At 36.4% G+C, this 144,179-nt stretch overlaps 1 protein-coding gene, 1 non-coding gene and 3 pseudogenes across 2 annotated transcripts; 3 read left to right on the top strand and 2 right to left on the bottom strand.

Moving 5' to 3' along the window:
* Positions 1-21,549: 21,549 nt before the first annotated feature.
* Positions 21,550-23,079, top strand: GPR101 (G protein-coupled receptor 101). Its single transcript, XM_016118632.2, has one exon. The coding sequence runs from the start codon at positions 21,550-21,552 to the stop codon at positions 23,077-23,079; it is 1,530 nt and encodes a 509-aa protein (XP_015974118.2).
* A 38,436-nt stretch (positions 23,080-61,515) lies between these two features.
* Positions 61,516-116,414, bottom strand: LOC107497111 (annotated as a pseudogene).
* Positions 116,415-117,470: 1,056 nt separating this feature from the next.
* Positions 117,471-117,589, top strand: LOC118608582 (annotated as a pseudogene).
* A 370-nt stretch (positions 117,590-117,959) lies between these two features.
* Positions 117,960-122,536, top strand: LOC107497120 (annotated as a pseudogene).
* An 8,511-nt stretch (positions 122,537-131,047) lies between these two features.
* Positions 131,048-131,166, bottom strand: LOC118608226. The gene has a single exon (XR_004952976.1). It is a non-coding gene; the product is annotated as a 5S ribosomal RNA (ribosomal RNA).
* Positions 131,167-144,179: the final 13,013 nt, after the last annotated feature.

The following is a 144,179-nucleotide window of genomic DNA, read 5'->3' as shown; positions in this document are numbered from 1 at the left end:
GAGCAGAGGCAAATTAAAAAATCAGGACAGAATAAGGGAACTGAAGAGGAACCAGGCAAGGTATCTGAAAACCAAAGCCAAGATCCTCTTCAGGTATAGTCTAGGAAGAATGTCAGTCAGATGATCAGTGGAGACAACTGACAGTCATGCTTGGGAGGCAAAAACATGAACAGATACTGAACAGGATATCACCGAGATGTCTATTCCTTGGCTCTCATTGGAAGAGTCTAAGCCACTAGAAGAGATAGTGGCAAATGCTGTGGGTATCCAAGCCCTACAGAATAGTCTAAATATATGTGCTTCACTAGGATTCAGGGACAACGTGTCCCCATTAAATTAGGTGAGAAAGTTCGGCCCCCATGACAAAGGCTGACATATTGCCACGTGGAGTTCCATTCAAAAGGTAGAATCCTAAAGAGATCTTGAGGCACAGGCTGGGAAACAAATAACTTTTATAACAAAGGATGAGCTCAATGATAATTTGGACAACAGTTTACACAAAGGGAAGTTATGCCCAATCAATCAATTAGAAAATTTTAAGTGATAAAAACACACATGAATAAAAAGGGAATGGGAAAACAGAATCTTTTGACATAGTGCCAAATCACTTTGGGATTGGGGTATGGTTATATCATGGATAAGCAATGGCCACAGAGACAGGAAACAAGGATAAATATGACTTTCACAGACAAACATGCACATTGAAAAGGTAGTGATGCAAACTGAATCACTGAGGAAAGAATTGTAGACATTATGGCTTCTCCCCAAAGACTGATGGAGACATCTTAATATGTGAAAGAAAGTTGGCCTAGTAAAGATTTCAGGTTTCCAGGCAACACCTGACCCTTCCGGGTGGTAACCTGTTAAGCTCTTTAGGTTAAACTGGCAAAAGATGTTTAGAGGCTGTATGAGTGGGTTGAAAAGTAGCAGGTGAGCATCAGTGTAGGCAAGTGCAATGTAATGCACTGAGGGAAAAAATCCCATTAACTACTCAAAATAACACACGGAACTGTCAAGCTGCCTTTGTACAAATCCTCAGGACATTTGCATTCAAAATGAAAGGGCCAATTCTACTATTAAACCAATGGACTGACACAGAGATCGTCTAGCTCAAACTCCTCCTTTGAGAGATGAGGATATGGAGGCCCAGGGGCAGAGCCAGAACTAGAACCTAGGCCAGAGTACTCCACCAGGAGCACAGGCAATGTATCTTTGTTAATAGTAAAGTAATTAACTCTTAAGCATCAGATGACAGGTCAAGGGTCTTGGAAACAATGTGGTATAATGGAGGGAGCACAGGTTTTCAAGCTGGACACATTCAAATCCCAGCTCCCTTTCTAGCTATGTACAAATTAAGCAAATCGCTTAATCTTTCTGAGTCTCAGTTACCTCAGCAGTAAGATAGGAATCATGATACATATTTTCCAAGATTGTTATGAAGATTAGAGATATTTTGAAAAGTGATCTACAAAAGCACATTTCTCCAAGGAAGATATACAAATGCAATATTACATGAAAAGATGCTTGACATCATTAGTCACGAGGGACATACAAATAAAATCCACAATAAGATACTGCTCCACATCCACTAGGAGGGCTATAATCAAAGAAATGGAAAATAAAAATGTCAATGAGGATTTGCAAAACTGGAACCCAACGCACTGCAGGTGAGCATGTAAAATGGTGCAGCCATTGTGGAAAACAGTTTGGCAGATCCTCAATAAGTAAAATAGAAAAACCATCTGACCTAGCAATTCCACTCCTAGGCATATACTCCCCCAAAATGGAAACAGGTATTTAAACAAAAACTCGTGCATGAATTTTCATAGCAGCACTATTCATATAGTCAGAAGGTAGAAACAATTCAAATGTCCATCAACTGATGAATAAATAAGCAAAAGGTGGTATATCCATACAACGAAATATTATTCGGTCATAAAAAGGAATAAAGTACTACTACATATCACAACATGGATGAGCCTTGAAAGAAGTCAATTACAAAAAAAGCCACGTATCATTTTATTTATATGAAATGTCTAGAAGAGGCAAACCTATTGAGACAAAATGTAGATTAGTGGTTGCTTAAGCCTGAGTTGGTGGGGGGGGGGAGTGGTGAATAAAGGATAATTAGCTAAAGGGCATGGGGTTTCTTTTTGAGGTTATGAAAATATTCTAAAATTGACTGTGGTGATAGTCGAACATATTTGTGTATATATTAAAATCACTTTAATTGTGCATGTTATATGGGTATATGGCATATAAGTTATGTCTCAATAAAGCTATATAAAAAGTGTTCTACAGACAGTGATGTGTTAGTCAATATTTAACATCTGGTACTCAGAGGAAAAAAGTCCTGGTTTGTACTGTTTGATAATAACCATGATGAAAATACTCCCTTGGTCAATTTCAAGTGACCAATGTGATTTCAATTAATGTGGAACTGGGTAGAGTTGTATAGCAGCACACCATTATAAAATATTTGCACCATACAGCTACAATGGGCATAAATAACCCTAAGATCATAAAATAGTAAAAGGTGATAAAAAAAATTAAGAAGTGGTGTTTTGAGTATTTATTATCTTTTTTTTACCTGTACTTTGAATGTAACTTATTTAACGTAGGTTTACATAATTTAATTTTTAATGACCACTTACAAAATTCCTGAAAACTTAACAACAAACTCTCACAAACTAGTACAGATTGTCTCCAGGTACTACATGATAACTACAAAACACTCTTTTTTCCAGTTTCATTGAAAAATAATTGACATATGTCACTGTATAAGCTTGAGGTATAAAGCCTGATGGTTTGATTTATATATATTGCAAAATGATTATCATGATAGAATCAGCTAACATCCATCTTCTCATATAGATATAATTTTAAAAAGATAAAAAAGAAGAAAAGAAAAAATACTCCTTGTGATGAGCACTCAGGATTTACTCTCTTAGCTCCCTATACATCATATAGCAGTATTAGCTATAACTGGAAGTTTACATCTTTCGACCACCTTTCTTCATTTCCTGCTCCCTCCACCCTCTACCTCTGGTACCCATAAGTATGATCTCTTTTTCTATAAGTTTAGCTTGTGTGTGTGTGTGTTTTATATTTCATGTACAAGTGAAATCATGCATTATTTGTCTTTCTCTGTCTTACTTATTTCACTTTGCATAATGTCTTCAAGGTATACCCATGTTGCCACAAATGTAGGGTTTCCTCATTTGAATGGCTGAATAATCCTCCATTGTGTGTGTGTGTGTGTCTGTGTGTGTGTAATTCCTTTATCCATTCATCCATCAATGGACACTTAGGTTGTTTCCATGTCTTGACTATTGTAAATAATGCTGCTATGAACATGGGAGTGCAGACATCTTTTTGAGTTAATGTCATTGTTTCCTTTTGATATACTTCCAGAAGTGGAATTGCTGGATCATGTGGTAGTTCTATTTTTAAGTTTTTTTGAAGATCTTCCACACTGTTTTCCATAGAAGCTGTACCAGTTTATAATCCTATCAACAGTGCACAAGGATTCCATTTTCTCCACATCCACATCAACATTTATCAATTCTCTTTTTGATAATAACCACTCTAATAATTATGATGTGATACCTCATTGTGATTTTGACTCACATTTCTCTAATAATAAGTGATGTTGAATATCTTTTCAAATGCCTGTTGGCCATCTGTATAGCTTCCTTTGAAAAATATCTATTCAGATCCTCTGCTCATTTTTTTAATCAAACTATTTTATTTTCTTGTTGAGCTATATAAATCCTTTATGTTTTAGATATTAACCCTTTACTAGATATATGGTTTGAAATATATTTCCATAGGTAGTTTCTTCTCTTTGTTGGTGGTTTCTTTTGCTGTGCTTTTTTTTTACTTGTACTTCAGGTGTCATACCCCAAAACATCATTACCAAGATCCATGTCAAAGAGTTTTATTCCCTTCCTTCCTCATGGTAGATTCATGGTTTCAGGTCTTACATTTAAATCTTCAATATATTTTAGATTAATTCTTGTAACTGGTTTAAAATATGGTGCCAGTTTTTATTTTACTTGTAAATATCCAATTATCCTGACACCATTTATTAAAGAGACTGATTTTTCCCCATTGTAGAAAATTATTTTTGAAGAATTAAAAAAAAAACGGTAGAAGGAGAGATGTCCCCAGATCTGTCCTCTTGAAACAACAATAAACTTAATATCTAAAACCCAACAAAAACGCCCAACCTGAACACAAGAACATCTCAGTGTGGAATCTGCGCATAAGAGCTACCACAGGTCAGAACACCTGGAGTAGGGTCATGGACTGGGAGAAACAAAAGACCTGCCTTATGCAGTTGGAGCTCCCTGCAGGAGGAGAGGGAGAAGATAACCTGTGGCAGGTTCCCTACACAGCCCTGCCTGAGAGAGCTGTGAGCTCTATGCAGCCAGCAACAGTGCCCAGGGATCGCAGCAGAAAGCAGAGAAGTAGGGATGGAAGAGAAGCGGGACAGCAGAGAAGCAAAAGTTGATATTACCAAAACAGTTGCAAAATGAGAGGATGAGCCACAGCCCGCATCCCTCTACCTTGGCCCCTCCCTCCATATCCTCCAAGACCAACAGGAAGCCTCAGTGGAATCTGAGCAAATGCTATTTAAACTGTTGCTAACATTGACAGGAACTGAGACTGAGGGTAGCAAGTGTGATTGAACATCTATAAGAGATTTTTTAAAAAAGCATTAGTAAGACTTTCTATAAGTAGGGATCTAAGAGGCTTAGATGCCACCTATTGGAAAGCAAAAGAAAAACGCCATCTTAGCAACAGGTTAAAAAGAGTATATAATAAATCTTTCTGGAAAAAAAGCAGGACTCACTTCCGTTAATGTCCAGGCAGAGAAATAGTCCACTAAACATCATGAACAACCAGGTGACAAGGCATCTCAGAAAGAAAGAGAAAAATCTCCAGAAAGTAAGCTTACAAACATAGAAATATACAAAATAGATGATAGAGAACTTGGGATGGTACTTCTAAAAAAATGCAATGAGAATCAAAATAATTCACAGCAACAATTCCAGGAATTGAAAAATAACAACTAGATAGGCAAAATGAGTATGTCAGCAAGGAAATTGAAACACTCAAAAAGAAAAGAATAGAATTCTAGAGATGAAGAACGCACTAAAAGAGATGAAAAATCAAATAGCAAGTTTGTAAAATAGGGTCAACCAAATGGAGGAAAGGATCAGTGATAGCAAAGACAGAAATCTAGAAATAAATCAGAAGGAAGAAGAGAGAAGCCAAAGAATGAAAACTAATGAAAGAGAAATACAAGAATTAACTGATACCATTAAGAGAGGAAAGGTAAGAATAATGAACATTCTTGAAGGGGAGAGAAAGAAGCAGGGACTAGAAAGCATTTCAGACAAATAGTTGATGAGAATTTCTTAAACCTAAGGAATGAGCTGGAGATTGGAGTTCAAGGAGTCAACATAATACCCAATTATCTTAACCCCAGAAGGCCTTCACCAAGACACATTGAATTAAAATTATCGAAAATCAATGACAAAGACAGAATTCTCAGGGCAGCCAAGGAAAAGAAGACAGTAACCTATAAAGGAAAACCCATTAGATTATCGTTGGATTTCTCAGCACAAGCCTTACAAGCTAGACAGGAGTGAAATATTCAAACTATTAAAAGAAAGAAACTACCAGCCTAAAATAATGTATCCAGTAAGGCTCACCTTTAGATATGAAGGAGAAATAAAAACCTTTCCAGACATACAAGAAATGAGGGACTTCCCCACTACGAGGCCTGCATTACAGGAAATGCTGAAAGGAGATAGCTCACCTAAAACAAAATAACAAAAATAAAATAAAATAACGTAACCAAGAGTAAGGCAACTAGGCAGATAGAAGCAGAGGAGTGCAACGCTTATTAAGAAGAGGGCATTATTAGCTTAAACAATAAGAACGGATTTACTATTGCAAAATAGTAATAAATATTCAGAATACATAGGGACAAATTGAAATAACAATGAATAAAAAGGAGAGCATTCAAAGAGAATTAACAAAGGAGAATGGAGATAAGATACATGTTGAAGAAAATGGATATATAACTATCCTTTACATATTCTTATGGTAACCACATGCCAAAGATTCAGAATTGAAGTATCTAACATAAAACAAGAAAAACCCAAGGGAAAAAATACAAAACACAACCAAAATAAATTTTACAAAATAACCAGACACATAAGGACAAGGAAGCAATGGAAACACTGAGCTACCAGAAGGCGAAAATTAAATGGCTATAAGAAGGCCTCATATTTCAATAATCACCCAAAATGTAAATGGACCTAACTCACCAATAAAAAGGCACAGAGTTGCAGATTAGGTCAAAAAACAAATCTCAAACATGTGCTGCCACCAGGGTACACATCTCAGTTCCAAAGACAAATATAGACTCAAAGTGAAATGGTGCAAATTATATTTCAAGGAAATGACATTCGAAGAAAAGTGGGAGTAGCAGTACTTATATCGGATGAAAGACACATCAAAATAAAAAGGGTAAAGAAAGATATTGAGGGACATTTCACAATACAGTAAATCATGTACCAAGAAGTCATAACACGTCTTAATATATATTCTCCCAATCATGGAACCCGAAATATATAAAGCAATTACTAACAGAAAAAAATAGAGAAGCAGAACAAAATACTATCATAGTAGGGTACCTAAATATCCCACTATCAAATATAGATAGACCATCTAAACAGAAAATCAATAAGGAAATAACATCCTGAAATGACACATTAGACAACAGGACATAATTGACATTTACAGAGCCTTTCATCCCAAAACAGTTGCTCATATGGAACATTCTCAAGGATTGATCACATACTGGGATAAAGAAATATCCTCAACATATATAAGAGAGTTGAAATCATACCAACCATATTTCTGAACATAATGCTTTTAAGTTGGAGATCAACTGTAAAAAGAAAGTGGGAATAACCACAAATACATGGAGATTAGACACCAAGTTACTGAATGACTGGGTCAAAGAAGAAATAAAAAGAGAGAGCAAGAGATACATAGAAACAAATGAAATGATATTACAACATAACAAAACTTTTGAGACATGGAAAAGTTGTAAAAAGAGGAAAGTTCATATCATTACAGGTCTATGTCAGAAAACAAGAACAAGCCCAAATAAACAACCTAATGCTTCATCTTAAAAAAAAAAAAAACAGAAAAGGAAGAACAAATGAAGCCTAAAGTTGGCAAAAGGAAATAATCAAAATTACAGCAATATTAAATGAAATTGAAAGAAAAAACAATAGAAAAATTAAATAAACAACAAGATTTTTTGACAAGATTAATAAAATTGGCAAAGCTCTGGCTAGACTCACTAGAGAAAAAAGAATAAGGACACAACTAAACAAAATCAAGGATGAAGAGGGAGAAATTATGACAGACACCGCAGAAATACAAAGAATCATACAAGAAAACTATGGAAAAAAGTATATAACACCAAATTTAACAACCGAGAAGAAATAGACAACTATGTAGAAGGATACAATCTTCCTAGACTGAATCGAGAAGAACTGGAAAATTGAAATAGACTGATCAGCAGTATGGAAATTGAAACAATTGTTAAAAACCTATAGAAAGGTGTAAGTTCAGGAACACACAGTTTCACAGTAAAATATACAAGACACTCAAAGAAGATTTAATACCTATTCTCCTCAAACTCTTCGAACAAATCGAAGAGGAAGCAATACTTCACAACTCATTTTATGAGACCACTATTACCCTGAAACCCAAACCTAGCAAAGATAACAACAAAAAAAGAAAACTGCAAACCAATATCTCTAATGAACACAGACGCAAAAATCCTAAATAAGATACAAGTGAACTGAATACAGCAACATATTTAAAAGATTATACATCTTGTTCAAGTGGGCTTCATCCCAGGGACACAGGGATGGTTCAACATATGCAAACTGATTAATCCGATACAGCAGATAAACAAATTAAAACATAAGAATCATATGGTCATATTAATAGATGCAGAAAATGCCTTTGACAAGATACAGCATCTATTTATGAACAAAACACCTAACAAAATCTGTATAAAATGAAAGAACATTAACATAATAAAGGACATTTGTGGCAAACCTTCAGACAATATTACACTTACTAGTGAAAAACAAAAAACATTCCCTCTAAGATAAGGAACAAGGCAAGGCTGTCCACTATCGAAACGGTTATTCAATATTCCATTGGATGTCCTGTTGAATGTAATCAGGCAAGAGAAAGATATTAAAGGTATCCAAATAGGAAATGAAGAGGTCAAACTGTCACTATTTTCAGGTGACATAGACAACCCTAAAGGACAAGGAAGCAACGGAAACACTGTGACACCCGAAAGCAAAAGATAATATGGCTGTAAAAAGACATCATATTTCAATAATCACCCTACATGTAAATGGACTAAACTCACCAATAAAAAGGCACAGAGTTGTAGAATGAATCAAAAAAACAAAAACAAAATCCAACCGTATGCTGCCTCCAGGAGACACATCTCACCTCCAAAGACAAATATAGGCTCAAAGTAAAAGAGTAGAAAATGATATTCCAAGCAAATGGCATTCAGAGAAAAGTGGGAGTAGTAATACTAATATCGGATTAAATAGAATACGAAATAAAAAAAAGGTAAAGAAAGATACTGAGGGACACTTCGTAATGATGAAAGGAATCATGCAACAAGAAGACATAACACTTATTAATATCTATGCTCCCAATCAGGGAACCCCAAAATATATAAAGCAATTACTAACAGAACTAAAGGGAGAAACAGTCCAAAACACTATTGTAGTAGGGGACCTAAATACCCCACTGTCGGATATGGACAGATCATCCAAACAGAAAATCAATAAGGAAATAACATCCTGACATGACACATTACACCAACTGGATGTAATTGACATTTACAGAGCCTTATATCCCAAAGCAGCTCCTTATATATTCTTCTCTAGTGCACATGGAACATTCTCAAGAATCGACCACCTACTGGGACACAGAGATAGCCTCAACAAATATAAGAGGGTTGAAATCATACCAACCACATTCTCTGATCACAATGCTTTGAAACTAGAGATTAACTTCAAAAAGAAATCAGGAAGAACCACAAATACATGGAGATTAAACAACATGCTACTGAAGAATATCTGGGTCAGGGAAGAAATAAAAAGAGAGATCCAGAGATACGTAGAAACGAATAATAATGTCATTACAACATATCAAAACTTTGGGACACAGCAAGAGCAGTCATAAGAGGAAAGTTCATATTATTAGAGGCCTACCTCCATAACAAGAATGAGGCCAAATAAACAACCTAATATTGCATCTTAGAAAACCAGAAAAGGAAAACCAAATGAAGTCTAAAGTCAGCAGAAGGAAAGAAATAATCAAAATTAGAGCACAAATAAATGAAATTGAGAACAACAACAATAATAAAAATCAATAGAAAAAATAAATGCAACAAAGAGCTAGCTCTTTGACAAGGTTAATAAAATTGACAAACCCCTGGCTAGACTCACTAAAGAAAAAAGAGAAAGGATACAAATAAATAAAATCAAGGATGGAAGAGGGGAAATTACGACTGATGTCACAGAAATACAAAGGATCATACAAGAATACTATGAAAAAGTATATAACACCAAATATAATAACCAAGAAGAAATGGACCAGTACCTAGAAAAATACAATCTTTGTAGACTGAATCATGAAGATCTGGAAAATCTACATAGAAGGATCAGAAGTATGAAAATTGAAAAAATCGACAAAAACTTATCAAAAAGTAAAAGTCCAGGACCAGGTGGCTTTGCCAGTGAATTTTACCAAATATTCAAAGAAGATTTAATATCTCCTCTCTTCAAATGCTTCCTAAAAATCGAAGAGGAGGCAATAATTCCCAACTCATTTTATGAAGCCAATATCACTCTGATACCAAAACCTGGTAAGGATAACACACACACACACACACACACACACACACACACACACACACACACCAGAGCAATATCTCTCATGAACACAAATGCAAAAATCCTAAATGAGATACTGGCAAACTGAATATAGCAGCATATTAAAATGATTATACACCACGGTCAACTGGGCTTCATCCCAGGGGAACAAGGATGTTTCAGCGTATGCAAATTGATTAATGTGATACACCACATAAACAAATTAAAAATTAAGAATCATATGATTATATCAACAGGTGCAGAAAAAGTCTTCGACGAGATACACAACCATTTATGATCAAAACACTTAAGACAATCAGTATAGAAGGAAAGAACCTTAATATAAAAAGGCCATATAGACAAATTCTCAGCTAGCATTACGCTTAGTAGTGAAAAACTAAATACCTTCCCTCTATGATCAGGAACAAGGCAGTGCTGTCCACTATCACCGCTGTTATTTAATATAACATTGGAGGTCCTAGCAAGAGCAATTAGACAAGAGAAAGATATTAAAGGCATCCGAATAGGAAACGAAGAAGTCAAACTGTGAATATTTGTGGATGACATGATTCTCTATGGAGAAAACCCTAAAAACTCCACAAGAACACTACTAGAAACAATAGCAAATACAGTAAAGTTTCTGTATAAAAAAATCAACATTCAAAACTCCATAGCGTTCTTATACTCCAATAATGAAGTGTCAGAAAAAAGTGGAAAAAATCCTTTTACAATTGCAATGAAAAGAATAAAATATCTAGGAATAAATTTAACAAAACATGTGAAGGACCTATACAATGAAAACTACAATATCCTATTAATAGAAATTGAAGAAGATACAAAGACATGAAAAGATAGTCCATGTTCTTGGACTGAAAGAATCAACATAGTTAAAATGATCATATACCTAAAACATTATACAGATTTAATGCAATTCCATTCAAACCTCATTGGCATTTTTTTAAAAAATAGAACAAAAAAATCATCAAATTTGTATCGATGCACAAAAGTCCCCAAATTGCCAAAGCATCATGAGAAAAAAGAACGAGTCTGGAGTCATCACTCTGCCCAACTTCGAATTATACTACAAAGTGACAGTAATCAAAACAACATGGTATTGGCAGCAAAACAGACACACGGACCAGTGGAACAGAATTGAGAGTCCAGAAGTAAACCCATGTTTATATGGGCAAATAATTTTTTACAAAGAAGCCGAAAACATACAGTTGAGAAAGGAAAGCCTTTTCAATAAATGGTGCTGAAAAACTGGAAATCCACCTGCAGAAGAATGAAACTAGACTGTTGTCTATCATCACACACCAAAATTAACTCAGAATGAATTAAGGACCTGAATATAAGACCCGAAACAATAAAATTCACAGAAGAAAACAGGAAATAAACTCAAGGGCCTTGGACTTAAATAGGATTTTATGAATTTGACCCCAAAGGCAAGGGAATAAAAGCAAAATAAATGAAGGGGACTACATCAAACTAAAAAGCTTCTGCTTAGCAAAAGAAACCCTCAACAAGGTAAAAAGACAACCACCCAAATGGGAAAATATATTTGCAAGCAATGCCTCTGATAAGGGCCTAATATCTAAAGTATACAAAGAACTCATTCGACTCAATAACAACAACAACAACAACAACGAAATGATCCTATCAAAAAAAATGGGCAGAGGATCTGAACAGACACTTCTCCCTAGAGGACATACAAATGGACAACAAATATATGAAAAGATGCTCAACATTGCTAGCTATTAGGGAAATGCAAATCAAAACCATAATAAGATACCATCTCACACATCTTAGAATAACTATAATCAACAGGGTAAGTAATAACAAATGTTAGAGAGGTTGTGGAGAAATAGGAACCCTCATACACTGCTGGTGGGACTGCAAATTGGTACAGCCACTATGGAAAACAGTATGGAGGTTCCCCAAAACACTAAGAATTGATCTACCATATGATTCAGCAATCCCTCTACTGGGTATTTACCCCCAAAGACTTGAAAACTCATATCCGAAAAGACATTTGCACACCAATTTCATGGCAGGATTATTCACAGTGGCCGGGACATGGAAGCAACCGAAGTGACCTATAATAGATTATTGGCTAATGAATCAGTGGTACATATATACAATAGAATATTATTCAGCTGTAAGAAGAGATGAAATACTGCCATTTGGGACATCATGAATGGACCTTGAGATAATCATGCTAAGAGAAATAAGTAAGACAGAAAAAGTCGAAAATCAGATGATATAACTTATATGTGGGATACAAACCTAAAAGTAACAAACAAACAGGGCAAACAAACAGGATAACAGACTATTGGTTACCAGAGTGTGGGGGGAGGGGGGAATTAAGTGGGCTAAAGGGGGTTAAATATGTGGTGACAAGAAGAAATCTAACTATGGACAGTGAACACACAATGTAAATATATATATATATGCCTTCCTGTTAAATTGTACACCTGAAGCTTACTGGATTTTGTTAACCAATGTCACCATAATAAAATTAATTTAAAAAATAATTTTACACAAGCTTCTTCTAGAAAAGTACCGCCCTTTCTTTGCATTCTTCTGCACAAAAACTCAAAAACTTATATAGTGCTTATAGTTTAGCTTGAATAGTTTGACTTTCCACTCTCTAATGCTGATATGTGAGCATGGCATAAATATTTTCCTAAATGTGGAAATATAATAGTATTTGCTGTAGAATACATTTTCAGGCATTTAGGCAACATCTCTAGCTAAGAAGCAACACTAATAGTTCAATAAATGCACCTTAGCACACTTGATGAATTTGCTTTCTCTGATTAACCCATTGACATCAGGGCTCTCTGCTGATTCTTAACTGTCATCAAGCTCAGTGTTTGTACTGTTTTATAAAGTCAAACTTCCAGACATCATAATTCAATGACAAACAAAATATAAGTCAGCCTTTGAAAACTCTTCAGACCTTGATATTTAATGTAGATTCATGGAAGGTTTAGAGTGTTTGGTACTTTGAACATTGATAACAAGTTAGCAATATGTTGGTTCTGACCACCTGAGCCCTCCACTCAAGAAGGTGTGCTCTTCCAGTGTTCCTGGTGCCTGATATTGCACCAGAGTCACACTGAAACTGTGAGCCTCTGGAAAAATTGACTCAAGAAGTGTAAGTGTGGTCCAAAGATGAGAGGATTTAAGTCTTTCCTGCCCTCGGACTGACAGCGAGTAAAGCAGCTACAGAGAGTAGGTGCCAAAGTTATCAAAGCACTTTGAGCAAATTATTTAGCTTCTCTGAGCCTCAGTTTTCTCATCTATAAAATAAGGAATATTAACAATACCAACCTCACAGAATTGTTGGAGAATTAGATGAGATAAAGTTAGTAAAGTTCCTTACACAGCAATAATACATTTTAAAAATTTCTTTGGACAGGGTAGCAAAATAGTGAAACAGCTAAACATCCAAGCTGTAAACTCAGAGTCAGTCCTAAATTCAAATTCTAGCCCTGTCTGTTCCTAAGTGTCTCTGAGTAAGTCATGACTCCTTTCTAAGCCCTTGGTTCCCAATCTATGAAAAAGAGACTAATGATAGCACCTATCTCACTGCTCATTAAATGCTGGAAGAGGTCAAGCGCACTGTAATCCTCAGTAAATAAGAGCTGTTAACCTGCCATGAGGGGATGGACACAATTCTGCAAGCATTTATAAAGAGCTCGCATTGTGTTCCCATTACAGAGGGAAGGTAGAGCAAGGATGTTGATTACCAGAACACAAGAGTTGACAGATGACAGCTAGGATAGGAGTTCTGGGTGACCTGATGGTTCCCAGGGAAAGGCCAGTGTTCTAATGTTAGAAATAGAATCCTGGACACACAAACCATTGGTTTTGGGTTTTTCCTCCAGGGGCTCATTGTTATTTATAGTTTTATTTATGCGTAATATGCATAGATTAAACTACACCTATCTGAAAAGTATAATTTGGTGATTTAACATCACCAGGAAAATAATGAACATTTATATAACCTCCAGAAGATTTTTTATACCCCTTTTGTAATTGATTCCCCTTCCCTCTCTTCCTTCCTCTCAAGACAACCACTAATCTGTTTTATGTCACTTTAGATTAATTAGAATTTCTGAAATTTTATGTAAAAAGAATCATACAGTGTATACTTTTTTATGTGATTTCTTTCACTCAGCATAATTATTTTGAGATTATCCATGTTGTCATATATTATCAACAATTTTTTTCTCTTTTTGGCTGAGTAGTATTCCAATGTGTGAATAAACCATTTACCTGTTGATAGACATTAGAGTTATTTCCAGTTTGTATCTATTACTAATAAAGGTGCTACAAACATTCACATACATCTTTGCATAAATAAAGGCTTTCATTTCTTTTGGGAGTGAAAAATAGTGATATGGTAGGTATATGTTTAACCATTTTTTAACCAACCAAACTATTTTCCGACGTGGCTGTTCTATTTTACATTCCAAAAGCAGTATATAAAAGTTATAGTTTCTCCAAATATCCTTGCCAACAAAAGATGAGGATTCATGGAGTAACAATAAGCATGATGATGTACCTCGGTATGATTTTCTTCACATTTCTTGTGCTTGAGTTTTGTTAAGTTTCATGGATCTGTGGGTTTATAATTTTTAGTATATTTGGTGAAGTTTCAGTGGTTATTTCTTCAAATAATATTTCTGGCTCCCTAACTTCTTCTTGGACTGCAGTTACATATATATTAGTACACCTGAAGTCGTGCCACAGTTCACTATTGCTCTGCTCATTTTTTTCTATCTTTTTTCTCTGTGTTTCATTTTGGACAGTTTTTATTGCTATGTCTTCAAGTTCACTGAACTTTCTTCTGTAGTGCCTAATATGATAAGAATGTCATCCAGTGTGTTTTTATCTCAGACATCATATTTTTTATATCTAGAAGTAAGATTTGAGTCTGTCTTCTATCTTCCATGCCTCTCTTTAACATGTCATGCTTTCCTCTACCTTCTTGAACAATGAACTATATATTTTAAAAAGTATTTTTAATGTCTGTCTACCAATTCTATCATCTGTGTCCATTTCTATTTTTCTTCTCATATTTTCCTGTTTTGTATACCTTGTAATGTTTTATTGGATTTCAGACTTGGCAATTTTTACTTTGTTGGGTGCTAGAATTTTTGTACTCCTTAAAATACTTTTGGGCCTTGCTTTGAATTGCAGTAAAGATATGTGGAAACAGTTCAATTCTTCTTCTGATATGGGTCCAAAACAAACTTTAGACTAAGGTTAATTTGGCTCCACTATGAAAGCAGTAATCTTCTTCTGATTATTTAGTCTGATTCCCTGTGTATTATGAGGTTTTTTCTGTCTGGCTGTTGGGAAATTGAGCTATTCCTATCCCTATGTGAGCTCTAGAAATTGCTCCACTTACTCCTTTTGAGTTATTCTTTCCCCACCCTTGATTATTTTCCTCACATGCATGCGCTGATTAGCATTCAATCAAAGATCTGAGGAGTATGTTTTATAGATCTCTGCAGCACTCTTTCTAGAAAGCTTCTCTCTGGTACATTACCTTGTAAATTCTAGCCACCCTTATCTCCCTGAATTCTGAACCCTGTCTCCTCAATTTAGGCACACTTCCAGGCTCAGCTTGGGTTCTCAGGCTGGAAATTTTATTGAGGTAGTAAACTGGGGCAATTGTAAGGCTCACACCATTTACTTCCATTTTCTTGAAGATCACTGTCCTGTGCTTCCTGTTTCCCAATGTATGACAACCAATATTTTATATATCTTGTCCAATTTTTTTTTTAGTTTTTTAAGGTAGAAGCATAAATCCAGTCTCTGTTAGTCATTCATGGCCAGAAGCAGAAGTCCAGTTTTCAGTTTTTGAACACTTAGGTTGGAATAGTTTGGGGACTTTTAATAACACCCAAATAGAAAGTAAATGGAATCAAAAGTCACCAATTGACAGGATTCTTAGAGATTACCTAACACTCCCCTGCCTCATTTGCTCTATTAACAGAACTGAGATCAGAGAGGGAAGGGGATCTTCCCAATGTCACACAGCAAGTTAATCACAGAATTAGGACTAGAAATTAGGTCCCTTGCTCTGTTTTTAATCCATCCAGTTCTTTTCTGCTGATTTTCTCTTCCAAACCTTTTTATTTGGATATACATAGCTTTGAAATCTAGACCTTCTGTCTTGTCTAAGCCCACAGTGTGAGCATTATTAGCTCACACCCAGATGGTGTTTAATTTCATTTGAATTTCACAAATACAACCTCTAGGGGTTGGCCTAAAGTGAATACCAGACAAGCTCATAACACTAAAAAACATAAAACACCACCATGGGAAGGCACTCCAGAATAAAACATATATTTTCCCCCAATGACATGAATTTTCACTAGACAGGCAGGCATGAGACTTAGAACTTAGATTGACTAATTTAGTCATTTCACAACCTATGGGAATCTTGTATCTTACAAAAAGAAGCCTCTATCACTGCAACTGCATCATTGCAATACATCTGGATTCAAAATTTTTTTCTGGGCTCAGTCTCTGGGAGCCTTTCTGTCTTGCTTCATGATCCTTCCAAGAAGCAGCCTAGGAAATGCTCCCACATTTAAGTCAACTAAAACAGCTTTTATCTCTCAGCTCTAACACTAACTGTGTGACCTTTGGTAAGTTACTTAACCTCTATGTAAGGACAGGGATGATACTGTCATACATTGATACTAAAGTATATGTTTTTTATTTACTCATTTTAGTAATTTGAAATCAAGATAATAGTGTTACCAGTAGCATGATGGTTAAATTTGCAGCTTTTTTTTCTTAATGGTATATGATGTCTTGGATTCTAAAAATACTGTACTAATCTCTAACTTGCAGAGTTTCTTCAAGATTAAATAGGATAAAGCAAGCATAAAGCTTGGCACGTGGTAAGCACTTACCATGTATACACATTGTTACTAAAACCAACACTTGGCCAAGTCATAAGCCTCTGACTTCCCTCACCTGGCCATTGGTATATCCATCAGGACAGTCTGACCAGTTGAACAAGTCTGAGAAGACCAGGCTGGCACACGCTGACTGCTATTGTAGCTTGTGATTGTCATCATGCCCTAGAGCTTTTTCTAGTAGCTTCTTGACCTCCTGCTCTACCCCATTAATAGCATTAGCCCAATCTTACCTCTGCTGCTACAGAATTACAAAGGTAGGGGAAATGGACTAGGTGAATTCTTATACCATCATCCCAAACTCTCCTTGTCTCATCCTTCCAAAAAACCTCCCCACAATCTAGAAGCTTGTCAGTTGAAGGGCTCTTCCAAGGCCATCAGAATCAGAGCCTGCAGGGCCTGGAGCCAAATCCACATTCCCCAAGGCCCCCCACATACCTCCAGTTGGGATGCTGATACTTGCATGCTTTTGAAATTCAAGGACACCAACTCTGCTAAAGCTTGGAGGGAAAAGAATAAACAGACACCTGAGGATTAACAACCCTTAAACATCTCCCTGTACAGGAAAATGGCTTGCATTACTTTGCCAGTGATTCCTTGGCTTTCTCACTGTCTCTTGCAGGCAGACTGGCCTTAGTTACAGTTTATTCCACTTCCCACTATTCCCCTTAGTGTCAGAGTACAGCTCCAGACTTCATGAGGCTGCTTCCCCGAGGCAAGGTACCTACCCCTAACATGTACGTGAAGGTTCTCTCCCTATCCCCTACTGGATCCCAGCAGTCCAGGGAACTCTCAGAACCACAAGGAAAAGGAATAAATGGCAGGGTGGACTGGACTGGACTGGCCTTTGTCTCTGTCCACTTCTCACAGCTTTACTGCTTCCCAAGGGATTCCAAAATATTGAGTCTGAGTGAAATGTCACTTGATAGTAGCACATGCCACTCAGGATACCGCACCATGGCCACAATGAGGCTAGGGATTTATAACTGTGAGTGATTATCATGAAAATTGTCTCCAGGAAAAATGGCTACATTTATACCATTCAACTTTGAGAAGATAAAATCAGGCTTAGAAAAAAAAGACTAATGATCTATAACAAATGTAGGACCTGACATCCAAAAAGCATCCTGGGGCCTGATTATGTACCTGCCTTGTCTCCCTGTCCAGGAGGCATAGGGTGCAGTGGAGTGGAGGGATCTCCATCCAACCTGTCAACCAACTCAGAATTTTGTGCTTATCTTAGACCTTCCTGAACAGCTCCTTGTCCTTATTCCTTTCCACTATAAATTTTGCCTCTCTGTGGGTCTCTTTTCAGCTCCCTCTGTGTGACCTGCCAATGCCGTCTTTGTCTCCTGCCACAGTTTTATTTCTGCTTTTTCTCCATTCAACACCTCACCCACTCCCATTCCAGCCCTGCTTCTTGGAGACCCTGGAAAAACAGATATCTCATCACATTGCCCTGCACAAATACCATCAATGAACAATAATAACAAAATATTTATTATTGTTAAGCTGGGGGGAACATGGTGGTTTATTTTATTATTATCATTACACTTGTGTATGCATGATCTTGGAATAAAGTCCAAAGACCCCAGACTGGCATTCAATGCTGGTTAGGATCTGGCCCTACCCCCTTTTTCCAGCTCGCCTCATATTCTCTGTATAAACAGCTTAACACAATACCTGACAGAGATAGAGATAGAGATGAAAGGGAGAGAGAGAGAGAGACAGAGAGAGGGAGAGAGTCGTAGATATACTTCATGCAAATAATACAGTGGATAATTAAAAGGCTTGTCTTAGATTAAATGCGTCCAAAATCTAGGAACTGCTGTTTAGCTCTTTTTGGAGCTAGGGAAAATCAGTGATATCAAAGTCAGGATTCTTCTCTCAGCCCCAGGTGGTTCAGACTTTTAGGGGTCTGGGAGTCTTCAAAGGTCGAGGCCCAAGGCCCAAGGCCCAGGCCCAGATTTCTGCTTCTCTTTGGAAGAGCTGTGCAGATCTGTCGTCGGGACCTGTTCAGAAATCCAAGGGCTAGGAAAGCATAGGGTTTGCACAAAAATTGGCTCTGGGGACAATCCTCAGTCTGTGAGGTCTCAGTGAGCTTGGACCCCCTGGCGTGGGGACTCGGCGTGAGAAAATCCGAGAAGGGTCCGATACAGTGCCCCGACCCGCCAGCCCCACTCCTCCCAGCACCCGCCACCTCCTGCGTCACCGGCGCAGGCGGGGGCCGAAGGGGAGGGGGCACCCCAAGGTGAGGGATCAGTGCTGCCTTAAGAAGCCGCGCACTCCCGCCACTGCTCAGAGCTTGCAGCGCAGCACGCAGACAGGACGTGCGGACACCGGCGCCCTGCTTCCGCCGCTCCTGCCACTGGTGCCTGATGCCTGGTGCCGGGTGCAAGCTCACAGCCGCTAGCACCTCAGGACGCAGCTAGGTTGAGCGCGGCTAGTCCTTGGGAACTGGGACGCATCTCCTGTGACGCGTCGCCTCCAGCAACAACAGGTAAGAGGCCGGCTCGACTTCAGGCGCCGTGGCCCCAGTGCTCGGGAGCCTGGGACTCCCCCTTCACCCCGTCCACCGTGGCCCGACGGCAGCTACTCACTGTCCCTCTGCCATCCTTTCGCCCTCGAGTTTTCCCTCGTACTTTCTCTCCTGCTTTCTCCCCCCACACCACCACCACCACCACTATAAATTTTCTTGTGGGTTCCTCATCCTTTCTATCATCTCTGCTTCTCATTCTCATGCTTTTTCAATTTTGCTGTTCCACGTTGCCCTGTCTCACTCTCTCTCCCTGACTCGCATCTTCTGTCTCATTCTCTCTCACTCTCACTCTGTCTCTTGTTTGCTCATTCATTGTGTGTATATTTCTTTCTTCCTCTCTGTCATTTCTCCCTGTCTCTAAGTGTGGCTCTCATTCTGTCTCTGTCTCTCATTTTCATTCTGTCTCCCTCTGTCTCTCATTTTTTCTCTCACTCCCTTTCTCTGCCTCTCAATCTTTCTCACTCTGTCTCTCTCAGACGCTCCCCACCAGCCCAGCACCCCTGCTTCCTCTCCCAGTCTCCCCAGTTCACCCATCCTGACACCTGCGACCGCCAATACCACGTAGGCTGGAGAATGCAGCAACAATGCCGAATTTGAGGGAGGGGGAAGGAGTCGCAACTGACATCCTCCCTGGATCCAGCCATGGCTGTGCTGCTGAGAAACTAGGAGATTTATCCGCCACAGTGCGCGGTGGCCAAGGTGGCAGCAGGTTTCCATGGTAAAATAAAGCTGACTGGGTGATAGAGATTGGAAAGAGATCCAGTCAAAGAAACACCTAGTTTAGGGATCATTGGAGAAAGATAGAGACAGAGCGGCACTCGCACTCAAACATAAACAGAAAGTGTTTAGTGAGTGTCCCAGGGAGTGAGAGAAAGAGAAATTGACTAAGTGCACGCGCTAGAGAGAGAGCCTGAGCAACGGAGAGACAGACAATCAGGAGGGACAAGCAGTAGGTCTTCAGAGAGCAACGGAAAGAGAGGCAGACAGCGGTAGAGAGAATTTAACGCACAGAGAGACAGAAACCGCAGGGGGAGACAAGAAAAGACACAGAGATGAGAGGATTCAAGACAAAGCAAGCGCAGCGAGAGACAGGACACAAATAGAGACAGAACCCGAGGGAGACATGGAAACAAGAGAGTTGGAGAGAGACAGAAACTGACAGAGATACAGCGAGTGATACTGAACACATGCGCTAGGGACTCACAGAAATTGTTAGGGAAATAGTCTGAGAGAAATGGAGAGAACAAGACAACATCAGGAAAAGCCAGGAAAGCATAAACTCTTGTCAGCGACAGTTAGTGACAGGCAAAGACACGGAGATAAGAGCGCATCAGAAAGAGACAGAGGGAGAGACTGAGAGGCAGAGAAACTGACCGAGGTGGGAGGGAGAGACAGGAGTTAACCAAGAGACAGAAAGGGAAGAGAGGAGAACCGCAGCTTTCAGAGACCCGATAGAAAGTGTGCTCATGCTAAGGAGAGACTCAGAAATAGAGACAGATGGCAAAGTGAGAAATGGGTAAGACAGAGAAAAACGGCGAGACACATACACACACCTCAGGAGATACAGAAAACATGCGCTAGTGAGAGACACTGGAGGGAAAAAGAGAAATCAGCAAACATAAACAGGCGGGGACACAAAGCGCGTGCGTGTGCTAGTGGGAGAGCCAGCTGGGGAAATCACTCCAGAAACCCAAACTTGGAGACCCAAAGATAGTAGGGCACTTATGCAGGGAGAGCATATGCACTCTCCAGCGGGAGAGACATGGGAGGACTCAGAGAACCCGAGAGAGAGGCAGAGAGACCCAGAGAGTAAAAGAAGGATTCAGAGAAACAGCCCGTATGTAGACCAGAACCACGCAGGGACCATGGGGAGGGGCTTCTGCAGGGCTGCTGACAGGTGCTGAAGCGGCGCTCTGTCTGCAGAGTGACTAACCCTGCCCACGTGTTTTTTTCGTCCCCAGCCTAGATAGTGAGACCAGTCCTTGGGCCTCTTCGCCGCCTACTGGTGCAGACTCCAAACCTGCACCCTATCTCACGCACATCCACCGTCGCCATGACATCCATCTGCACCAACAGCACACGTGAAAACAACAGCAGCCACACGTGCATGCCCCTCTCCAAAATGCCCATCAGCCTGGTTCACGGCGTCATCCGCTCCAGCGTGCTGCTCATCTTCCTCACCGCCTCACTGGTAGGCAACATAGTGTTGGCCCTTGTGTTGCAGCGCAAGCCGCAGATGCTACAGGTGACCAACCGCTTCATCTTTAACCTCCTGGTCACTGATCTACTGCAAGTTTCACTCGTGGCCCCCTGGGTAATGGTCGCCTCCATGCCTCTCTTCTGGCCCCTAAACAGCCACTTCTGTACGGCTCTGATTAGCCTCACTCACCTGTTCGCCTTTGCCAGTGTCAACACCATCGTCGTGGTGTCTGTGGATCGCTACCTGTCCATCATCCACCCTCTCTCCTACTCTTCTAAGATGACTCCGCGCCGGGGTTACATGCTTCTCTATGGCACCTGGATCGTGGCCATCCTGCAGAGCACGCCTCCACTCTATGGCTGGGGCCAGGCAGCCTTTGATGAGCGCAATGCCCTCTGCTCCATGATCTGGGGGGCCAGTCCCAGCTACACCATTCTCAGCGTGGTGTCCTTTATCATCATTCCACTGGTTGTCATGATTGCCTGCTACTCTGTGGTGTTCAGTGCAGCCCAACGGCAGCATGCTCTTCTGTACAATGTGAAGAACCACAGCTTGGAGGTTCGAGCCAAAGACCATGTAGAACATGAGGATGAAGAGGGAGGGAAGAAGGAAGAGTTCTATGATGAGAGCAGGTCCCATGGCCAGAATGAAGGTGAGCTCAAGGCCAAGGAGGGCAGCATGAAAGCCAAGGATGGCAGCACGAAGGCCAAGAAAGGGAGCATCGGGAACAATGAGGGTAGCTTGGAAGCCAAAGGCAGCAAGGAGGTCAGAGAAAGTAGCTTGGTAGCCAGCAACGGCAGCATGGAGGGTAAGGAAGGCAGCACCAAAATTGAGAGCGGCATGAAAGCAGACAAGGGCCTCATAGAGGTCAGCCAGTGCAACATTGACTTGGGTGAAGATGACATGGAGTTTGATGAGGATGACATCAATTTCAGTGAGGATGACATCGAGGCAGTGAACATCCCAGAGAGTCTCCCACCAAGTCGTCGAAACAGCAATGACAATCCTCTGCCCCAGTGCTATGAGTGCAAAGCTGCTAAAGTGATCTTCCTCATCATTTTCTCCTACGTGCTATCTCTGGGGCCCTACTGCTTTCTAGCAGTCCTGGCTGTGTGGGTAGACATCCAAACCAAGGTACCCCAGTGGGTGATCACCATAATAATTTGGCTTTTCTTCCTGCAGTGCTGCATCCATCCCTACATCTATGGGTATATGCACAAGACCATCAAAAAGGAAATCCAGGATATGCTGAAGAAGTTTTTCTGCAAGGAAAAGCCCCCAAAAGTAGACAGCCACCCAGAGCTGCCTGGTACTGAAGCCGGCACAGAGGATGGGACTGAAGGCAAGACCATTCCTTCTCATGATTCTGCCACTTCCCCTTGAAGTGATTTCTAAGGAAAATCTTGAACTGTTTGCAATGCAGAAAACAGGAACAGCTTTCATTTAAATGACCGCATATAATCTCATTAATGCCAACCTATACCATTCCAGGCAAAGATGTTGCACACATCCTTCTCACTACAAGGTAGATAAATATATAGAAGAGGTAGGAATGGGAGTCTTTTCTTAAAAGTGTGTCCCTCAAAGCATGGACTTAAGGATTCTGACTAAAATTCCTCCTCCCCAAAATTATTAGGCTCTAAATTTCTTAAAGCAATAAGGGCTATCCATTTTGGACCTGTACTTGGTGTTCTGTTTGTCTCCCCAGAACTACAACATATCAGCTTTCACTCTGAGAAAAAAGGAAAATGATGACAATGGACTTAAGGATTTTTCGGCTCTCAGGTCAAGAGCTCATGAGAAGGGTACAGCTTATATCCAACTGAAAGAAAATCAATGTACCAAATCATTCATGGAGCCCAAGAAGCAGAACCTGACTGACTGATAGATCAACATATGTGATCCATAATCTGATACAAAGACTATTGTGGAAACTAAGACAAAGGCATTGTGTAGTTAAAATACGAAGGTTTCTAGGTCTTCTACAGGGATCCAGAAAAGCAGAAGAAGATAATAGGGCATGTTTGAAATAAGACGTGAGTCCAAGGGAGGAGATAGAGAAATAACACACATTTATGAGGCTAAACAGTTTACTTTTTTCTATAAAACCCTGGGACCAAGGTCATTCCATAGAATGGAAAATTGTCAATTGACACTAAACTATTTTCTGTCATCTATTTGAATAATAGTGGGGCAGGAATTATGCCACTATTTTACAGTTTCCCTTTGTGATTTAATTGGGATGCTCACTAGAATCTTCCAGATCTCCTCTCCAGTCACGTGTGTGTGTGTGTGTGTGTGTGTGTGTGTGTGTGTGTGTGTGTGGCGGGGGGTGTTAAATAGGCCTTTTGGCCAAACAGTATTTCCAAAAAAAAGTCAATTAGAAGTGGTCAATGTCCTACAATACTCACAATGACAGTCAAGAGTGATGTGCCATTAGCAACCTCTTTAGTGTCCATGAGGTTATAGATAATATGATCTCCACATGGAGGCAAGTAAGGCGGAAGAAACATTTTCCTTTCACCAGGTACACCGATGTGTCTTTTCTACCTGTGGCTCTCTCTAAAGCCTTTAAGCTCTCTGCAGATATGGGAGAGAAATATAAGAGAGCTAGAAATGACAGGATGGCTTCACAATACCTGGAAAGCATCTGACCTATTCTACATGATACTAAAAGCATTCAGTTCAGACATAGCCAAATTATTGCTATTTAAATATATCACTTTGTGAAAACCTTTACAATATCCAAACTATCCCTAAGGTCAGTACAGTGGAAGAGTTTTCAAATCTCAAACCCTGAAATTACTTTGCGTAAGGATACACCTATGTATTTCTGAGATCACACACCATATTGACTTGACCAAATAACATGGAACCAAAAAATGGTCACAACAGTTTTTTGATCTTCTTGAAGATAAATTAAATAATTCTATGACCAAGCAATTTTTCATGCAGAAATCCAATATAAATATTGGTTTAAAAATAGTTAATCAGGTGGTTGTACATAAAGATGGTCATAATCAGAGTTTAGCCTCATTTTTGTGTAATCACTAGGTCTACCTTAGAACCCAAATTTCATTCATACAAATGCCCAGTTTGTTTATTTTTTATTTATCTCTCCCTCCTCACAGATTTCAACCTGAGCTTCTCAAAAAGGAAAGGTAAACAGCAGTGTATTTGAGCTGTGAATAAGTCTGCATGGGAATTTGGGATTACCATGTTCAGAATTTAGGAAAGAAGAGGGGATAGACTCAAATAATATTGAGCTGATCTATGTCCATGAAAATCTTATTAATTCTAATCCCATTAATTTGGAACTTGTGGTAATTCAGACAAGATATGGGGGCTGAAGTTTACCCTTGCATAATCATTTATTTTTTTACTGAAATATATATAAAGTAAATTAATAGTTATAAATTTATTATACCAATTTATTGCCAAACTCTTGTATTGGCCTATCCTCAAAAGATGTCTGGGTAAAGACCTATGTGACCAATCCTTTAATGGGAGGAGGGGTATTGCCTTAAAGATCTGAATGGTTGAAGGAATTCAAGTTAACTGTAGCCTGCCTTTTGAATAGATATGCTTACCTGGGTAGGAAACAGAATTTCAAACATAAGTCTCTCCAAATATTTCGTTGAAACTGAACTTCTTGTTTTATTTTTAAAGCTCAACCCCTTCAAAGTGTATCAGAGAAAATTGTTTGCCAAAATCCCAAATCAAACTGGAACCAGACCTGTACGAATGTGGTAAGTTAATTTAACAGTACACACAGTATTCTCCAGGGCACCAAGACTCACTGATATCCTTTTTTAAAGTTCCTCTTTTCCCTATTTTAGTCATTGTCCATTTTTATGCCAAATTGGATTTTTTCAAAGGTGAAAACCTGTTCAAACTAGGAGACTGGAAAAGAGAACCTTTGAATTAAGAGCATTCAGCTTTGCCAATATTTTCTTCTTAATGAACGAACAATAGGGCCTATAGTTATCTTGGAGATAGCAACGGCTTCAAATTTTGAACTATTTTGAATAAAACACTATCAACTTAATGAGGTTTTACTGCACATATTGTTTTGTCATTTGAAACTTTGAAAGCCCACACACACAAAAAAGTCATCATTAGCTTCACAGATCTTCATGTGCAATAAATAGCTTTCCCTAAATGTTTTTAAAGGATGTATTTTTTTTCACCAAGGTCATTTCATGTGTGCAGTAAAAATCCCACTAAAGTACAGGGGCCAGACAAACTAGACTTTGAAATAATGTGATTTCCAATTTAATGATTTCCTTATTTTAGAATAATAGAGGATCTAGTTTGCCAAGGAGTCGCAGGTGCTTTAACACACCAATTTCAACAAGCTTGGAAAGGCTGTAATGAGGAACAAGCCCTGGAATTCTGTGACTTTTGTGATATAAGGGTCCATCTTCTATATGGCACCATGAATACCAGCTGCTGTGTAGTCCTCTATACTTCTAGCTTCCTGCCTACCTCCTGCCCACTGCCTTCACCTGCCTCACTTCCCAACCCCCTGCTGTGCTGGCCCTTCAAGAATACCCATTATTTGAAGCTCTATATGCTCACTCACTCCAATTCATCCCCTCCAAACCCAGAGCTGACAGATTCACAGGGATCCAGGGCCTATGGAAACAGGGAAGGAGAGAAGTGAACCGTAGGAGTGATCAGCAGTAAAAGGTATTTTTCTGTCTCTTCCCCAACTCCAATTCAATTTAGAGATGACGGGATACCTACTTCAAATTCAACAGGTAAGAAAAAGTGCCATTTTATAATTTAGGAGAAGTAGGCACCTCATTTCCTATTTCAAAAAGCACCCAATACAACACATCTTTGGGAGGCACATTCAATCCTGTAGGTACTGTCCAATTATATCAGCAAAACACACACACACACACACACACACACACACACTAAAAATATCCTTTGCCTATAAAAAGTGCCTAACATTATAAGGTGCCTAACATTACTTTATTTTACATATAATTAGCCAATTAAGCTAGGTAAAGTTACTTCAAAAGATTTTTTCATAGTATCTGAAAAATAATTTATAAGATTAAACTAAGTTTTCTTAGAGTTTGCCAAAATGCCCTTTAAAATGTCAGAAATATGCCATTTGGAAGAGAAAAATTATGCATCTGGTAATTTGAACTCTCTAAGATAAAACCCTCAGAGGTTGTTGGGATAAAACAAAGAGCGGAACGATTTAAATTACTGGATTGTATTTTTTCTCATAACCGCCCTCCCCCATATTTTGAGGAAAAAAAATCAAAAGAATTGTTTTCCTCTCATGTCTTTTTTGTTTTATTCCTCTTTAAGACCAACCCCATGCTGTCAGGAGAGGCTTCTCTAAACAAAATGTCTTTTCTTTCTAGACCAGACAAAAGATTAAAGGAAGAGTTGGCTGTGAGCCAGTTACCAAGATAAGGAGAGAAAATCTGGTCAGTCATGTCTTTTAACCCTCTCCTGCTTTATCTCTATCTCTCTCATTTTCTATGGGCCAGATGGGTGTTTTTGACTTCCTTGAAGCCCCTTCAAGTTTAGGCATGAGGAGACAGAAGCAATGAGCTGCAAACAGCAGACCATAATCTAAAACTCAAAAAGAAAAGAAACCCTTGTCATATATCTGTCCAGTTACTTACAGCAGTCTCCTGCTAAAAGCAATAAGACTGGCTGAAGGAAGAAATAGGAAAGGTAGAATCCTTAGAACTTAGCCACTGATTTCCAGGTCACTGGCAAGTCCATTGCTCTTTGCTAAGTAGAATAAGGTAAATGAAAGTTGCCAATAGAAGTCAAATGTTTCAATCATTGCCTCCCAAAGCTCTCATATCTCAAAGTACACACACATCAGGGGGAAACCACAGTAATTTGTGCACTTACAAGAGGTTTGCAATGTCTCAGGATTTATTACTGGGTCTCTCTCATTCTAAAATATAGATATAAACAAGATTGGGTTCAGTTTGGTGCTTCAAAGTTGAGTGGATTTCCTCTTTCTTCATCTGTGCTACAACTTTAATGTTAAAAATTTGGTATTTTTGTCTGTTTCTGTGGTGTACTCCTTTCTGTAGTAATTCTCCTAAATGTAAGCTCAAACTATATATAAAATATGTGTGCTTGGAGATAAGGTGCTAGATATTAGACTGTATGTGTTCGTAGATAGTGCCATCCTCAAAAATAGGTAGTATTTACATGTAAAGTTAGTTAATAAAATGCATGCAGAATTCTATGTGTGACCCACACTTTGGTAAATTTCTGAAGTAAAACATAGTCATTTATTTAAAATTTTGTATGTTTAAAGTATACTACAGGATGCATAAAATGGCTCCAAAGTGGAGTGGCAGGAAGTGGTGCCTTTCATTCCTTAAATCCCTGGTACAATATATGACAGGTGGAAACTTATTCAATTGGTCATTAATGTGAACTAATTATCTTGGCTGAAGTCCTTGCTGGCAGTTCTTCACAAGACACTTGGCGCTGGTATGCCTGTTTTCCATTGATTGAATGTATAGAATACAAAATCATAAAAGACAATCCTTTCCTCCTTAAAGAGTAAATACTCCACGATAAGCCATTGGAGTCCTGTTGGCAGGATAAAAAGAATACTGTACCCTCAAGACCCAACTAGTACCTAAGTATGAACTGACAGGATTTGCATTTAGTAGGTCCATATTATAACCATCTCTGCCTTCCTAGAGCAGTACCAAAAACCAGAAAAAGGCTGCTCTTGTTCTTTTTTGTTCTTCTTTCCTTGATTGCCTGAGAGATAAGATAGAGCATGGATAGATAAATAAAGAGGTAGTGGGACTCCTCCAGGGGTCACAGCCAAAGTATTTAAGAATTAAAATCATTATCAATAGCATTTGCATCAGACATGAAAAGAGAACTATAAGATGAATTTATTATATTTAAGGAATAAAAATATTAGAACTAGAAAACTATAAATATACATATACCCTCATTAAACAACTTCTAAAACTGCCTTTAGACCCAAATTTTGTGCTGCTTTGAGACTGAAAAAAAATACAAAAATGCATTCAGTCAATAAATAGTTCTAATATTTTAAATTTTGGATTTAAATTTTTTCTTTTCCCTTTATAAAAGCATTTGTAATTCAAAAGTGCCTTTTTAAAGGATTGCCAAACTATAATCCTTGGCCCAAGTTCCCATTGGCACAACTTACCTTCAGGTGCACAAAAAAGATGGGCTTTATTAACTTCCTCCACCAAGAAAGATGAGAAACCCCTTCACACCCCAATCAAATTCATAAATCAATACTGTTACATGGGTCAGTAGTCTCGGAGACTCTGCCCAAGAACAAGGTTTCATATATTGGTTGGCTTTAATCGGAGCCTTTCTAAAATAGTTATAACATAGTTTTTTGCTGGACAGGAATAACGGCCTCCTACATGGAAAAGCAGAGAGCAGAGAGATTGATGTTTGTGGTTTAACTAAATATTATTAAGTAATGTTTGTGTTTCTTAAATAGGTGCTGTTAATCTGTCCTTGGTAAATCTTCTTAAATATGCTAAATAAAGTCTACTTTTAATGTGTGTATCTGGTTATTATGCAGAGTTCTGTATGAAAATAGTGCTGGAGACACATAACTAGATCTCTATCCCTTCTCTTTTGCTTAAACAGAAGAAACAGACGATAAACTAACTGTATTACACAGTAGAATAAAATATATGGGCTCCAATATTTCACATTGTGCTATTCAATATAAGGAATATACAGTGGTATGGGGCGGTCATCCTGATGGGCTTCTTGGAAGAGGGGCATTTGCCTAGATCTCTATGAATTAAAGAATTTCGAAGTGAGGGTTGGGTGGGCTGAGTGAAAATGGGGCCAGCTGGTTGTGGGGCTCCCGAGTGCCAGTCTTTATTCTCAGAGAGGTTTGAGCAGGGGGAGGGGAGTGAATAGTCATTGCTTTTAGGAAATGGTACTATCCATCCCCCGGGTTGCCCCCCACTGGGCTCCTGCCCCTCTCAGGTCAAGGGCATCTCCCTCAGCACAATTCAGCCACACCCACACCCACCTCAGTTCATCCCTCACTCACCAGAGTTTATAAACTAGGAAGACAGAAGCATACTCCCTCAAGCCCCAGTTTCCGAAAAATGGTTATATCTCTAACACCAGCCATGGCATAGGAAAACACGGGACACAAATGAGATAGACAAGTATGTCTAAAACCTAAAAGCCTGCTATTTACTATTAAGTCGATGTGCTTGACCTACTAGTAGCTCTTCTGGTAATCTATCAGCAGTGGTACAAGGAACTGCATGCCTCACGCTTCCAAAGGGCATCCATGGGTCCACACTTGGAGGCTCAGGGGGCTATCCATCTCTGTTTTAATAAAAGTAAAGTGTTCTTCTCCATTTATTACTCCAAAATCAAACTAAATACTGACTTATAAAGTGTATTTTGAGATGTTCAAAGATGGCTGCCAGGATAATTACATGCTGCTACCTTCACCTTAATCTATGAATACCAACCAGGCAATGGATGACCTTTTCTTGCTGCATAAATAAATTTGTCTTTCTAGCAAACTATCACCAATGTAAATAAGAGGTCTTTTGAGCTCATATAAAACTATCAGGCAGCAGACATGATAGGAAAAGAGTCCCTGGAACCTCACTATAACACTACTTATGTTCAGTGTATTTAGAGGAGAATGAAATTGGTTCAATTGACTCTCATAATAGCAGTTACTCCTCTTGGGCAGGGCTTAGATTATTAGACTGAATTGGAGACCATTGAAAGGACCTGAAAATGCACTGTTGAGAGCTACCTTTGACCTTCTGTACCCACTCCCTATTCCACCATCCAAGTCCAGGCCCCAGACCTACATGCCACCAGTCCTTAGCCCTGATCTTTCCAATACAGACAAAGGCATACTACTGGCTAGTGCATTATTTTATTCTTCCAGAAGTAACTAGTCAGCTACTACTTTCTCTCCCACTCCTTTTCAGAATGCACCTCTCTGAACCTGTGCCTCCTCATTCCAAGCCCCCTTTCAAGGGCAACACCACCTCTTTGATCCCTGCACACACAAACAAGTACTACTCAGCTTAAGGATGGTTTTGAGAATATTCATGAATTGTAGGGTATACATAGTTTTCAAATGTTTTTCTCAATAAAACCAATATTTATCAATAAAATTTATCACAGAAAATATATGATTTTCATGACTGCTCCCCCTAAACTGAAAGCTTGAAAAATACTTGCAATACAAATCTCTAATATTTGTGAAGTTGTGACACCTGATTATTGTTTAGTTGAAACAAATAAATCCAAAAAAACTTGACTTCAAAGATTTGTTATCCACACATAACTTAGGCCAAACTTGAACATTCTCACCTTCCAAAGGATAGCAAACAGCAAAAGACAACCAAGAAACAGAAATGTGAAATTTAATTTAGGAGTAAGTCAGCAAGCAGTATCTGGTATTTCATAAACTCTTAAACCAATGTACATTTAAAAAAAATGATCATCCAGATCCAAATGTGTAATATAGTTTGTACAATAAACTCAAATTAGGAAAATTCACATTTTACCTAAGATTTATTTCACAGTAGTTCTCATGCTTTAAATAAATGAGGAAGAAAAAAGGTGAATTTTTTTCATCAGAAAAATCAGTGTATTCGACTTTAACTTTTTAAAGAAATATGCCTACCTTGCTCTAATTTGCTTTAAATTAAACCCTTTTGCAGTAACTTTTTAGAAAAATATGACTTAGAATAAACCTGTTTCCCAACCTGTTTTTTTCCATACAATCAGTATTTTGTATCATACAAATCGAGGCTAGTCAATGAAATTTTAAATTGATATATATTTAAAATATATAAGTGGAAGCATAAGTATAAGTCTGTATGGATGTTCACATAGATATAGACATTCAAAATCCAGAGTGATGTGCTTGAAAGCCTTTGGGAACATTCTTTAATCCACTTTCACTGTACTGTAGATTTTAGTAATAAACCAGAAGCAGGAAAAAAAAAACCTGACTGTCCCTGAAACAAAATGAAAAATATCTTTGTTAACCAGACTCTATAGCAAATCAAAGTAGCAATCGCAAAAACACAAAACATGTCAGCTTTGAGGTGGGCTACTGATTCTCTAAATATCAAGACTTGTAAATTATCAAATAAAAATCACCATGCTTTTTTGCTGAGCAAAAAAGATGAGCAGCAGGGTTGGAGGTGGTCACCTGTAAAAGAGTGTGAGAATTCATTTGATTGAATGCTGCAGGTCTTTAACCAAAGTAAAAAATTAAAATTGGTAGTTTAAGTTCTCTATTTCAAAAAGATACAAAGAGGTCCAATGCTAATTTCTAATATAGTGTACTTTGTATAACTTGCTTCTATTTAAAAAATGTAAATAACCATTATCATTTTTCATAAAAAAGCAGGACTACATACTTGCATACTCAGAGCATATGTTGGTTTTCTAAATCAAAGTTTTGTATTATAAAAATTGGAAAATATCCCATTTCTGTGGATTTACCCTAAAGAAATGACTCCATAGAAGACAAAATTATATGCAAAAAGTGTTCATAATACTATGATTTATAATATTGAAAAATTACAAACAAACTGAATGCCCTCAAATAGATGACTAGCTAAAGAATAGACTAAATTACTCAATGAAATAAGATAGTCATCAAAAATGACAAATACATGCTAGACTCTCTGTGGTGATGACTTTGTAAGATACAAAAATGTTGAATTACTACGTTCTACACCTGAAACTAATATAATACTGAATGTCAATGATAATTTTAAGTAAATTAATTTTTTAAATTAAAAATAAAATTTACAAGACAAATAGTATAAAGACTATATTGCAACCTGGGGCAATCTTTAAAATATGGAGTTGGTTAGGTGAAAAAAGCCAGTCCTTAAGCAACTGCCAGGGATCAAACCAATGTAAATATTGCATAAACTTAAACTCATGGAATAGAGAGAGCAGAGCATGGACAAAATAAGATAACTTTATATTTTAAGGTGATATTATGGACAAATTTTTCTTTAACATAGGACTTCACCGATGTTCATATTATTAAGAAAAAATTTCAGATGGTAATAAGGTTCAGTGACTTAATCAATGAAAACTCTAATAAGATTTCCAGATCCCACAGTCTAATGTGGCCCCCAAGACATTCCATCATCTGGGAAAACATCTTACTCAATAACAATATCACAGAAAGCATTAGGCAGGGTCTGGTACCTTTTTCTTTGCCAGTTTCCAACTTAGAATAACTTTCTATCCAATATATCATTATTCCACTTCCTTCCCACCCTTCAACTCTCCTTGTCAGGAGTCAGTGTGGTACATTAACTAAGACCATGTGCTCTGGAGGGACACAAATCTACCCTGTTTGCTACTAGCTGTCTCATCATGGACAGGTGACAATCTTGTCAAGCCTATTTTCTCAGCTGAAAAATGGGGATAATAATACCTATTATTAGTTTAGCCTTGCTTTTCTCAACTCAACACCTTCAAAGGTTCAGAAAATTACAGGTGTACAGCTGTCATCTAAATCGAAATCCTAGGATATTGTGAGAAACAAAGCAGAGTGAGAGAAGTCCCCAGATCTCTGCTCTTGAAACAACAATGAGCTGTACATCTAAAACTCAACAAAAACACCCAAACTGCACACCAGCACCACTGAGCGTGGGATCTGCGCATAAAAGTTACCACAGGTCAGAACCCCAGGAATCCAGTGGTAGACTGGGAGAAACAAAGAAGTAGTCTCCTACATCTGGAGCTCCCTGCAAAATGAGGGGAAGGGGTAAATGTGTGGCCTGTTCCATGAACATTCCTGCCTGACAGAGCTGTGAACTCCATGTGGACAGAAGCAGTGCCCAGGGTTCAAGGCAGAAAGCAGAGAAGTGGGGATAGCAAAGAAGTGGGGATGGCAGAGAAACAATAGTTGATTATTACCAGCCTTGGTTATAAAACACAAAGCTGAGCCACAGTACTTAACCCCCAACCCAGAAGGCCCCTCCCCCATATCCTCTGAGACGGAACACGAGCCCCAGGGGAATCTGAGCAAACGCTACCGAAACTGTCACTAACACTGACAGGGATTGAGACTGAGGGTAGCAAGTGTGATTGAATATCTGTAAGGGGAAAAAAGGCGTTATTAAGACTTTATATGAAGCAGGGATCCAAGAGGCTTAGATACCACCTATTGGAAACCAAAAGAAAAAACACCTTTTTGCAACAGGCTAAAGAGAGACCATTATATAATAAATCATTTTTCTGGAAAAAAAGCAGAACTCACTTCCATTAATGCCCAGGAAGAGAAATAGTTCATTAAACACCATGAACAACCAAGGTGGCAAGGCATCTCAGAAAGAAAGAGAAAAATCTCCAGAAAATAAGCTTACAGACATAGAAATATGTGACTTAAATGACAGGGAATTCAGGATGGTACTTCTGAAAAAACTAAGTGAGATCAGAAACGAGTCATATCAACAACTTCAGGAACTGAAAAACAACTAGATGAGCAGAACGAGTTCTTTAGCAAAGAGATTGAAACCCTCAAAAAGAACTGAATAGATCTCCTGAAGATAAAGAACACACTGCAAGAGCTGAAAAATTAAATAGCAAGCTTGGGAAATAGAGTCGACCAAATGAAGGAAAGGATCAGTGATATTGAAGACAGAATTTTAGAAATAAATCAGAAGAAAGAAGAGAGAAACCGAAGAATGAAAAATAATGAAAAAGAAATATAAGAACTAGCTGATACCATCAGGAGAGAAAACTTAAGAATAATTGGCATTATCAAAGGGGAGGAAAAGGAGCAGGGATTAGAAAGCATTTTCAGACAAATAGTTGACAAGAATTTCCCAAATCTAAAGCATGAGCTGGAGCTTGGGATCAAGAAGTCAACAGAACACTCAATTAGCTCAACCCCAAAAGGCCTTCGCCAAGATGTATTGTATTAAAATCACCAAAACAAAGATAGAATTCTGAGGGCAGCCAGGGAAAAAAAGACAGTGATCTATAAAGGAAAACTCATTAGATTGTCATCAGACTTCTCAGCACAAACCTTACAAGCCAGAAAGGAGTGGAGTCAAATGTTCAACCTATTAGATGAAAGGAACTACCAGCCAAGAATAATGTATCTAGCTAAGCTTTCCTTTAGATATGAAAGAGAAATAAAGACCTTTCCAGACAAACAAAAATTGAGGAAATTCTCCACTATGAGGCCTGCACTATAGGAAATACTGAAAGGGAACAGCTCACCTAAAACAAAATGAGAAAAATATATATAATTAGGAGTGAGGTGACTATCAGGCAAATGGAAGCAGAGGTGTGCAACCCTTATTAAGAACAAGGCATTATAAGTTTAAACAATAAGAGAATTGCTGTAGCAAGATAGTAATGAATGTTCAGCATACATAGGGACAAATTGAGACAAAAATGACTGAGAAGGGGAGGATTCAAAGATCCAAATTCGCTAAGGAGAATGGAGATAAGGCACGCACAGAAAAAAATGGATGATTCTGTGTGTGTGTGTGTGTGTGTGTATAACTATCCTTTACATATTTGTAATGGTAACCATATGCCAAAGATTCAGAACTGAAGTATACAACATAAAACGAGAAGGACCAGAGGGAAAACCCACAAAACCCAAAAAATAAAAATAAAAAAATAAAAAATGGACACACAAGGACAAGGAAAAAATGGAAATACTGAGCTACCAGAAAGCGAAAGAAAAAAAGATCTCTCATATTTCAATAATCACCCTAAATGTAAATGGACTGAACTCACCAATAAAAAGGCACAGAGTTGCAGATTGGATTACAAAACAAAAGCCAACCATGTGCTGCTTCCAGAAGACACATCTCAGTTCCAAAGACAAATATAGACTAAAAGTGAAAGGGTGGAAAATGATATTTAAAGCAGATGGTATTCAGAGAAAAGTGGGAGTAACAGTACTAGTATCTGATGAAATAGACTTCAAAATAAAAAAAAAGGTAAAGAAAGATACTGAGGGACACTTCATAATGATAAGGGAATCATGCACCAAGAAGATATATCTATGTTCTTTATATCTATGCTCCCAATTAGGGAGCTCCAAAAAATATAAAGCAATTACTAACAGAACTAAAGGGAGAAACAGATACTATCATAGTAGGGGACCTAAGTTTCCACAGTTGGATATAAACAGATCATTCAAACAGAAAATTAGTAAAGAAATAACGTCTTTAAATGACACATTGGACCAACTGGACATAATTGACATTTAGAGAGCCTTCCATCCCAAAACAGCTCCTTATACATTCCTTTCTAGTGTGCATAGAACATTCTCAAGGACTGACCACATACTAGGACACAGAGATAACCCCAACAAATATAAGAGAGTTGAAATCATACCAGCCATATTCTCTAATCATAATGCTCTGAAACTAGAGATTAACTGTAAAAAGAAATCAGAAAGAACCACAAATACATGGAGATTACACAACATGCTACTGAAGAATAACTGGGTCAGAGAAGAAATAAAAAGAGAGATCAAGAGATACATAGAAATGAATGATGATGATAGTACAACATATCAAATCTTTTGGGACACAACAAAAGTGGGCATAAAAAGTAAGTTCATATCATTACAGGCCTATCAAAAACATTCTACTCAATGTAAACAAGCCTTTATAAAGTCTTTACACAGCTACCGTGGGAGCTAAATTCCAATACACATTAATTTCATAATTTGCAGCAGTAAATAAGGCATGCAGAAAAAAAAAATTTCTAAAGTTGGAATTAAAGCCATTGCACAAAAGAATGAAGAGAAAGCTTTTTTGAAGAAAAAGGTCTTGGGTGCCTTGACTCTCTTCAGTCACATTTGATTCAGTACTCATTAAGCACTTTCTCTGAACCTTGCAATTGCTAATTAATGTAAAGGATAGAAAAGGGGTCTTTCTTGTAGGGAACAATCTCAGTTGGTGGCTATACTACATATCACTATTTATATAGAGATCACAGTTAGAGACCTGTAAATGATCCTAACTCCTTCTTCTTTTGTATCTACATTTTATTAGTCACCAAGACCAGCAAATTTCAACTACTTAATAGTTTTTTAATTCGTCTTCTCCATCTGCTTATGTCCACAGTCATTAGTTCTTAATTCACACTCTCTTCATCTCTCATCTAGAAAAGTGTCTCCTGGCTTGTCTCTCTACCTCCAGTCTCCCTCGTAAATCCATTCTCCACTCTGTCAGAGTGATTGTGATGTTTACAAAACATAAATTTTATTGTCGTGCCCTTATTAACAAACCTTTAATAACTCCTCATTGCAAAAGTACTCTAACTTTGGAGTGTATCAGAAAACTTTTAGGCTATTAAAAATACAGGTCAGCAAAGATTCTAATTCATTGGCTCTGGGATGGGCTCTAGGCATCAAATTTATTAGTTTTAATGGTTTTAAGTAAGTTCCACAAGTGAATGTGATGCACATCGATGTTTGAAAACAACTGTATATGATAAAAATTTCAGCTCCTCGTGTTGACACAGAAGGCCCTCCAGGATCAGGCCTGGGCCTACTTTTTTGACCTTTCTCCTGTCATTCTGTGCCCTGAATTTTAAAATTCAGCAACACAAAATTACCTATGGATCTCCAAACACCACACACCTTGCTCGGCTTGTCATTTCTACCTTCTTACTTTAAGACTCAGTCTTCTCTCAATGGTCTGGTCAAGATGGTGGAGTAGGTAAATGCTGTGCCTGCCTTCCCATCACAACCACATCAAAATTACAACTAAACTACAGAGTAGCCACCATTAGGAGTCACATGAAGTCTAGCTAAACAGAAGTCCTACAACTACATACATACAGAAGAGGCCACCTCAAGACTGGTAGGAAGGGCAGAGATGCAGAATGGCCAGTCCCACGCCTGTATGTAGTGACTAAAAATTGGGAGGGCTATCTCAGCTGCAAAGGTTCCTCTGGAGGAGTGAGGGATCCTAGACCCACACCAGGCTCCCCAGCCCAGTGTTCCAGTTTCGGGCAGAGAAGTCCCCACAACATCTGACTGTGAAAACCAGTAGAGATTGCAGCTGAATGAGGTGGAGGGTGGCTGGAGTCCCAGGCATTCCTCTTAAAGGGCCCATGCATGGACTTACTCATTGATGGACTTGCTTGTTCTGAGCTCCAGTGCTGGAGAAGCAGCTTAAAGGCACCAAGGTCATATGGGGACGAACTGAGTGGTCTAGGCTTCAGAGTGAGGGCTGGAGGGGCAGCTTTCTCCCAGACAAAAGTACTGGCAGAAGCCCTCCTTGCCACCCAGCATGCAGAAAGCTGACCACCATATCTGAGTCTCCATCAACATGGCTAACACTGGTCACTTTGTCCCTTAGACTCCACCCCACCCAACTTGCGGGCTACCCTGGCCCTTCCAGTGGATTTTCCATATAAATGGTCTGTCTTGACTAATGCTTTGAAATTTCCTAAAATCTCTCAAGGGTTCACAACACTTAAATAAGCAACAACTGGCCTCGGCATGCCCTATACCTCTTGCTGAGCAACCTCAAGCCCAGCACCAGTGGCAGCTGACCTCAGTGTGCAGGTTAGCCTCTCAAGGTACCTGAAAGCCCAGCTTGGGTGGTGGCCATCTGTGGATTGCTTGATGGCTCATGCCAGTTATCTCTGGGCAGTGCGCAGGCTATGCCCCTCCCAGGAGGCACAAGGGCTGGCTTTGGACCAGCCAGAGCACCAAGGACTACAACCTGGAGGGAAGACTGAGCAGGCACCAGAGACATACTAAAGTGAATCCTGCTCTGTAGGGTTGCCCCTGCACAATCAGCTCCTCCACTGTAGTCAATGGCCAGTACTCACAACCAGTCAGCCACACTAACATGCAAACGGCAACCAAGGCTCACTACAACAGGAAAGCACACAAAACCCATACAAGGGATGCACCTGGAGCACCAAGCTCAGGTAATCAAGGAGACTGCCACTGTACCCCAGAAGACACCTACTACATAAGTTTACTCTATTAAAACCAGGAGATATTGGAGCCCAACCTGATACATAGAAACAAACACAGGAAGGCAGCAAAAATGATGAGACAAACAAAAATATGTCCTGAAAGAAAGAACAAGACAAAGTTCCAGAAAGGGAATAAACAAAACAGAGACAAGCAATCTACCGTATGCAGAGTTCAAAGCACTGGTTATAAGGATGCTCAGTGAACTTAGGGGAGATGAACTCAGTGAGAACGTTAACAAATAGATAGAAAACATAAAAAGGAACAAGTCATAAAGGAAAAATACGATCACTGAAATAAATACCATAGGAGGAATTAACAGTAGATTAGATGAAACAGAAGATGGAATCAGTGATTTAGAAGAGAAAGTACACTCTGGGCTTCCTGGTGTTGTATGTCTATTTCCTTCTTCAGATTAAGAAAGTTTTCCATCATTATTTCATCAAATAGTTTTCAACTTCTTACGTTTGATGTTATCCCATAGGCTTCTTATATTATCTTCATTATTTTGGATTCTTTTTTCTTGTTGCCATTTTGATTGGGTGTCCCCGGCTACCCCATCCTCTGTATTGGTGATTCAATCCTCCGCTTCATCCACTCTATTGGTTCCCTCTAATACGTGCTTCATCTCAGATATTGTATTCTTCATTCCTAACTGGTTCACTTTTATAATTTATATCTCTATTTTTATGTTTTTTTAAATCTCTTTGTTAAACTCCTCACTGAGTTTGTCTACTCTTCCCTTAAGTTCATTGAGCATCCTTATAACCAGCATTTTGAACTCTGCATCTGATAGATGGCTTGACTCCATTTTTCCTAGAGCTCTATTCTGTTCTCTCATATGGTCTCTGCTTCTTTGCCTTCCCATTTTGGCTGCCTTTTTGTGTCTATTTCTATGTACTAAGCAAAGGTCCTAAGTCTCCTGGTATTATTAGTGTGGCTTTATGTAGTACGTGTCCAGAGGCACAGTTCTGAAAAAGATGAACCCAAACATGCCCACGCCAAAACACATTATAATTAAAATGCTAAAGGTTAAATACAAAGAAAGCATCTTAAAAGTAGCAAGAGAAAAACAATTAGTCACCTACAAGGGAGCACCCATAAGACTGGCAGGTGATTTCTCAAAGGAAACTACAGGACAGAAGGACCTGGCACAAAATATTCAAAATGATGAAAACTCAGAATCTATAGCCAAGATTACTTTATCCAGCGAAGCTATCATTTAGATTTGAAGGACAAATAAAGAGCTTCTCAGACAAATAAAAGTTAAAGGAGTTCATCACCACAGAGCTAACATTACAGGAAATGTTTAAGGGACTCCTTTAAGAAGGAAAAAAAATGTATCAGAAGTATGAATAAAGAATAGCAATAACTACATATCTATTAACAAGTACTTCAACTGAAAAAAATTAAGGCTCCAATCAATAGAGAGGGTGGCTGAATGGATAAGAAAACAAGATCTTTACATATGCTGCCTACAAGAGACTCACTTCAGATTAAAACATACACATAGACTAAAAGTAAGGGGATGGAAAAAGATATTGCAGGATAGACCTAGAGGGTGTTGTACAGAATGGAGTGAGTCGGATAGAGAAAGAAAAAATGGCATATGATTTCACATACATGTGGAATCTAAAGAACAAAATAAACAACAAAAATGGAAACAAACTCAGATACAGATAATATTTTAAGGGTTAATAGATGGAAGGGAGGGTTGGGAGGTCAGAAAAAAGGGTAAAGGAATTAAGAAGTACAAATGGATAGTTTCAAAATAGTCATGGAGATATAAAGTATAGCATAGGAATATAGTCAATAATATTGTAATAAATATGTAAGGACTAGAGGGTACAAGATTTAATGGGAGGATCACTTTGTGAACTATATAGATTTCTAATCACTACGCTATACACCTGTATAACTGAAATAATATATTATTGGATATTAGTTATAATTGAAAAAAAACTCATTGAATTTATACTGTTAATATAAGCAACTCATTGTCTATTATATTTCGATTAAAATTTTTAAATTAAAAAAAGAGCGTCCTGTAAAAAATAGAAGATAAAGTAGCAGAAAATACCCAACCAAATCAGCAACAAGAAAAAGAAATCCATAAAAATGAGGATAGTTTAAGGGGCCTCTTGGACAACATCAAGCATATCGGAAGGAGAAAAGACAGAAGACAGAAATGAAGACTTATTGGAAGACATAATAACAAAAAAACTTCCCTAACCTGGTGAAGAAAATAGACATACAAGCCCAGAAAGTACAGAGTCCCAAACAAGATGAACCCAAAAAGGCCCACACCAAGATATATCATTATTAAAATGACAAAAGTTAAAGATAAACAGAGAATCCTAAAAGCAACAAGGGAGCTCCCATAAGATTATCAGCTGATTTCTCAACAGAAACTTTGCAGGCCAGAAGGGATTGGCACGAAATTTTCAAAGGGACGAAAAGCAAGGACCTTACAACTGAGATTACTTCACCCAGCAAAGCTATTATTTAGAATTGAAGGGCAGATAAAACCCTTCCCAGACTATAAAAAGCTAAAGGAGTTTGTCAGCACCAAACCAGTATTACAAGAAATGTTAGAGAGATTTAAGAACAAAAAAAATTTTTCAAAAATATTAATAATAAAATGGCAATAACTACACATCTATCAACAATTACTTCAATGTAAATGGATTAAATGTTCCAATCAAAAGGTAGTGTAGTTGAATGGATAAGAAAACAAGACACTTACATATGCTGCCCACAAGAGACCCACTTCAGATTGAAAGACAGAGACTGAAAGTAAAGGAATGGAAAAAGTAAGTTCATGAAAATGGGGGGAAAGCTGGGGTAGCAATACTTATACAAGACAAAATAGACTTTAAAACAAAGGCTATAATAAGGAACAAGAAGGACCCAGTTATCCCACTTCTGGACATTTATCTGAAAAACCCAAAACTACTTCAAAAGGACATGTGAATCCTTATGTTCATTGCAGCATTATTTACAGTAGCTAAGATATGGAAGAAACCTGTGTGTCCATTAATGGATAAATGGATAAAGAAGAGGCGGTACATATATAGACTGGAATATTACTCAGCTATAAAAATATAATAAAATCTTGTCATCCGCAACAACATGAATGGACCTAGACGGTATTTTGCTGAGTGGAGCACGCCTAATAGAGAAAGACAGATGCCATATGATTTCACTTATATGTGGAACATAGAGCACAAGACAAACAAATAACAGAAACAAGCTCATAGAAACAGAGACCATTTTGATAGTTATCAGATGGGAGGGGGGTTGGCGGGATGTGAAAAAGGGGAAGGAATTAAGAAGTACAAATTGTAGTTACAAAATAGTCATGGGGATGTAAAGTATAGCATAAGGAATATAGTCAATAAAATTGTAATAACTATGTATGGTGTCAGATGGGTACTAGATTTAATGAAGTGATAACTTCATAAGTTATGTAAATGTCTGATCACTGTGTCATGTACCTGATATATAAACTAATATAATATTATATGCCAACTCTAATTGAAAAATTAAAAAAATATATTACTAAAAAAACTTTCATCTTTCCTCAAGACTCAGTTCTATCACTTCCTCCAGAAAAGTTTTCTCTAAACTCTTTTTTCCCCCATGACTGAACTATGTGCCCCTCTTTTGTACTTGCACAAAACCCTGGGTTTAATTCCATTGGGCTTCTTACCACAATCCATGCAAAGTATCTGTTCAGAAGTCTTCTTCCTCCAGACTATACCCTTGAGGCTAGGGGGTTAAGTTATACTCAATTTTGTGCCCTCAGTGCTTAGCATAGTATTGGGCATATTGTAGATAGACAACAAATGTTTGTTAAACTGAACTGTTTAAATTAACTGATTAGCAATGCAAGTTCTGTGAGGAGGGATTTTGAGCCCTTTATATGAAGTTTTGTTCACTGCTAAAGCCCCAGCACCTAGGATAGGTCCTGATACACAGTAGGTATTCAACATATACTTCTTGAATTAATTAATTAATTAATTAATGGCAGAAATTTGGAAAGGACCTTATATAGCTGGATTCAGAGGCATTTCAGGATGGGAGGCAGCTATTTCTGAGAGAGGGGAAAGTACCCATAAAGGCCTGAAACAATTAAAACTCTGGAAGTTTTAAGAAACAATGAGAACCATGGCAGATGGGTTGGAGCATTAATAGTATGTAATCAAAGAATTAAGGGAACATTAAAGAGAGCATATAAAGGAAAAGACTGCAAAAGTATGTGGGAGACGGATAATAAATGCTAACTTAAGAAGTTTGGATTTGATTATTTAGGCAACTGGAAGCCAGTGAAGTTGCATAAGCCAGAGAATGAGATGACTAAATTCGTATTTAATAGCAATGATGATGATGATGATGATGATGATGATGATGATGATAATAATAATAATGATAGCTGTTGTTTATTAAGTATTTCTTATATGCCTAGCACTGGGTTAAGTATTTCACATGTGCAATCACATCGAGTTGAATTCTCTGAGGTAAGTACAAGCTTTTCCTCATCCTATAAGGAAACAGAAGTTCAGAGTCGCAAAACGAGTTGCCTTACATACAATACACAGTCAATAAGCTGAGACTCGAAGCTGATTCTGCCCAATTGTTCTAGAATGGAGATATCAATATGGGCTGAGGTGACCAGGAACTGCTTTGTACAGTAAGACCCTGAAGAACAAGCAGCAGTTGGATAGGAAAAGTTTGGGGGTGGAGGGGAGAAATCAACCCAGGTATGAGATTCCAGGGAATATAAAATGCACAATACAATAATGCCAGAGAATGCTGCTTCTGTTTACCTCTGGGGGAAAGAAATGTTTCCCTTCCTTTGAAGTTTTAATATAACACTCAAAATTAGAAGAATACTGGCTACCAAAGGGACCAGAGTTAGAATAGGTCTGTAACTACTTGCACTGGGAAAAACCACAGGACCCAGAGATTATCAGTATCCTTGAGGATAGAGAGGGCTGTGTCTTATTTATTCCTACAGCATGCAGCACTTTGAGCTGGAATTGAAAAGGTAATGGAGTTATTCGACATGTTACACTAGCCTTGACTCTCTCTATCCTAGAATAATGTGGAAAAACTGAAGAGATGCTGCTATTATTTTTAAGGAAGGGTTGAAAGGACACAGAAAAAACATGAGACATTCCATTTTCATCATATATTCTTGAGGGCAATATTTTATTGCTTTACACACATCAACTTTACTTCTCTCAATTCAGAGCAGTCCATCTGATCAAATAAAGGACCACAGAGCATATTCCACAAGTATCCTTTGGTTGTTGGTTTGGCCCCAGCTCAAAGAAAGTATCTCTTCCTTGAGGAGGATGTAGAGAGCTGTATTTAAGAAAATGATCTTTGAAGTCAAACCAATCTGTTTGAATGAATCATAGCTCCAACACTTTCTAAATGACCTTGAACAAGTCATTTAATCTCTACGGACCTCAGTTTCTTCACCTATGTAATAGGAGGAATATGACCTACATCTCATGATAAACAATTAGGTAAAATTCAATGAGATAAATGTATGCAAATAGTTGGCACATAATCAATTCAATAAAAAACAAATAGTGTTATATCTCATGTTTCTGTATTCCTTATTAGCACTTTGCCAAGCCCATAAAAGAAGCTTAATAAATATTTGTTACTTGGTTAAGAATTAGCATTAATACATTTTATCTCTTTTTGACCTTTTGGCTTTTAGAATTGAAATTTTTAATTAGGCAGAGACAACTTAATATGATAAAACACAAAAATCCCACAATAGCTAACATTTGTTTAGATAATTGGACTTTTCCTTCAGTATACTAAATTTTGTCTTGCACTGTGTGAGAATGTGCATTCTTCACTTTAATTTAGTGATAAAATACAAAATAAAATTACACAATAAACACTCTCAAAATACATTGAAATTTCTTAGCTTCTTTTAATGAATGAAAATATATTCAGAACAGAAAGCCAATAGAAAAGCACTCTGAACTTGGCTGATACTTCCTCTGGGTCTTAAAAGCTCTTTCTATCAAGTTGGCTTCAATCACTGCAGAGTGATTGGCATTTGTCTCAGATTCTAAATATGATCTCTTGAGATGATCAAAACTGTACAGCAGTTTCCCACTCACTCCCTTATCCGTAGTTCCGCTTTCCATGGTTTCAGTTAGCTGAAGTCAACTGCGGTCTGAAAATATTAAACGGAAAATTCCAGAAATAAACAATTCATAAGTTTTAAATTGTGCGTGATTCTGAGTAGTGTGATGAAATCTTGTGTTGTTCCACTCCATACCTCCCAGGATGTGAATCATCCCTTTGTTCAGCACATCTGGGCTGTATACACCCCCCAACCCTTTAGTCATTTAATAGGCAACTTAGTATCAGACAAACTATTGCAGTATCTCTGTGCTTGTGTTAAAGTAACCTTATTTTACTTAATAATGATGCCAAAGCACAGAGTAGTGATGATGGCGATTTGGATATGCCAAAGAGAAGCCTTAAAGTGCTTCCTTTAATTGAAAAAGTGAAAATCCTTGACTTAATAAGGAAAGAAAAAAATCATATGTGGGGGTTGCTATGATCTATGGTAATAATGAATCTTATATCCATGAGATTACGAAGAAGGAAAAAGAAATGTGTGCTAGTTGTGCTGTCGCACCTCAAAGTGCAAAAGTTATGACCACAGTGCATGGTAAGTGCTTATTTAAGATGGAAAAGGCATTAAATTTGTAGATGGAAGACATTAGTCACTTATTAGCCATCTTGGTTATCAGATCAACTGTCTCAGCATCACCGTGATTGTGTTCAAGTGACCCTTATAATAGCCTAATGCTATATCACAATGTCTTTCTACATTATTTACCTCACTTCATCTCATCATATATAGGCATTTTTTCATTTCACATCATCACAAAAATAAAAAAGGTAAATGCATACAATAAGATATTTTGAAAAAGAGATCACATCCATATAACTTTTATTATAGTATCTTGTCATAATTGTTCCATTTTATTATTAGCTATTGTTGTTAATCTCTTACTGTGCCTAATTTATAAATTAACTCTTATAAGGATGTATAGATAGGAAAAAAATAGTAAATATAGGGTCCAGTACTATCCACAGTTTTAGGCATCCACTTGGGGATCTTGAAACATATCCCCTGCAGATAAGGGGAGCTACTGTATTTTAAAAATAATATTAATTCCCAAGCAAATGTGAGGTTGTAAAACAGTTCACTCTAGACCAGGTTTTCTTAAACAGAGGCACCTTTGACATTTTGGGCCAGATAATTCTTTGTCGTAGAGGGCTGCTCTGTGCATTGTGGGATGTTTAGCAGAATCCTTGGCCTCAATCCACTAAATGTCATTAGCACCTTCCCAGTCATGACAATCAAAAATGTCTCCAGATATTGCTAAATGCTCCCTAGGGTGTGTGGTGGGGGCAAATATGCTCCTTGTTGAGAAACACTGCTCTAAAATAATAGACCGTAGCTAGATGGAAACATGTTTTTATCATTTTATACACACACACATACACACACACATACATACATATAATATATATATATATATATATACACACACATATATATTTAATTTACTACCCAATGACAATGTCAACCAAGGTTTATATTATGTTATGAACTCCATTCTTATAACACAATACGATATTTTGGATTTTTGAGAGAAGGAAACCTAAATGTTAGATATTAATTTGTTATCGTGAGTTTATGTCTATTTTGTATCAAAATAGAAATACATTATTTCAATTAATTTTCTTGAGACTTTAACTAATTTATTGATATCTAAAACAAAACTTGATACAAATAAAAAAATTACTATCCTCCAATCAAGATCAAGTATACATAAGTGTACCATCCATGATCGTAGCCTACTTGGTCATGCACGGACTTTGTTTCTTTATTAACTAGTTTAATCAGATGCTAAATTAGTTATATTAAAACTACTTAGGATTTACGGCAAGTCATTCAACCTTAACTAAAACTTATTTATTTTTGTCTATACAATACAAGGTTTCCTTGCTAGTACCCTTTGATGACATTGCTGGTATACTGTGGCTTATTATCCTTCTCCCTGTCCCTTGAGTCCTATTTCAACACGTCATTTATATATCCATAAGGGTGCTGCCACTGAAAATTGAGTAGAGGAACACAAGCCACAATGCACATCACCTCCTTTAGCTCAAAAAAGAAAAAATGAGAGAAAGAAAACAATCAGGTGTCATTTTAAACATAATTTATTAGCTGTACTTGTCCCTTCCAATAACCACATTAAAATTGCAACTAAAATATAGAACAATCTACCTGGAGAACCATTTGAAAACTAGATGAGCAGAAGTCCTGTAACTAAGAATACAGAGAAGTAGCCACATTGAGACTGTTAGGAGGGGCAGAGACACAAAATGGGCTTCCTCCCCCCTCCCCCCCAACTACCCACATGTGGCAGTCAAAAATCAGGAGGGATGCCTTGGCTGCAGAGGTCTCCCCTGAACAGTAAGGTGTTCCAGCCCCACAAAAGGATCCCCAGCTTGGAGCTACAGTGCTGAGAAGAGGAGCCCCCATAAAATCTAGCTGTGAACATCAGCTGGGATTCCATCTGTCAGGGTGAGAAAGAAGGCAGTTGGAAATGAAGGTATCCTCTTAAAGAGCTCACACACTGACTCTCTTACTCCCAGATACTCACCTTGGGCTTCAGCGGAGTTTACAGCTGCTCTGGAGGTGTCAAAAACATACAGAGACACTGAGTTGTGTGGCTTCAGGGCAAGGGCTGGAAGGAAAGCCACCATTGTCCCCGTATTGAGCCGTCCTCCCATAGAGCTGGAGGACAGACCTCATCTTCCCTGTGCTGAGCCCTCCCCCAACCCGGCCAAATCTGAATCTTCTTTGGCTTGATGAGCCTTGCTCATTCCATCCTGATGACTCCTCCCAAGGAGTCATCACACAACTTGTGCACCACCAAAGGCTTTTTCTTGGCTGGCAGGCAGCTGTTATTGGCCTGAACTGCAGTTTTTCTTGGACAACTCTTGGGGGTCTGGGAGCCCCCAAGTAGCAGGTAGCTGGCCCTGGTGTGTTCTGAGACTTTTGCAGAGTGGCCCCAAACTCAGCACTGGGGTCAAATCTGAATCTTTATTAGCTCATTGAACACCACTTGCTCCATGCTGGTGACTTCAAGTGACCCTACCCAAGTCAACTCCTATATCAGCAGTACCACCTATAGCTCATTCAGTGACTGAGCCTTAGGGATAGCTGGCAGGTGGTGGCAGGCCTAGGGGTTCCCTGAGCTTTTTGTTGAGTTGCCCTATGCCTGGTACCAGTGGCAGCCAGCTTTAATTTGCAGTCTAGCCTCTCCCAGCACCTCTAAGCCCAGTATAAGAAGTGAGCAATTGCAGATTGCTTTGTAGTTCCTACCAGATAGACACATACCACCCACAGGTAGCAGCTGACCTTGGCCTGCACAGTAGCCAATTCCAAGAGATCCCAGAACAAGCACACCTGGTGGCCAGCTTCAAACCAAAATAGAACAGCGCCCAATTAGCCCCAAAAGTGGCACGGCCGAAGAGTGGTTTCTACAGGCACCAGAACCCACTGAACGAATCCTGCTTTGTAAGATCAGCCCCAGCACAGCAGCTTGTACTCTATGATGGTGGCTAATCCTCAGAGCCAGTAAGCCTGAGGGTCAATCTCAACCACTGATGTGCCGAAAGCAATCAAGGCTCAACTACAACAAGAGGGCACACACAACCCACGCAAGGGACACTCCCGAAGCATCCATATCAGGTGACCAGAGAAACTGCAACACTGGGTCCCAGAGTACACTTAGAACATAAGGCCACCATTCCAAGACTGGGAAATGTAGGAGAGCTACCTAATATATAGAAACAAATACAGAGAGGCAGCCAAAATAAGAGGGGGAAAAAACATATCCCAAATGCAAAAACATAAGAAGACTCCAAAAAGAAACTTAAAAAATAGTGACGTCAGAAAATGGCAGAGTGAGAGATGTCCCCAGATCTCTCCCCATGAAATGAAAATAAGCTGAATATCTGAAACTCAACAAAAAACACCCAAACTGCACACGAGCAGGTACCAGCATGGGAATTGTGCATAAGAGCTACCACAGGTCAGAATGTCAGGAGTTGGGCAGTGGCCTGGGTGAAATAAAAAAGCTGCCCCTTGAAGCCAGAGCTCTCTGAAGGAGGAAGGAGGAGGGAGAAGGTAGGTCTGGCAAGTTCCCTGAACCGAACAGCATAGGAGTGCCGTGAGCTCCAAGCTGCTGGTGGCAGTGCCCAGTCATCAGCGCAGAAAGCAGAGCAGTGGGGACAGCAGAGAAACAACAGATGCTTTTTACCAGCACCGGTAGCAAAATCGAGATTGAGCTGCAGTCCCTATCCCTCAGTCCAGAGGGCCCCTCCCCCCATATCTCCAAGACCAAACACTGCAAAGCCCCAGAGGAATCTGAGCAAATGTTAACAAAACTATTGCTAACACTCACAGGGACTGAAACTGAGGGTAGTGAGCATGATTAAACATCTATAAGAAAAAAAGGCATTATTGAGGCTTTATATAAAGCAGGGATTAAGAGGCTTAGATGCCACGTGTTGAAAAACAAAAGAAAAATGCCTTCATTGTAATAGGCTAAAGAGACCTTTATATAATAAATCTTTCTGGGGGGGGGAAGCAGAATACACTTCTATTAATGCCCAAGCAGAGAAATAGTCCATTAAGCACCATAAACAACCAAGGTGACAAGGCATCTCAGAAAGAAAGAGAAAAATCTCCAGAAAATAAGCTTAAAAACATAGAAATATGTGACACGAGTGACAGGATTCAGGATTGTACTTCTGAAAAAACTCAGTGAGATCTGAAATGGATCATATCAACAATTTCAGGAATTGAAGAAACAAGTAGATGAGTAGAAAGAGTTCTTTAGCAAGGAAATAGAAACCTTCAAAAAATGAATAGAACTTCTAGAGATAAAGAACAAACTGCAAAAGTTGAAAAATGAAATAGCAAGCTTAGGAAATAGAGTCGACCAAATGGAGGAAAGGATCAGTGATAGTGAAGACAGAAATCTAGAAATAATTAGAAGGAGGAAGAGAGAAATCAAAGAATGAAAAATCATGAAAGAGAAATACAAGTACTAGCTGATAACATCAGGAGAGAAAACATAAGAATAATGGGAATTCTCGAAGGGGAGGAAAAGGATCAGGGACCAGAAAGCATTTTGAAAAAAACACTTGATGAGAATTTCCCAAATGTAAGGAATGAGCTGGAGCTTGGAATTCAAGAAGTCAACAGAACACCCAATTATCTCAACCCAAAAAGGCCTTCTCCAAGACACATTGCATTAAAATTATCAAAAATAAAAGACAATGAAAGAACTCTCAGGGTAGCCAGGGAAAAGAAGATGATAACCTATAGAGGAAACCCCATTAAATTATCATTGGACTTCTAAGAATAAAACTTACAAGCTAGAAAGAAGTAGAATCAAATATTCAAACTATTAAAGCAAAGAAACTACCAGCCAAGAATAATGTATCCAACAAACCCCTCCTTTGGATATGAAGGAGAAATAAAGACCAGTCCAGATATACAAAAATTGAGAGAATTCTCCACCATGAGGCCTGCATTACAGGAAATACTGAAAGGGGACAGCTCACCTAAAAATAAATAAATAAATAAATAAATAAATAAATAATAAATAAATAGAAATAAAAACATAACTATGAGTGAGGCAGCTTGCAAGCAGATAGAAGCAGGGGAGTGCAATCCTTACTAAGAAAAGGAGATTATAAACTTAAGCACTAAGAAGATATTTGCCATAGCAAGACAGTAGTGAAAGTTCAGCATACATAGAGATAAATTGAGACAACAATGACTGAAAAGGGGAGGATTTAAAGATCCAAATTCACAAAGGAGAATGGAGATAAGGCACATGCAAAAGAAAATGGATTACTGTATGTATATAAATATCCTTTTCATATTCTTAATGGCAACCACACAACAAATCTTCAGAGTGGAAGTATACAACATTAATGAAGGACAAGAGGGAAAGCCCACAAAACCCAACCAAAATCAAAAACAGACATATAAGAAAAAGGAAGCAATAGAAACACCGAGCTACCAGAAAGCAAAAGATAAAGTGGCATAAGAAGACCTCACATTTCGATAATCACTTAATGTAAATGAACTGAACTCACCAATAAAAAGGCACAGTGTTCAGATTGGATAAAAAAACAAAATCCAACCATATGCTGCTTCCAGGAGACACATCTCAGTTCCAAAGAAAAATACAGACTCAAAGTGAACGAGTGGAAAATGATGTTTCAAACAAATGGCGTTCGGAGAAAAGCGAGAGTACCGGAACTAATACTTGATGAAACAGACTTCGAAATATTCGAAATAAAAAAGGTAAGCAAAGATACTGAGAGACACTTCATAATGATAAAGGGAATCATGCACCAAGAAGACATATCACTTGTTAATATCAATGCTCCCAATCAGGGAGCTCCAAAATATATAAAGCAATTACTAACAGAACTAAAAAGAGAAACAGACCAAAACACTATCATCTGTCAGATATTGACAGATCATCTAAACAGAAAATCAATAAAGAAACAACATCCTTAAGTGGCACATGAGACCAAGTAACCATAATTGACATTTAAAGAGCCGTTCACCCTAAAATACCTGCTTATACAATCTTCTCTGGTGTGCAAGGAACAATCTCAAGGATTGATCACATACTGGAACACAGAGATAGCCTCAACAAATATAAGAGGGTTAAAATCCTACCAAACTTCCCTGATCATAATGCTTTGAAGCAGGGATCAACTGTAAAAACAAAGTGGAAGAAGCACAAATACATGGAGATTAAACAACATGCTACTGAAGAATGACTGGGTTAGAGAAGAAATAAAAAAAGAGAGATCAAGAGATACACAGAAAAAATGATGATAGTCCTACATATCAAAACTTTTGGGGTGCAGAAAAAGCATTAATAAAAGAAAGTTCATATCATAGCAGGCCTAACTCAGAAAACAAGAACAAGTCCAAATAAACAACATAATGCTTTATCTTAAAAAAAAAACTAGAAAAGGATGAACAAATGAAGCCTAAAGTCAACAGAAGGAAAGAAATAATCAAAATTAAAGTAGAAATAAATGAAATTAAAAAGAAAAAAATAGAAAAGAATAAATGCAACAAAGAGGTTGTTCTTTAAGAAGGTTAATAAAATTGACAAACCCCTGGTTAGACTCACTAAAGAAAAAAGAGAAAGGACACAAATAAACAAAATCAGCGATAAAAAAGGAGAAATTATGACAGACAGCGCAGAAATACAAAGGACCATACAACAATACTATGAAAATATATATTATACTAAATTTAACAACCTAGAAGAAATGGACCAGTACTTAGAAAATAAAACCTTCCTACGCTGAAGAAAGAACTGGAAAATCTAAACTGAATGATCAGCAGTATGGAAATTAAAACAATCATCAAAAACCTACCAAAAAGTAAAAGTCTAGGACCAGATGGCTTCACCGGTGAACTCTACCAAACATTCAAAGAAGATTTAATACCTATAAGATTTAATACCTATTCTCTTCAAACTCTTCCAACAAATTGAAGAGGAGGCAATAATTCTCATTCATTTTGAGTCCAGTATTACCCTGAAACCAAACCCTGGTAAAGATAACACACACAAAAAAACTATATCTCTCATGAACATAGATGCAAAAATCCTAAATAAGATACTAGCAAACCGAATACGGTAACATATTTAAAAGATTATACTCCAAGATCAAGTGGGCTTCATCCCAGAGGCACAGGGATGGTTCAACATATGCAAACCAATTAATATTATACACCACATAAACAATTGAAAAAATAACAATCATATGATCATATCAGTAGATGTAAAAAAGCCTTCAACAAAATACAGTATCCATTTAAGATAAAAACACTTAACAAAATTGGTATAGAAGGAAAGAACCTTAACATAATAAAGGCAATATAGACAAGCCCTCAGCCAACATTATACTTAATGGTGAAAAACTAAAAATCTTCCTCTAAGAACAAGAACAAGGAAAGGTTGTCCACTATCACCACTGTTATTCAATATAACATTGGAGGTCCTAGTGAGTGCCATCAGGCAAGAGAAAAATATAAAAGGCATCCAAATAGGAAACGAAGAAGTCAAACTGTCACTATTTGTGGATGACATGATTCTCTATATAGAAAACCCTAAAGACTCCACAAGAACATTACTAGAAACAATAATCAATGTTCAAAAATCCATAGTATTCCTATACTCTAATAATAAAGTGTCAAAAAGGAAGTTGAAAAATAATCCTTTTTGTAATTGCAACAAAAGAATAAAATACCTAGGGAAAAATACTAACAAAAAATGTGAATAACCTATATAATGAAAACTATAAGACCCTATTAAAAGAAATAAAAGATGATACAAAGAAATGGAAAGATATTCCGTGTTCTTGGATTGGAAGAATCAACATAGTTAAAACGACCTTATTACCTAAAGCATTATACAGATTTAATTCAATCCCCATCAAATCCGATTGGCATTTTTTAAATAAATAGAACAAAAAAAAACCATAAGATTTGTATGGAAATACAAAAGACCACGAATTGCCAAAGCCATCCTGAGAAAAAAGAATGAGGCTAGAAGCATCATTCTGCCTGACTTCAAACTATAATACAAAGTGACAGTAATCAAAATGGCATGGTATTGGTTGAAAATCAGACACACAGACCATGGAACAAAATCAAGAGTCCAAAAGCAAACCCTTGTTTATTTGGGCAAATAATTTGCAACCAAAAAGCCAAAAACAGTGGAGAAAGGAAAGCCTCTTCAATAAATGGTGCTAGCAAAACTGGAAAGTCACTGGCAAAAGAGTGAAATTAGACTGTTGTCTATCATCACACACCAAAATTAACTCAAAATGGATTAAGGACCTAAATATAAGACCTGAAACAATAAAATGCATAGAAGGAAACATAGGAACAAAATTCAAGGACCTTGGACTTAAAGAGGGTTTTATGAATTTGACCTCAAAGGTAAGGGAAGTAAAAGCAAAAATAAATGATTGGGAATACATCAAACTAAAAAGCTTCTGTTCAGCAAAAGAAATCATCAACAAGGTAAAGAGACAACCATCCAAATAGGAAAATATATTTGCAGGCAATGCCTCTGATAAGTGCCTAATTTCCAAAATATACAAAAAACACATATGACTCAATAACAATAACAACAACAACAAATGATACAGTCAAAAAATGTTTAGAGTACCTGAACAGACACTTCTCCCAAACATACAAATAGCCAACAAACATATGAAAAGATGCTCAACATTGCTAGCTATTAGGGAAATGTAAATCAAAACCACAATGAGATACTATCTCACACCTTTAGAATAGCTGTAATCGACAGGAAAATAATAACAAATATTGGAGAGGATGTGGAGAAAATGGGACCCTCATACACTGCTGGTGGTACAGCCACTATAGAAAACAGTATGGCGGTCTCTCAAAAAACTAAGAATTGATCTACCATATGATCCAGCAATCCCTCTACTGGGTATTTACCCCAAAGACTTGAAAACTAATATTTGAAAAGACATTTTCACACCGATGTTCATAGCAGTCTTATTCACAGTAGCCGGGACATGTAAGCAACCGAAGTGTCCTATGATAGATGATTGGCTAAAGAAGCTGTGGTACATATGTACAATAGAATATTACTCAACCTCATAAGAAGAGATGAAATATGGCCATTTTGCAATGACATGGATGGATGCTGAGATAATCATGCTAAGCGAAATAAGCCAGACAGAAAAAGTTGAAAATCACATTTTATCACTTATATGTAGGATATAAATCTAAAAGCAACAAACGAACAGGACAGAGACTCATATACATGGACAGTAGACTAGTAGTCACCAGAGGGGAGGGGTGGGGGGAGGAGGCAGGTATACAGGGTAAAGGGAGTCAAATATGTGGTGACAGAAAGAAATCTAACTATGGGAGATAAACACACAATGTAAATAAATATGTGTGTGTGTGTAATATATATTACACACACACACACACACACACACACACACACACACACATATATATATACACCTTACTGTTAGAATGTTAAGCTGAAACTTTCCGGATTTCATTAACCAATGTTGCCATGAAAAAAAAATTAATTAAATATTAAAATGGGCAGAGTGAGAGTAGGCAAATGGCATCGATAACAGAAGCTTTGTTCATCATGCCTTGTGACCACATGAAAGTTGTGACAGAAATGTGGCACAAACAGCAAGCAGAGTCACCTGGGTTATAGATAAACAGAAGCCCTAAAACTAAGGAGAGAAATAATAAATCACCTTGCAAAGGTTGGAGGTTGGAGGGGGAGAAGACACAAGGATGCCCAGTCCCTAGCAGCTAAGTGGGACAGAGGCTATGGAGTGGCAGCCAACTTCGGCAGATGTTCCTCTTAAAGGAGCCGTGTCCACAACCAAACATTTGCCATGATGGATCTGCTTGCTCTGAGAACCAGCACCAGGCAGATTGTTTGTGGGGCATGAAGGACTTACAGGGGACACCGAGTTGTAGGAGTGAAGACCAGAGGTGAGGCTCTCTCCCAGACAGAAGTGCTGGTGGTATCCATTGTTCCTCTGTTGAGCCCTTCCCCTCTCCCAGTGTGCAGACACAGCACCATAGCTGAAACTTCATCAAACTGAAAAGCAGAGGTCACTCCGCCCAGAGGATTCCCTGGAACTTCGCCTACCACAACTCATGGCCCTACCCAAGCTACATTCAGTTGTATCCTCAGAGAGTCCTGTTCCACTCGCTCAGTAGCACCAAGTCTCACACTGATGGCAGCTGACCTTAGTTTCTGGCATGGCCTCTTGAGGCAACTAAAAGCACAGCATCTGTGAATTTCTTGCTGATGGCCCCAAAGGGGCCCAGCTAGGGTTAAACTTGGCCTGCAGCTGAATCCCTCTCAGGACTGTATCACTGGACACCAACTACACAAAGCCATGCTAATAAGACCGGGACACTTTGTAGCTTTGCTTAGTATATACAAACAGACACAGAGAGGCAGCCAAAATGGGAAAACAAAGAAGCAGAAACCATATGAGAGAACAGAACAGAGATCTAAAAATAATGGAGTCAAGCAACCTAACAGATGCAGAGTTTAAACACTAGTTATAAAGATGCTCAATGAACTTAAGGGAAGTGCATATGAATTCAGTGATAACTTTTATAAAGAGATAAAAAAAATAACAATGGAAATGGAAATTATAAAAGGGAACCAGTCAGAAAAGAATACGTTATCTGAGATGAGTATATTAGAGAGAACCAACAGAGTGGAGGAAGAAGAAGATCAAACCACTGATACACAGGAGAAGGAAGGCAAAAATACCCAATCAGAATGGCAAGAAAAAAGTAACCAAGAATATAATAATAACTTAAGGGAAAAAATTAAGGGTAACAACATCCATGTCATAGGGGTACCTGAAGAGGGAGAACAAGAAGTGGAATATATATTTGAAGAAATAATGATGGAAAACTTCCCCAGCCTAGTGAAGGAAATAGGTATACAACCCCAGGAAGGTCAGTGAGTCCCCCGAAAAAATGAACCCAAAGAAGTCCACATCAAGACATATTATAATTAAAATGCCAAAGGTTAAATACAAGAATCTTAATAGCAGCAAGAAGAAAGTAGTTACCTATAAGGGAGCACCCATAAGAATGGCAGAAAATTTCTCAAAAGAAACTGCAGGACAGAAGGGATTGACACAAAATATTCAATGTGATGAAAACCCAGGATCTATAAGCAAGAATACTTTATCCAGAAAAGCTATCCTTTAGAGTTGAAGGACAGATAAAGAGCTTTCCAGACAAAAATAAGCTAAATAAATTTATCAACATCAAGCCAGTATTACAGGAAATGTTAGAAGGACCTCTTTAAGAAAAAAAAAAACATGTATCAAAGACAGGAATAAAGAATGGTAATATCGACATTCTTATCAACAAGTACCTCAAATGGAAAAAAATGAAGTGCTCCTACCAAAAGATAGAGTGGCTGAATGGATAAGAAAACAAGACCCCTACATATGTTGCCTACAAGAGACTCACTTCAGATTAAAAGACACACACAGACCAAAAATAAGGGGGCGGAAAAAGATATTGCTTTGATGGACCTAAACGGCATTGTGATGAATGAAATGAGTTGGATATAGAAAGATAAATATCACATGATTTCACTTACATGTGGAATCTAAAGAACAAAGTAAACAACAATATAAATGAAACAAACTCATAGATACAGAGAATATTTTGAGCGCTACTAGATGGGAGGGGAGGATGGAAGATGAAAAAGGGCAAAAGGATTAAGAAGCACAAATGGATAGATACAAAATAGTCATGGAGATATAAAGTGTAGCATAAGGAAAATAGTCAACAATGTTGTGAAAAATATGTAAGGGGGAAGAGGGATACTAGATTTAGTGGAATGACTGTTCAGCTATACAACTGAAACTAATATATTATTGTATGCCAGCTATAATTGAAAAAACTCATTGAATTGTACAATGCAAATATAAGCAACTAATCATCTACTATACATCAATAAAGCTGGGGGGGGGAAATAAAATAAATAAAAAATGGGCAGAGGACCTGAATAGACATTTCTCCAAAGAAGACATACAGATGGTCCATAGGCATATTATAAGATGCTTAACATCACTCATCATCAGGGAAATGTTAATTAAAAACACAATGAGATATCACTCACACCTGTCAGAAAGGCTATCATCAGTAAATCAACAAACAATAAGTGTTGTCAAGGATGTGGAGAAAAGGGAACCCTCATGCAAAATTGATGGAATCAAAAATTGATACAGCTACTATCGAAAATATTTTGGAAGTTTCTCAAAAAATTAAAAATAGAACTAACTTATGAGCCAGCAATTCCACTTTTGGCTATTTATCCAAAGAAAACTCAAACACTAATTTGAACACATATATGCCCCTATATGTTTACTGTTGCACTATTTACATTTTATTGACAGCCAAGATATGGAAGCAACCTAAGTGCTCATTAATAGATGATTGGAAAAAGTTGTGGTACATATATAGAATGGAACATTTCTTGGCCATGAAACAAAGAAAAATAAAATAAAATCTTACCATTTGTGACAACATAGATAGACCTAGAGGGTATTATTCTAAGTGAAATAAGGCAGACAGAGATAGATATATACCATATGATGTCACTTACATGTGGAATCTAAACGAAAACAAAATCAAACTAACAAACAAACAAAAACCAGAAACAGACTCTCAGATACAGAGAACAAACTGGTGATTGCCAGAGAGAAGAGAGTTTGGGGGGGGGCTGGGTGAAAAAGGTGAAGGGATGAAGAAGTACAAATTAATAGTTACACAACAGTCACAAGGATTTAGAGTACAGTATAGAATCAATATTAACATAATGGTTGTGTGTAGCACCAGATGGGTGCTAGAGTACTTGGAGGAATCACTTCATATACTGTATAAATGTCTAACTTTATAAAATTTTAAATTAAAAATAATTTTAAGAGTGTCTAAGACAGGGCTTCTTAAAGAACAGTTTTAGAAAATAGATGTCAGAAACACACTTCATGATTTTACTTATTTTTTTCCTGATATGACAATAACCAGCACCTACTGGTTTCTGATACCCACAATTTAATTGTATAATAGATATGGGAACATTGTACAGTAATGGTATCTCCTCTCTTTCATATTCTGCAATTCAAGAAGAGCCATGTGCTTAGCACTATGAGGGATAAAAATTAGGCGTAAGAAGTAGTCCCTGTTCTGAAAGAGATTTTAATCTATTTGGGAAGACGTGCTCAGAAGTTGGGAGCAGATATCCCTGGACTTAGTGAGTGAGTTCAGCTTTGAGAGATTTAGAAAATACATTGAGTAAGTGTAACATGAGCCCAAACACTGAGGTACTATTAAAGTTTTTTAATAAGAAGAATCATATCACATTTTTCACTTTTTTAAGCCCCCTTAACTTCCCATTGCTCCTACAATAAAATCTAAATTCTTTATTATAGTTTATAAGACCCTTGTGAGATTTGATCATTCCTTACCTCTCTACTATCACTGTTGCCACCTAGTGCCACCCTCTGTCTCTTGCTGTCCTGAACTTCTCTGTGTTCTTTGAAGATGTCAAACTCCTTCCCACTTCAGGACTCTTAAACACGTTGTCCTCTCTACTTGGAACACTTGACCATCCACTTCTTCTTCAATATCATTTCTTTCACAAAGCTAATGAAACTCATAATTTCTTCTTTGTCTCCCTTCCATTAGAATATAAAGTCCACAAAAATGGGACCTTATCTGTCTTCTTCACCACTGTGTTCCTAGCATAGTGTGTGGTGCAATGTAAGCAATCTATAAATATGTGTTGACATGTTAAAAATAATATTGGACTGAATTGCATTATTATAATGGGGAAAATGAAAGAAGTTCACCTGTCAGTAGACAGTGTGTAGAGTGGGTTAAAAAAGGAGAAACTATAGAGTACAGCAAACTGAATAGGAAGCAGTTGGAGCAATCCAGGCATAAAGGAATAAAAGTCTGGACTAAGACTGAAAGAAAGAAATAGAATGAACAGAAATAAGAAGATTCTGGAGAAGAATAAGAAGAAAGTTGTGATAGGTTAGCTATAAAATATGGAAGAGCTATGTTAAAAATTCCTGCAAAATAAGCCAAGGATATTAGAGGTTAGAGATGATGGTCAAGGAGAGAATGAAATTAGGTGAGTTAGTTTTGGAGAAAGGAAGTACTAAATTCACTTTTGGGAGCATGTTGAGTTGGCTGTACTAATGGGACGTGCAAGTGTTCAGAATATAAGTGGATAGAGGTTATGGATAGAGACACAGATTTGGGAGATATTAGCATTGAGGAGATATGTGAATCCATGGGATTGAATGAATTCCAAAAGGGAGAGTGTAGAAAAAGGACTGAAACGCGAAGACTGAATCTTGGATAAAGGCTAGGATTAGGTGACAGGAAGAGAAAAAAAGAAAGCACAGAGTGGTACAAGGAGAATAATGCAAATCATATTGAGAAAATTTCGGAGACTAGGTGTTGAGTAGTGTTAAATAAAGAAGCCAAGGAGGGTGAAGACTAGGGAGAGGTCATTAGATTTGGCAAGAGATCACAGTGAACTTTTGAGAGTCAGTATTCAGTGTAGTGTGCTGACAGAAGCAATGCAAGTGGTGAAGACAAAAGGATTTTTCTCAGCAGTGTGACCAGTGAGGATTACATCTAACTTTTGGAAGAAGCTGTTGTAATATAAGACTGTTAGAAAAGGGCATCCTGGGTCAAAGTGTTAGGTAATGAAGAAAACATAAGCCTAAAATCACTGTGCTCAATACATCCAACTGCACATTACACAAATATAAAAGCCAGTAACTCAGTGGGGGAGAAATCCAAAACAAAGGAAAGAAGGGGTATAGACTACATCTACACACAGTGAGATGAGTAAATCTCGCAAACAAAACTTGGGGAAAGAAACCAGATACAAAAGAAAATAGGCATCACAGAGTACACCCTGTATGATTCTGTTTACATACAATTCAAAAACAGGCCAAATTAATCTATGTTGTTAAAATTTAAAATAATGGTTGCCTTTGGGGAAGGTGAGTAGAAAGAGGCCCTACAGTGGCTTCAGGGGTGCATATCATGTACTGTTTACTGATGTGGGTGCCAGTTATAAAGTGTGTTCACTTTGTGATAACATTGAGCTGTATGATCATGATGTGTGCACTTTTCTGTAAGTTTATTTCAATGAAAAATCAAACAAACAAACAAACAGGAAGAGCCTGGTTAGAATAAAATGGTGAGATTCTCTTAGGCCTTCAGTTTTAAATAGAACTTCTGGTAGCTAGGAGATGAAAGGAGGCCTGCATGGTCTTCTTACACTCAGGAGTTGAGACCAGCAGTACACAAGAAATGCTATATCAAAAAGAAGCCACCACCAAGATGCCCAGTTTCTCATAAAATGTTTAAATTTGTCCTAAAGCTTTGATTTCTGACAAGCTTGCATTGTTAATTTTTACATATTTGTTGAAGTTGAGAGTTAGAAACAGAGAAAACACTTAAAATTTTCCAAACTGACCTATATCAGTGATGTAACTTAAGATAAAATCAGAACTTAAAAGTGAGGCAGGTAGAGATAGAATGCTGCTTCACTTTGTTGAAAAGGGCTTAAAGCTTTCAAACTTCATTATTTCTCCAACTTGATTATTTTATAATCCATTCCATTTTTCACCTCCTTCAAGCATCAATCTAAAAGTTTCCAACACAGCTGAACTCAAGTAGCAACTCCAAATGAGTAATCCTGAGAATTGTACATCTAGTTCCTCACATATAATTGATTATATGACCACACATTTACTTTATCTAATTTTACTAATTTAAAAGTTATTCAAGTCAGTTAATTTTTATGCTTGGAGGCTATTCAAAAGTGATTACACATAACCCTTTCTGTGCTTTGGAACACAATGCTACTGTTTAAAAACATTCACAAGGGACAGTCTTGCAGCTAAGTACATAAGGTCCCTTCACCGGTTCCCCAGGCTTTGCAATGTTTTATCCCCAAAGCATAAAAATGAACACGATGAAGTTGTTCCCTATTCCTTCCATTAATTGTTAATTGATGCTTATTGCATTATGGCTATCTTCAAGTCTCTTTAGAGTATCTGAAATACATTAAGTAATATTGTGATTACCTGTAAAAATGAAGAAAATCAAGACCATGATCATCACGTACCCAAAGTACAAAATGGTACTTGAAATGCCCACGATTTGAAGTTTGGTAAAGAAGTAATGAACTACATACATAAAAAAAACAGCTGTAAAACTGCTAGTGAAAAAAGGCTCTCCACCACCAATGATAATCCTGCAAAAAAGTAGAAAAAAACAACTTTTTAGATGAAATTCTAACTACAAATGGGTTAGCAATTATTATAGCAATATTAAATAGGCTCTGTAAGATTATAGATTAAAATAAATAAAGGGGGGAGTTTTATAAGAAATTTAATATAACATATACTGTCTGACTAATCTATGTTCCTATTGGGGTCCTCTAACAATTATAAAGCTTTTTTTCCTAGGGGTCCCACGTGTGCTCTTGGGAACTATACTTCTAATGAAAGCATCCTCTCTATCATGATGCTGCTTCGGCCTTGGAAGCTTCCAGGTGAGTTTCAATTTACCGGCCAGAGTTGTGCCAAGCTTGAATTGATGCCTTAGGCCATGTAATAAGGTTAATATAGAAACTTAAGACAGACCTTTATGCTTAGTGGGATTTATTTTAACCAGGTAAATTTAGAAACCATGGAGGCATGACTGAGGTCAATATGCAGGTTAGTATCATCCTGCCCCATGGGCTTCTACAGATAATAGTTTTACTGTAAAGCGACTATGGTTAAAAACCAAAGAGAAAATGCAGAAAAGAGTTAACATAGCAAGTTTGAGGCTGCTTTCTTTAGAAGGGCCAACTTGCAAGGCTGACCCTTGGCTTACATCTAGGAATTTGAAATTTAATTATGCCTTGACTGATAAGACTGGGTTGCTATACCTAGACTGTATAAACAATGTGATTTATGGTGAACACTAGCTTTCCTTTTGGGAGTCTGGAATTTTGTAGTTGCTAGTCAGTGGGCACTTATGTGACTAGTCCCCAATAAAAACCATGGATGCTGAGTCTCTAATAGGCTTTCCAGGACATAAATATTGCACATACATTACTGCATATTTTACTATTGAATAAAGGAGAACAGTTGGTATGTTCACTCATGGGAGAGAGAAAGCATAGGACAACTGTACAAGGATTTCTTCCAGGCTCCATCTTTTTCCCTTGCCAATCCTGTTGTGTTTCCTTTTGCTATAATAAACTAGCCATAAATACATCTATATGTGAGTCTCATGAATCCTCCTAGTGAATCACCAAACATGTGGGTAGTCTTAGAGACCACCAAAACATTTTCTGAGAAACAAAAATACATATTATATGTTTATTATCATATGTCTTATTAAAGATTATTGCAAATTTTCTCTGAGGAAATGTATCATAGAATCAATGAGTAGCTAAATATATACATAATTAAAATTTTTTTACCTTTATATCTATAACTCAAGAAGAAAATTCTCTAAGGCATCATGTATATAATAATTATACCTTAAAACCTCTATGGTCACCTTTAGAGAGTCACTTTTAACTATCAGGACAAGAGGGATTTAGAAGATTTTTAAAAAACAATGTTCACCCCTACCTTAGTAATCCAGAATAACATCAGGAAAAAAATGGAGGAGTAGAGTAAAAAGAACTATTTATGCCCATGGTAACCAAAAGGTAATAAAATTAAAGAGAAATTGCATTTAGTAGCCATTTCAAACCCATAAAACATAATCCTGGCCTAAGCTACAAGAAAAAAGTAATTGTTAAAAAGAAAACATCATTGAACCAGATCTTTTATATGTCTAAATATCAAATCAGTTCCCTATATTTTCTATGTTAACTGAATATTATGCAGCAATTAAAGTAACCAGCCAGAGATAAATTATTTTCTGTTTAAATTTTCCATCAAAGTAGCATTAACTTGATAGCTGCATCAAAATCAAAATGGCATTAGGAAAACACTATATAAAACCGATCCCAAATTGTAGAAACCACACAGTTAACATTTATATCCTTTCTCAATACAGACTTCTAATTTTAATAATGCAAGTTTAGAAAGCTTAACATGCATTAGTTTCTTATGTTTTACCTCAGCACATAAATGAAAATAACAGCAGAACTGTAGCTTCTTAACAGGTAATCAGTAGAATTATAAAGACTAAGAAAAGGAAAGCAAAGATGAAGTATATCTGATGAGACCTGAAAGTAAAAATGATAGCTTTAAAATTAACTCGAACTTAAAAGCACTAAAAGATCAGTCCAAATCTATACAGAAAAGCACACACTTTACTAATTCTTAATTCTTCATTCCAAACCTTCATCTATCCATCTAGTATCAATAAGTTTATGTTCCCTTATCTATTCAGCCTCAGAGTTTGGCCATATCTTCTCTAGTCAGAATCAGTGATGCTACTTATCCATATTCCATATTTCTTTGCTCATATAATTTAGTTTTCACTTAAGACCTACCAATATCTCTATAATTTTCTCAATATATGTTTTAAAACATGCTTTCTCTTTAGAAATGGAAGGTTGTAAATGCCCTAAATATCAGTGACTATATTATACAACAGAAAACCAGAGACTCAAACAGCACTTTGCCTTTGAAGGTCTATTAACAGTCAGTCTTCCCAAATAGGTCGTTATAGCACGGCACACATAATTCTATTAAATACTTTCAAATATACATCTTTTAAAAAATCTTTGCATGGATTACATTAAGTCCAATTTTGAAATAATAAAGTAATTTATTTCATTATTATAGGGCTGAACTGACTAAATTTGGGTGAGCAATATAAAATTTTAAAAGCCTTATGAAGATAAACTCATGAAGCAATCAACGCCCCATTTTAAAATCTCATTTAAAATATATACCTTGGTGTGAGGACGAAGGATGGGGGTTGGAGACAATCATTTATATAGGCAATAAATATATACAAAGTTGTACACAACAAGTACCCTGTTTCTCATTAAACCAAAAATTAAGTTGTCTAATGAATAGTTTAGTTTGTGCTTTAAAATTAATTTTCCATTAAAAACTTCTGGAAAATATGGCTACTATAATCTATACTGCGGCATGTTAAATATTTAGTTGCTGACAGAATAATAGATTTTATTGCTTATCTTTCAAATAAATTTGGCTTAATGCTGTTTAAAAGTTGAACAATTAATGTGTATGATTAAGCCTAATTTCTGAGGGCTTAAAAGTTTTGTCTGCAAGATTCCTTTGGGACAAAAGTGTTATAAACATACACAGTTGGCTGCTGCATTTTATTTTATGGAGAGGGATCTCCAAAAATCCCTCTATGGTAATACCCTACATGGCCAGCTCCTGAAATCAGAATGCAGTCAAGAATCAGGAAGTAAGAAAATAAAATAAAAATTTAAAAATAAAGTACTTAGAAGCAAAAAAAAGGAAAGAAAATAAAAGACCTCAGAGCAAAGCTTGGGCACCCAAGCTGTTGAACCTTAATCAGAGGGCCCTGGTTTCTACTTTACATGCTTTCTAACTACTTTGGTTATTAGAATTCTTAAACCATAACAGATTCAAAGTAGCAAATAAAAAGAGGAAAGCAATAAGGAGCAAGCATCCTGACACCAGAACTAACAGTTGTCAGAAAGGACAGAAAAACATTACTTACAACTTAGTACAGATGAAGATCCAAAGTCAGTGATCTTAAAATTATTTTTAACAGAGAAACTCTAACTGAAATATCTCATAGAAGGCCAGTATTTAAAACAGATAAAAATCAGAGATACCCCTTCCTATCCTTAGGTACTTCCCTCCAAGGGATACCCCTTCCACTCCCTGCAAAGTCTCAGACAAGTACGGTTTGAGATCAACTTCTCTAACTCACCTGGGAAAGCTTACAAAAGGTAATTAATTTTTAAAAGGAAACATTTATATAAATTCCTATGAAAAACAGGCTTTAAATTTTTGAGAATTAAGTCTTAGTTAAATTCTCCCAAGTCACATGGTTATTTCCTGGATAAAGCAAGGACAAATGAAGCTTTGCCATACCAAAATTTAACCACCTCGAAATATAGGAATATTAATTTATTAACAATTATGATTTTTGAGATAATGAAGATACAATACTCACCAAATACTGTTTAGAATAAAAAAGAGTTGAATAAAAATACAGCCAAAAGGTAAAATGCCACTGATTACGATGCCAAAAAGTAGCTTTCCAAAGAAAGTCTGTTGAGAAATCTGACAGGGAATCTGGCTTGTGTGAACTGGACAGCTGAACTGCTCAAAAATAAATCAAGTGAAAATGAGTATGGCATGAAATCTACGTAAATTTATACAGATATAATCACAATACAGAATGTTGAATCTGAACAAGACATGGAACATTTCCAAGAGCAGTCACATGGGTAGAGGCTAAACCAATGCTGTGCAATAGAAACATAATGCAAGCCACATATGCAGTTTTAAATTTTTAGTAGCTGCATTTTTCAAAGTAAAAAGAAATTAATTTATTTCATTTTATCTAACATGCCCAAATAGTATCATTTAAATTTGGGATCAATACAAAAATTATTCATCAGATTTTTTATATTCTTGTTGTTGCTCTGTGTGTTTGAAAACCAGTGTTAATTTTTCACTTACAGCATATCTCAATTTGAACTATTTTAAGCATTCAAATGCCACATGTGGCTAGTGGCTACCATACTAGATAGCACACAGCTAAACAATAAAGATGCTTATACTTTCTTATAATTTTCAAGGGAGAAACTAGACAATATTTATTAGTGGTTATTTCAGTATAAAATACTACATGATGTCAAAAAGTTTTTAAAGTTTGTCTAAGAATTTGTCTCTCAAAATTTGTCAATAGTTTCCTGAAAATTTCTTTTTTCTGCTCTCTAACTCTCCCTCCTGTTTTACCTTGTCTGATTTTGTCCCTGCAAACTCATGTTATATCTTTGTACAATTCTTTTTCAGCGTGGACTCATTTAGATTTTTTGGTATCTTGCTCCTTTCCCTATACAAGGAATAGGCTAACTTCAAATCTGTAAACTGAACAGCTCCATTTCTTAGACTATATCTTGGTTTTCCTTCCCCACTGTATAATCTTATTACTTTTCTGACTTTGTTAAAGTCAACCTTCCTATAATATGTCTTTATAATTTTGTCTATTAGAGGGGAATATGAACAACCTATAAAGAGGGAAATGCATTTTAAAAAGTCTTTTAAAGTATCAATGCCTTTTATTTAAAAATTTTAAAAATATTTTATTCCAAACTTATTATTTTTTGTAGTTTTCTTCAGTGGTACACTTTGTGTTCCATGTATAGTATATACACACTGAGGTATTATTTCAGACATCACTTGATGGCCAAACACAGTATTTTAAAAGTTGACCTTCTTCTTGCTTCCAAAGTATGCACCAAAAAATGTCAGTGGTACCGAGATTCCAAACCACATTGCAAGGATACCTATTAGAGTATCAAAGGAGATGGCAGGCAATGACTTTCCACCTGAATAATTTGGTTCATAATAAAAAAGACAGTGAAGAGAAAACTAGGGGGAAAAATCATCAAAAAACAATATGCTTCAGGAAAATGTTATAAATGTGCTTTATGTGAATGTCATAACATTCTTTTAGTGGTAACTATATAATAAATGACAAAGTTAAACCCTAGAAGAATATTAAATCGCACTATGTAAACCCAGTAATTGAGTAGGGGCTTAAACCCAATACCATATAAGATAGCAGCTTATTATAGGACATAAGTTCCACCTCCTACTCATATTTGCACCTCCAGAGTCTAGAAGAAAATAAACATGCCCAAATAGTATCATTTAAATTTACCATACAATATGTAATATACTGAACACAATTTTAAAAATCCATATATTAAAAACAGATTTCGGAATCCTAGACTGAAATGAGCAATAACAAGCTTCAGGTCAGACGTATTCACTTAAAACAGAGTTTTAAATTAGTCACTCAAAATCTGCTAAAATCTACTGGATAAATCACCAGGCAAGCTCAGTTTTCGGGCTTCTATTTGTTCCAGACAAGTTTGATCAAAGTTATGGGCGAGTATGGGTATGGGTATGGATGTGAGTGTCCCTGAAAACCTAAAAGATGAAGTGGTAAAAGTGGGCAGAGGCTAGATTGTGGATGGCTTTTAATGTCAGGTTAAGAAAGGTAGACTTTATCCTGTCATCATCAGGAAGCAACCGAAAGGTTTTTATACTCAAAACTGAGGTATACAGTGCAGTTTTTTAGGAAGATGAATCTACGGCATTACAGAGGACAGGATAGAGACACGCTAGGGACAGGGAGATTAGATATACAAAATGGTAAGAATCTGTACACTGTGAGGATGATTAAAATGTAAAGGGTGGACAAAAAAAAGACATTAAAAAGTAAGAGATGAACCTAAGGTGGAAGATGGCAGACTAGGTAAAAGCAGAGTTTGCCTCTTCCCAAGTCCACATGGAAATTACAACCTAATTATAAAATAATCACCTTGGAGTATCATCTGAAATCCAGCTCAATGTAACGCCTATGCTTGATAATATAATGGAGCCACATCAAAGCTGGTCAGAGGGGCAAAGTCGCAAATCGGGTACAAAACACGCCTGTGGGTGGTGGAGGATCACCAGGAAGGACAGCAAAGCTGCAGAGGCTACCCTAAAGGAGAAGGGGGTCCTGGCCTCATCTGGGGGCTTCCCAGCCCAGGGTCCCAGCCCAAGGAAGAGGAGATTCCGATAACTCTGACTGTAAAGTCCAGAGGAGATTCTGGCCATCTGGGTGAGATGGAAGGAGACCGAAATCCTAGATGCCCCTTTGAAGGACCCATGCTCAGGCTTTCTGACCTGTGGACACTCACCCAGGACACTGGTAATGGATCAAAGTCTCACGTGGGAAGCATACTGAGAAAGTCTACAGTACCTGGCACCAGAATGAGGGCTGGAAGGATGGCCACCATCTACCTTAGTCCTGCCCTCCTACCAGGCAATCTACAGACTGCTGACTGTGCAGAGTCCTCTCACAAGGCCATTAGGAATTGCTGGCCTGAGGGGATCAGCCCGCCCCACCCACCTGCATATGGCCCGGGGCTTTTGTTGCTGGATGGCTGTCATGCGCTGTGCCAATTCTGGGGCAAGCTTTCAATGGGGTCTGGTCTCACTGTGATCTGTGACTAAAACAAGAATGCCTAGGCAAAGAAGTTGCAGCAAAACCAAGGCTGTATTGGACTGACGACCCTAGTCTCCCTGAGACCCTGCTTCACTCAAGCCACAAAGTGCCTGTAGCCTATTGACAGGCAGCCTCCTGTGCCCTGCTTGGCTCTGGGGTTGCGCAGTCTGCATAGGCAACAGAATTTAGCTAGACGGTGAGCACATTTTGGGGAAAACAGTTGTGGGCAGACCAGTGCTGCCTGGACGGGTTACAATATCTCTTGAGGGGATTGCAGAGGTTTGTACTGGCCTGACAGCCCCTGACTCACTGAGCTCCTGCCACATCTAATATACAAAGTACCTGCCGTGCACTGATAAGCAGCTGCCCCTGCCCTGGGGTAGCACATTTAGGCCCAAGGTGAGCAGCAGCTGAACTTGCTATGAGTGGAAACTTGTACAGGAGCCACAGAGACAGTGCTGGCATGTGAACTGACACTGCAGTGGCAGGGGGAAATTTACTCCATAGACCCAGAAGACTCCTGGGATCCCTGTGCCACCCAACATGCATGTGACCCAGAGGCTTTTCCAGTTTCAGAGACTTAACAGGCAACTGACAGGCAGTGTCAGACCTGGAGGAGCACTGATCCCTCTGTTAAACTGCCCTAGGTCAGGGACGGGGGATAACCGGACTGCTGTCTACAGTGTTGTGTCTTCCACTTACCTATAGATCCAGCATAGGCAACAACCATCTGAGGGTGCTTTGTAGATCCCACCAGGTAGCCTTGAGCAATCAAAAGCAGTGGCTGAACTTGGCCTACTGGAGAGCCCCTCCGAAGGGGCCACAAAACCAATGCATCCAGAGGCTTATACCAGACCGCAACAGAGCAACTCCTGACTAGCCACATTAGCGGTACACACAAAGGGTGGTTGCAACAAGTACACAAGCCTGCTAGGGCAAATCTCACTCAGTGGGGTCAGCCTCCACATAGCAACTCTTCCTCTGTAGGTGCAGCCAGTTCTCACATTTAGTCAGTCTGAACATTAATCCCATCCTCTGATGTACTAACAACAATAAAGGCTTAGCAACAACAGAAGATCACACACAACTGACACACAGATCACACCCAGAGCCCCAGCATGAGGGGAAAGGGAGAGTGTGCCAGTAGGCCACATAGGACACCTTCCATCTGGCCAAGGTTGAAGGATGAAACAAAGGTTTCTGACACACAGACATGAACAAAAAGAAGCTAATAAAATGAGAAAACAAAGAAACATACCACAAATGAAACAATAGGAGAAAACTCCAGAAAATAAGCTAAATGAAATGGGGGCAAGCAACCTACCAGAGACAGAGTTCAAAATAATGGTTATAAGGAGGCTCAAGAAGCTTAGGAGGAGAATGGATGAGCACAACAAGAACCTCAACAGAGAGATAGTAAGCATTAAAAAAAGGATGTAGAAACCATAAAAAAACAGACAGAAATGAAAAATACAACAATTGAAATGAACAATACACTAGAAAGATTCAACAATAGATTGAATGAAGCAAATCAAATCGGAGAACTGGAAGACAAGGTAGCAAATACACCCAATCAGAACAACAAAAAGAAAAAATAATTTTAAAAAATGAGGATAGTTTAAGAGACCTCTGGGACAACATGAAGCATAAAAATATCCAGATCATAAGAGTACCTGAAGGAGAAGAGAGAGAGCAAGGGATTGAGAATCTATTTGAAGAAATAATGACAGAAAACTTTCCTAACCTGGCAAAGGAATTAGACACACAAGTTCAGGAAGCACAGAGTCTCAAACAAGAGAAATTCAAATAGACCCACACCAGGACACATGAACATTAAAATGCAAAGGTCAAAGACAGAGAGAATCTTAAAAGCAGTAAGAGAAGAGCAGCTAGTTACTTACAAGGGTACCCCGATAAGAATGTCTACAGATTTTTCAATGCAAACTTTGCAGGCCAGAAGGGACTGGCAAGAAATATTCAAAGTTACAAAAAACAAGAATCTGCAACCAGGAATACTTGACCTAGCAAGGCTTTCATTTAAAATGGAAGGTGAGATAAAGAGCTTCCCAGATAGGAAAAAACATAAGGAATTCATCAACAATAAGCCAATATTACAAGAAATGTTAAAGGGACTTCTGTAAAAAGAGAAAGGGTAAAAAAGAAAATAGAAATAACAAATATGATTAATAAAATGACAGTTACTATGTACCTTTCAGAAATCACTTTAAATGTAAATGATTAAGTTCTCCAATCAAAAGACATAGGGTAGCCGAATGGCTAAAAGAACAAGACCCATGGATATGCTGTCTACAAGACAACTTAAATGACAGAATTCAGGATGGTACTTCTGAAAACACTTAGTGAGATCTGAAATGAATAATATAAAAAATTTCAGGAATTGAAAAAAATAATAGATGAGCAGAGCGAGTTCTTTAGCAAGGAGATTAAAACCCTCAAAAAGAACCAAATAGACTTTCTGGAGATAAAGAACATCAGGCAAGAGTTGAAAAATGAAGTAAATGCTTGGAAATAGAGTCAACCAAATGGAGGAAAGGATCAGTGATATTGAACTCAGAAATCTATAAATAAATCAGAAGGAAGAAGAGAGAAACCAAAGAATGAAAAAATAATTAAACAGAAATACAAGAACTAGCTGATACCATCAGGAGAGGAAACATGAGAATAATGGGCATTATCGAAGGGGAGGGGAAAAAAGCAGGGATTAGAAAGCATTTTCAGACAAATAGTTGATGAGAATTTCCCAAATCTAAGGAATGACCTGGAGCTTGGAATTCAAGAAGTCAATAAAATACCCAATTATCTCAACCCAAAAAGGCCTTCTCCAAGACACATTGTATGAAAATTATCAAAAATCAATGACAAAGACAGAATTCTCAGGGCAGCCAGGGAAAAGAAGATAGTAACCTATAGAGGAAAACCCATTAGATAATCGTTTGACTTCTCAGCAAAAACATTATAAGCCAGAAAGGAGTGAAATCAAATATTCAAACTATTAAATGAAAGGAACTATCACCAAGAAAATATATCCAGCTGAGCTCCCCTTTAGATATGAAGGAAAAATACAGACCTTTCCAGATATACAAAGATTGAGGGAATTCTCCACTATGAGGCCACAGGAAATACTGAAAGGGTCAGGTTACCTAAAACGAAATGACAAAAAAAAAAAAAAAACATAATTAGGAGTAAAGTGACTATCAGGCAAATAAAAGCAGAGGAGTGCAACCCTTATTAGAAACAGGGCATTATAAGCTTAAAATAAGAAGAGATTTGGTATAGCAAGATAGTAATAAACATTCAGCATATATAGGGGCAAATTGAGATAACAATGACTGAAAAGGGGTGGGTTCAAAGATCCAAATTCACAAAGGAGAATGGAGATAACGCATGTGCAGAAGAAAATAGATGACTATATGTATATAAATATCCTTTATATGCTTGTAATGGCAATCACATGTCAAAGATTCAGAACTGAAGTATATAACCTAAAACAAGAAGGACTACAGGAAAAACCCAACCAAAATAAAGAAAATAGAAACACAAGGACAAGGAAGCAATGGAAACACTGAGCTACTGGATAGCAAAAGATAAAACGGCTATAAGAAGACCTCATATTTCTATAATCACCCTAAATGTAAATGGACTGAACTCACCAATAAAAAGATACAGAGTTGTATATTGGGTCAAAAAACAAAACCCAACCATATGCTGGCTCCAGGAGAAACATCTCAGCTCCAAAGACAAAAAGATTCAAAGTGAAAGAGTGGGAAATGATATTTTAAGCAAATGGCATTCAGAGAAAAGTAAGAGTAGTGCTACTAATATAGGATGAAATAGACTTCGAAATAAAAGTGGTAAAGAAAGATACTGAGAGAAACGTCATAATGATAAAGGGAATCATACACCAAGAAGATATAACACTTATTACTATGTAGCTCCCAAAAAGGGAGCCCTGAAATATATAAAGCAATTACTAACAGAACTAAAGGGAGAAACAGTCCAAAACACTATCATAGTATGGGACATAAGTACTGCACTGTCAGATATGGACAGAACACCCAAACAGAAAATCAATAAGGAAATAATGTCCTTAAATGATACATTAGACAACTGGACATAATTGACATTTACGGAGCCTTTCATACCAAAACAGCTGCTTATACAGTCTTCTCCAGTGCACATGGAACATTCTCAAGGATTGACCACATACTGGGACACAGAGACAGCCTCGACAAATATAAGAGGATTGAAATCATACCAAGCATATTCTCTGATCATAATGCTTTGAAACTAAAGATCAACTGTAAAAAGAAAGCATAAAGAACCACATATACATGTAAGTTAAACAACATGCTACTGAAGAATAACTGGGTCAGAGAAAAAAGAAAAACAGAGAATAAGAAATACATAGAAACAAACGATAATGATAGGACAGCATATCAAAACTTTTGGGACACAGCAAAAGTGGTCATAAGAGGTAAGTTCATATAATTACAGCCTTATTTCCAAAAACAAGAATGAGCCTCTCCAAAAACCTAACACTTCATCTTTAAAAACTAGAAAGCAAAGAACAAATGAAGCCTAACGTCAAAAGAAGGAAAGAAATAATCAAAATTTGAGCAGAATTAAGTGAAATTGAAAACAAAACGATAGAAAAAAATAAATGCAACACAGAGCTGGAAATTATGACTGATATAGCAGAAATACAAAAAAAATCATACAAGAATACTATGAAAAGTGTATAACACCAAATTTAATAACCTAGAAGAAATAGACCAGCACTTAGGAAAATACAACCTTGCTAGACTGAATCAAGAACTGGAAACCCTGAATAGATTGATCAGCAGTATAAAAATTGAAATAATCATAAAAAACCTACCAAAAAGTAAAAGTCCAGGACCAGATGGCTTCACCAGTGAACTCTACCAAACACTTAAAGAAGATTTAATACTTATTCTTCTCAATCTCTTCCAAAAAATCAAATAGGAGGCAATACTTCCCAGCTCATTTTATGAGGCTAATGTTGCCCTGATACCAAAACCTGGTCCAGATAACATAAAAAGAAAACTACAGAGCAATATCTCTCATGAATACAGATGCAAAAATACTAAATAAGATACTAGTGAACCGAATATAGCAACATATTAAAAAGGCTATACACCACGATCGAGTGACAGTCATCTCAGGGGCACAGGGGTGATTTGACATATGCAAATCGATTAATGTCATACACCACATAAACAATCGAAAAAATAACAATCATATGATCATATTAGAAGATGCAGAAAAAGCCTTTGACAAAGTACAGCATTTATTTCTCATCAAAATACTTAACAAAATCAGTATAGAAGGAAAGAAACTTAACATAATAAAGGCAATCTTTGACAAACCCTCAGCCAACATTATACTTAATGGTGAAAAACTAACAATCTTCCTTTGAAGATCAAGAACAAGGCAAGGCTGTCCACTGTTATTCAATATAACATTGGAGGTCCTAGAGAGTGCAATCAGGCAAGAGTAAGATATAAAAGGCATCCAAATAGGAAACAAAGAAGTCAAACTGTCACTATTTGCGGATGACATGATTCTCTATATAGAAATTCCTAAGAACTCCACAAGAACACTACTAGAAACAATAAGCAAGTACAGTAAAGTTTCTGAATAAAAAATCAATGTTCAAAAATCCATAGCGTTCCTATATTCTAATAATGAAGTGTCAAAAAAGGAAGTTGAAAAAATAATTCTTTTTGTAATTGCAACAAAAAGAATAAAATACCTAGGAATAAATTTAACGAAATATGTGAAGGACCTATATAATGAAAACTACAAGACCCTATTAAAAGAAATCGAAGAAGATACAAAGACATGGAGAGATATTCCACATCCTTGGATTGGAAGAATGAACTACTTAAAATGACCATGTTACCTAAAGCATTATACAGATTTAATGCAATCCCCATCAAAAGACCATTGGCATTTTTTAGAGAAATGGAACAAAAAAATCATAAGATTTGTATGGAAGCAAAAAAGACCCTGAATTGCCAAAGCCATCCTGATAAAAAAGAATGAAGCTAGAGAAATTACTCTGCCTAACTTCAAATTATACCACAAAGCAATGGTAATCAAAATGGCATGGTATTGGCAGAAAAACATCACACGGACCAGTTGAACAGAATCAAGAGTCCAGAAGTAAACCTATATTTATAAGAGCAAATAATTTGTGACAAAGAAGCCAAAAACAAAGTGGAGAAAGGAAAACCTCTTCAATAAATGGTGCTGGGAAAACTGGAAAGCCATCTGCAAAAGAAGGAAACTAGACCATTGTCTGACACTACACACCAAAATTAACTTAAAATGGATTAAGGACCTGCATAGAAGACCTGAAACAATAAAATGAATAGAAGAAAACACAGGAACTAAACTGAAGGGCCTTGGATTTAAAGAGGATTTTATGAATTTGATCTGAAAAAAGAAGGAAAGTAAAAGCAAAAATAAATGAATGGGACTACATCAAACTAAAAAGCTTCTGCTCAGCAAAGGAAACCCTCGACAAGGTAAAGAGACAACCATCCAAATGGAAAAATATATTTGCAAGTAACACCTCCCATAAAGGCCTAATATCCAAAATATACAAAGAACTCATACAATTGAATAACAACAAAAAGAAAAACAAGTAATCTAGCCAAAAAATGGTCAGAGGATCTAGACAGACACTTCTTCCTAGAAGACATACAAATGGCCAACAAATATATGAAAAGATGCTTAACATTGCTAGCTATTCGGGAAATGCAAATGAAAACCACAGTGAGATACTATCTTATACCTGTTAGAATGGCTGTAATCAACAGGACAAGTAATAAGAAATGTTGGAGATGTGGAGAAATAGGAACCCTCATACACTGCTGGTGGGACTGAAAATCGATACAGCCACTATGGAAAACTAAAAATTTGTCTACCAATGATCCAGCAATCCCTACTGTGTATTTACTCCAAAGACTTGAAAACTCATATCTGAAAAGACATTTGCACACCAATGTTCATAGCAGCATTATTCACAGTAGCCAGGACATGGAAGCAACAGAAGTGTCCTATGATAGAAAATTGGCTAAAGAAGTAGTGGTACATATATACAATGGAATATTACTCAGCCATTTGCAACAACATGGATAGACCTTGAAATAATCATACTAAGCGAACTAAGCCAGGCAGAAAAAGTTGAAAATCACATGATTTCTCTTATACGTGGAATATAAACGTAAAAGCAAGGAATTAACAGGACAAACAAACAGAGACTCATGGACATGGACAATATTTTAGTGGTTACCTGAGGAGAGTGGGGAGGGGGAAGGGAGGAATGAGAAAAAAATATAAAATAATACAATGTCAAAAAATTAAAAATATAAGAATAATGAAAAAAATTAAAAGTATGAATATTAAAAAAAGAAAATGTGCTTTCATAAAATAGAACTAGATCTCTCCGTTTGGGACTATGACAAGTAGAGAAAGAAGAAAAGAGATAGGTAGAGATAACACCTATGTTTTTCAAATCACAATAGTATAATGATTATTTCTTTTTAGAGAATATCTTTTTCATATAAACTTCCATTTTATAATGAAAAAAAACAGTAATACATTCATAGTAGAAGAATTTAACATCCCATTGACACCAATGGGCAGACCTTCCAGGCAAGGAATCAACAAGAAAACAATGGGCCTAAAAGACAGACTAGACCAGATAGATTTTATAAATATTCTCAAAGTATTTTACCCCAAAGCAGCAAAATATACATTTTTCTCAAGTAAACATGGAACATTTTCCAAAATAGACTACATGTTAGGACACAAAACAAGTCACAATAAATTTTAGAAGACTGAAATCATACCAACCATCTTCTCTTACCACAATGGTATGAAATTGGAAATCAACTACAAAAAAAAATTGGAAAATACACAAACACATAAGGCTAAATGACATGCTACTATACAATGGTGGGTTATCAATGAGGTCAAGGAAGAAATCAAAAGATACCTAGAGACAAATGAAAATGAAAATATAACAACTGTAAGTCTATGGAACACAGTGTAAATAGTCCTAAGAGAGAAATTCATAATACAGACTTACCTCAAGAAACAAGAAAAAGCTCAAGAAACAATCTCACCTTACATTTAAAAGAACTAGAGGGATGGTGCACAGAAACATGACAGAGTGAGAGACGTACCCAGATCTCTTCTTGTGAAACAACAATAAGCTGAGCATCTAAAACTCAACAACAAAAAACATCCAAGCTGCACACCAGCACATCTGAGTGTGGGATATGCACATAAGAGTTACCCTAGGTCAGAACCCTGGGAGTCAGGTGGTAAACTGGGAGAACAAAGAAGCTGCCTCTCCCAGCCAGAACTCTCTGCAGGAGGAAGAGAAGGGGAGAAGGTATAGCAGGTTCCCCGAAAACCCTGCCTGAGAGAGCTGTGAGCTCTATGTAGCAGCAGTGCCCAGGGATCAGTGTAGAAAGCAGAGAAGTGAGGATGGCAGAAAAGTAGGGATGGCAGAGAAGCAACAGTTGATTATGACCAGCCACGGTTGGAAAATGGCAGGCTGAGCCACAGCTCCTATTCTCCAACCCAGAGGGCCACTCCCCCATTTCCTGCAAGACCAAACACTGTGGAGCCCCAGGGGAATCTGAGCAAACACTACTGAAATTATTGCTAACACTGACAGGGATTGAGACTGAGGGTAGCGAGCGTGATTGAATATCTATAAGAAAAAAAGGCATTATTAACACAATAGAGATCCAAGAGAATTAGATGCTATTTACTGGAAACCAAAAGAAAAACACCTTTGCAACAGGCTAAAGAGACACCTTTATATAATAAATCTTTCTGGAAAAAAAGCAGAACTCCCTTCCATTAATGCCCAGGCAGAGAAATGGTCCATTAAACACCATAAACAACCAAGTTGACAAAGCATCTCAGAAAGAAAGAAAGAAAGAAAGAAAGAAAGAAAGAAAGAAAGAAAGAAAGAAAGAAAGAAAGAACTCCAGAAGATAAGCTTAAAGACATAGAAATATGTGACTTAAATGAGTTTTCAAGATGGTGCTTCTGAAAAACTCGGTGAGATCCAAAACAATGCATATCAACGAATTCAGGAACTGAAAAAACAACTAGATGAGCAGAATGCGTTCTTTATAAAGAAGATTAAAGCCCTCAAAAAGAACCAAATATAAATTCTGGAGATGAAGAACACACAGCAAGAGATAAAAAATGAAATAGCAAGCTTGGGGGAAAGAGTTAACCAAATGAAGGGAAGGATCAGTGATATCGAAGACAGAAATCTAGAAATAAACCAGAAGGAAGAAGAGGAAAACTGAAGAATGAAAAATTATCAAAGAGAAATACAAGAACTAGCTGATGCCATTGGGAGAAGAAACATAAGAATAATGGGCATTCTTGAAGGAGAGTAAAAAGATCAGAGATTAGAAAACATTTTCAGGCAAATAATTGATGAGAATTTTCCAAATCAAAGGAATGAGCTGGAGCTTGGAATTCAAGAAGTCAATAGAACACCCAATTATCTCACCCAAAAAGACCTTCTTCAAGATACATTATATTGAAATTATCAAAAATCAATGATAAACACAGAATTCTCAGGGCAGTCGAGGAAAAGAAGATGGTAACCTATAAAGGAAAATCCATTAGATTACTGTTAGACTTCTCAGCACAAACTTTACAAGCTAGAAAGAAATGGAATGAAATATTCAAACTATTAAATGAAAGAAACTACCAGCCAAGAATAATGTACTCAGCAAAGCTCTCCCTTAGTTATGAAAGAGAAATAAAGACCTTTCTAGACATACAAAAATTGAGGAAATTCTCCACCATGAGGCCTGCATTACAGGAAATATTGAAAAAGGTCAGATAACCTAAAACAAAATGAAAAAAAAATACATTATGAGTGAGGCAACTAGCAGGCAGATAGAAGCAGAGGATTGCAACCCTTACTAAGAAAAGGGCATTATAAGCTTAAGCAATAAGAAGAGATTTGCTATAGCAAGATAGTGATAAACTTTCAACATACGTAGGAACAAATTGAGACAGCAATGACAGAAAAGAGAAGGATTCAAAGATCCAAATTCGCAAAGGGGAATGGAGATAAGGCACCTGCAGAAGAATATGGACTAATGTGTGTGTGTGTGTGTGTGTGCGCGCACGCGCGCACATGTGTAACTATCCTCTACATATTTGTAATGGTAACCACAGGTCAAAGATTCGGAACTGAAATATATGACATAAAACAAGAAGGACCAAAGGGAAAAACTATAAAACTCAACAAAAACAAAAACAAAAAATAGACACACAAGGACACAGAAGCAATGGAAATGCAGAGCTACCAGAAAGCAAAACATAAAATGATTAGAGGAAAATGTCATATTTCAATAATCACCCTAAATGTAAATGGACTGAACTCACCAATAAAAAGTCACAGAGTTTCAGACTGGGTCAAAAAACAAAACCCAACCATATGCTGCCTCCAAGAGACACATCTAAGTTCCAAAGACAAATATAGACTCAAAGTGAAAGAGTGGAAAATGAAGTTTCAACCAAATGGCATTCAGAGAAAAGCAGGAGTAGTAGTACTAATATTGGATGAAACAGACTTCAAAATAAACAAAGTAAAGAAAGATACTGAGAGAAACATCATAATGATAAAGAGAATCATACACCAAGAAGACATAACACTTATTACTATCTGATAGCTCCCAAAAAGGGAGCCCTGAAATATATAAAGCAATTACTAACAGAACTAAAGGGAAAAACAGTCCAAAACACTATCATACTAGGTGACCAAAATACCCCACTGTCAGATATGGACAGATCGTTCAAACAGAAAATCAATAAGGAAATAACATCCTTAAATGACACATTAGACCAACTGGACATAATTGACATTTACGGAGCCTTTCATACCAAAACAGCTGCTTATACAGTCTTCTCTAGTGCATGTTGAACATTCTCTAGGACTGACCATATACTAGGACACAGAGATAGCCTCAAAAAATATGAGGGTTGAAATCATACCAGCCATATTCTTTGATCGTAAAGCTTTGAAGCTGAAGATTAACTATAAAAAGTGGTAAGAACCACAAATACATGGAAATTAAATAGCATGCTACTGAAAAATGACTGGGTCAGAGAAGACATAAGAAGAGACATCAAAAGATAGTACAGCATATCAAAATTTTTGGGTCATGGCAAAAGCGATCATAAGAGGAAAGTTCATATCATTACAAGTCTATCTCCAAAAACAAGAATGAGCCCAAATAAATAACCTAACACTTCATCTTAAAAAACTAGAAAAGGAAAAACAAATGAAGCCTAAAGTCAGCAGAAGGAAGGAAATCATCAAAAATAGAGCAGAATTAAATGAAATCGAAAACAAAAGAACAGTAGAAAAAATAAATGCAACAAAGAGCTGGTTCTTTGAGAAGATTAATAAAATTGACAACCCTTTGGCTAGACTCACTGAAGAAAAAAAGAGAAAGGACACAAATAAAATCAGGGATGAAAGAGGAGAAATTATGACAGACACTGCAGAAATACAAAGGATCATACAAGAATATTATGACAAAATATATAACACCAAATGTAATAACCTAGAAGGAATAGACAAGTTCTTAGAAAGATACTACCTTCCTAGACTGAATCAAGAAGAACTGGAAAATCTAAATAAACTGATCAGAGTCTACGGCCATGCCACTGTGAATGGGCCCAATCTTGTCTGATCTTGGAAGCTAAGCAGGGTTGAGCCTGGTTAGTAATTGGATAGAATTCCATCTAGGAATACCAGGTGCTGTAGGTGTAAAAAAATAAATAAAAAATAAATCAATCAGCAGTATGGAAATTTAATAAATTTTCCAAAACCTCCCAAAAAGTAAAAGTCCAGGACCAGATGGCTTCACCACTGAATTCTACCAAACGTTCAGAGAAGATTTAATATTTATTCTCCTCAAACTCTTCCAGAATAATTTGAACTGGAGGCAATACTTTCTAGCTCATTTTATGAGGCCAATATTAATTACCCTGATACCAAAACCTCATACAGATAATACATACAAAAAACTATAGACCTATACCTCCCATGAACACAGATGCAAAAATCCTAAGTAGGATACTAGCGAACCAAATACTGCAACATATTCAAAAGATTATACACCATGATCAAGTGGGCTTTATCTCAGAGGTACAGGGATGGTTCAACATATGCAAATAATGTGATACACCACATAAACAAATTAAAGAATAAGAATCATATGATCAAATCAATAGATGCAGAAAAAGCCTTTGACAAGATACAGCATCCATTTATGATCAAAACACTATGGAAAATAGTCTGGAGGTTTCTCAAAAAATTAAAAATGGATATAACTTTTGACCCAGCAATTACACTTCTGGGTATTTATCCAAAGGAAACCAAAACAATAACTCCTAAAGAGCTACACACTCCAATATTCATGGTAGCACAATTTACAATATCCAAGATATGGAAGCAACCTAAATGCCCATCAACAGATGATTGGATAAAGAAGTTATGGTCCATATATACAATCAAATATTATTCAGCCATTAAAAAATAAAATCCTACCATTTGCAATGACATGGATGGACCTAGAAGTTATTATCCTGAGTGAAATAAGTCAGATGGAGAAAGATAAACACCATATGATTTCATTTATATGCGGAATTGAAAAAACAAAAAGAACAAACTAATGAAAAACAAACTCACAGATATAGAGGACAATCTGACAATGGACAGAGGGAATGGGGATTGGGGGACTGGGAGAATGGAGTGAAGGGTTAAAGAAGTACAAATTAGTAGTTGATAGATGGTCACGGGGATGGGGAGCATGGCATAGGGAATGCAGTTAGTATTAATATATAAGATAGGTGGAAAGCCAGAGGAGAGAAGGAGCAATCAGGGGATCATTGTATAAACTATATAAATGTCTAACCAACGTACTGTATAGTTGAAACTAATAAAAGAAAAAAAGAAGTAAGAGACTTGTTTTAAGATGGCAGGTTAAACTCACACATTTAGTTCTCCCTCTTCAAAGTTCTGATAAAATTATAGTAAAGGAATTTTAAAAGAGCATAAATATGCAGAATTTAGGATACAGGAGAGGAGACATTAGCAACAAAGTTTAGAAACCAGGTAGCAGATGGACAAATAGTGACTGAGTAAGTAGAACTTGGAAATCTGCATCTCAAGTCATCAATAGGGAAAGCTGAGAGACAACTCAGTTTACATCATAGAACTCCAAGAAAAGGCTCAGGAATTTTAGTGCCAGGTAGCTCTAGAAGTAGAGAAAAAGGAGTTTCTAAAACCAGGATGACTGGTTGAAAGTCAGCCTAAGATACTTTTAAACTTGCAGATTTGTAGAGCCAAATAACTTTCTTTCCTGACCCCAGCAGAAGACTGGATGTCTAGAGATGATTCCTGAAGCTCTAAAGATATCTTTTAAAAAAGAAAATCTATGTTTGACATTCTCAGAGTGATTAGAGGAAACATTACATCCATGAGACAAAAAGAGGAAATTTTAAGGATTATTGAGAAAATAAAAGCTCTTTAGAATTAAAAATATGACAGTAGGAACTAAAACCTCAATAAAAGGTTGGAAGATAAAGCCGATGAAATGCCTTAGAAAGCAGCATTTTAAAAAAGAAAGAAATGGAAAACAGGGAAAAAAATGGAAAATTAGATGACCAATACAGGCATAGGAAAACTATGAGTTACCTGAATAGACAGAGTTCTTTCTTAATGTCTTTTAGGGACATTAAGTAGTTGCTCAAGATCAGACAACTGATAAGAGGCTGAGCTGGGATTCTAACTCGGGTGTGTCTGATTTTTTAAGAGCAAGTTTTCCCAATTTCACTATGCTATAATAAAGCCTCTACAGTGAGAACCCACCCCACCAGTCACATCTATCTTCTCCCTCCTCGGATATTTTGTCAAAGATCACATAAAAGAAATGTGATAATAGCCACTTCATGATGTGCCAAGATAGGTGTTGAGGTCTACAGTTTAGGGAATCCCTGGTTAGTTATTTAGTTGTAAGTTCTCTTAAGGGCTATTCTAATTCCAGGATTCTAATGATGCCTTTGTATTTGCCCTCTCTTTTCAATTTCTTATTTAAGATCATTGGTTTTGATCCTTCCCCATCTCTCATTAGAAGTGATTCAATCCTTTCTAAACCAACTTCACTCATTTGTTCTTTCATTTTCCTATTTCAGCTTTAGTATATGTGCTGCCAAAGCGAGCATTCATTTTACTATTTCTGCTTCACCTTTCCACCTTATGTTTATAATCTCTACTGTCTACTAAAACCTATGTCAGTAGGTTTATCTATTCTGCTTTTTAAAGGCTCATACTTTGCTCCTACTGGAAATATAGCTTTGAATCCTTCCAAACAATGACAAACACAACAACAAAACTTCCATCTTATATCTCATCAGTTTCTGGCACTTTAATAAGGGAGCCTGGTTCCCATTTAAACATACTTCTTAAAACATTTTTAATATCTTTCTGTTCTGATGAATTTGTTTAGCCACGATATTCCTCTGCCAAATTTCATAGCTTTTGAGAGATTCATTTTGGCTGTTATCATTCCATGGCCAGAAAAATTATTTCTCACTTGACGAATCATAGCCTCCCTTCTTATACATAAACTCAATTAACTCATCTCAACAATTTCCTTTTTGAAAGTACATTCTAGAATGTTAATATATGTTTAACAATTCTGTAACTGCCCTTCAATTTCATGTTTTTTATATTCTAAATATTTCTTCCTTTGTAAATATCTAATTATTTCTAGACCTTCTTATGGAATCTTAAACAGCTGAACTAAAAGGAAACTTAAGAAGTCACCTGGGTTCACTTCCAACCTGAAACATTTATTCACACATTCATCAAACATTTATTGAGTACCTATGTGTTACTCTCTGTCATTCAAAGATAAATAAAACAAAAATCTTTGCTCTCATAAAGCTCAATGTAGTGGGGAACAGAGATAAACAAATAAATTACAGCACAACATGGGAAATGTAGCAAAGATAAACACAGAGCAATAAGAACACATAAGAAAAGAGTAACTAAAAATGCTTTATGGCTCATAAAACTGTTGCACAAACATTAGTTCATTTACTTCTCTAAACAACTCTGTGACATAGGCATTACAGGAAAGAAATGGACAATCAGGAAGGCTATAGGATTTACCCAAAGTCACTTACCTAATACTGAGTGCTGGAATTCAAATTCTTCTAATATTAAAGTTTGAGTTCATGATCATTAAACTATGCTGACTCTTCCCTTTCTTACTTACCACTTTTTGGGGTACATAAAAGAAAAGTACATCATTTAATAATTTTACTTTCCTCAATTTCTTTTAAGGAGCATATATGTTCATGAGTCTAATTTCTTCTCCATTTAAATTTAAGTCCATTTTACACTGCTCATTTATATACTGTGAAACACTGAAATTCTCTTTCAATCTACCACATTCTAAGAAATAAGAATCCCAATACTTGTCTCTCCAATCTACATAAGAGAACCCCTAAACCACTTCAGGGAAATATGTCTTTTGTATCATGCCTGGCTTATTGCTTTAAAATCATGTTTAGTTCTACTAACAGAACTAGGAAACAGAATCTGTCTTGCATTTTTAAATTATTCACATTATTCAATCATGCAGTAGATATTTACTGAGCACTTACTACATATAAGGCACTTATACTCCACTATGAAAGATATAGAAAATAATAAGACATACTTCTCACTGTTACGTTTTAGAATGTAGAATGAGAGCTAAAACATAACACAAATAACTGCAATCTAAGGAATACTGTGATAAATGTAATAATGACAATAAACACTACAATTTCAGAACATGGAAGTGGTGGTGTTTGATTGGGACTTAAAGAATGCATAGAAAAAGGTGAAGAGATGAAAAAATAGAAATTAGTAGTCACAAAACAGCCACAAAACAGTCATGTGGAGTGCAGCATAAGACAATATAGTCAATAATATTGTAATGGCTATGTATAGTGCCAAAATCATACTAGACTAATCAGAGGAATCACTTCATAAATTATATAAATGTTTAACCATTGTACTGTAAATTGAAAAATTGAAAAGAAGGGATTACAAATAGATGGAACAGCATGAAAAAAATATGATAATAGAAAAATTATAGCTAATAACAAAAGCTACCATTTATTGAGCACTTGTTATTGCTAGGCATTGTTCCAAATGTTTCACATGCATTATCCCATTTAATCCCTCTAGCAACTATATGATGTAGATAATACCATCATTTTTGTACTGCAGATAAGAAAATCTAAGATTAGAGAGGTAAAAGAACTTGTCCGAGGTCCCATGATTAATAAATCTTATTTAAAATTCATTTTGTCTATCTAACTTAAAAGACAATTGCATGATACAATAATTATAAATCTGTATTGGTGAGCATATAAAGTATTAAGATGTAATTTGTATGACAATAACAGCACAAAGAAGGGAGGAGGGAATGGAGCTATACAAGAGTAAAGTTTTTTTTTTATAATATCAAAATTAAGTTGATATTATGCTGAACTAGATTGCTATAAATTGAGATGTTAACTGCAATTCATAAAGTAACCACTAAGGAATAACTCAAAAAAAGAATAAAAGAGATAACAAGAGAATAAAAATGGTCATTAGGAAATATCTATTTAATACTACGGAAGGCAATAATGGAGGAATAGAGAAACCAAAAGGGCCTAAGATGTAGAGCAAGGAAAAAGCAAAATATCAGATGTAAATCCTACCTTATCAATAATTACATTAAATGTGAATAAATGAAATATTACAGGTAAAAGTCAGAGGTTGGCAAAATTGCCCACAAAAATGATCCAAGTATATGAGGTCTACGAGAGACATAATTTTGATTCAGAGACAAAATTTGAAAGTAAAAGGAATACGTATGTATATATTGCTATATATGCATATATAGCAAACTAACCAAAAGACAGCTAAAGTGGCCATACTTCTATTAGACAAAGTAGACTTTAAGACAAAAAGCATTATGACAGGTGAAGGACATTTTAGAACAATAAAAGGATCAATCTATTAAGAATATATAACAATTATAAGCATGTATATAGCTAACAACAGAGCCCCAAAATATATGAAGCAAAAATGGACAGAACTGAAGGAAGAAATAGATAATACAACAATACTAGTTGGAGGCTTGATTATCAACCTGACAGAAGAACAACAAGGAAATGGAAGGTTTTAATGATACTATAAACCTACTAGACCTAACAGACATCTTCAGAACACTCTACCCAACAAGAGCAGAATGTACATTCTTCATAAGTGTACATAGAACATTCTCCAGAATAGATCATATGTTAGGCCACAAAACAAGTCTCAAAAATTTAAGCATTTAGAATCATACAAAATATAATATTATTGGAAGAAATTAAAGAAGGCCAAATATACAGAAAGACATCCCTTGTTCATAAATTAAAAGACTTAATATTGCCTCCTTTGTCATATATTGAGTGTTTAAGTGTGGATTTATTTCTGGGCTCTCTATTCTGTTCCATTGATCAATGTATCTGTTTTTATGACAGTACCATGCTGTTTTGATTACTGTAGCATTGTAGTAAGGTTGATATCAGGTAGTGTGATACCTCCAATTCTGTTCTTCTTTCTCAAGATTGCCATGGCTATTCAGGATCCATTTCTTCCAGATTGTCCAATTCGTTGGCATATAATTCCTCATATATTTTCTTATGATCCTTTATATTTCTCTGGAGTCCATAGTTATTTCCCCTCTTCTGTTTCTGATTTTATTTATTCGAGTCCTCTCTCTTTTTTCCTTGATGAGTCTGGCTAAGGGCCTGCCATTTTTTTTTTACCCTTTCAAAGAACCAGCTCTTGGTTTCATTAATCTTTTGTATTGTTTTTCTAGATTCTATTTCACGTATTTCTACTCTGATCTTTATTATTTTTTTCCTTCTATTCTTTTTGAGCTTTGTTTGCTGTTCTTTTTCCAGTTCTTTTAAGATTGTTTATTTGAGCTTTTTCTTGTTTCTTGAGGTAGGCCTGTGTTGCTATGAATTTTCCTCTTAGGACTGCTTTCTCTGTGTCCCATAGATTTTGAGTCATTGTGTTTTCATTTTCATTTGTCTTCAGGTACCTTTTGATTTCTTCCTTGATCTCATTGATAACTCACTCATTGTTTAATAGTATGTCATTTAGCCTTCATGTGTTTGTGTATTTTCCAGTTTTTTTTTCTTGTAGTTGATTTCTTGTCTCACGCCATTGTGATCAGGGAAAACAATTGATATGATTTCAATCTTCTTAAATTTATTGAGACTTGTTTCGTGCCCTAGCACATGATCTATGTTGGAAAATGTTCCATGTGCACTTGAGAAGAATGTATATTTTGCTGCTTTAGGGTAAAATGCTCTGAAAATATCTATTAAATCCATCTGGTCCCATTGTTTCCTTATTGATTCCTTGCCTGGAAGGTCTTCCCATTGGTGTCAATGAGGTGTTAAAGTCTCCTACTGTATTACTGTTGATCTCTCCTTTTATGTCAATCAATAATTGCTTTATATGTGTAGGTTCTTCTATGTTGGGTGCTCAAGGAAAGAATTTTTTAAAATGAAACATGCTGCGGACTTAATGTTTGTTTCCTCCAAAAATCCATGTTAAAGCCATAATCTTTAATGCGATGGTATTTGAAAGTGGAACCTTTGGGAGGTGATTGGGTTTAGATGAAGTCATGAGGATGGAGCCTTCATGATGGGGTTAGTGCCCTTATAAGTAAAGACACCAGAAAGTTCAATCTTTCTCCCTGTCATGCAAGAAAACAGTCATAAGCAAGATAGGAAGAGAGTTCTCACCAGGACCTGACCCGATTGGTGCTCTCATCTCAAACTTTACAGCCTCCAGAGCTGTTAATAAATAAATTTCTGTTGTTTAAACTATGGTGTTTTGTTCTGGCAATACAAGCTAATTAAGACAAACTATATTAAAGAATTTGGAGATAAAACCCTAATTGAGTCAGTAATTTATCAATAAAGTAGTGTAAAAAGAACATTGGGCAGAATGCAGGAGGTACATTTGGTTATACATAGTCTGGGCTCTATTACTGTTGCTTGGCCACTGATTTAGCATATCTATAAATGGGAGACTGAATGAGCTATTCTCACAGCCACGGACACTCCACTTTAACTGACTTTACCTTGGAACCATAGTCACTAATTTAACTGCAATAACCAGGTGATACAGGAAGAAATAATAACTGAAGACAAGAACAAGGAGAATAACACAATGTGGTACATAAATTGTCACTCTAACATGATATGCAATGTATAATTGAGATGGGCATTTATGAAATCTGCTTCAAAAACAAAGATTTAAAACTGAATGCAGCAGCACTATTACCACCTCTTTGTACTAGAGGTTAAGAGGTTAAGAGGTACAAAAAGAATGCAGGTACAACAGAAGGAGAATCCTGCGGTTACAGAAAACATAGTGGCCATTCATATCCTTTCTACTATTCATTATTATGTACAATATTTTTCCTAGACAAAGTATAAGAAAGATTATAATTGCATAGAGAAAAGAGAACATGAGATGCTAACCTAGGACAGAATAGTGCTGTCGGCAAAAGAAAAGTTGTCTTCCATTTAATGCTTATAAATACTGAAGAAGTAGAAAACAAAACAATTACTGTAGCAACTTGATTTCATCTACTTTACAAATACTTTATAGTAACCAAGACACAGTTACATTAATACATCAGCTAAGGTTTCCCATGGAATTTTTTACAACCTTTTAAATGCTGCATTTAGCACACCAACTTACTGAAATAATAACAATTGTAATCCTTACTCTTATATTTTTTATCAGACACACATCCAGCAGGAGTTCCCAAAAGGACCCCAAACACAATAGCACAGATCAATAAAGCAACTCGACTGGCAGGGGAAAGAAAACCAAGGCAATCCAGAACTAAAGGTACAAAACAGAAACACCAAACAATTATAGCCTCAAAAGCATGTAGGACTTTATAATGAATTAAAGACAACCTTATTAAGACATATTATATGAAACAGCACACAAAAAATTCTCTGTTGTATTTCATTAACAATGCAAAAAAAGTTATTCACTTAGCTTATTCTTTGATGATTTTTTTTCTTAATTAAAGGTTCTGATTTTCAATACAAGGCAAATGAAGTAAACATTTAAGCTAGATTTAATCTTTAATCTCACTGTTTAAGTCAAAATTAAACAAAATATCTCCTCCTTTCTTATTCTAATAGTCACTCCATAAACAACAAATCATTTTTCCTACAAAAATTTCCTTCTGTTTCTTTTCATTCAAGGTGAGTAATAAAAAACTTAAAGTGAGACTTGATCTCAAGAAAATATAACCTTGAGAGGTGAATTCTGAAATTATCATTGACATCTGAAACACTTAATAAGCCATTTTTGCAGCAGCTTTGTTTATGAAAATCACTACTCTATCAAAAACTGCCGAGCTCCATTTTAGTTTATAAATGAAGGCAACCAAAGTTTATCAGCTATTGTAAACCTACTAAAGATGCTATTCTATTTAAACATTTAAAGACCAGCACTTAGACTTGCCATAGCATTTCAAAATGCTAGTCTTTGAATTATGAACTCCCTTGGTCCACTTAAAATATGATTTTATCCACATGCTGATTTTCAAGAAAAATACCTATTTTCCAAAGCAAGTGGTATGTGTATTGAACATTACAATAAATTATTCAGAACTGAAGAAGTTATGAAAGACTCTTGATATATGAACATATTCAGATTCATATCCTTAATTTGAGAATACAGAAATATAAGCACTATAAAACAAATTTCCTTAAACTTTAAGGTATAATTTTTTAAAGTTCTTTTATACACATGAATCAAAGTTTAACACATGTCAGCAGTTCACTACAAATATTTAACACAATACTTATCAATCTGAGCTTACTCACATAGAGTAAAAACCATCATAATCAAAACTTGTGTTCTTTGACTCAAGAAAACTGACAGCAACATTTCATTCCCTAGAGGTTTAAATACATCCTCCCTCTCACCCCCAAATCAGCTTCCATCCAAACTCTCCCTGGGCATCTTCCTGCATAGGTGAAAGTCTTTAATAAACATACCAGTTATTATGACAGACAGTCACAAAAGCTCTGAAAGTTAGATGAAACTGAATTTTCCTCTAAAGACACACTAACTGGAAACCACTGGTTCATTTCGGATATAACAGGTCTCTGGAAGGTATCCAATCCTGCCATACAAATAAGCCATCCCGTTACTCTAAGTTTTGCATTGGGGGGAATATATTAATTACATAAAGCATACAAGTGGCTTGATTTTCACTAGAAAGCAAAACGATTTAACATACATGAGGAATTCAACCAATTTTATATAAATTAAAAATTCACCAATACATAAATGATTACAAGTGTCAAAATAATAGAACAGGTAAAAACTAAATTTGCCTAAGTTATAGTATTTTGCAAAATTTGGTATATTTATCGCATGCTCCAAATTAATGAAAAGCTTAAATAATGATTTTTAAAGCTCAGAAACACATAAAAAAGAATATAATCAAAGAGTTTATTAATTATTTGATAAAATAACCCTCTAATAAAATTACCTCTACTTTTAAAGAATCTACACAATTCTAAACTTTCTGATTCAGTATAATATGCCAAATTACTATACATCAAAATGTATTGTATTTAAGATTTTATACTGTAAGTAGAAATATAACATTGAGAACTGGGCAGAGTAGGCAGTCGTAGATTTGCTGAATCAAATATGTGCATTTTTACTTATAGAAGAATTCAGGTGATTATATCTGATAATATCTCTATGAAGGGTTCTTAATATAATCACAGACACCATTTCAGATAAGAAAAGCATAATAACAAAGGAATTCATAATATTAAAAAATTTTAAAAAGGAAAAAAAGGGAGAAGTTAAATCTCAAATTCCTCATTGGAACAGTAAAAAAAAGTGTAGTCATCAAGATGCAGTTACATTGATATATTAGCTAAAATTCCCCACACAATTTTTAAAAAAATTTACAGCCTTTTAATTTCTACATTTAACACATCAACTTACTGGAACAATAATAGTTGTAATACTCTTATACATTTTATGAGACACATATCCAGCAAGAGTTCCCCAAAAGACGCATAACACAGTATTTGAATGAGACATTCAAATTATTATTATGTTGATCAGTTTTCTAAAGTTAAAATCAGATCAAAGGCTGAATACATCAATACAGTGTAAAAATATATATATATATATTTATTTATATAAAATATTACTGTTAAAATGTACAGCTGAAACTTATCAGATTTTGTTAACCAATGTCACAATAAAAATAAATTTAAATGAACTTAAAGCTCTATCACAAAAGTGTATTACAAATAAAACAGTAGAAACAACACTATTCTTAAGGTTATTTTAGAATTTTTTAAGAGTACATTTCCAAAAACAACCATGGAGAAGTGAATAAGATCAATAATGCAAACTTAGTTCCAGGGTATGGAACTAAAAATGAAAGTTCAGTAATCATGGTTTAACTAATAGCGAACTGACTTCTTAGCTGAGAGACCAAGGCTATATATAGTCTTTGACTTTATCATTCTATGAGCTTCAGGGTAAAGACCCCATGAGCCAATTTACTCATGAGCTCTTACTGTTTCTAAAATTAAAACTTAAACACTATCCACAAATTAAAACTAACACTTTCTGCCATCCCACCACCCAGCCAAACCCATATACATCAAAAAAGTTTCACCAAAATGTATGAAAAGGCCAGCAACATTTTTTAAAAATTCCAATAGAGTAACTGATGTCCGCAATGTCTGTTCAAAGACATAAGTAAATTAGCTCATGACAGGAACCAAACTGCATTTACTGTTACAATATAAATATTAATACTACTAGAGATTAGCACCACAATCTATCTGGAAGCCCTTGGCTTTCACAACCCCTTCGGAGAAACATTTTAAATAAATATTATCTGAAGAATTTCTGGTCAAGACGGTGGAGTAGGTAAATGTTGGGCTTGCTCTCTTTCACAACCACCTCGAAATTACAACATAACTATAGACCAACCATCCATGAGAATCACCTGAAATCTAGCTGAACAGAAGTACTATAACTAAGGACATACAGAAGAAGTCACATCAAGACTGGTAGGAGGGTGGAGATGCAAAACCAGCTGGTCCCACACCCATGTGTGGTAGTTGAGAACTGGATGGGATATCTTGGTTGTGGAGGTCCCCCTGAGAAGTGAGGGTCCTAGTCCTACACCAGGCTCCCCAGCCCAGGGTTCCAGTGCTGGGAAGGGAAGTCTCCACTACTGCTGGCTGTGAAAACCAGCAGAGATTGTGGCTGAGTGAGACAGATGGCTGTGGGAGTCCCATGCATGCCTCTTAAAAGGCATGGACATATTTGCTGATAACTCTCTCACTCTGGACTCCAATGCTGGGGCAGTAGATTGAAAGGCACCAGAGACAAACGGGGAGGACTGAATTGTCAAGTTTCAGGTTGAGGGCTGGAAGGGCTGCTTTGTCCCAGACAGAAGTGCTGGCAGAATCCATTGTTCCTTTGTTGAGCCTGCACCTTTGCCTAGTGTGCAAATGAAGACAGGCGCCATTTCTGAATATCCATCAACCTGGCTAGCACTGTTTTCCCTGCCCTGGTGATTCCGAGACCCCAAATCCCAGTGACTTTTCCATACAGATAGCCTATCTTGACTCATGCTGCAGAGTTTTCTAAAATCCCCCAAAGGTTCACAAACCTCAAATAAGTAGCATCTGTACTCAGCGTGCTCTGTACACTTTGCTAAGCAGCCCCAAGTCTGAAACTAGCAAACAACCTCAGTTCACACTTTAGCTTCTCCAAGACACCTCCAAGCCTAGCACAAGTGGCAATGATCTGCATATCACTTTGTAACTCATACCAAGCGGCCCCAGGCAAAGCATAGGCAGCAACTAACCTTGGCCTGCACCAGAGCCCACCAAAGAAGACCCAGAACCAACAAACCTTGTGGCCAGTTTCAGAACACACCAGCGCACCACCAAACCACCTTCACAAACAACAAACACAAAGGGAAGACTAAGAAGGACCCAGAGCCACTCTACTTAGACTGGGAAACCTACCTATCACATAGAAACAAACACAAGTAGGCAACCAAGATGTGAAAGCAAAGAAACATGTCCCAAGTGAAAACAAACAAACGAACAAACAAAAACCAGAACAAATCTCCAAAAAATTAAAAACAAAATGAAGACAAGCAATCTATAAGATGCATAATTCAAAACATGAATTATAAGGATGCTTGATGATCTCAGTTAGAACTTCAACAAAGAAATAGGAAACATGGGACTGCAAATTGGTACAGCCACTATGGAAAACAGTATGGAGTTCCTCAAAAAAAAAACCTAAAAATTGGCCTACCATATGATCCAGCAATCCCTCTACTGGGTATTTACTCCAAAGATTTGAAAACCCATGTCAGGAAAGATATTTGTACACCAATGTTCATAGCAGCATTATTCACAGTGGCCAGGACATGGAAGCAACCAAAGTGTCCTATGATAGATGATTGGATAATGAAGTTGTGGTACATATATACAATGGAATATTACTCAGCCATAAGAAGAAATGAAATACTGCCATTTGCAACAACATGGATGAACCTCAAGATAATCATGCTAAGCAAAATAAGCCAGATAGAAAAGGTTGAAAATCACATGATATCACTTATATGTGGGATACAAATCTAAAAGAAAAAATGAACAGGACAAACAAACAGAGACTCATAGACATGGAGCATAGACTAGTGGTTACCAGAGGGTAGGGGGAAGGTGGAAGAGGGGAAGAGGGGAAGTAGATGGGATAAAAGGGGTCAAATAGGTGGTGACAAAAAGAAATCTAACTATGAGAGGTGAACACACAGCGTAAATATATATATATATATATTATTTATTTATTTATTTATTTATGTAAAATATTACTGTTAAAATGTACAGCTGAAACTTATCAGATTTTGTTAACCAATGTCACAATAAAAATAAATTTAAAAAAATAAATAAGAAACATAAAAACCAGTCAGCAAGGAATCAAAAGAAAAAATAAACAGAAGGAGGAGGAAAATGACATACATGATAGAGCCTTTTTCCATCCCTTTTGTGACCAAATCAAGTTTGTGACAGAAACACTGAGCAAATAGCAAAGAAAGTCACCTGGGAACTAGATGAGCAGAATCACTACAACTAGGGAAAGAAATAATAAATCACCCTGCAACGATAGACGGTAGGAGAGGGTAAAGACACGAGGCTGCACTATCATAAAGGTTGAGTGGGACAGAGGCTGCAGCAGCTGCAGCCACCAGCTGCAGATGCTCTTAGTGGGGGCCGTGTCCATGAGTGGACTTTCACAGTGATGGGCCTGCTCTCTCTGAGCAGCAGCACTGAGTTGGCTGCTTGAGGGGCACCAGGGACTTACAAGGGAATACTGAGTTGTCTAAGTGAGAGTCAAAGGTGATGTTCTCTTCTGGGAAGAAGTGCTTGTGGTATCCACTGCCCCTCTTTGAGCCCTCTCCTATCCCAGTGTGCGGACTCAGCACCGACATAGTTGAGACATCATCATTCTGAATAACAGCTCACTTCACCTAGATGATTCCCTAAAACTCCACCTCCCTCAGCTTGTGGCCCCACCCAAGCCACATGCAGTTGTATCATCCACAAGTCTGATGCTCCTTACTGAGCCAACTCAAGTTCACACTGGTGGGCAGCTGACTTCAGTTTCTGGCATGGCCTCTTAAGGCAACTATAAGCACGGCATCTGTGAATTATTTGCTGAATATTAACAGGTGGTCTTAAAGTGGCCCAGGCTGGGGCTAAACTTGACCTGCAGCTGACTGTGCCACTGACACCTGCTACACAAAGCCACACTAATAAGACCTGGAGACTTAGGAGCTTTGCTTAGTACATAGAAACAGACACAGAAAGGGAGCCAAAATGGGAAGACAAAGAAGCAGAAACCATATGAGAGACCGAAATCCGGAAATAATGGAGTCAAATAATCTAACAGATGCAGAGTTCAAAACACTGATCATAAAGATGCTCAATGAACTTAGGGAAAGAGTAGATGAATGCAGTGAGAACTTTAACAAACAGATAAAAAACATAAAAATGGAAATGGAAATTAAAATATGGAAGCAGTCGGGGTGGTTCCATAGAGTAGCAGTTAGCATGTCTGCTTTACACGCAGAAGGTCCTGGGATTGTGCCCTAGCAGAACCATGGCCCATACCCCAGGTGCGCCATCAGAAGAAGAGAGAGAGAACAAGGAATTGAAAACATATTTGAAGAAACTGATGAAAATTTATTTGAGGAAATGACTGAAAACTTCTCTAACCTGATGAAGAAAATAGACATATACACCCAGGAAGCACAGAGAGTCATCTATGGCTGACTAATGTTCTATTGTATATATGTACCACTTCTTCTTTATCAATTAATCTACTGATGGACACTTAGGTTGCTTCCATATCTTGGCTATTGTAAATAATGTTGCAATGAATATACAGATGCATATGTCTTTACAAATTAGTGTCTTTGGTTTCTTCGGATAAACACTCAGAAGTGGAATTGCTGGGTCCTTCTTTGCCTCCTATTATAGACTTTTTTGAAGTCTATTTTGTCTAGTATAAGTATTGCTACCACAGCTTTTTTTGTTTGTTTTCATTTTCATGAAACATCTTTTTCCATCTCTTAACTTTCAGTCTGTATGTTCCTTTCAATCTAAAATGAGTCTCTTGTAGACAGTATGTGATGAACATACTCAACAAGATGAACCCAAAGAGGCCCACACCAAGACACATCACCATTAAAATGCCAAAGTTTAAAGACAAAGCATCTTAAAAGCAGAAGGAGAAAAGCAATTAGTTACTTACAAGGAAGTTCTCATAAAACTATCAGCCAATTTCACAACAGACTCTTTGCAGGCCAGAAGGGATTGGCATGAAATAGTCATGAAAAGCAAGGACCTACAACCAAGATTACTCTACCAAACAAAGCTGTCATTTATAATCAAAGGACAGATAAAAAGATTCCCAGACAAGAAAAAGCTAAAGGAGTTCTTCACTGCCAAACCAGTATTACAAGATAAGTTAAAGGAACTTCTATAAGAAGAAAGGGCAGGGATCAAGACTATGAATAATAAAATGGCAATAACTACATTTCTATCAACAATTATTTTAAATGTAAGTGGATTAAATGTTCCAATCAAAAAACATAGGGTGGATAAAAAATCAAGACCCTTACACATGCTGCATGCTGCCTACAAGTGACTCACTTTAGATCTAAAGGTACATACAGACTGAAAGTTAAGGAAGAGAAATAGATATTTCGTGAAAATGGAACAAAAAAAAGAAGCTGAAGGAACAATACTTATACCAGACAAAATAGACATTTAAAAATGTCTATAACAAAATACAAAGAAGGAACCAGCAATTCTACTTCTGTATTTATCTGATGAAACCTAAAACACTACATCGATGGGACATGTGGATCTCTATGTTAATTGCAATGTTATTTACAATAGCCAAGATATGGAAGCAACCTAAGTGTCCATCAGGAGATGAACTGATAAAGAAGTGGTATATATATATACAATTGAACATTAATGGATGAATGGATAAGAAAGAGGTGGTATGTTTATGCAACAGAATATTACTCAGCCATAAAAAAGAATAAAATCTTGCCATCTGCAACAACATGGATGGACATAGAGGATATTGTGCTGAGTTGAGTAAGGCAAATACTCTATGATTTCACTTACATGCGGAATCTAAAGAATAAAATAAATGAGCAAATAAAACAGAAACAAATTCATAGATACAGAGAACATTTTGAGGGTTGCCAGATGGGCGGGAGACTGGGGGTGTAAAAGAGGAAAAAGGATTAAGAAGTATAAATTGGTAGTTACAACACAGTCACTGGGATATAAAGTACAGCATAAGGAATATAGCCAATAATATCATAACTTTGTATAGTGTCAGATGGGTACTAGATTTATCAGAGCGATCACTTCGTAAGTTATATAAATGTCTAATTACTATGCTGTACACCTAAAATTAATATAATATTAAATATCAACTGTAATTGAAAAATATGAAAAATATGAAGTAAATTTAATGTGAAGAGAGTTCTGAAGATGTGACAAAATGGGATCCAAACAAAAGGGTCTCTGGAAGAGCTACAATATAATAATAATAATAATAATAATAATAATAATAATAATAATAATAGGAAGAAGAATAAAATAGAAACAAGCAAAGGATGATACTCTCATTTTAAAGGCAATGGGAGTATAAAAAAAAATCATCATCTCTGAAGATTGTACTCATAGTATTACACCTTTCATTTTTACATTTATAGTCTTCTTCCACCCAAATTTCTTTATTACAGGATAACAGGAAATAAAATACTATATAAACATATTTATGTCTTTTTCAACAGCTTCTCTAATCAGGCTTCTATGTTACTAACTTAACATCCTCTCCAACTCTCAGCACTTTATCACAGTCCCAATCATATTCTCAGTTGGTCCATCCATCAATTGCACGTTGAGAGTACGCCTTTCACATTCATTAAAGACTTCTAACTTTGTGTTTTGAACCTGTTGAAGATTCCTGAGGAATTGAGTCCTTTCCTTCTGAGTCCACTAGAATACAAGCTTCATGTGGGCAGAAGTCTGTCTTTCTTATTGACCACTATGTCTCAGAGCCTACCATTGTGCTTGGCATCATAATAGGGACTAAAAAGAATACCTGTAGAATGAATGGTCCTTCAGTCACAGACATTATCTCTACACGATTCTCTCCTTTATATGACCTGCAATGATTGAGTGAGTAACCACTCAAAATGTTTTAGGTTCTCATGCATAATCCTTTCACCTTTCTCTTTGCTCTTTTGTGACATCTCGACCTTCCTCCACCCCAGCTTGTTACTGCTTTTCCTACTCTATAGTTTGCTCAGACTTTCTGAACCCACAAATAAAGCTTCCATTCTGTTTTCCTTTTATCTCTTGCCTTGTGTCCAGTTCCACAGTTATATCCTGCCTACTTCCCACACCAATATTTCTCGCATGCAGACATAGTACCTCTATGACATCTCAGGCTTCTCTTCACCTTCAGCATAAACATTGGTATATTTAAAACACATTTTCTTTTTTTCTTTTTCTTTGTATATGTGGAGATGTGGAGGAGAGGAAGGAGTGGGAAACTAGCCATGGAGAAGGAAAGAAATGTCACCGAGATCATCTTTGGTGACAAAATAATTTAAATAAATGTGTGTTGTGTGTGTGTGTGTTTGTATAATATATACATGTATTTAATTTATTTACTTATTTACATTTCTCAGCCTGAAACTACTTATTCTTTATTTTATGAAGTGCTTACCTAAATCACTGAATGTTGGTATGAGGCATGGACTCCAAAATATAATCCCATCTAGAAGCTCACTTGATAGTTTTGTTTTCCTAAAATATAAAATATAAAATCTTATGACCAAACTTCAACTGATCTTTTGCTGGTTATAATCCTAAAACAGACAAAGTAGTCATCTTCCATTTCTTTCTTCTAATGTGATGAAATAATGACATTTTAATCTTATTTTTTTTATTTACTGATATTTTACCTCATTCAGAAAGGGACTAGGGAGAAAATAATTTTAGCTTATTGCTGTTCACCAGAAATAGCACCTTTCGCAACTTTTTTTTGTAATCATAAATCCGCCCCATATTTCATTTTGTCCAGACCACGATGTCATCTTGATTGTAACTTCATATCCTACTTTTCAAGGTACACAAAGATATATATGAGAGTCACCGTAGTTTTGTTTGTAAATTTAGAAACCTAGAAATAACCAAAAATAAAGTATGGTAATTCATGCTAATAAATACTATGTAACAATTAAAAGAATGAAGTGCATCTATAGGCAATGATATGTTTATGAAATAGCATTAAATTAAAAAAAAAGGTGCAAAGATTCCATAGTAAGATTCCATTGTCCTCCAAAAAATAATACACATATGTTGTGGATGCAAATATTTTTCTAGAAGAAAAAATAATGGTTATACTCTTGGAGAGAGACTAAGAATTGTAGATGATAAGGAAAGGGAGAATTTTACTTATACCTTTTCTATACGATTTGAAGTCTTCACCATATACAAATATTATTATTATTATTTAAATTGACCTAAAAGACAACTTGCACCACTACAACCAACCAACTCCACCTCCCACAAATAGGTTTATTATTAAGGTATTTTGTTTAATTATAAAAAACTGTTCAACTTAAATCATTTCTTAAAGAATACAATAACATTTTACATTTTTGTATGTTAAGTATTTAGAAATATTGTAGCAACAAGTTTATAAAAGATATTTTCTTTTTAAATATTATAGTTTCAATACTAAATAAAACACAAGAAAATATAATTACCAATCAAGCTATTTCTGCTGATGCATGATCAAATTCAAACTGTTAGTAGCTTTCTTATAAAATACCCCTAATAGATAAAGATCATAACTGGTAATTCCCCCAATAAACACTTAAACCATAAATGCAGTGTTATTACTCCTCAAATCAATGACATGTTCATAGTGAAAAGAAAATGCTGGTACTGATTGACCAAATTGTTAGAAAGGACTTATTATGTAAAACTGGGTATCTTTAGGTGTTTTTTCTAAAGTTTGGGGGTGAGATGTGAAGAAAGTCAATGTACACTACTTGAAAAATAAGATCCAACTTATAGATTTTAATTAAAATTGGTTTTAATTAAACAATAGATTTTAGTTAAAACCTGATAATTAGGTAATCAAGGTTAACATTACTAATGACAGGGAAGGTTGACATCATGTGCCTCTTGATGTGAGATATCATTTCTGCAGTATTCCTGCCAAGAACGAATGACCTGAGCCAGATCGTGAACCGTCAGACAGACCCAGGTTGATGGCCATCCTACAAAATGTAAGTTTTGTACTCTTTAAAATTTTTAAGGTTATGAAAGACAGGGAAAGACTAATAAACTGGTCCTGGTTGGAGGAGATCAAAATCGAAACACAACATGAAATCTTGGAAAGGATTGTGAACTAGAAAGGGAAAAAGTGACAATGTTGCCCAGCTGGTGAAATTTGAATAGATGTATGTGGATCGGATGGTAATGTGATACCAATATTGATTTCTGATTTGGAGGACTATATATTAATTATGTAGGAAAGAGAGTTTATTTTGAGGAAAAACACTCTGGAATGCTTAGGGATGATGGGACATCCAGCTCTCAAAAGATTCAGAGAAAGATTAATGATAATAGGCGCACAGAGAGAAGAGTGAACAATGGAGCAAATGAGGTAAAATGTTAACAATTGGGGCATCTGGTTACAGGGACTACGGGAGTTCTTTGTATTGTTCTAGCACTTCCTCTGTTGTCTAAAATTGTTCCAAATAAAGGAAATCAGAATTTACAGAACTGATAAATATTCACTGCATGCAAGGGTTTATCATAACCATTCTATTAAAATTTTGTCCTTACAGTAAAATGTGACTTAATTTGTCTAAATTTGAATAACACGCATCTCTTCATTAGCTTATCCACTGCCTTAAGCAAGTTAATTAATCAAATCTTTAAAAGGAATACTTTCAAATATGCACTATGAAGTTTGGATTTTAAATACAAAGAGAACCTTGAAAATTTGCAATTGTTAAACCAAGCATTTTTTTTGCACCAAACATTGCCATCTGCTGGAAGTAACAGACCATAACGCATATTACTCTTCCCTAAGAAAATAAAGAAATTATTTTAAAATCCTAAGGCATATTTGAGAATAAAATGACAAATACAAAAAAGATAACTAAGTGGTAGAACCTATTTTTTAAGCCATTTAAAATTAAGAGTTATTCTGCGTCTTTACATTCTAGAGTTTCAAAACCTTCTATAAGACACCAATTCTCATAAAATTATATGAGGTAAACAGGTCTTTAATGCTGTTTATAATGGAGTCACAAGGAATAAAGACAGAAACAAATACAGGACTTCTTGATTTTATGGTATAATAATACCCCCATGAGAGGTCTCAGTAAAAATACATGAAGAGACTGAAAAAATCAAGGTGGCAGGCAACTTGAGCTTCTAGTCCAGTTGTTTTCAACAGGGGTACCCACACCCCCTCATGGGCATTTAGCAGCATAGTAGCTTCACAGACGTCTTGTAGTGCCCTGGGAGACCCACACAATGAATTAATGCCATGTCCAACATCCATGTGAGTGAAAAACTGTTTATGACTATCTGCACTTAGATTCTAACTACATTTTACAGATAAATATAAAGTATTTTTACACAGTTTTAATATATGTTGATTTTTTTTTTCCAAGAAAGCAACTACCATGTAAATTGAGGGTAAATGGTACTACGTTTGGCTTGAAACTTTACCAAAATTGATCAACATTTCAGAAAATTGTGGGATCATTTGGAAAGATTTGGTATTTGAGTCACCAGTATAAACATTCTTTTATCCATCTATTTTCATAGCTGTCACATTTACAATGATAACACACATAGGTGTATGCATTTGATGACTAAAATATATATTATTTTATTAAATGTTACTTTCTTTTTTCACTGTGCTGTACCCTTGAAACTAATATGATGTTGTTTGTCAACTGTACTTGGATAAAAAAGAAAAAAGAAAAAAAGTTTTTTATTTCTCTTTTATATTATAATTAGGGTGTTATATAATCTTTATTTTAATCATGTATATAGAAAGGTTTAATTACCTAATATCAATTAATATAATTTTACAATAGTAAAGTGAGAATTATAAAACATTTGTTATTGAAAGATAACATCAGTCTGATAGGGTTGAGAACTACTAATCCAGTTCAAGTCTCTCACTTTATCATGGGGAAACTGAGGTCCAGGGAAGAAATTGAATTTGCTTGCGGTCACAGTATGAGTTTGAGATAAACTAGCACCAAAATTTCCTAATTCTCAATCCATGCTGCCTTAAAATCAGGAATGCATTTTAGAAAAAAGTGGCTATAAATGCAGCTAGAGCCCCAGCTTAGTCCACAAATAAGGTTTATATAACTTGCGTACATTGCTAAAATTATGTGAGTAGAGCAAAACCAAAAAACCTTTGGTTGGTAGTATAAAAACAGTAAGTTTCTAAAGTAAAGGTATTGTGACTAGAAACACTTTAACCTGGCATTCAAAGTCCCTTGAAATCTGGCTCAAATCTATTTTTCTAACCTTTCTACCAATACAGTAGAAACAATTAAAGTCTGGGGTGTTAGGTTGAATCTTTTTGGCCTTTATATACCTTAGCACCTAAGAACTGGCACATAGAGTGCATTTATTGTCTGTTGAATGAATAACCAAATGAAAAAAATTGTCTTAATTAACAAGTTTATTTACTGTTCCCCATTATATACCACATACATTCTTACCTGGAAAGCCCTATACCTATAGCTTCTCTCCCAAATCCTAAAATCCAGGTCTCTTAGCTTAGTCTATGCGCTTTCCCACAAAGACCTGCACACCTCTGTCCCTTCTATTCAAGCCATTCTCAGCATCTTTCGAAGCCTAGTTCAAGGCTTCTCTGTTATAAATCTTCTTGGTCAATTCTCACACCATAATTCCTTCCCATTCTAAACTCACATCATGTATTAAATAGGCTATGTTAAGAGCCTGGATTTTCAGTCAAACTAATATAGGTTTATAACCCTTTACATTTGTGATCTCTAGCAAGTGACTTTACCTCTATGAGCCTCAGTTTCATTTTCTATAAAATGGAGATTTCAAATAGTACCTGCCTTCAGAGGACTGTTGTGAGAAATAAAGTTAAACTAGATACTTTATAAAAATTTTCATGCTAGGCACATAATAGGCACTCAATAAATATTTGTCATATAAAATGTCTTTTGTGCCAGAGGTATATGGAAGGCTTCCATAGTCTGCAGGAGGGCAAGGCAGTGTAGTTCACCCAGCCAAGTGCCTGGAATCAATCCATGTCACAGGACCTGGTGGGATTTTCTTTACTAGGAATGAGAGGCAGAAAAAAAGGGGAAAATATGTAGAAGCACAGAACAAAGGTGACAGGTGCTACAAAGGTGGGGGTCTAAGATCTCTGCCAAAATGGCAGCTGCTAATCCCATGTGGCTATTCAGCACTTGAAATGTGGCTGATACAAAGTGAGATCAACCATAAGTGTAAAATACACATCAGATTTCAAAGACTTGATACAAGAAAAAATTTAAGATATTTCTTTACAAAAAAAGTACTATACAAACACTGTATTCCAATTAATAAATTTGTTTCTCACAGGAGTATGGATAACCAGTTCTGACACTAGTTTGCATGTAGCTAAAGTTTAACAAATAAATCAAGTATCACAGATGATAGGAACCAGGTTTCTCATTGTCAGAGAAATAAGTTACAAATAAGGAAATGAAGAGTCCTAACATGAATGCTGTGCTACTGGATTACAATCAGAGATATCAGCATGAATGGATGTTTATTTATTTACTTATCTACTTATTTTTGTACTTTCCCATTTGCAATTAGCAAGTAATCCATGGGGCGATACTTTGCCACTGTGAGAATAACCAGTTTTTCCAATGTTCATTTACCCACAGTTTTACATCAATTGATAATATTGATCTGAATCAAGTATTTAATTGGAGGGTGAAACAAAAATAGTGATTTTCAATTTCTGTCATTCCCACTGAAGCAATTCAATAAATGGTGACTATATACCCAGCTAGTTGACAAAATTTTTCATAACCCATAATGCGGTTTCAGTTATTTTATAATTACACTTAAAAACACATGAAGCTTTGTTTCTCATTTGTCCACTGAAAATTCAAACTATGTTATATGTTCAATAGGGTTTTGTGAGCTACTCAACACACAACAACTACATACACCTGAGATACCTAAAGTGGACTCCACAGTGCATTATAAATGTTACTCCAGAAGAGACTCCAGAATCAAGTATAATTGTAAAATTCTGAGTTAGGTTTCTTTATTAGGAGACTTTTAAATATTTTACTAATGTGCTTCATGAAGCTGAGAAAGGAGACAGCAGAAAGTAGCATTTTCCAAACTGATGTGACTACTGTTCTAAGGAAATGTTGCACTTTAGGAAATGTTGATATATACGATTACCACTAGATTAAAAAAGCATTTCCAATCCAAGATAAAAAACAAAGAAACAGCACCATCAGAGATATACATCACCACTCTTCCTTGCCTCCTCCTCCCCCTAACTACTACAGCAACTTTCCAGTATTAAGGTTAAGAATATTGTGGGGCTTGGTGCATTCTCACTACTTAATTCCATTCTCTGCATGCATGAGCTACTGTTATATAAGACATTTGTAAATCAAGTGGTCCTGTATTTGAGAGAAGGAATAGAAAACACTGTGTGTTAACTATGGGCCAGGCACTCTGTTAAATATTTTCTATGGCAGCTCACTTGTCACTGATAAGCAATCATACAAGGTGACTATTTTATCCCAATTTTACGGATCAGAAAATATAGGCTCAAAGAAACTTGCCCAAGTTCCCACAGCTAATAAATGTCAGAGCCAGGATTCAAACTAAGGTATGTATGGTTCTTTCCATTGTACCACTTCTGGAACCAAGGGACTTCTAAGCACCCTGAAAGAGTTTCAATAGGAAAAAGAAATTCCATGTTCTGGTGTAGCTTCCAGGATTTAAACTTGACTGTTAAGGAACAAGGGGTTAAGACCTAACCCTAAGTAAGGTGATTCCCTAAATTCTCCCTTTTGGTATAGGTGCATCTGAACTTGTGCTTCAGCTCTTTTGATAGCCACACTTGCTTCCTGTCAGACTAAGAGACCGCTAACACTATACCATATAGGCTCCAGGTATGAATCTGACCTTCAATTTAGATGTGCTTTCCCTTGGCTTTTATTATAAACATAATAGTTCCTACATTTAAATTTTAAATAACTAACTAATAAATGATAAAATGTGGAAGGGCTTCAGCTCTTTGATCAACTTCAGATAACAGCTTGGGCTTTGAATAGTATTCTCAATCATTAGGGAAAGGTTATTGTAATTTCTTCAAAGTGTATTTCATTCCTTTCTCCAGAGTACACTTTCATATTTCATCCAGAGATTGTAAGACTAAACTATACTTATTGGACTAGTAAATTGCTTGTTTTTGCCAGTTGTACTTTGGATAAACTGCAGGATGTAAGATCAAGTAATCCTGACCTCTAGCTGGATGATTCAAAGTACACATGCACATTTCTAACATAAACGTTTCTCATTTTCTTTACAGTAACTCTGCAGGGAGAACATATAATAGACCTTAATACAGAAAGCCAGAATGGCATAGTGGAAAAACTATGAGTGTGGGAACCAGACAGACCTGAGTTTGAATATCGCTTCCACCTCCTGCTAGCTATGATCCTGAGAAAATTACTTCAGCTCACTGGGCTTCAGTATCCTCATTTTAAAATGGAGATAAGCACTGTAGGTGATACATATGGACAAAAGCGAGGCATTCCCAATCTGGAATTGCTTTCAGAAAAAGATTACAAAGAGTCACGTTACAATGGCTGCTCAGGCCATCTATAAAAATGACACAAACCAAACACAATTTGTAAATGTTTGAAGAGATTTGACACCTACTCCCAAATAAGTTGATTGGGGTTTGGTCTCAGGCAAGCACATCTAAAACTATAAGAAAAGTCGTAGATGAAATCAAGTATAATCAAACCTAAATTTTAAAAAAAAAGGTCTTTAAAAAACTAAAAAGGGAAATACATAGATCTACATAGCCATAAAAGGATTTCCTTATAAAAGAAATGCCCCAAAGTTAATCTGTTGGTGAAGCACCTCTAATATTGTCCATGGCTAAGAATACATATCCCATGAATATAAACATCTGGTCCATGGGTGCGTATAGTATTAGACCGCCATAAATATCACCTTCTAATACTTCACTTTCCTTTGTTCTGGGGTCTTATGCTCACCAGGAAACTTTCTATTTATTCTATTATATTTACATTTTCTTTTTCTTATCTTTTTATCATAGGCAGAAGTACTAACCAGCTAACATGTATAGTACGGTCCACTAGATATTTATATTTCTCCATATAAATTAAGAAACTGGTATTCAATAAATTAATACATTGGACCTTTAGGAGTTGCCTAGTATGAATCTATTTCCCTTTAGTATACTCACAGAATTAAAATTATGAAGCAAGATTTTGAAAGATTAACAAAAACCTAGTTTTGTTGAGTGTGTGAGTAGGAAACAGCAGATCCTCATACCTAGCAACTTTTCTGAAAAAGAATTTGGCAATGTGTTATCAAAACGTGTATACTCTTTTACCTAAATAATTCTACATCTAGGAATTTAACTCTAGGAGATAATCACACAAGTAAAAAAGTAGGATGGTCATTAAAGCATCGCTTTTAATAGTTAAAAAATAGACATTTGGGTTGTTCTTATCGATAGGACACTACGTAAGTCAATTACGACCTGTACATTAAATGTACTATGTAGTCAGTAAAAAGAATATGTGATTCTATGTTTATTAACATGGAAGAATGTCCATGACATACACATTAAGTGAAAGTAGCAAATGTTTTATCCTATTTGTACAAAGTTGTACACTTCTTAGCACCACATGCAGTGTGTCCCTTGTATATTCTACAGAACATTATATTCCCATGAGTTTTGCCATAGTTTATAAAATGCTGCACATTATAATCACCTTCTAAAAATTCTCAATGCTTTTTAACACACTGAATACTCTTGAAGCCATTGTGCTAACATTGTTTAACCTAGCATTATACAAAGGAATCTCATCATAGAATCCTTTTATCACATAACGCCTTTAAAATACCAAGCAAAAATAAATAAAATATGAAGCAACAAGTATCCATAAAATTCTTTGGTAAGCAAGAGCATCAGAAAGCTAATTATTCACCAGAATGTTAATAGTCATCTGTTTCCTTAGCTATCTAGCAAAAGCACACCCCACCTTTATAAAAATAGGAATTTATAAAAGAAAGAATTTCACCCGTACAAACAATAATGACTGCCATATGTTGAGGATCTGCTTTGTGTCATGCTAAAGTCTTTACATATTTTGAAAATAAGGATGAGATGACATGAGAAGAAATCACACTTCAGAGATCATGTGACTTTACCTTAGCTCACACAGCTAATTAAGTGGCCAAGCTTCAATTTAATTGCAGGTCAGTCTGAGCCCAATATGTATGCTCTTTTCACTACACTGTACTGTGTCCCTTCCACAAGACATTCTTCCTTTAAGGTTCCACTTAAGCACCCAGCCAGCCTGCCAACACCAGGCAGCACACCTGTGGTTTCCCACGTACCTCTTTTAAACCTCAAAATGAGGTAAAAGAAAGTAAAGTATTTAGCACATTACCTGAAATGTAGTAGATTTAATAATGATTGCCCTTTGAATAGTTTTAATATAAAGAACGTACCTACTTTGGGTTCTTAGCTGTGTTATACAACTTTAAATAGATAAAAATTAAGGCTCTAATATTAATGAAGTATATGATATTTATATACTTGATTTGGAAAAATGTTGGATGATAACATGGAATACTTACGTCAAATTTCACAAAATATCTGTAGGTTATATTTAACTTATCAGTACATTCTCCAGGAATTTCCCTAGGGAATCCATTACAAGTAAGGTAGTTTTCATCTGAATGCTTATAGCTAATAAAGTGTGTGGGAGGGCGGGTAAGGAAGGAAAGGGAATTTTTATACCAAACTGACATTGTAAATTTCTAACTCATGACACTTCGGGCATGTAACAATAGCAGGCTGGAAAAAATGGGCTTTTCATTACATTCTGCATTTAAAACTCATTACGAATTAAAATACTTTTGTCTCTAAATGTCCCTAACACTCAAATGAGACTCAATATACTACCCAAAATGCAATACTTAAGAAACTTCTCTTTGCCTTGAAACAGATTTTTTTAATCCTTCCATTTGCAAATGGCTGTTTTTCATCTTTCATCTCATCTCTCTTTGATATACTAAATAACCTCTTGTAACCTTGGCAGTAGGGTTAGAAAATCAAATAGGTGAAGCAATGAAAGGTACTGAGGACATAATCTATATGAACATTTTGTGTTTGAAAAAGAGAATGATTGTTAAAAACAGAAGATGGAACACAAAAACCAGAAAAGTTTGAAACTAGACAGAACTGATGAAACCAGCAAATGCCTAGCCAGTACTAAAGAGACTCAGATGTCACCAGAAAAGTAGAAGAGGAATAAAGGAGAGATAGAAAAATCAAAAGAAAAAACAGTGATGCTTTATTTACTCAACATACAATTTATCTCTTGGCTTCTGTCCAAAGAATAATAATATGGGATTGTCCTCTCTACATGTATATGCACAATAAAACTATTTGCTCAAACAGTGAAAGTTATTGATGTGTACTTCTTTCTATTCACTTTTGTAACCCTAGTATCTAGAACTCAATATGCCCTTATTAAATGTTTGTAGCATACATGTATTCTATTTAAAGCCAAAATACATTTTAAAACAGTTATGAATTAAAGAAACAATAACTAGGAATGACATCAGAAATATGGGTAAGCCTTGGTTTTGCAACTGTGACTGGTACAAATCAACTGTTGTTTCTCTGCCATCCCCTCTTTTCTGCTGCCCTTGTTTATCTGCCTTCTGCACTGATGACCAGGTACTGCCATCGGCCGCGTGGACCTCACGGTACTCTTAGGCAGGGCTGTTCATGGAAGCCACCACACCTTCTCCCTTCTCCCTCCTCCTACAGTGAGCTCCGGTGGCTGCGAGTGGCAGCTTCTTTGTTTCTCTCAATCCACAGCCCAACACCCAGGGTTCTGTCCTGTGGTAGCTCTTTTACGCACATCCCACATTCAGATATGCTAGTGTGCAGTTTGGGTGTTTTTTGTTGAGTTTTAGATACTAAGCTTATTATTGTTTCAAGGGGAGAGTTCCCAGGGATGTCATGGACATTCTTCCATGTTAATAAACATAGAATCACATATTCTTTTTACTGACTACATAGTACATTTAATGTACAGGTCGTAATTGACTTACTTAGTGTCCCAAAATATGAAAAGTAATTACTAACATAACCAAAGGGAGAAATAGATCAAAATGCTCTCTTAGTGGGGGACCTAAATACTCTACTGTCAGATATGGACAGATAATCCAAACTTAAAATCAATAAGGAACTAGCATCCTTAAATGATACATTAGACCAACCGGACATAATTGGCATTTACAGAGCCTTTCATCCCAAAACAGTTGTTCATACATTCTTCTCTAGTATACATAGAACATTCTCAAGGATTGACCACATACTGGGACACAGAGATAGCCTCAACAAATATAAGAGGATCAAAATCATATCAACCATATTCTCTGATCATAATGCTTTGAAACTAGAGATCAACGCAAAACAAGGTCTACCTCCAAAAACAAGAGTGAGCCCAAATAAACAACCTAACACTTCATCTTAAAAAATTAGAAAAGGAAGAACTAATGAAGCCTGTCAGCAGAAAAAAAAATAAACAAAAATAGAGCAGAAATAAATGGAAATGAAAACAAAAAATAATAGAAAAAATAAATGCAACGAACAGCTGGTTCTTTGAGAAGATTGATAAAATTGACAAACCCTTGGCTAGATTCACTAAAGAAAAGAGAAAGGACACAATAAACAATATCAGAGAAAAAAGAGGTGAAAGTATGACAGACACTGCAAAAATACAAAGGATCATACATGAATACTATGAAAAGTATATAACACCGAATTTAATAACCTAGAAGAAATGGACCAGTACTTAGAGAGATACCACCTTCTTAGACCGAATCAAGAAGAACTGGAAACTCTAAATAGATGTATCAGCGGTATGTAAATTGAAACAATTATCAAAAACCTACGAAAAATAAAACTCCAGGACCAGATGGCTTCGCCAGTGAATTCTACCAAACATTCAAAGAAGATTTAATATCTATTTTTCTCAAACTCTTCCAAAAAGTCGAAGAGGAGGCAATATTCTCCTCATTTTATGAGGCAAATATCGCCCTGATACCAAAATCTGGTAAAAATAACACAAAAAAAAGAAAACTACTGAGCAATATCTCCCATGAACACAGATGCAAAAATCCTAAATAAGTTACTAGCAAACCAATTACAGCAACATATTATAAAAATTATACACCATGATCAAGTGGGCTTCATGCCAGAGGCACAGGGATGGTTCAACATATGCAAATTGATTAATTTGATACACTACATCGACAAATTAAAAAATAAGAATTACATGATCATATAGATAGATGCAGAAAAAGCCTTTGACAAGATACAGCACCCATTATGGTCAAAACACTTAACAAAACAAAATCTGTATAGAAGGAGAGAACCTTAACATAATAAAGGCCATCTGTAACAAACGCTCAGCCAACATTATACTTAATGGTGAAAAACTAAAAACTTGCCCTCTAAGATCAGGAACCAAGCAAGGCTGTCCACTATCACCACTGTTATTCAATATAACACTGGAGGTCCTAGAGAGTGCAATCATGCAAGAGGAAGATATGAAAGGCATCCAAATAGAAAACAAAGAAATCGACCTGTCACTATTTGCAGATGACATGATTCTCTATATAGAAAACTCTAAAGACTCCACAAGAACACTACTAGAAACAATAAGCAAGTACAGTAAAGTTTCTAGATATAAAATCAGTGTTCAAAAATCCATAACATTGCTATACTCTAATAATGAAATATCAGAAAAAGAAGTGGAAAAAAATAGTTCCTTTTGCAATTGCAACAAAAAGAATAAAATACCTAGGGAAAAAATCTAATGAAACATGTGAAGGACCTATATAATGAAAACTATAAGACCTGGTTAAAAGAAATTGAGGAAGATATAAAGTAATGGAAAGATATTCCGTGTTCTTGGATTGGAAGAATCAACATGGTTTAAATGACCATATTACCTAAAGCATTATACAGATGTAATGCAATCTCCATCAAAAGACCATTGGCATTTTTTAAAGAAATGGAACAAAAAAAATCATAAGATTTGTATGGAAGCAAAAAAGACCCTGAATTGCCAAAGCCATCCTGATAAAAAAGAATGAAGGAAAGTAAAAGCAAAAATAAATAAATGGGACTACATCAAACTAAAAAGCTACCGCACAGCAAAAGAAACCATAAACAAGGTAAAGAGACAACCACCCAAAAGGGATAATATATTTGCAAGCAACGCTCCTGATAAGGGCCTAATATCCAAAATATACGAAGAAGTCATAGAACTTAATAACGACAAAGAAATAAATGATCCAAACAAAAAATGGGCCCAGAGGACCTGAACAGACACTTCTCCCTAGAGGTCATACAAAGGCCAACAAACATATGAAAAGATGCTCAACATCACTAGCTATTATGGAAATGCAAATCAAAACCACAATGAGATACTATCTCACACCTCTTAGAAGAGTTATAACCAACAGGACAAGTAATAACAAATGTTGGAGAGGATGCAGAAATAGGAACCCTCATACCCTGCTGGTAGGACTGCAAATTGGTACAGTCACTATGGAAAATAGTATGGAAGTTCCTCAAAGAACTAATAATTGATCTACCATATGATCCAGCAATCCCTCTACTAGGTATTTACCCAAAAGACTTGAAAACTCATATCCAAAAAGATATTTGCACACTGAATTTCATAGCAGCATTATTCACAGTGGCCAAGACATGGAAGCAACCGAAGTGTTCTACAATAGATGATTGGATAAAGAAGTGGTGGTACATATATACAATGGAATATTACTCAGCCATAAGAAGAGATGAAATACTACCCTTATATGTGTGATATAAACCTACAAGCAACAAATGAACAGGACAAATAAATAGAGACTCATGGACATGGACAATGAGCTAGTGGTTACCAAAGGATGGGGGGGAGGGGGGAGTTTCAAGAGGGTTGACAGGGGGAAAATTTTAAATTACTTCTTCAATAAATAGATAGATAGATAGATAGATAGATAGATAGATAGATAGATAGATAGATAGATAAAAAGAAATAATAACTGTTAAGTCTATGGATCAAAACAACACTAAAGAGAAAAATGAAATTATTACATGGTAATGGATATCAATGTTTACTGTTTAAATATGGCCCTTGAATCCAGTACAGTAAATATCTGCATTTCCTATTAAAGAAATTATGCAGCAAAAATTGTGTTATGATCTCTAATCAATATGGAAGCCCTATTTTAAACCACTGTCCTTATATTTGAGTTTCATAAGACCTTATAAGTCATTTTCAAAACTTCAGCTTTTACTCTAAGTGAAATGGGAAGTCACTGTAAATTCTGAGAAGAGGATTGACATGAGATGACATTTTGAAAAGAATACTCTGAATGTTGCATTAAGAACAAACTGCTAGAAGACAAGGGCGGTAGCAGGGAGACAAGCTACATTTTTGCAATAATCCAGACGATAGTAAATGATGCCTTGGACCAGGTGATAGTAGTAGTGGAGGTTATGAGAATTAATGGATTCTTAATATATTGTGAAAATAAAGCCACATGATCTGCCAAAGGATTAGATTGAATATAGGCTATGAGTGAAGAATGATAAAGAGGAATCAAAAGTGATACCATGATTCTGAGCCTGAGCAACTGAAAGGATGCAGTTGTCATTTGCTGAGATGGAGAAGACGACAGGAGAAGCGGGTTTGGAAGGAAGAGAAGAAGACATGTTAAGTTTGAAATGTCTATTAAACATCCAAGTGGACATGTCAAGTAGATAACTAGATATACAAGTCTAGAGAAATAAGAGTCATTACATATCTAACACTATGAGACAGGATAAGATCACCAAGGTGTTAGCATAAATAAAGATAAAAAGTTCAAAGAGTGAGTCTTGGTACCCTCCAACATTAAGAGTTTAGACAAATGAGAGGACCAATATGCAACCAGAGAGACAAGAGGAAACCAGGAAAGTAACCCAAAAGCCAAATGAAACAAGTGGTTTTTTAAAAAAAATAGATAATCATGACATCAGAAAAATAAATAATCCAATTAAAAATGGACATTGGATCTAAAATGAGATTTCCCCAAAGAAGACATACCGATGGCCAACAGGCATGAAAAGATGCTTAGCATCACTAATCATCAGAGAAATGTAAATGTAAATCAAAAGCACCGTTAGAGAGAATGTAGAGAGAAGGGAACCCTTGTGCACTGCTGGTAGGATTGCAAATAGGTGCAGCTGCTATGGAAAACAGTATGAACATTCCTCAAAAAGTTAAAAATAGAACTACCATATGACCCAGAAATATCACTTCTGGGTCTTTGTCCAAAGAAAATGACAACACTAACTTGAAAAAATATATCCCTTCCATGTTCATTGCAGTATTATATACAACAGCCAAGATATAGAAGCAATCTAAGTGCCCATCTATGGATGAATAGATAAAGAAGATGTGATAGCAATTAAAGAAGAGAGTTAGGATACCCTCAATAAGTCTATTCTCTTTCAGAGCGGCCAATTCTTCCTCACATTACATGATATTCAGATGCTTACTATAGATTAAAGAGAATAAAACTGCCTATTTGATTTTTTAAAATGTATATTAAGGTTATATCACATGCACATCCTAAAAATAAAAATTCTAGTTGAGAACTTCTACATTTTAAATTTTTTTTTAATTTAATGAAGCTAATTAAAAAGATGTTCTGTAATTACCTTTTGGGTTCAACTCCAGCAGTAACCAATCTTGCAATACCCCAATCTGTTTCACTATCCCTGTGGTATGTAATAGTAATAGCAACATGAATGAAGAAGTAGAAAGTATTACTTTTATTGAATTCAGACTGCAAAAAGATTAAGAAATTTTAAAGAAGTTTGAACTTGTCCTGACTAAATAATATAAAATTTAATCATGGAATAAAAATGAGATACACTAGTTCTTTAAAAATTGAGCTTTTAATTAAGCATAGTGAAGAGTAAATATGTTTTTATAAGATTAAAACTACAGCCATGAGCATCTGGCCTAAAATTAAGATGTCAGTTAATTCTAGTCTTAAACAGTTGTTACCTCTATGGTCTTAAACAATTGCTACAAAGGAATAATCTTGCAAAACTAAAATTCATAAATATCTCTTTGGGTTTTTAATCACACAAAACTCTGAAGTAATACAAATAAACTAATAAAATGTTATCAGTATATAAAGTTTAAGTATATCAAACATTTGGGCTTTATTTACGGTAAAAGTAATGAAGTAAGAAAAAATAGCAGAATGTGTTTCAAAATGTTAACAATGGTGCCTCTGGGTAGTAAGATTATAGGCAATAATTTTCTTGCTGTTACTTTATACTTTTCTGTACTTTCCAAGTTTTCTATAATGATGGTATATTTACATTTATAATTAGAAGCATCAAACAAACAAAAATTGAATTAAACTCTCTCTACCAGCCAAGTATTCATTAGTTCACTCCTTAGTAGCCACATCTATATCTGAAGATAATTATACAAACTTCCTAGATTAATGCTTCTTAAACACAAAAGTTTATACGAATCACCCAGGGATCTTGTTAAAATTCAGATTATGATTCACTAGGTCTATGGTAAGACCTGAGATTCTGTATGTCTAACAAACTCCCAGGGAACACTAATGTTCCTGGTCCTGGAACACACTTTGAGAACCACTGCTCTAGTTCAGAAGAAAAAAATGTTTGACTGCTCTTTTCTGGTAGAAGGGTTGAGGAAGTCTGAAAGACTATTTTTCCCTGGAGATTTGGGGGAATTTTTGTATAAGACTTGTTATAAGTTGGATTGTGTCCTCCAAGAAGATATGTTGAAGCCCTAATCTCTAGTACCTATAAACGAGACTTTATTTGGAAATGTAGTCTTTGCAGACAAAATCAGATTAAGATGAGGCCATTAGGGTGGGCTCTAATCCAATATGACCTGTGTCTTTAAAAGATGAGAAAAAGGCCTTGTGAAGACAGAGATACGTAAGAAGAATGCCATGTAATGACAGAAGCAGAGATTGGAGTGATATAGCTGCAAGCCACAGAATGCCAAGAATTGGCGTTCATTACCAGAAGCTGGGAGAGAGGCATGGAACAGAGTCTCCCCTACTCAGTCATCAGAAGGAACCAACATTTTCCACACCATGATCTCCGACTTCTAGCCTCCAGACTGAGACAATAAATTTCTGTTGTAAGCTACCCATTCTGTGGTACTTTGTTAAGGCAGCCCTAACAAAAACAAGAATTAACAATACAAGCTTTGCAATCAGCCATTTACTAGCTATATGACCACAAACAAGTCATCTAATCTCTTTGAGCCCTACTATTGCCTCCCAAGTGAGAAGGTTAATATGACATCCTTTCCACATTAAGGTGAGATCACCCACCCCTCACAAAAGCAACACCCTCCAAGTAAAGGTGAGCAAGAAGTGAACCTACTCCACACTCCCAATGGACCATAGAAAAGATGTTAAACAGATACTTGATGCTAAACAGAACAAAGAGTGGCGGGGAGTAAAAATTGTCCCTGAAAAGTTGTGGTTACTTGCCAGCCCTAACATAGTTTTGAATCACCTAGGTAGCCCCAGGAAGTTCAAGTTTCGAGTTGTTTTAAGGCGGTCCCAGACTGATATTTCCCAAAAAACACCTTGCAGAAGTAAATGAAAATCCTTCCTTAAGGAAAGTACTGTGACCCTAGGACTCAAAGAAACTCCACAAATAATTTTTGAGAACAATAAGTATGTAGCTAAAACAACAAAGCATACAAGAAAAAAGGGCATCAGGAACAAGAATCATCGGAAACAAACCTGCAAAGATTTCAGATACAGGAATGATCAGAGGCACATCTAAAATGAACTAAATTTAATATATTTAAAAGAAATAATATACAAGCATGAAAGCACATGCATGAAATAGAAAAGTACAAAATATAAAATAATGACATAGCAGATTTGAAATGAACAAAATAAAACTTATGTAAATTAGAAAGATGATTGTTAAAATTAAAAACGCAATGCCTATGTTTAAGAGAAGAAACAACTGAAGAAATCAAAAACAAAATGTAGGCCAGAAAAACAGAACACAGAAACAAAGTGGAAAATACAGGAGGGACATTAAGAAACATAGAAGAGAAAACAGGAATATTAAATATAGCTTTTTAACTTATGTCTGAAAAAGAAAGAAGAAAATATCTGACAATGGCTGAGAATTCTAGAGCTGAAAAAGGCACCAATCCAGGAAACTCACAGAATTACAAACAGGATTAAAAATAAAGCAAAACAAAAATCCTTAATGACACATAATCATGAAAATGCATGACACTTTCTAAAGAAAGACATCACTAATAAGTAGGTATAAATCAAGGTACTGTAACAAAAATACAAACCATTATTTTTATTCTTTGGTTATTTATTTTACTCAACCAATATATTAGTGAGATTCATTTATGTTGGCATGTGTAAACTTACTGTGTTCTCTTCCATTGCTATATTGTATTTCATTGTATAAAGATAAGACAACTGATTTATTCATTCTATTCTTGATGGACATTTGCATTTTCCCAGTTTAAGGCTATTACAAACAATGTAGCAATGAACATATAAGATACCCTAGGGTACTCACCTAGTACTTCAACTGTTAAGTTATGAGGTATGCAAATCTTCTATCATATAGTGACAAACTACTTCCAAAGTATTTGTACCAATTTACATTCTTACTGGCAGTGTATGAGATTTGTCACTGCAACTCTTTGCCAACATTTGGTATTCACTTTTACCTATAAAAAATTTAACAACCTTATTGAAGTATAATTTACATAGCACAACATTCATTTTTTGTAAGTGTATGAATCCACGATTTTAGTAAATGTATAGTTTTGCAGTTATCAGCATAATCCAATTTTAGAACATTTTCATCACTATGAAAAGTTCCCTCATTTTCCTTTACAGTTAATCCTTACTCCCAGCTTTAGCAATACTCTTCTGCTTTCTTTTTTTAGTATTTATTTATTTGCTTATTTGTTTGTTTGTTTATTTATTTATATTTTTATTATGATGGCATTGGTTAATGAAATCCAGTAAGTTTCAAATGTGCATACCTTAACAGTAAGGTATATTATATATACATACATACATACATACATACATACATATATATATATATATATATATATTACATTGTGTGTTCACTGCTCAAAGTTAATTTCTTTCTGTCACCACATATTTGAAAGAAACTTTCTTAAATGTTAGAAAGATTATAATAAAAATGCAGACAACTAACTATATTTTAATAAATAATTTTTAATTAAATTTACCATCTCAAAAAAATGCAGACCACATAAGGTCTTTTCAAATTATTTTTCATTAAATATAAAATGCCACCAATTGTAAAAAATCATTATTTTATGTCCTGCTAAGAAAAAACATCTCCAATTAAACTTTGACATGCCTGGAAGACATGCCTTGATTTCATAAATGAGAAAAAGTGAGTTAGAGTCAATAAAATGTGGAATACGAAAATAGTAAACAAAACATAAAATCGTCTACAGCCATGCCACCCTGAACATGCCAGATCTTGCCTGATCTTGGAAGCTAAGTAGGGTCGAGCCTGGTTAGTACTTGGGTGGGAGACCACCTAGGAAGACCAGGTGCTGTAAGCATTAAAAAAAAACATAAAATAATATAACAGAACTGAGACCAAATGTCATATCAATAAGTGTAAATGGACTTAGTCACCTATTAAGAGGAAAAGATTTTTCAGAAGATATTACAAAAGTCAACAATATATTGTACTATAAGTGACACAACTAAAGCAAAGAGATTCTGAAAAATTAAAAATGAAAGGATAGACAAAGTTACATACCAAGTAAATATATACAACAAGAAAGCAAGGGAGTTGGACTTCCTCCTCCAGACATGATGGAATAACATGAGACCAGATTGATCCTTTCACCTTCGACAATTTTAAAAAAATGGATAAAATATATGAAACAGCAGTTTTCAGACTGGATAACAAAGAACGTTTAGAAAATGATCACCAAGAGAAGGGGAACAAATAAGGTGAGTTCTACTATTGCCTTAACCTTACTTCCCAGAGAGAATTTCCAGGCTGTCAAGGAGGGTAAGAGTACCCAAGCAGAGTCCTGCAGTCTTCTGGAGTTGAGAAGACAAAGTTCAATGTCCAGAGAGGCCAAGGGGGCTAGATTTTGTGGGACAACAGTACCAGAAGGAAGAGAGCTGCACAGAGATTTTTAGAGAGATGCAGAGGTCTCTCTTTCATCAGAGTATTGATCAGTACATGTGTGTAAAGTGTGCCAGTTGTTGATTTATTGCCTCACATTTCCAAATTCGTGCTTTTTGACCTCTGCGAAAATTCTCTGGGTCCTTTAAATAGTTTAAATATTTTTCCTTTGTAAGCTGGCACAGAATGGAACTTTGTCAGTAGAGGGTGCTGGACAGACATTGCAAGAGAAAAGAGTTGTTTTCTGGTTGATGGGAGCTCACTCCACATGCTTTTTCTCCAGTGTGTGCAGTCTCAATAAATTAATGGATCCACATATCAAAACAAAAAGGGAGACAAAAGACATCAAGTGGAGAGGAGGGATGAATAGGCAGAGCACAGAAAATTTTTAGGGCAGTGAAACTATCCTGTAAGATACTACCCTGTAAGATACCTTGTAAGACACAGTGGATACATGCCATTACACATTTATCCAAATCCATTAGATGTACAACACCAAGAGTGAATCCTAATGCAAACAATAGACTTTAGGTGATAATGATGTATCAGTGTAGGTTGATCAATTGTAACAAATGTCCCATTCTGGTGTAGGATGTTGATAATGGGAGAGGCTGTGCATGTGTAGGGGTAGGTGGTACATGGGGAATCTGTACCTGCCACTCAACTTTTCTCTTTACCTGCTCTAAATAATAAATCTATTTTTTAAAAAGAGATGTCACATGCCTCATGATGAAATTGCACACCATTACCTTGCACATCACTACCGATGAAGGGATCAAATCTGAATCTAATCAAGCCACTGGATTCTTCTGCCAATTTTCAGGAAATAAAAGCCAGAGAAATATGCACCATTGTTTAGATGAATGATATATAGATGGACAAATGGATAGATATGTGGTAAATCAAACATAGAAAAATGCTAACTGTAAAATCTATGTTCTGGGTATATAAGTGTCCACTATACAATTCATTCAATTTTTCTGTGTGTTTGAAAATACTCATAATAAAATAATGAAAAAAGATACATAAAATAATGAAAAAAGATACATTAAACTATAGTTTAGATATGACCATTTATCACCCAAGTCTAAGGATGTAGACTTGGGTGATAAAACTATAAAAGAAACTCAAGGAACTGATTAGAATAAAAATTAGAATAGTGGTTACTTTAGGGGAATGAAAGGTGTTGTAAATGGGTAGGGAAATATGGATATCTTCTGAGGCGACTGGCCAAATTCTATTTCTTGAACTAGTTGGGCTATACAAAGGTGCTTCCCTTATAACAATTCATTAAACTCTATGTATGTTCTGTGTGGTTCTCTGTATCTGTATTTTACACCCAATTTATCCTAAGGTAGTAATTAGACGAGTACACAGATGTTTGTACAATAATAAACATCATTTTTGAGTGCCTATTATGTATTAGACACTGCTCCAAGCACTTTACAATATCTTATTTATCCTCACATCAACCCTATGTAGTAATACTATTCTTATATCCATTTTACAGATGAGACTCAGAGAAATAAAAAGATGTTCACTACAGCATTCTTAATAATACAAGGTGAAAGCACCTAATCCTGATGAAATGGACAAAAAATTGCGATCCATCCATACAATGGAATATTATGAAACTATTAAAGAAGTATAAATGCTTTCTCACTCTTGTATTCTCTATCAATCTATTTATCTATCTACCTATTTATCTAGGTGAGCATGATAAGAAGTCCATTATAAACTTCTAAGTAAAGACAACCAAAGAAGCAGATTACAGAAATATATAATATATATGTATTATAATCTCATTTAGATTAAAAAAATTATATATACATAAAAAGAATCTATTAAAATTGAGGAGGATTCTAAGCTATAAGATGAAATACTGCCATTTGTGACAACATGGATGGATTTTGATATTATCTTGCTAAGGGAAATAAGTCAAACAGAAAAAAGTTGAGAACCATATGCTATCACTCATATGTGGGATATAAAACTGAAAGCAGCAAACAAACAAGACAAACAGAGACCTGTGGACATGGACAACAGTTTACTGGTTACCAGAGGGAAATGGGGAGGGGAATGTACATAAGGATAAAATGGATCAAATATATGGTGACAAAAGGAAATCTAACTTTGGGTGGTGAAAACACAATGCATTATACATATGGCATATTATTGAATTGTACACTTGAAACCTATATAATTGTATAATTGAAATAAATAAATTTAATAAAATAAAAAATAAATAAAAATAAAAGTAAGGAGGATTATAGGGAGACTCACTTCATACTCTTCAAACATCTGTGCTGTATGAGGGTTTTACAAACATGTATTATTTTTGTAATCATGGTGATAGTGGTTGTACAATGTGAATATACTAATTTTAAAGCAAAAAAAAACCCTTTTTATTAATCAGACAACCATATTTGCTACTTTGATTCTAACTATCTACTTCAGCAGTTCGCAAACTTTTTTAATCTCAAGATTCCTACTCGTAAATATTAAGGACTCTAAAAAGCTTTTATTTATGTGGATTTATCTACACATATTGACCACATTAGAACTTAAAATGAGAAAATTTTAAAACACAAAAATACAGAAGCACACATTACATTAATCTTCATATAGCCTCTGGAAAATTCCTCTTTACACTCATGAAAGAATGAGAGTAAAGAAGGCTAATAACATCTTAATATTATTATTATAGTTATGACCTTGAAGACCCCCTGAAAAGTTCTCAGAGAACTCCAGACCTCACTTTGAGAAAAGTCGATATAATTATTCCCACAAATATAATCAATAACCCTATAAACACTGTGAACAACTTTTCTGAAACTTACCCACAGATTTAATTTTGCAATGAAAGGGAGTCTGTGTTTAAAAAGGGGGGGGGGCATCAACATCTGTGCAAAATAAATATCCTTAAAGTAAAAATAATTGAGAAAATTTGCTGGAAAGAGTTCCTTTCTATATTAAAGAGATAATAAAAGGCAACTGCCAGTTTTACTTAACCTTGGTAATTTTAGGGTGGCAAACCACGAATGTTGATTAGTTACTGCTACTTTGGCCAACTAGGGCTCTTTCATCCCCTTGCTCTGTTTATTCTTCTCAGATTTGATCTTCACAGACATAGTCTTCAAACAGTCCCAAAGAAATCACTTTGATATATAGTATCAAACACAGACTACATTAATCAAAATTTCTCCTGTTCATAAACTTCTCTCTTCTGCCATTCTTCCCTTACTTTAAAAGAATTATCAATTAAGCAGTTGTTTGTTGCTCCTCCTACGGTATTTTGCACCTTGATGTTTCCTATTGTGAAGAATACACATCAGTGGGAATATATGAGATAATTTCAGGTAGTAGATAAAAAAAAAATTGGAACTTCACTTTTTTACCTATTTACTTGAAATTAGATAAGTGAAACATATAAGTACTATGTTATACTTGTGATTTCTGGGCTATTATAGTTCGCTTTCTAAATAGATTTGAGTTAAATTATGGATTTTAAAAAATAGATAAATAATACTACAGGTGACTCAGATATAGCAAAAATCATCATGATAAAGTGGTGCATGAATGAAATTTAAGAAGCACTACCCTTTTCTCTGGAAAGAAACAAGAGTATCATCCGTGGGCCCTCCCACCGCTATTGTTCTGGGGAATATGTAGCTGCCTCATCCCCAAGCCCCCCTTTTGCCTCCGGACTTCTCTGGGGCCAGCAGCCGCCTGACCTAGGGCCTGGGGCCGTGGGCTTAGCCAACTACCACAGGCTCTGGGTTAAACCAGCAGTTTGCAGGTGACTGCACTAAGGCACCAGAGGAAGTGCCCAAGGAAGCAGCCCGGCGGCAGAGGAGCCCCAGCTGCTGCACGGTGCCAGTGCTGGCATCTGCAAGCGGCTCAACGTGAGCATGGGGCTTGGCTTCCTGTCCACGATCGCCCTCACAGGGGTGTGCTCGACCCCTCGTTGAATGTCTTTAGGCACCAGAGTAATCTGCATAGGGAGGGCTTCAGGAGCCTGAAGGAAGGTGAGGCAGTAGAGTTCACCTTTAAGAAGTCCTCCAATGTCCTGTAATCTATGGAGTCACTGGCCCTGCAGGGGTGTGTTCTGTACAGAGAGTGAGAGGCAGCCAAAAGGAAAAACATGCAGAAACGTAGATCATAGGGAAACAGGTGCTATAGCTGTGGAGGTCTAGATCATCATGCCAAGGAATGCGAGCTGCCACCACGGCCCAAGAAGTGCCATTTCTGCCAGAGCATCAGCCATATGGTGGCCTCATGTCCACTGAAGGCCCAGGAGGCCCCAGCTCAAAGGGAGGAAGAAGATATCCATAGCCATGTCCTGTTCCCAGAGTCCCAGAATTGATACACAGTGGGTAGGGAAAGAGGACTATCCTTTTGCCATTAGGAAGATTTAAGGAGTAGGCATCAATTGGCAGAACCGAGAAAGTAGGTTCAGGGTAAGTAGAGGGCAGCTGGCACTGCCATATATCACCAGAGTCCATAGCATCATACCCTATTCTCTCTTGGCAGTGGGTAAGGGGTGGAGCAAAGGAACTCTAACCATGCTCTACTCAAACGCATGTGAGGGCTTTGGAGAAAATCCCTCCCTGCCTGTTTTATCTGAGTCTCTATACCCAGAATCTTCATCTTTTGAAAGTGAACTGGATAGGGTCGTTGTTTTCTTATTTTTTTCTTTTTAAAGAAGGATAAGTAATAATGTTTCCCACGCCAGAATGAAAAGATAAATCATGAGACCAGATTGATGCACCCAACCCACAAATGATCATATTCCATTGAAGGGAATCTCTCAAGAGTAAGGCAGAGTTTTTCTACATCTTGTCTTCACATAACCCACTCTTTGGAAAGGGTGCTGAGAACTCTCCCAAGCAATGGGTTGTGATGATAGGCATAAAAGGGTGATTGGGGGAACAGCTGCAGACCTGCTGCTCCTAAGTTCACTCCCGCCCCATTCTGGGCCAATACAATTTATTTATTTGGTCCCTTGGATAACTGCACCTTGGGTCCCACTTTCTCCAGGATGCCAACTGCACTAGCTGTGTGCAAATGTTATATCTTGTGCATTTTAACATTTTGTAATATAAATATTCTTGTTTTGTATTTTTGCATATTTTAATCTAAGGCCCTCATTCCTGCACTGTGTTCTCAGGTGCAAGAGCAATCTTAGTGATAAATGGGCAGCAGCTCTGGGTCTGTACAGCAGGAATACTTTTTGTTGTTTTTTTATCACCAGTGAGAACTATCTGGAGCATATAGCTTATTAAACTACCTCATTTTTGCCAATTAGAGCTGGCTTTTCTGCCATAGCATCCCCTTGAAACCCCTCCACCTTCAATGTTTCATGGAACACTGGGTTTTAACTGGGTGGCCCCATGACTTCATCTACTGGCAGATTGGAAATTGGTCTGAATAGTAATGGGCGGTACAGAAGTTAGGAGAGGCCAGGCCAGGTGAAAGGTGCAGAGGGGAAGCCAAGATTAGGTGAGGGTTGTCTATACATGTGTAATAAAGGATTGCTGTTCCAGATGTCTAATCTCAGAGTTTGGGACTCGCTTTACATACCAGATCCATCCTTCACTGGATTGGGCTAAGCCTATTGTGCACAACAAGGTGTATGTATGTGTGTTTATAAAAAGAAAATATGAGTTGGTAAAACCAGGTTTTAAGAACAACAACTCTGTACCCATCTTCAGCTGCCCAAAGATGGATATATATGAAGTAAGGACTAAATTCCTTAACCTTTAAAAATTCTGGGTTTTTCCTCCTTGGCTTCCAGAGAGACCATAAGTGATGGCTTCTTTGTGGTTCCCAGGGCCAGTGTCCTGCCCTGCTGCAGCAGTGCTTAGTGTCATGGTAGCTAAAGGAGAAAAGGGGGTTTTGTTTACATGCTATGAGATCACCAAAAACTTATCTCTCTATGTTGAAACGAGGCAAATGCAACAGAACGCACTGGGTGATGTGTGTCTGATCCTGGGTGCTTGTCTCCCCCAGTTGCTGCCCCCCTCTAGTTATTGTATTTGTCTAGGTTTTGTGGGACTTCAGGAGTAGCTGATTTGGTGATTGCTAGGTGGCCTAATTTGTGTTAATATAATCTGTTAGTCTTTCTCAATGTTCTTTTGGGGTCTTATTGTTTATAAACTTCTTTTTGTATTGAGAAAAATAGCCAAAGCATCTCTGGCAAAAGGTTATGCACCAGGCAAAAATGTTCTGAAACATAAACTTGGGGGATCCATCTTGAAGTGAAAGTCTTGAACCATCCTTTCTTTTGTTTCTCCTTCCCCTAATTACTATTTTGGACCAGATCGTCAGTCCTAACAATTTGACTCCTACCCTATCTTTTATCCACCCCGCACAGAAGCCCACACACCCACACATACACATTTAATTTGTGGGCTGTCTCCCCAACTCCTAAATGATTTGTGCAAAAAATCTGAAGAAGCTAAGAATACTCCATCCCTTGTTCCCAAACTCCCATGTCAAGACCATTCCTTGATATGTGATTCATGCCAAACACTTAGATTGCATATTTGGTTAGATCGAAACTACTTTCATCCCTAATCCTAGAGTAGAGAAAAGCAACGAGGGGGCCTTCCATTTTGAAAGCGGGGTGGGGAGACCATGGAAGGGAAGGTGAATGTATAAACAAGGCACTCAGAAATGCTCTAGAAATGCTCAGCCGCTTATTTATCTGACAAATACTTTTCCAATCCCTCTATTATATCTCCTTGTCCTTTATTCTCATATTACATAACATTTTATTACATTGATTTGTTATCTCTACACTTAGGATTGTGAACTTTTAGAGTATAGGGACTATGTGTACTTGTCTTTGTATCCCCAACACTTAGCACAAAACCTAGAAGATGGTAGGTTTCCCATTAATGTTTGCTAAGTGACCATAATAGAAAGCAATTTAGAAGTGAAGCAACATTCTTATCTGTTTATAGTAAGTTCTCAATACTTACACTGATAATGTAAACATTTTTTGATATGCCACTTTTGATAATAACACATCCTATTGGAAATCCTGGTGTGCAGAAATTTTTCCATTTTCCATATCATGACACCATATATAAATATAAATATAAATATAAATATTTGAAAAAGAAAAGATTTAACAAACATTTCACATCAAGTAATACTAACACCATCTTCTATATATTTAGGTTCAAATTTTTAATGAAAGCCAAGTCACAAGAATAGTATACGATTTCAAGTATCTATTAAAACAACATCTGAAAGTTATTTTCTTTGAGATGCCAAACCTACCAATGATGTTGATCATTCAGTTGTATTCCTTTCTTCAAAAAAGCCAGCTTTTTCTTTTGGTTTTCATTTGCTACATCATAAGATATTACACAAACTTTTATACATATTTATGTCTTGTTAAAAGAAAACTTAAGAAATAATTTAAAATATTAAGAGATTGGACTGAGTTTTATAAAGCAGATGTCACAAAATAAGCACTTTATCTTACAGATAAAACTTTGCCTCAGAGATTTCGGTATGCCACCATCCTCAACACTATCTCCTCAACTTCAATTCATACCTAAAATGATTACACTAGACATACACACAGTGCTTTCACCACTAAACAGAATAATTTGGCTTTTTCAATAATATATAAAGTGGGATATAAAATGTACTGTAACTTCCTAAGACTTATCTCAATATAGAACCCTTCACTTAAAAGTGATAATAAAACAAAATAATAATAAAATAAAAGTGACGATAAAATTAATTGTAGTGATGGTTACACAACTCTGTGAATATACTAAAACCACTGAATTGGGTGAATTATTTTGTATGTTAATATCTCTCAATAAAGCTGTTACCAAAAAATCAATAATAAAATATTTTATACTTTTTATATGAAACCTCTTATTTATAAGGTCTAGCTATTGGAGATAATCAAGGCAAAGTGCCAGTGTTATTAATCAAGAAATAATGGTAACCACAGCAATAAAACAAGAAAGAGAAATAAAAAGCATTCAAATTGGAAAGGAAGAAGTAAAATTCTAGTTATTTGCTGATGACATGATATTATATATAGAGAACAATAAAGATTCCACCAAAAAAAAACTGTTAGAACTGATCAATGAAATCAGTAAAGTAGCAGGTTACAAAACAAATATTCAGAAGTCAGTGGCATTTTTTATACACTAATGATGAACTTTAAGAAAAAGAAATTAAGAAAACAATACCATTTACAATTGCATCAAAAGCTATAACATACCTGGGAATCAAATTAACCAAGAAGGTGAAAGACCTGTTTTCAAAAAATTATGTCATTGGAAAAAGAAATTGAAGAAGATACAAATAAATGGAAGCATATACCATATTCATGGGTAGGAAGAATCAACATCGTTAAAATGGCCATACTACCCAAAGCAATCTATAGATTCAATGTGATCCCTATCAAAATATCAATGACATTTTTTCAGAGAGCTAGAACAAATAATCCTAAAAATTTATATGGAGCTACAAAAAGTCCCAAATAGCCACAGCAATCTTGAGAAAGAAGAACAAAGTTGGAGGTATCACACTACCTGATATCAAACTATACTACAAGCCTACAGTAATCAAAACAGCATGGTACTGATATAAAAACAGATACAACGATGAATGGAACAGAACAGAGAGCCCAGAAATAAATCCATGCCTATACGCTCACTTAATATATGACAAAGGAGATAAGAATATATACAATGGGGTAAAGACAGTCTCTTCAATAAATAGTGTTGGGAAAATTGGACAGAAACATGCAAAAAAAGAAGCTGGACCACCTTCTTACGTTGTACGCAAGAATAGATTCGAAGTGGATTAAAGACTTAAATGTAAGACCGCCAAACCATAAAACTTCTAGAAGAAAACATAGGCAGTAAACTCTCTGATATTACTAATAGGAATTTCTTTTCAGATCTATCTCCTCGGGCAGGGGAAATAAAAGAAAAAATAAATAAATTGGACTACATCAAACTAAAAAGATTTGTACAGCAAAGGAAACCATCAACAAAACAAAAAGACAACCGTTTGGGAGAAGATATTCACTAATGATACATCTGATAAGGGGTTAATATTCAAAATATATATAAAGAACTTATATAACTCAACAACAAAAAAACAAACAACCCAATTAAAAAATGGGCAGAAGACCTTAACAGATACTTCTCCAAAAGGAAATACAGATGGCTAATAGACATGAAAAGATACTCAAGGTCACTAATCATCAGAAAAATGCAAAATAAAACCAGAATGTGATATCACCTATCAGAATGTCTATCATCAATAAATCAAAAACAACAAATGTTGGTGAGGATATGGAGACAAGGAAACCCTCATACAATGTTGATGGGATTGCAAATTGGTACAGCCACTGTGGAAAGCAGTATGGAGGTTTCTCAAAAAATTAAAAATGAATATACCTTTTGACCCAGCAATTTCACTTCTAGGTATTTATCCAAAGAAAATCAAAACAATAATTCGTAAAGATCTGTGCACTCCAATATTCATGGCAGCACAATTTACAATAGCCAAGATATAGGAGCAACCTAAATGCCCATCAACAGATGATTGTATAAAGAAGTTATGGTTCATATACACAATGGAATATTACTCTGCCATTAGAAAAATGAATTCCTACCATTTGCAATGACATGGATAGACTTAGAGGTTATTATGCTGAATGAAATAAATCAGACAGAGAAAGATAGATACCATATGATTTCACTTATATGAGGGGAATCTAAGGACCAAAAAGAACAAACTAATCAAAAACAGACTCACAAATATAGTGGACAATCTGGTGATGGATAGAGGGGAGGGATGTTGGTAGGCTGGGAGAATGGGGTGAAGGTTTAAAGAAGTACAAATTGGTAGTTGATAGTTGGTCACGGAGATAGAGAGCACGGCAGAGGGAATGCAGTTAGCATTAATATGATGACTAGGTGGAGGGCCAGGGGAGGGAGGGAGCAATTGAGGGGATTATATTATGAACTATATAGATGTCTAACCAATGCCCTGCATACTTGAAACTAACTTAAATAAATATTTTTTTAAAAAATTTGCAGGGTAACAATAATACAAAAAAAATTATATATATCAACGATCTCATTGTTTTCCTCCACAATGTTAGTTTTTTTTAATGTGCTTTATTTGTTCCAATGGTCATTGGAATTTAAGAGGAATTTAAGAGAATTTCCCCCCGCAAAAGACAGACAAGGTAAAAATAAACAATATGAAATATGATTGGATATTTAGGGATATTATGATTTTAACACTCTAGTTATAAATATAAAATATTCAAAATTTTCTTCTCTATAAAGAGATGTTATTTAAATAAACAGCAAATTATGCACATAATAATAATTCCAGTGGCCCAAAAGTAATTAGATAAAATCTATTTATTTCTCCCAACCTGTAGTCTTACTCTCCTCTAATAAAGATTCCTTGTTTAAAACCATCCCAGTTGACAAACGGAGGGAAAAAGAAAGAAAGAAAAAGAATAAACTATGAAAAGTGAGTCATATTTAGCACCTCATATCTTGAAATCATACAAATATTCACCAAAAAAAATCCCTTATTGGTGGCAGAGTTGAACAACACTGTCATATTTCTCCAGTCCAAGGGACAGCATTTACTGAAAGGGTATACTTTTCTGTTAAGACAATGGTACTCCACAGGGGTATTGTGTGCAACTTTAATCATGGAAAAGCTAATGCCTGACACACAGACCAATGGAACAGATCAATGGAGAACCCAGAACCAAATCTATACAACTATACCCAAGTGATTTTTTTTCAAAGGTGCAAAAGCAGTTCAATAGCAGTTGAATTGTCTTCAACTAAAGGACATCTACAGGCAAAAAATAAATAAATAAATTTCAACCCAGACCCTATACTTTATTTAAAAAAACTAAAAATTGATCACAGACTTAAATCTATAAAGTAAAATTATAAAACTTTTGAAAGAAAGAATGAAAGGAAATCTTCAGGACCTAAGGCTATGCAAAGTCTTCTTAGTATTTATACCAAAAACATAATCCATAAAAGTAAAACTTAATTATTGGACCTCATAAAAATTAAAAACATTTGCTTTCTGAAAGACCTTGTTAAGAAGATAAAAACACAAGCCACAGACTGGGAGAAACTATTTGTAAACTACCACTGCAACAACAACAAAATCGTATCTAGAATATATAAAGAATTCTGAGAAGTCAATTTTAATCAAAATAAAAAATAAAAAAAAATCCAAATAGAAAATTGGCAAAAAGGGAGACATCTTACAGAAAAGGATATACAAATAGCAAATGAAAAGATATACAACATCATTAACTATTAGAAAAATGAGGAAAAAACCATGATGAGACACAATTATCAGAGTGGCTGAAATAAAAAAATAACACTGCCAAATGTTGGCAAGGATGTAGAGAAACTGGATCACTCATACTTTGCTGGTGGGAATGTAAAATGGTGTGGCTATTCTGGAAAACAGGCAACTTACAAAACTAAACATGAAACTATCATATCACCCAGTAGTTACACTCCTGAGTGTTTATCTAAGAAAAATGAAAACTTATCTGCACCAAAAAAAAACTAAACATAAATGTTCATAGCACATAGTTTGATTCATAAGTCAAAAGCTGGAAGCAATCCAAATGTCCTTCAATAGGGCGAATAGTTAAACAGACTGGTACGGCCATACCATGGGATACTACACAGCATTAAAGAAGAATAAACTATTGATACACAAAACAACCTGGAAAGATCTCAAGGGAATTATGCTGAGTGAAGAAAGATAATCCAAAAAAGGTAATACTGTATGATTTCCATAATTTGTATAACATTATCAAAATCACATTATAGAAAAAGAGAAGAGGCTAGTGTTTGTCAGGGGTAAGGATTGTGGGGGAGGGGTGGGGTGGCTTTAAATGGGCAGCATGAGGTGATGGAACTATGTTGTGTATTGATTGTGGCAGTGGGTACATGAGTCTGCACAGGTATTAAAAGTGCAAAGAATATCTGTCTCTGTATCTTTCTGTCTCTTTGTCTCTGTCTCTCTCTTCCTCCCCTCTCTATCTCACATACATGCACACACACAGAGAAGACTGCATGTAAAACTAGTGAAATCTGTATAAGCTCTGTGCATTATACCAATGTCAACTCCCTAGTTTTGATGTCGTACTATACTTGTGCAAGATGTTACCATTGGGCAAACCTAAGTAAAGGATACACAAGACCTTCCTGTTCATTTTTTGTAGTTTCCTTTGAATCTATAATTCTTTCAAAATAAAAAGTTTTAAAAGAAGCTAATGCCTATTGGTTTCATAAGTGTATACATATACTAAAATTAATCAAATATATGCTTTCCATATGTGCAGTTTATTGTACTTCAATTACACTCCAATGAAGTTAGGGGAAAAGAAGAAAAAGTTAATGCCTGCATAATTATAACTACTTATTAAAGTATCCTTAACTCTATTCTCATATCTACTAAGAAATTGAAAGCAATATCAATAGACACTGAGAGTCCAATTATATCTGCCAATATCACCCTAACCCAAATATGCAAGAAAAATAAATTAAACTTGTTTTTTCTTTATAAAGCAAGAATAAAACTTGAAAAGCAAAATCTTTATAAGGAACCACTAACTTCTGCAGATAGTTTCAACAGCATATATTTACACATTCTTCTGGCAACACCAAATTCTATCATTTCCTTTTTCTCTACCTCCTTTTATTTTTTTAATATTTTTTTTATGTTTTTAATTTTATTTATTTATTTGGGCACCCCTTGGTTGACCTCACATATGCAAGGACCTTGTCAGCATACAATCCCTTATTTTTTTTGTTTTTCACGCCTACAGCACCTGGTCCTCCTAGGTGGTCTCCCATCCAAGTACTAACCAGGCCCAACCCCGCTTAGCTTCCGAGGTCAGACGGGATCGGGCTTGTTCAGGGTGGCCTGGCCATAGACTCTCTATCTCCTTTTAAAACAAAGACTCTGCTACAATAACTACAGACAGTACCCACCTTACAATTTCTAGAATTTATGATGGTGCAAAAGCAGTATGCATTATAAATTACATAAATATTCAACATTTTATTATAAAATAGGTTTTGTCTTATATGATTTTGCCCAACGATAGGCTAATGTAAGTGTTCTGGGCACATTTAAGGAAGGCTAGGCTCAGCTATGATGCTCAGTAGTTTAGGTGTAGTAAATTCATATTTAACTTAGAATATTTTCATTTGACAATGGGTTTATCAGGACATAACCTCGTTGTAAGTTAAAAAGCATTTGTAGCCAGTTTTGAGAAGATTCATTTTAAAATAAGATTTAATAATAAGATCAGTTGACTAACCTTATAAGGAGATGATGTTATTCGTTCTCCACTTGTCCAAGACTTTCGGAAGGGCTTTTTTTTTTCAGTCTTGACAGAAGTCAAAGCTAAAACAGAAGAAGTTCGAGTAACATTTTTAAAAATCAGCAAAGAAATCAGTCTTTGTAATTTATCTAGCCTCTCCACTGTTAATGGCAGATGCTTCTAAAAATGTGACCCAGAATGTGTCTGATTATGACTGACATACCTTATTATATATTTCTTTTTAAACTGTTTAACCTCTGATAATTACAAAGAAATTATTTAAAATGCTCATGGTACTGCTCTTGACTTTTATAATGTAGGTAATCACAATCTAAAAAAACTAACAGTATTTTCAGGGTTAAGCTTCAAATTACATAAAAAATAATCAAACAACAGTTTAAAGCTGTACTAAGTCTAACCCAAGACATTTAGAAACTGTAATTATTAGTTCTGATCAAAGGGAAACTTAAAATACAACCCCTTCCAAACACATTCCTACATAGTCTCAAATCAAATGATTAATAGGTGAATATAATTACAACTACATTTAAGGAAATTTGAATATAAAATGGCTTAAGTAGAAGGTAAAATAAATGGTAGGCCTGTGTAATAACCTAAACACTCATACCAAAGCCCTACATTTACACTTGCTATTTTAATAAAAACCAGATTTGATTTTATTTCTGCTTAATCAGTGGAAATAAAGTAATACCGAAAAGGACTACAATCATTTTTTTCTATAAAGTACATCATTTGTTGTTATTCTCAAATGGCTGATCATACTCAATCTTGATTATGTCATAACTGCTCACTATTAAACAAAGCACCTTCATCCACTAAAAACTTTGATATTAACTACCTATTCCATGTTTTAGAAATAAGCTTTAATTCAGTAATGGTATTTAAGTTTAGAGTGTAGTAAATTTATAATTTGCTTCTCTTAGAAAGAAAATCAAGTATGGTAACTTTCTAATTTTTAAGCATTTGTCTCACTTGCATCAAAAGTTCTCTATTCTAATCATTTTTTTCCTGTTATCTTTATTACAATTACCTATACATTTCTTAATATATCCAGGGATTTTATTCACTACCTTTAAAAACTGAGGGCACATTTTAACACAATCACAATTATTTCAAATATAATTATAATACTTATAACTTACGTATTATAAAGTAAGACAGAGCACCACATCCAATCTATTTACAAATAGTGCTACTGATGACTATAAAAAGGAAAAAAATCTTTAATAATACAAAGTAAAATAAGGTTGCACTTGCAAAGCACATAACAAAGTAACTGAAAGATAATTGGGTCTATTGTTCCCATCAATTTATAACTGTATAGTTGTAAATATAGAACTTAATAGAGTTATAAATTTCTAACAGTATAGCTATAAATTCATAACATTTCATTTATCTGGTATCATTGGGTTCTCTGAATATGTATATTTTCCAGATACCTCAGCTAATCTTAGCCTTTTTTAATTACAGAACCCTTTGAGAATATGAACCCTCTCCCCAGAAAAACACACATATTCACTGAATTCTCTATTCAGTTTTCAGCGGCTTCCCTGAGCCCATGGAGTCCATGGAACTTAGGTTAAGAACTTGAGATAATTAAAGCTACCTGCATAAGTGCTTTTCTTGTATTATTTAAATCATTTTTATAAGAATCATTTTAAAATACACTTCACTCTTTCCTACCTTAGATGGAACATGATGATCACAATTTAACGGTCCTGAGGACTCAAGGTCAGACATGTCTGCTTTGATTCTGTGACATCCTTAGTATCAAATGATGTGAGAAGGGCTATTTCTTCCAAAACTAAATGCTGATAGGTGACTATCCACACCTCTGCTACCCAAACTCCCTCATTCTTACCAAAGAACATAAACCCATTTACAAAAATTTTATGTCTCTTTTCTTTTTGCTATAAGCTATTATGCCTCCTCTCCCTTCTTTTTTCTCCCCTAATCTGCTAGAAAGCAAGCCCTCAATTTGTATAATAAATAAATAGATTTGTTAAAACTATGTCTAAAAGATTGTCTGAGAGCATGAGAGTTAGTATATGGACATTATGACATCTATTCTGGCTCTTCACAGGACATTTTTGCTTACTTCCCTGGATCTCAGCTGTGCTCTTAATAATTTTCCAGAAAGAATTTTTTTTAAATCATGAAAACAGCACAACTTGGGTAATAACTTTATTCTTTTTCAAAATTCCATACATTGCTTATAAAGAAATTGAATGTCTGCTATCATCTTTACCACATGATTAGATTTATTTGTTTGTTTGTCTATTTATTTTCCAATTACAGTTCACATATAATATATTAGTTTCAAGTATATACCATAGTGGTTAAAAATTTATATAATTTACAAAGTGGTCCCCTGATTGGTCTAGTACCCACCTGGCACGACAGTTATTAACATATTATTGACTATATCCTCTATGGTGTGCTCTATATTCCCATGACTATTTTGTAACTACCAATTTGTACTTCTTAATCTCTTCCCCTTTTTCACCCATCCCCCTAACACACCTGCACCAGGCAATCATCGAAATAGTTTCTGTATCTATAAGTTTGTTTCTGTTTTGTTTGTTCATTTCTTTTGGTTTTTAAATTTCATATATAAGTGAAATCATATGGTATTTGTCTTTCTCTGACTTATTTCACTTAGGTGACTCTCTAGGTCCATGCATAGTGTTGTAAATGAAAAATTTCACTCCTTTCTACAGTTGAGTAATATTCCATTGTCTTCTCTATCTAATCATCTATCGAGGGACAGTAAGCTTATTTTGATATCTCAACTATTGTAAATAATGCTGCAATACATATAGGGATGCATATGTCTTTCTTAATTAGTGTTTTGGTTTTCTTCAAATAAATATGCAGAAGTGGAATTACTGGATACTCCTTTATTTCCTATTATAGCTTTTGTCTTAAAGTCTATTTTCTCTGGTATAAGTATTGCTATCCTAGCTTTTTTTTTAATTTCCATTTTCATTTAATATTTTCTTCTATCCCTTTACTTTCAATTTGTGTGTGTCTTTCGATGTGAAGTGAGTCTTGTAGGCAGCATGTGTAAGAGTCTTGTTTTCTTATCCATTCAGCTACCCTATCTTTGATTGGAGCATTTAATCCATTTATATATAAAGTAGTTGTTGATAGATGTGTAGTTATTGTCATTTCATTATTTATATTTTTTATTTTTTTCTTCTTAAAGAAATCATTTTTTCTTTTAATACTGGTTTAGCTTTTTCTTGTCTGGGAAGTTATCTGTTCTTCAATTTTAAATTATAACCTTGCTGAGTAGAACAATCTTGATTATAGGTCCTTGGTTTTCATAACTTTGAATATTTTGTGCCAACCCCTTCTGGTCTGCAAAGCTTCTGTTGAGAAATCAGCTGACAGTCTTATAGGAGCTCCCTTGTAGGTAAATAACTGCTTTTCTTCTACTGCTTTAAAGATTCTGTCTTCATCTTTAACCTTTGGCATTTTAAATTTGATATGTCTTGGCATGGGCCTCTTTGGGTTCATCTTGTTTGAAACTCTGTGCTTCCTGAGCTTGTATATCTATTTCCTTTGCCAGGTTAGGGAAGTTTTCCATCATTATTTTTTTAAATAAGTTTTCAAATCTTTGCTCTCTCTCTTACATTTCCGGTATCTCTCTGATGTGAATGTTGGTACACTGTAAGTTGTCCCAGAGACCCCTTAAACTGTACTCATTATTTTTCATTTTGCTGATCTGATTAGGTGTTTTCTGTTACCTTATCTTCCAAATCATCAATTCGATCCTCTGCTTCATCTACTCTTCTGTTGATTCCCCCAATGTATTCTTTATTTCAATTATTGTATTCTTCCTTTCTGATTGGTTCTTTTTTATGATTTATATGTCTTTTTTTATGTTTACTATCTCTTTGTTGAAATTTTAAGTTCCTTAAGCATCCTTATAACCAGTATTCTGAACTCTGTCTGGTAGATGCTTGCCTCCATTTTGTTTAGTTCGTCTCTGGAGTTTTCTCCTGTTCTTTCATTTGGGACAAGTTTTGGCTGCCTCATTTTGGCTGCCTCTCTGTGTTTGTTTCTATCTGTTAGGTAGATGTGCTATATCTTCCAGTCTTTATAGGGTAGTCTTATGTAGCAGGTATCCTATAGGGCCCAGGGGCACAGTCTCCTTGATCACCTAAGTCAGGTACTCCAGGACTGCCCCTTGTGTGGATTGTGTGTGACCTCATGCTGTAGTTAAGCCTTGATTATTGCTGACATATCAGTGGTTGAGGTTGACCCTCAGGCTCACTGTGAAGATTGGTCATGAGTTGCTGTGTGGAGGCTGACCCCACAGAGCAGAATTTCCCCTGTGTGCTTTGGTGCCTGCTGAGATTGCCCTTCAGTTGTGCCACTTGTGGGGCTAATAATATGGTGCTCTGTGTGGTCTGAAGCTGGCCTCTGGGTTTGTTGCTTCTGGGGCCTCTTGAGGGGGCGTCCCATGTAGACTAAGGATAGCTGTTGACTTTGACTAGCTGGAGCTACCTAATAGGAACTACAAAGTGACCTGTGTTTGGTCACTGCCAGTGTTGGGTCACTGCCAGTGTTGGGCCTAGAGGCATGTGGGAGAGGCCACGCTGTGAACTGAAGCCAACTGCCACCTGTACGAGGCCTGGGCCTACTCAGCAAAAGGGAATTCTGAGGCCTGTCACTGCCTGCCAGCTGCCAGTAAGGCTGAGACACTGCAAGAGCCTTGAGTGGTCCACTAGTTGAGTGGGAAAGGGTCTCAGGAAGACACCAAGATAGAGCAAGTGGAGTTTGCCAGGTCAGTGAAGATTCAGATTGAGCCATGTGTAAAGAGAGCTCAACACAGGAAAGATGGCATCTGCCCACCAGCTACACAGAAGGAGAGCTCAACACAGGGACAATGGTGGCTGTCTCTCCAGCCCATGCCTTGAAGCCATATGACTCAGTCTCTCCCTGTATGTTTCTGGCACCTCTGAAGCCACCATTCCTCTGCCCGAGCTCAAGGGGAGTGCCTCAAATGGAGATAGCCTATGTGGGAGACCTTTAAGTGGACACATGGGTTTGCAGCAGCCTTCTGTTTCACTGAGAAGGGCAAAATCTGGGCTGATTTTCACAGCCAACTGTTATGGGGACTCTTCTTCCAGGTACTGGTGCTCCAAGCTGGGGAGTGGGGCTGAGACCCCTCACTTCTCAAGCAGGACCTCCGCAGGTGAGATATTCGTTCTGATTCTCAATCACCACACATGGGTGTGGGGCCATGATTAGAGTTTTTAAAAGAAGAGGATGTAGAAAATTGTCAAGTTTGGTACCAAAAAATAAAAAAATAAAAAACCTTACTATAACTTTGTAAAACAAGAGAATTGTATTTGTATTCAATGAAATCAAATCAGAATTTTTTCAATAGTAACATATGACAATTATAGTTTTGTCAAGGTGAATAGATAAAAGTTTCTAAAAAGAACTATTAAGGATAATGGTTCTTATCCTCATTCCCAATACTAACAAAGTACATAAAACTTGAACTATATTTTAAAATACATATTTGGAACTTATTATATTTAAATGAAACTTGATGATTTCTCAAATGAAGTGGAGAAAAGATAGAATATTCAACACATGGTGTTAAGACAACTGGTCAGCAATCTGGGGTAAAACTAGTTAAGTTGGCTCTTTATCTTATATATTATTATACTAGAAAATATTAATTGTATTTAAATGTTAAAATTTAAACCATAAAAGTAATAGAAGAAAACATGGGAAAAACCTTTCAAAATAGGAAACAAAACTCAAGATAAATTAGAATAAAATCCAATTTTTCTAAATGGAAAAAATTTCAACAAGCAAAACTAAAAGACAATTAACAAACTTAAAAAAAAGATGTCATAGACAAAGTACTAGTTTCCTGATTTACAAATTTCCACAAATCAATTTTTTTAAAAGTTCAACTTTATAGAAAAATCAGCAAAGGATATACAGCTAGTTCATGAAAAAAGAAAATTTAAATGGGTTTTAATTATATGAAAAGATTCTCAATAAAAAAAATTCTAATAAAGGAATGCAAATTAAAACCACAATATACAAGTTTTGACCTATGAGAGTGTCAAAGATCTCAAAGTCTGATAACACATTATCGTCAAGCTGTGGAGAAACAGGCACTCTCACACACTGTTGGTGAAAGTATAAATTAATACAACCTCCATGGAGAGCAATTTGGCACTATCAAAATTGTTAAGTGCATATATTTTTGGATGCAGCAATTCCATTCCTAGGAATTTATTCTACAGATATATTCCCACATGCAGCAATGTTTGGTAAGATCAAGTGAATGGAAACAAGCTAAATACATAAATAAGGTACTATGTAAATTAATTAGAGCACACCCATGGGAATGCTATGCAACCATTAAAAAGAATGAGTATGTGCTTTATGCAATGATGTAAAACGACCTCCAAGCTATATTGTTAAATGAATAAAGGTCCATGAAGATTAAAACAGTATGCTACCATTTCTGTAAAAAAAAAAAGGAGGAACAAGAATACAAATACATACTTGTTTGCACATTCATTAAATCCCTAGAAGGATAGATAAGAAACGAATGATATTGATGCCCTCCAGGTAGATAAGATAATCAGAGAAAACTTCTCATCTGCCTGTGTTCTTGCATATTATTCTAAGAAATGAGATCATTATAATCATGTAAGGGTGGCCGTTTTCGTAGACTTGGATACGTATTTCAAATTACTTCCCAAAGGGTTCAAGTTTAACCATTTAAACTAAGCTAAATGTCATCATAAGGCAGCAAACAGACAAATCCAGAAGAAGGGATATTCCACAGGAAAAACGACTGGTTCTTTTCATAAATCGGTGTTATGAAAAGGGGGGGGGGAGGGTGGCACTGTGCTTGATTAAAAGAACCAAAAATACATAACAAATAGATACAATTTGGATTTGGATATTTGGGGGCTAGCTAGGGAAATCTGACTATAAACTGGGTAATAGATGAGATAAAAATATATTGATGTGGAAAGATGGAGTCGTTACCAGAAAAGTAAATGTTACAAAATACCATAGATAGTATGATTTTATTTTTGTTAAAAAAAAATGCACATGGACTCTTACTCATTGGTGGCAAGAATACAAAATGGTACAGCCACTTTGGAAGACAGTTCAGCAATTTTTTACAAAACTAAACATACTCTTATCATATGATTCAAAAATCACACTCCTTGGTATTTTAACCAAAAGAGCTGAAGACTCATGACACATAAAACCTGCACATGGAAGTTTATAGCAGCTTTATGCATAATTGCCAAAACTTGGAAGCAGCCAAGATATCCTTCAGTAGGTGAATGGTTAAATAAATTTTGGTATACCCAGACAATGGACTGTTATTCAGCACTAAAATGAAATGAGCTGTAACAAGACATGGAGGAAATTTCAATGCATAATGATAAGTGAAAGAGGCCAAACTGAAAAGGCTACATACTGTATGATTTCAAGAGTATGACATTGCAGAAAAGGCAAAACTATGGAGACACTGAGTAGATCAGTGATTGCCAGGAGTTAAAGGAAGAGAGGGATGAACAGGCGGAGAGAACAGAGGATTTTTAAGGCAATGAAATTATTCTGTATAATATTATAAAGATAGATATATAGATACACCCGTCAAAACTCATAGGATGTAAAACACCAAGAATGAACCCTAATGTAAACTATAAACTTGCATCAACTGTAACAGATGTTCCACTTTCGTGGGGAAGCTGATGGGGATGTATCTTAGAAATACCACAGTGTGTGTCTTGAAAGGGAAACTGTGTAAGGGGGATAATAAGGAGGGGAAAAAAGGAAGAGAGGGGAGAGGATGCTGAGTGAAAGGAAGGAGCTGTGAAGGAGGAGGAAGAGCTAAGAGGTGGAAGAGCAGCCAATAGGGAGGGTAGACTGGGAGGAGCAGAGAGGGAGGAGGAGGAGCTAATGAGGGGCCTGAGAAAGAGCTGAAAGGTGAAGAAGCAGCAAAGATGGGGGAAAGGGAGGAAACAAGATAAGGTAAGAGGGAGGGTCATCTATGTGAAGGGGTGGAGCCGAGAGGGAGGGGAAGAGAGGTAGCAGTAACTGAAGGGAAGGAGCCAAAAGGAGAAAAGGAGAAAAGAAGGAGCTGAGAGGGAGTTGGATGAACTGAAAGGAAGTGGGAAGAGCCTAGAGCGAGGGAAGGAGGATCAGGAGAAAAGAGGGATCGGGGCTCAGAATCTTGAGACCTTGAGCCACATCCACAGAGAGGGCTTTGGCATCCACTGTTCGAGGCAAAGAGCCAATGACCCTGGTCTGCCCCGATGTGTCACATGCCCCTGGCCTGAAGCCTTCCCCTCACATCTGACTGCCTCCCTCTGGTCCTCACCTTGCAGGTTGCAGTCTCTCGGTTAGCTTTACAGAAAGTGACTGGAGCCAACCCAGGAAGGTAAAAAGCGGGGCAGTGGGCACCTGAAGTCCCAGGAGCAGCCTCAGCAGCCACCTCAGCCCAAGGAGGGGAGGCCAGAGGTTGATTCCCACGCGGAAACCACGAGTACTCATTTTAGGTGCCGACTCAGCGCTCAGGGACATACATCATGAGCGAGATAGGAACCAGTGAAAGGAAGAATCGGAAATTATAAGGAAGAGAACTGTAGACAGGGAGGAGCCGAGATCAACTAGTAAGACTAGAACTCCCGGGAAGGTCACTTATTAGGGACGACACACTGGATTGGAATCCGGTCGCTAGGTGCCTGAGTTTGCATGCGCGCGCAGTACGCATGCGTGCGGGTCCCGGCCGCTCCTTCCACGCACATTCTCCCGCCACTCGGCCCCAGCTTGGCACTTTCTCTCTGTTCAGCCTGTGCTTCACTCGCTGCTTTCAGTGCTGCCTCGCAGACCTGGGAGATTGGGGGGCAGGAGAGGCTGTCTGACAGGTCTCAACATCTCAACATCACACTGTCTCCCATCCTCCGGATTTGCCTTTTCTGTCTCAAAGTATCAGTGTTACCGCCCCTGCCATCTTCATTTCTTGCTGCCGAGTGGTGGGGGCCCGGAGGGAGAACAAGGGGAATTCCAGGGCTTTGCTGTCCAATGTTGTGACTATTAGGCGCTTGAAATGCAGCTAGTCTGAAACTGATGTTCTGTAAGTGCTAACTGCACACCGGATTTCAAAGAATTTGCACGGTAAAAAAAAAATGCAAAACGTCTCCATTTTTATGTTGATTACGTGTTGAAATAATGCTTTGGGTCTATTAAGTAAAAATAAAACATTAAAATTGATTTCATCTGTTACTTTTTGTTTTTCAAGTGTAGCTACTGGAACATTTAAAATTACTAACGTGGCTCACTTTATATTTCTAATGCATAGCTCGGGTCTGGGGAAGGAGAATGGAAGTGGAAAGACTAAAGAAGAGGGAGAGGGAGGAGAAAGTGGCTTGCTCTTTGATGTTGAAAGTTTCTCTTAATGGCAGGGATCTTATTTTGCAAGTTCTGAAAGGATTATCGTTGCCCGTACCTTCTGCTCCTTGTCGTGTCCTACAATTTAGAGTGTTTGTATTAGGACTTAGAGAGTATTGTCAATATCATAGGATAAAGATAGTAAGAGCTTATTATTTTTCCACCTTGTATCTCAAGAACTATGGAAAGTAAATCGCTTGTTTATGCAGAGTGCAGAGATGTGTGTGCTTGCTTAGTGCCTTTCTTCCCAAGTTCCCTCCCTCCAAGAGGTCTGTGTGTTCTGCAGATTGGAAGCTGGGATTCCAGACAGCACAAAGGTAGCAAGCAAGCCTTTAGAAGAGGCATGTAGAAATTTAGCAAGTTAAGGCTTGGACTAGAAAGGTGGAAGAAGTTGTAGGAGAAATGAAATGAGAAAATGTATGAACAATCAGAAGTAAGGGAGTTGTGAGGGTGAAAAGACAACTTTACCAAGAGAATTGGAAGCCCATATAAAGATTTAGTGAACAGGATAACATGATCAGAAGGGGCGCCATCTTTGTAATGAGGAACAAGAAAAGGGAGCTGGGAAACACAAGAGTGGTCATGGTTGGAAGTAACCAGAGCTTGAAAATAAATCTTCTCTAGTCTGCCTTTGGATGAAAAAGTGTACATGTTAAAATAAATGGGACACTGTCAGCCTTCCAGGCGTGGACCCAGGCATCGAGGGGCTATGCTAGGACTGGACAAGCCAGAATTGCTGTGGGACTGGGTGGCTGCAGAGCAGGGGGCCTCTTGCCAAGTGAAGGACCATGATTCTTGGGCACTTCCTGGGAAGGGATGCCACCCAGGTCACCTACAGGATACTGGCCCCTGCCCCTCTGAAGATGTCAGAGAGAGATGAGAAGCAGGAAAGAGCAGCAGTCAACGTGTTCACGATCCTTTTGGCCTTCATCACCATCCGTCTGCTACAACTCCAATACTGCCATTGTGGTCTTCTGTTAAAGCTCCCAGCACGGCTGTGTTTGTCAACCTCAAGAGAAGCATCACCAAAGGCTACATCCTTATTTTCAACAACAAGACGCAGCCCTCCTGGTGTCACCAGTATGTGATTTTCACAAGCCCCAGCCACCTACTGGGCCTGGAGATAAACATGACCCTAGGAGTTTGTCTTCTGATTTCCCACCAACCCCTACAAAATGCTGAAGCTCCATGGAGACCTTGTGCAAATCATTCACTAGGCAGACCTGGTTTCTTTCAACACAAAGGCCTCCCCTCCCCCATGCACCAATTTGAAGACCTCTTCTGGAGTGAGGCCTACCAGCCACCTCTGGCCAGTCCTGTAAACCTTCTCATGTTGTATGCAAATAAAGATTGTTTTATTTTTTTTCCAATGTATATGCTTTTTTTTTCTTTTCTTTTTCTTTTTTATTTTCATATTATTAATTTTTTTTTGCCTTATTGCATCAGCTAGGAATTCCAATATGATGTTGCATAGAAGTGGTGAGAATGGACACCCTTGCCTTGTTCTACATCTAAGGGGAACACAATTAGTTTTTCACCATCAAGCGTGATATTAGCTATGGGCTTTTTATAGCTATGCTTTATCAGGTTAAAGAAGTTCCCTTCTCTACCTAGTTTGCTGAGAGTTTTTATCATGACTGGATATTGAATTTTATCTGATCTTAAGGCATCAACTGATATGATGTGTGTTTTATCTTAAGATTATTCATAGGGTGCATTACATTGATTTTTGAGTATTGAATCAACCTTGTGTTTCCAGAATAACCCCCACTTAGTTGGTTGCTGTGTAAAAAAAGCAAAAACAAAACAAATAGGGCTATATTGTTTTCAATTTTTTGCAAGCCTTTTGAAATTTTTATCTTTTAAAATATAAAATTCAAAGAAATTAATTTCTTAATGTAGGCTCTGTTCCAAACTCCAGAGAGAGACAGGTTTTCTCTCCTGTGCTATTGGGTGTATTTTGGTGGAAAAGTGAACACATTATTCATTTTATTTGCTTACTTGTCTCTCTCCCTCTACTGAAAGTAAACTTGTTGGGGGCACAGAACCATTTATTCCTTATCTTCATATCCCTTGCACAGACCTGGGCACTTAGTAAGAGCAAAGTAAGATTCAGAATAAATGAAAAGGTAGATAAATGAATACCATATTGCTTACACTGTTGTAGGCATTTTTATATATTTTAATTCATTCATAAATCAAAAAAAAGAATGCAACCAAAAGATGAGAATAAGTGTAGATAACAAAGATAATGCCCCTTTTGTTTACTTAGCAGTAGAGTTTGCAAAACCTTGCTAATTCATTATTTCACATGATCCTCCTAGTGAGCATGTGAAGTAGGCGAGGTAGTTATTTTATGCGAGGTAACAGAGGCCAGGAGAAGTTAATTTAGTTGTCCAGAGTCACTCAGCTAATAGATGAGCAGGTTGAGGCTAGGAAACAGGTCTATGATGTCTAATATAGTTCTCAAATATAATGGTATTAAAAGGATGTGATAAATTGTGGTAATAAAAAAGAAATAAACTTGTTTTATGATGTAGCTGTTAAATTCTCAGCTAGATCAACTATGAATATTTCAGAAACAAGAAAATAAAAGATTGAACAAAGCGCATGAATCTTGTTAAGAGCTATCTTTGACAAAGGTGCATGGAAATTTGTGATATGCAGCGTCACTCCAACAATTTTGTAAAAGAAAAGAAACTCAAAAAATGGCACTGCCCAAAAATTGCTGATTCAGGCCACATTAAAGAAAATGTATAAAACACACTAATGTAGCAATTAGGCTTTTAATAGGTGATTTTCCCCCACATTTCTAACCATTTGGAGTTGAAGATATCCAAGCCACATTTCCCATCCTCTTTCCAGGTCACTTCAATGGGTACATACCAAAATTAAGCAGCGGAACAAAGAAATACTGTGATGCAGTGGAATCATGCTCTATTTAAGCCACATTCCTAAATCAGCATATTAGAACATCGAAAAGGGAACTAATGTGTACTGGTAGGCCGGTCAGTGTGTGAGCTCCAAAAGGCACATCATACCTTTCACAATGTTCCAATATGGCCAGACTAGCTTATCTCTTGGGTTTCCTGTCTTGAATCACTTTTTCCTTCCTAGATCCTCCAAAATCTAAATACGCTTC

The sequence above is a fragment of the Rousettus aegyptiacus genome, unplaced genomic scaffold (genome assembly GCF_014176215.1).
Source record: "Rousettus aegyptiacus isolate mRouAeg1 unplaced genomic scaffold, mRouAeg1.p scaffold_m13_p_9, whole genome shotgun sequence".
In the NCBI taxonomy this organism is placed as follows: Eukaryota; Metazoa; Chordata; class Mammalia; order Chiroptera; family Pteropodidae; genus Rousettus; species Rousettus aegyptiacus.
The sequence above is the reverse complement of the archived record's forward strand: the minus strand, read 5'-3'. Positions and strand labels throughout refer to the sequence as shown.

Bases quoted from the DNA above. Each gene is read 5' to 3' on its own strand.
- GPR101 (XM_016118632.2), top strand. From the start codon at position 21,550: ATGACATCCATCTGCACCAACAGCACACGTGAAAACAACAGCAGCCAC.